This window comes from Pristis pectinata, chromosome 3 (assembly GCF_009764475.1).
Source record: "Pristis pectinata isolate sPriPec2 chromosome 3, sPriPec2.1.pri, whole genome shotgun sequence".
NCBI classification, from domain to species: domain Eukaryota; kingdom Metazoa; phylum Chordata; class Chondrichthyes; order Rhinopristiformes; family Pristidae; genus Pristis; species Pristis pectinata.
In genome coordinates, this window is record NC_067407.1 from 634,386 (window position 1) to 778,564 (window position 144,179).

General features: G+C 51.3%; 1 protein-coding gene across 1 annotated transcript; it reads right to left on the reverse strand.

Annotated features, from left to right (window-relative positions):
- Positions 1–32,993: 32,993 nt before the first annotated feature.
- On the reverse strand, positions 32,994–89,116 carry ntng1a (netrin g1a). The gene is made up of 8 exons (XM_052011947.1): positions 88,874–89,116; positions 54,714–55,357; positions 46,460–46,632; positions 44,365–44,380; positions 37,824–37,834; positions 37,444–37,611; positions 34,607–34,741; positions 32,994–33,284 (listed from the first exon to the last, which is right to left on the reverse strand). The coding sequence occupies exons 1-8, from the start codon at positions 89,114–89,116 to the stop codon at positions 33,055–33,057; spliced, it is 1,620 nt and encodes a 539-aa protein (XP_051867907.1). The 3' UTR covers positions 32,994–33,054.
- Between the last annotated feature and the right edge of the window lie 55,063 nt (positions 89,117–144,179).

Below are 144,179 nucleotides of genomic sequence, written 5' to 3' on the forward strand. Positions count from 1 at the left end.
ATTAACTTTTCTTTTTTTGAATATCTATAGTAACTCTTTCTATATTTCTGGCCAACATAATTTCATTCTATAATTTTCCTTCCTTATTAATCTTTTACTTATTCTTTGCTTTCTTTATATTCTGTCATATTTGCTGAACTGTCACTCTTGGCACAATTATATATGTTTCCTTGAATTTGATGCTGACTTTAACGTTGTTAGTTCACCCAGTGGTGGGTTCTCTCTTTGGAAGTTTTCATCCCCATTAGAATCTGTTGATTCCAAACATACTGAAGGATCAACTGAGATGTCTGGTCTGTGTCCCAGCTACCTGATCCCTGAACCCACCTCACAGTTTGCCTCAGCTAGTCTGCCTTTGTTCCCTCACTATCGCCCTTATTTAAGTATAAAACACTTCTTTGTTTCCCTTTAACTAAATGTAAAATCAAATTATGAGAGAGTCAACAGCACAGAAACAGGCCCTTCAGCCCACCAAGTCCATGGAATCAAAAGTCCATCTAAACCAACCCCATTTAATAATACAAATGAAGGGTCTCGACTGAAAACATCATCTGTCCATTTCCTCCCACAGATGCTGCCTGACCCCCGAGTTCCTCCAGCACTTTGATTTTTCTCTCCATCTCCAGTCCTCACTCCCCAGCACGTGGTCCGTACCTTCTCTGCCTTGGTGATTCAAGTGCTCATCCGGATACTAGTTCAATGTCCTCTCCCACCCCCTCAGGCAGAGCATTCCAGATTCCAACCCCCTCTGGGGGAAAAATTCTTCCTCAGATCTCCTCTAAACCCTTTACTGCTTCCTCTGCCCCCTGGTTTTAGACATGTCTGCCACCAGGAAAGGTTTCTTACCAGCGACACAATCTACGCTCCTTATAATGTGCACACCTCTTGTCTATCTGGTCCTGGGGCCTGTCCACTTTCTACCCCATTAATTTGCTCCAACACCAATTATTCAACAACACTAGTTACTTTGAGCAGGCGATTCACAAACTCGACTTTAGATTCATCCAGCTCAGAGGCCCTTTGGCCCACCATGTCCATGCTGACCGTCAAGCACCCATCTCCACTGATCCCATTGCCCAGCACCTGGTCTGTTCCTTTCTCTGCCTCGGTGATTCAGGTGCTGGCCGAAGTTCTTGTTAAATGGTGAGAGTACCCCCAACACCCCCTCACTCACGCACACCCACTCACCACCTCTGCACCCCCTCACCACCCCCGCACCCCCTCAGCACCCCCGCACCCCCTCAGCACCTCTGCACCCCCTCAGCCCTGCACCCCCTCACTCCCCCACACCCCCTTACCACCTCTGCACCCACTCACCACCTCCGCACCCCCTCAGTCCCCCGCACCCCCTCAGCACCTCTGCACCCCCTCAGCCCCCCGCACCCCCTCAGCCCCCGCACCCACTCACCGCCTCCACACCCCCTCACCCCCCCGCACCCCCTCACCACCTCCGCACCCACTCACCACCTCCGCACCCCCTCACCACCCCCGCACCCCCTCACCACCCCCGCACCCCCTCAGCACCTCTGCACCCCCTCAGCCCTGCACCCCCTCACTCCCCCACACCCCCTTACCACCTCTGCACCCACTCACCACCTCCGCACCCCCTCAGCCCCCCGCACCCCCTCAGCACCTCTGCACCCCCTCAGCCCCCCGCACCCCCTCAGCCCCCCGCACCCCCTCACCCCCCGCACCCACTCACCGCCTCCGCACCCCCTCACCCCCTCATCACCTCTGCATCCCTCACCCCCCACTCCTCTCACCCCACCCCTGCCCCCCCTCTGCCCTGTCACGCCCTGCACCCCTCACTCCCCACAGCCCCTTACCACACCTGCATGCCCTGCACCCTCAGCCCTCACCCCTCTCACCCCACTCAGCCCCCTGCACCCTCAGACCCCCGCACCCCCTTGGTCCCCGCACCCTCTCAGACCCCCGCACCCCGTCATCCCCGCACACCTCACCTCCCGCAACTCAGTCCCCGCACCCCCTCATCCCCCAACCACCTCACCCCTGCACCCCCAGTAATCACCCCCCATCACTGCCAACGACCGTTGATAATCCCACAGTACCGGGCCTGCTCCCGGTTGCCTCTGGAATCCGCTATCCGGGGAAAGCATCGGCAAACACTGCAGTCGGCTCTTCAGGAGTTCCCCGGGGCCCACGCCCCGTGAGTCCTGAGGCCGTTGTGGGACCTGCAGACTTGGGCGGGGCAGGAGAGGGCATGTGGGGTGGGGGGGGGGGGGGTGGTCACCGCCCTCTGGGCTGGTTCTCGGCGGTTCTCCTGTTCAATTTGGATCACTCATGGGTCGGGAATTCAGGAGCTGGTTGAGGATGCAACCGGTAGACTCAGTGCCTGGAACGTTTCCAGGAACAATCCTTCTCCCTGGGCTTCCTGCGTGACCGCGGTATTAAACCCGCATCATTTCTTGGCGTGTGTGATCTGTAATCTGAGCGTGTCAGGGTCCTGGAGAGAGAGGAGAGAGCTTTGTTTCTGTGACTACAGAGAACCTTATCATCCTCGGAGCTCAAATCTCACAATAGAACCTTTGAGTGAGAGATTTTGCAGCGACTGGCGGGGAGCGAGAGGTTTTGATCTCGGAGAGTTTGTCGGAGTGAGCTGCTGCAGAGTCAGGAGCTGCCAGACAAGAAAGGAGAAAGAGAGAGATTTGCATTTCAATAGCGCCTTGCACCAGCTCAGGACGTCCCAAAGGGCTTCAACACACAGTGAAGTGTATGTGAAGTGTATGTGAAGTGTAGTCAGTGCTGCAACAAAGGCAGCAAATCAGCGCACAGTAAGATCCCAGGCGAGGGAAGACACCGTGAGCAGACGCTCTGATTAATGCTGTGTGGGGAAGGGCGAGTGCTGGGGGCTCAGCGACACTTCAGTGGGACGGGAAGGCACATCACACACCAGCCCTGAGGGCTGTCTGAAGTCACGGCCCGGCGCTGCACAGCCACAGGCGGCAGCGGGTCCGAGTGGACACTCCACCTAGGGTCAGTGCAAGGACAGGGCTGGCTAGAGGAGCTTCCTCCTTGCCGGACGCACCTCCGGACACCCTCCGGACGCACCTCCGGACGCACCGCCGGACACACCTCCGGACACACTGGCACACCTCCGGACACACCTCCGGACGCAAGCCGGACACACCTCCGGACACACTGGACACACCGCCGGACACACCTCCGGACACACTGGCACACCTCCGGACACACCTCCGGACGCAAGCCGGACACACCTCCGGACACACTGGACACACCTCCGGACACACCTCCGGACACACATCCGGGCACACCTCCGGACGCACCGCCGGACACACCTCCGGACACACTGGACACACCTCCGGACGCACTGCCGGACACCCTCCTCAGGAACCGGGCGGATGCTTGAACACGACAATATTGAAGCACCCGGAGCGGGAGCGGCCCTTGCAAAGGGCCAGCACAGCCACGCTGAGCCGAATGGCCTCTGGCTCTGCTGTCAGATGCTCACTGAGACCCAGGGCTTCTCTGGAGGGTGACGGGAGGGGCTGTCCCGTTACCCCCGGTACCAGGAGTGAGGGAAGGGCTTCCCCCTTACCCCCCGGTACCGGGAGGGGCTTCCCCCTTACCCCCCGGTACCGGTGACATCCGGGCTGTGTGGACCTGAGTGTGCGGGTCCACGCTTTGAACGGGCCACTTCTCGGTCCGCAGGTGAACTACAGTCGGTGCTCAGCTCCTGTCGGGACAGTTGTTGGTTTTGGAGACTGATCCGGATCGAGCACAGTCACACAGCACCCGATTCGGATCACCCACCCATCCCCCCCGACCCTACACAAATCCCATCTTAATCTCCCCACATTCCTATCAACTCCTCCCAGAGTCGACCCCCTCACCGCACGGCCAATTACCCCGCGTGAAACGGTTTATTATTGTCGCATGTACCGAGGTCCGGTGAAAAACGTGTTTTGCATATCGTCCATACCGATCAATTCATTACACAGGGCATTGAGGTAGTACAGGGTAAAACAATACAGAATGCAGAATAAAGTGTAACAGCTACAGAGAAAGTGCAGTGCAGGCAGACAATAAGATGCAAGGCCATAACGAGGTAAATTGTGAGGTCAAGAGTCCATCTTATTGTACAAGGGAGCCGTTCAATAGTCTTATAAAAGCGGGATAGAAGATGCCCTTGAGCCTGGTGGAACCATAGAACCATACAGCACACGTGCTTTCAGGCTTTTGTATCTTCTGCCCGATGGGAGAGGGGAGAAGAGAGAATGTCCAGGGTGGGTCGGGTCTTTGATTATGCTGGCTGCTTTACTGAGGCAGTGAGAAGTGTAGACAGAGTCCGTGGAGGGGAGATGGTTTCCGTGATGCGCTGGGCTGTGTCCACAACTCTCCGCAGTTTCTTGTGGTCCCAGGCAGAGCAGTTGCCGTACCAAGCCATGATGCATCCAGTTAGGAAGATTTCTATGCAAACTCCAATCATACAGCACCGGAGATCGGGATCGATCCCGGGAGTCTGGAGCTGTGTGGCAGCAGCACTACCCGCTGCACCACTGTCCCGCCCAGTAAGAAAGGCACAAAGGACAATTAGATGATAGAAATCCCCCATGAATCATGTCCTTTATCCCAGAGGTGAATGGAGAGCGGGGTGTGATGTTTCATTTCTGTCTTCACCAACCAGGACACTGAGTCGCTCAGGGGCAGGGATTGACCTGGGGAGTGGGAGGCAGATTCCTTAGAAGGTCCAGATGCAGAGTTTCAACCTGAAATGTTGACAATCTCCCCCACACACATCCCCACCACACACACCCCACACCCCACCACCACACACACAGATGCTGCTCGACCTGTTGAGTTCCTCCAGCAGATTCCAGCAACTGCAGTCTCTTGTGTCTCCCAGAGGTAAACCAGGGCTGAAAGGGTTAAGTGTCCCACTTACCCGCTGGGGACGGGAGCCCTGAGCTGTGCCAGGACAGGACGACAGGAAGGGATGGGAGGGAGGAGGGGAGAGTGGAGTTTGTGCATCGTCTGCTGAATGAGACAGGCAAGCGACAGGGGGAAGAAAATCTTCTTGGCGTCTGTGAGTTGTTGGCAGTGCAGTACAAAGCCATCAGTGAGCACGGGCTAGTCACCAGGGAGCTACTGTCAGAGGGAGATTGCAGTCTGATGACCTTATATTGATGATCCTGTCAGCTGGGCCGGAGATGGAGGAAGTGAAATATTCTCCCTGCTCCCTGCGCCCTTCGATATTCCGCTTCTCACTAATTACTGCTGGACTCACCGCCCCCCGGGACACCATTTGCATTTTGGAAAAGTGCGGCCTGTCACCCTGCCTGTCACCTTTGACCTGTGAACCCTCGGACGGTGCAGGAGCTGCTGTGGGTGCAGCCAGTCAGGGAGAGAGTGTCCAACCGTCCACTGTCTGTACACTGAGCGTTGGTCTGGCACTCCCCATATCTCAGTCCAGCAGCACAGGGGAGGCTAGTCGGCCCATTCAGACTGTGCTAACTCCTGAGAATCTCCAGTCAATTCCCCCTCTCCCCACATCCCTGCACATTACCCCTTTCCCAGTAGTTCTCCCACTCTCTCCACAAGTCCCTGTTGAACTTGTTACTACCATCGGGGAGGTGGTACAGGAGCCTGAAGATTCAGGAATAGCTTCTTCCCTTCCGCCATCAGATTTCTGAACAGTCCATGAACATATGAACACTACCTCGATATTCCTCTTTTGCCTATTTATTTGTTTTTGGAACTTACAGTAATCTGTATGTCTTTATGTCTTGCACTGTACCACAAGACACCTTGGTTCCGGGAGCAGTCTCCACTATTTATTCATTCTTGTTATTTATTCATTCTTGGGATTTGGTATCATCGGCAAGGCCAGCATCCCTAAATGCCCCTTCACAAGGTGGAGGTGAGCTCCCTCCTTGAACTGCTGCAGTCCTGCTGGTGAAGGAGCCTCCACGGTCCTAGTAGGGAGGGAGTTCCAGGGTTTGGACCCAGTGACTGTGATAGAATGGTGATATATTTCCCAGTCAGCATGGGGTGTGACTGGGAGGGGTACCTGCAGGTGGTAGTATTCCCCTGCACCCACTGCCCTTGTCCTTGGTGGGACAGGGGGTGGGTTTGGGTGGTGCTATCGGAGTAGCCTGGGTGAGTAACTGCAGTGCGTTGTGTAGACGGTGCACACTGCAGCCCCTGTGTACCGGTGGTGGAGGGAGGGGTGTTCAGGAGGGGTGGATGGGGTGCTGATCAAGCAACTGTTTTGTCCTGGATGGTGTCGAGCTTCCTGAGAGTGTTGGCGCCGCACTGGAGAATGGAAAGTGGAAAATATTCCACCAATCTCCTGTCTTTACTTCTTCCGAGAGAATCCAAGCCCAGTAATTCTACTGAGAGACAGACAGCTCGCCCTGTGAGGGGAGAGACTGCAGCATCAGAACTAACGCTCCCCGCATGGTAAGGAAACCAGACAAAGGAGCTTATGAGAAACGTCGGGAAGGAGATTCAGGTCACAGCCAGGAAACAGGGAGAATACAGGAGGGGAGGGTGTGAGTTTAACAGGACGGTGCAAAGGGATGATTTGCAACAATATTAAAGCCTCAAATGTTCTAACTCCAGTGCGTGTTCCAGCAACTGAAACCTGCCAGCTTCTCTCCGTAACAATGATCAATGTGGCCGCCCTTGTGTGGAGACACAGGAAATGGGCGAGGCCTGACATTAATATTTCTCATCTGTATTTACCGTGCAGAAGATCGTGGAAGCTGGGGAATTGAGGGAAATGAATAGTGATGTCTTGGAACATATCCACGTTACAAAAAAAGGAGGTTCTGGCAGTCTTAAAACAAACTAAGGTGGATAAGTCTCCGGGGCCTGACCAAGTGTACCCTAGGACATTGTGGGAAGCCATGGGAGAAGTTGCTGGGGCCCTGGCAGAGACATTGTGTTAGCCATGGCTGAGGTACCAGAAGACTGGAGAATGACTAATGTTGTTCCTTTAAAATAATGAGGGGCAGAGATAAGGTGGATGGTCAAAGTGTTTTTGCTGGGGTGGGGGAGTCTAAAACAAGAGGGTACAGGTTTAGGGTGAGAGGGGAAAGATTTAAAGGGGATCTGAGGGGCAAGTTTTTCACACAGACGCTGGTGGGTGTGCAGAACTGCCAGTGGAGGTGGTGGAGGTGGGAACAGTTACAACTTTTGTACAAGCTAGGAAAGGTTTAGAGGTACATGGGCCAAACTCAGGCAGGTGGCACAGGCAGACAACTTGGTTGGCAGGGACGATTTGGGCTAAAAGGCCTCTTTCCGTGCTGTATAACTCTGTGACTCTGAATCTGTCCCGGTGAAGGGAACTGGGTGCCATTGGTGGACAGACTGGGTCCTTGAGGGGGCAGTCAGGGGGAGAGGTGGGGAGGGGTTGTGGGGTGTTGGGGGGCAGGTGGGGGAGCAGGGGGTCCATCTGTTGTGGAGGAATGCCGCCTCGCTGATGAGCCATGTCTGCCCAGTTACCTCATTTCTGTCTGTGGGATCTTGCTGTACTCAGATTTATTGCCCCGTTTCCCTCAGGGACTGCATTTCACAGTCAACTGCAGCCGCTGCCAGTGTCTCCTCTTGGAGCTGGTCCCTCTCGCTCCCTGATTGGATTGGGTTCGGGTTTCACCCCGGGACAAGGTGAGTGAGGGGCCGCCAGTTCGTCCCTCCCACCTCTCTCCGGGGTGAGACCCAGCCCGAGCCCAGCCCCTACACACGGCCTGGGACCCTCAGTGTGAGACACTCTGTCCTCAGACCCCACCGGCCCCGGCTGTGGGATGGAGCCAGCAACGTGCGGCGGGACCGGAGGGAGCTGATCCGGCCGGGATCTCTGAGCGGCGGGGGGCGCACTGGGAAATGTTGGGGCCATCCCAACACAGGGTCAGGAGGAAATGGAGGTGCTCTGCAAATCCCTGAGACGTCAGCGCCAGGATCAGGAAAGGGAAGTGACTGGAGACTGAAGTGGAAGCAATTGAACTTGATGAAAATTTAAATAGGCCGCATCAGGCCGGGGTATAAATAATGAAGGAGCTGTGTGCAGAGGCTCTGTGTGTTTGACCTTCAGAGCAGCTCTGCACCGCCTGAGCCTTTCTCTGAAGCTTTCATTAACATGATGGTGGGGAAATGAGTCAGATTACTCAGGATTCAGCACAGACACAGGCCATTCGGCCCATCCGCCCATGCTCCACCCCTATATTTGAGAGAAGAAAAACACTGCAGATGCTGGAAATCTGAAATCAAAACAGAAAATGCTGGAAACACTCAGCAGGTCGGGCAGCGTCTGTGGAGGGAGAGACGGGGTTAATGTTTCAGGTCCTAAACCCTCTATTCCTCCTGTCTTTCCCAAACCAAATTTCTCAGTGTCGGCCTCCATCCCTTCCCCCTCATGTGTCACTGAGCCATAGAGTACAGTGCAGAAACTGGCCATTCGGCCCCAGATGTCCATGCAGACCATCGTAATTCCAGTCCCTTTTAACGGCATTTCTCTGCCTCAGCACTTGTCCAGATGCATCTCAAATGTCGTGAGAGTCTGTGCCTACACCACTCCTTCCCTCAGGCAGTGCATTCCAGATCCCAACCTCCCTCTGGGTGAAATAGTTCCTCCTCATGTCCCCAGTGAACCTCCCACTCTCCAAATACCCAGGTCCTCCTGGTTTGGACCCCCACTGTGGCAACTAGATTCCCACTATCTCCCCTATCCATCCATCTCGTAAGTGTGTCCACCTCCATCAGGTCCCCCCTCAGCCCCAGGGAGAACAGACCCAGCCTCTCCAGTCTCTCCTCATAACTGAAACCCTCCATCCCAGGCATCACCCTAGGGAATCTCCTCTGCACCCTCTCCAGTGCAGTCACCTCCCTCCTGTAGTGTGGTGACCAGAACTGAGCACGGCAGTCCGTGTGCTTGTCCAGTCTCACTGATCACCCCAAACCTCTGGGCATGACTCCCCTCTCGCCAGGTGAAAAAAAACCTTCTGAATCCCCCAATGCATTTCCTGGGGACCGTTTTACATACTCTGAATTGTAAGAAATGCAGAAATACTCTGAACTCAGTCACTCAGAAACTTGCAAAAAGACCTCTGGTCTCCCTCAGCTTTCTTCTCAACAGAAGAGAGGCATCAGTCAGTTCATCCTTTCCTGAGGCACTCCTTCCCGGCATCATCTGCCCTTCTCCAGTTCTTCCACCTGCTCCTGGAAGGATCTCTGCACACTGGCGAATCTCCCACTCTTCTCTCTGGAGAATGGTATCGAGTCTTTCAAATGTATTTAAGAGGCAAAATATTTTAACGTTTATCCCCCTTATCTGCACTCCCTGGATGCTGGGTCTCTGACAGTGCCGGATGGGTGTCAGTCGTTCGGCCAGCCTTTGCTGACTCTCCCTAACCACCCCTGGAGCCGAGCACTTTAGTGGAACCGTAAGGGGATGGTCTGGACTCAGAGACATCCCTTGCCCTGAAATATATTAGTGAAACAGCTGGGTTAATAGAGCTCAGTAATTTCACGGCTACCTTTACTGAGACTAGGATTTAATTCAAGATTATTTTGTCATTAATTCATAAACTCCCAGCTGGGGTGGTGGGATTTGAACCCTTGTCTCTAGATCACTGGTCCTCTACCTTACCCACTGTGCTGTGTATTAGCTAAGTAGAGGAATATTTATGTCTAATGAGCATCGATGAATATCAGGATGAACACAAGTAACACTGAAACCTCATCCGATAAGTTCCCAGCGCTGAAACTGAATGGCTTCATTAGATTCCAGCAGCGATCTTAATTCTGATTCACCGAGGGTTCAGTTGTCTAATTTATACAAGAGCGTCTGAAGGGGCAGAGCCTGTTCTCCTGAGCGTTTTATCGATCGTGCTGAAATCCATAAACTACATTATCCCCTCATCAACTTCCTGTAATTATTTCACCCCGATCATTATTCCTGGTGGATGGAATTTAATGTTTAATGACGATGATCTGTTGCTTCCTCTCCTGAATCAGCTGGAAACTGAGCTCACTCCAAGACTGGAGACACCAGAGACGGCAGCTGTTGGAATCTGGAGCTAAAAACCAAACTGCCGGAGGAACTTATTAGTCTTACTCGGGATAGTCAGCGAGGCTTTGTGAGGGGCAGGTCATGTCTCACGAGCTGAGTTTTTTGAGGAGGTGACAAAACAAATATATGAAGGTACAACAGTGGATGTGGTGTATGTGGAGATTAGTAAGGTGTTTGACAAGTTTCCCACGGTAGGCTCATCCAGAAAGTCATGAGACAGGATCCATGGAGGCTCAGGTTTGGCTTGCCCACAGAGGGCAGAGGGTGGTTGTATTAGAGTGTATTCTCCCTGGAGGTCAGTGACCAGTGGTGTTCCGCAGGGATCTGTTCTGGGACCCCTGCTCCTTGTAATTTTTATAAATGATTTGGATGAGGAAGTGGAAGGGTGGGTTTGTAAGTTTGCAGATGATATAAAGGTTGGAGATTTGTGGATAGCATAGAAGGTTGTTGTCGGTTACAACGAGAAAGAGACAGGATGCAGAGTTAGGCAGAGAAGTGGCAGATGGAGATCAATCCTGAAAAGTGTGATGTGATACACTTTGGAAGATTGAACTTGAAGGCAGAGTACAAGGTTAATGGATGGATCCTGAGCAGTGTGGAGGAACGGGGGGACCTTGGGGTCCAAGTCCACAGATCCCTCAAGGTCACCACACAAGTTGATAGGGTGGTTAAGGAGGCGTGTGGTGTGTTGGCTTTCATTAGGCAGGGGATTGAGTTCAAGAGCTGCAAGGTAATGTTGCAGCTCTATAAAACTCTGGTTAGACCACACTTGGAGTATTGTGTTCAGTTCTGGTCGCCTCATTATAGGAAGGATGTGGAAGCTTTAGAGAGGGTGCAGAGGAGATTTACCAGGATGCTGCCTGGATTAGAGAACATGTCTTATGAGGAAAGGTTGAGCAAGTTAGGGCTTTTGTCTTTGGAGAGAAGGAGGAAGAGAGGTGACTTGGTAAACGTATATAAGACTATGAGGTGCATAGATAGAGTGGACAGCCAGCACCTTTTCCCCAGGGCAGCAATGGCCAATACCAGAGGATATCCATTTAAGGTCAGAGGAGGAATGTTCAGAGGAGATGTCAGAGGTAGGGTTTTTACACTGAGAGTGGTGGGTGCCTGGAATGCACTGCTGGGGAGGGGGTGGGTGGGTGGGTGGGTAAAAGGCTGATACAATCGGGACATTTAAAAGACTCTTAGATAGGCACATGGATGTAAGAAAAATGGAGGGTTATGGCCTATGTTGGAGGGAAGGGTGAGATTGGTCATGGAGTAGGTTTATGTGAGTCGGCACAACATGGTGGGCCAAAGGGCCGGTGCTGTGCTGTACTGTTCTCAGCAGGCCAGGCAGCCTCTGCGGAGTCCCGATGCAGGCTCTAGAACCGGAATGTCCACTGTCCATCCTTCTGCCTCCACGGATGCTGCTGGACCCGTTGAGTTCCTCCAGCAGCCAAGCCTGATCTCCGCACAGTATCGAGAGCACCGTGAGAGGTCATTTGTCTCGCATGGAGCATGCCAGTCTTCAATACCCACAGCAGTATCCCACCCCTCTCCATCTCAACCAAACAGCAGAAACTTACAGTCTTAATTAAACTGATTTTTTAATCCTTTTTTCGTGGTCAGTCCACCTGTGAACACGGAGTCAAGGAGGTTTATTTTGCCATTTGGTCCCCGTTCCCGGAGTGACTGTTCTCTGCGACACAGTCCTTCCCTCCCCTCCTTGTATCCAACATGTTCAACTGTTGTCCCGATTTTAAGTTCCCACTTCTGCCCACTGCAAACTAACACAGTGTCACGAGGTCGATTCGATAAAACGCGTTTATTAGCAGACCACCGGTAAGGAGAGGTCTCTTCAGCACTCATTGAGAGTCACTTCCAGAGGTCTCCCTCGTACAAAGGAACAGACAGAAATTTATACAGATATTGTCACGCACACTTAATGCATGCGGCGCCACGAGTTTCGGTCAGGCCCCAGAGATCCCGAGACAGACATCGCACCTATTGTCCAGCATAATTGAGTTATAATCAAGAAATTCAAAGACAGGTATCACCCCTCATTGTTTAGGACAAGCTCCCACTCGTTGTTTATTGCACCCACCACCCTTATTGTCCAGCATAACTGGTCTGCAACCAAGGTTCCGGACACAGTAATTATCACTTATCCACGAGTCAGCAGCTTGCCTGCTCTTGCTTGCGAGGCACTATTCCATCAGCTATAGGTATAGTTACAGTCAGTCACAGTTTATTCACCCTCACAACCACACCCGGATCTCCCCCCCACCGCCACTTCCCCTCCCTCGGTAACACCCTCCCCACCTCCGGCACCAGCTGTTGAGGAAGCTCTCACTCCCTCCAGCTTCTATCCCCATGACAACAACCTCTCTGACCCGCTCCACCCTCGGACTCCTCAGGACAGCTTCACCCCACTTGTGCCCTCACTCCCACACCCACTGTCCTGTCCGCACACGTGTAGGACGGGACCAGCGAGTGAGCGGCCGCCTCCCTCATCCCTCGAACTCCATCTAATTGGGTGATGGACCATTGAGCGATGATTGACAGGTTGTTGGGCAGTGAGTGACAGGTCGTTGGGTAAACAGCAATGGGCCATTGGTGAACAGTGATGGGTCTCTGGGTCAAAATTGATGGTTCAGTGGGTGGAGAGGAGACGGGGTGTCTGTGTGATGCTCTCTGAGTTGAACAGCCCCTCAGTCCCTTGCAGCAACTGTGTCAGGGTTGTGTAACAGCCCCCCATTCAGGATCTGAGACCAAGGTCCCACCAGCCCAATGCCACCCTCCAACCCCTCACAGACTCACAGCTCCCTGGTCCTGGGCTTTAACATCACAACGCATGGTGTTAGCATGGAGAATGAAGGGTTAATTCCAGGCCTGGCTCCCAGTTGGGGAGTGTTACCTCTGATCCGGGGCACTGGGCTGATGGATCAGCTGCAGGGTGAGAACGGAGACCACCTTAAACCTGTGCCCTCTAGTTCTAGACTCCTCTACTCTGGAAAAAACTGTGACCATTCACCTTAACGATGGTGCCCATGAGTTTATAAACCTCCATAAGGTCACCCCTCAGCCTCATCCGCTCCAGGGAAAAAAGATACATCCTATCCCATCTCTGCTTTTAAGTCAAGGGTCTCCAGTCCAGGTAACATCATTATGAATCTTTTCTGCACTTTTTCCAGCATAAAGGCATCCTTCCCATAGCTGGCGGACCAGAACTGCACACAGTGCTCCAGGTGGGGTCTCACCAACATCCTATACAGCTGTAATATGACGTCCCAACTCTTGTGTTCAGTGCCCTGTCCAGTGAAGGCCAGTGTGCCAGAGAGAACAACCTAAGTTTGTCCAACCTATCCTCATAGCACATGGCACATAGTCACAGACCTCCAGCTGGAATAAGTCCCATCGACCACTACCCTCTTTGTCTTCAACATCCACAGCTCTACCTTCATCAATCACCCTCATCACCTCATCAAAAACTCAATCAAGTTTGTAAGACATGACTTGCCCCACACAAAGTCCCTAATTAGGCCATGGTTTTCCAAATGCTCATAAATCATATCCCTGAGAATCCTCTCCAGTAACTTACCTATCACTGATGTGAGACTCATCGGTCTATAGTTACAAGGATTACCCCTGTTTCCATTCTTGAATAATGGAACAACATTAGCTACTCGCCAGTCCTCTGGGACCTTGCCTGTGGCTAGAGAGGACATGAAGGTATTGGTCAAGGCCCCAGCAATCTCATCTCTTGCCGCTTTCAATAACCTGGGGTATATCCCATCAGGCTCCGGGGACTTATCCACCTTAATGCTCTTTAAGAGACCCAACATGACCTCCTCCCTTATCTCGAAATGCCCCAGCACATCAGCATGCTCCACACTGATCTCCCTGTCCTCCACCTCCTTCTCCTTGGTAAATACTGATGCAAAGTACTCATTAAGGACCTCACCCACATCCTTCGCTCCCAAGCACATGTTCCCTCCTTTATCCTTGAGTTAAAAGACAGATGGACAGGTACATGGATAGGAAAGGTTTTGGGGGATATGGGCCAAAAGCGGGCAAATAGGACTAGCTCGGGTAGACACCTTGATCGGCATGGACGAGTTGGGCCGAAGGGCCTGTTCCCGTGCTGTATAAACCAACGAGTGAAGAGACCAAGACCAGGATGGACAGTGCGGATACAGGGGGGATGATTCCCAGGGGATCAGGGGCCACCGTCTCAGGGTAAGGGGTCGGTCATTCGGGGGGGGGGGGGGGAGGGGATGATGACCCATTGCCGATTCCAACGTGATGGACAAAGGACCTGGTTGTGTGCTCTGTAACTGTAAATTACTTCATCCGGGACTTGGCTGTCCAGGAGCCTGTGGAGGTTCCGTGGTCGAATCCTGCCTATCGATGAAATGGGCAGATTGCCGGGAGATGACGCCGAAGATATCCAACGATTCTGAAGAATTACAGAACACGATCGAGGGTCCGAATGGCCTCATCCTGCTATTTCTTGCTTTCCTCCTGGAAGGTTCCGACAGGGGGACAAAGGAAGCAAAGGGTCGCGCCTTCTCTCCTGGAAGGGGTGCGCAAATCCCTCCAATGTCCCCGTCATAAGGGCCATCCTCGATTGTTGTGGGATCTTACTGTGCATTACTCGGCTCCCGTGGGTCCTGCATTGCAGGGTGCGTTCACTTCCATGGTGACCTTTACAGCCGATTGCATTTTCTGACTTCTGTGAAGGGTTGTAAAAGCAGTTGTTGAGACCCGGATCTGTTCCCCGTTGGGGCCATTGGGGAAACGGTAACCGTGACTAATCTGTGACAGACGTCGGTGCCCCGACGGTCGGTGCCAGAGGAAAAAGTTGCTGCCCGGGGACTTGTTGGGCTTGGGGGCACACACTGACTCAAGTGGAACCGGGGCGGTGCTTGAAGGGGAAGAGGTTACAAGTATCGAGGGAGTGGATTTGACGAGAGACGATTTCCAAGGCCCAGCAGCGGCCCGACGGAGCGAAGGGCCTCCTTGTGCTGAATGACTTTCTGATTGCACAAAGTGCAGACAGACTCCTCACCTCCCTCAATGTTCTCCCGCTCTGATCGATTTACAGGCACATTATGTCTTCGCCGTTGTTACCATGGCGACGGTCCAGGTTGTAATAAACCAATAAACAGAACGATAATCCGTCTATTTCACACCTTCAGTATCACACTGTGTGGTCCCAGGGTCCCGGGCACTGTGGGGTGTGGAAGGTGGGGTCCCAGGGTGGGGTCCCAGGGTCCCGGGGCGCTGTGGGGTGTGAAAGGAGGGAGTCAGATCGTCAGGGAGAAGGTGCTGGACAGGGAGCGCCCGCTACACCCCTCCCTGTCTCTGTATTCCAGTCCCCAAAGCTCTGGAATTCCCTCCTTCACCAAGGAAAAGGACATAGAGGATAATGATATTATGGGGAATCTTCATGTCAAGAAGAAAATGGTGTTGGGTCCTTTGAAGAACATTAAGGTGGCTATGTCCCCAGGCCCTGATAGGATCTGTCCCAGGTTATTGAGAAAGGCAAGAGAAGAGACTGCTGTGGCTATAACAGAGCTTTGTACCCTCTATAGCCACAGGCAAAGTCCCAGAGGACCGAGTAAAGTCAATATTGTTCTTTAGTTTAAGAAAGGCAAACGGGATAATCCAGCAAATTACAGGCAGGTGAGCCTTACATCAGTGGTAGGTAACTTATTGGAGAAGATTCTTAGGGAAAGGATTCTTAGGGAAAGGATTTACTCACATTTGGAAAAGCATGGTCATATTAGGGACAGTCAGCATGGCTTTGTGTGTGGAAGGTCATGTCCTCTGAACCTTGCTGAGTTTTTTGACCAGCTGAGAAAAATGATTGAAGATGGGCTTTAATAAGGCATTTGATAAGGTATCTTATGGTAGACTGATCCAGAAGTTTAAGGTACATGAAATCCATAGCAACTGTACCTCGGTACAAATGACAATAATAAACCAATACCAATACCAATACCAATACCAATACCAATACTTGGTTGATTGAATTCAAAATTGGCTTGGCCATAGAAGACAGAGGGTAGTGATGGAGGGGTATTATTCTGACTGGAGGCCTCTGACCAGGGATCAGTGCTGGGACCTCTGTTTGTTGTGATATTTTTAAATGATTTGGACAAAAATGTTGGTGGGACGATTACAAAGTTTGTAGGTGACATAAAAATTGGCAGAATTCTGGACAGTGAGGAAGGTTGTCAAAGTATTTGGTAGGATATAGACCAGTTGAAAATTTGGGCGGAGAAATAGTAGATAGAGTTTAATGCAGAAAGTGTGAGGTGTTGTACTTTGGCAGGTCAAATGTAAGAGGAAAGTACACAGTAAGCGACAGAACAACGAAGAGCATTGATGTACTGAGGGATCTTAGGCTGCAAGTCGATAGCTTCCTGAAAGTGGCAACACAAGTGGACAGGTTGGTAAAGAAGGCGTACGGCATGCTTGCCTTCATTGGTCAGGGTGTAGAGTATAAACCAAAGAAAATCATGTTGCAGCTGTGTAAAACTTTGGTTAGGCCAGATTTGGAGTATGTGTGCAGTTCTGGTCGCCCCATTAAAGGAAGGATGTGGAGGCTTTAGAGAGGGTGCTGAAGGGGTTCACCAGGATGCTGCCTGGATTACAGAGTATTAACTATCAGGAGAGGTTGGACAAACTTGGGTTTTCTGTGGAGCGTCAGAGGCTGAGGGGAGACCTATAGAGGCTTACAAAATTATGAGAGACAGCGATAGGAAAGGCAGTCAGAGTTTTTACTTCCCCAGGGTGGAAATATCAGATACTAGAGGGCAGAGGTTTAAGGTGGGAAGTTAAGGGGAAGTTTAAGGGAGATTTACGAGACAAGATTTTTACACAGAGAACGGTGGGTGCCTGGAACGGGCTGCCAGGGGTGGTGGTGGAAACAGATTATAACAGCAACATTTGAGAGGCATTTGGACCTCACACGAATACGCAGGGAATCGAGGGATAAAGAGCACATGCAGGTAGATAAGATTAGTTTAAATTGGCACCAAGATCGGTGCAGATATCTTTCTGCGTTCACCCCCACCTCCCTCTCTTCCTGTCCATCCTCTTTCCTCTGGATCTGTGTCAGCTGTTTCCTGACTCATTGAACAGTTTACTACTCAGGGAGCTATACAAATGTGAGTTGTTGTTGTCACACAATCTCTACCCCATTTCCCTCCTGTGATCCATCCCACGATCCCGTTACCATGGGTACAAATGATGAATCACTGGGAGAGCTGGTGGGATCGGATCGATCCCGAACTGTGCAGGAATCAGCGAGTGTCCCCTGGCCCAGGGAGTGATGCAGTGACCCCAGGGAGGAGGTGTTGGGGGACAGGTGGGTTCTCTCTGTCACTCTGGGGTTCTGTTGGCTCTGGGATCTCTGTAATTACTGGGAGCACTAATAGCATCAATAACCAGAGCCATAATCCTGACAGACTGTGTTAACACAGTGTCAGTACAGAGAACATCTGTACATTGGAACAGGGCAGCAAAATGACACATAATTACTGGAATAAGACAAGGTGATGCGTTGCTCAAGGCTCTGACTGAGGGATCCGCGCCCATCACTCGCTGTAATGGCCTTGAACACATCGACAGTTTCCAGCATTAACCATAAGTTATGGAGTGTGTGGGCCTCATTTATTGCAGTCGTTAACCATCGGGCAATCCTCGTTCTGTCCAGGATTGGCTGATTCATGTTTCATTTACATTATCCCAGGTTCCAGACAGTTAGTCTCAGGGAGAGCGGATATCAGACACTGGGCTGTGTAATGAGGGAGATAATCCCTGCAATGTTCAATGAGAGAGACACACACACACTGGGCTGTACAATAGGAAGATAATCCCACAGCCTTCAATGGTAGAGACACTGGGCTGTGCAGTGAGAGAGGTTAATTCTGTGTGCGTGTGTGTGTGTGTGTGTGTGTGCGCGTGCGTGCGTGCGTGCGTGTGTGTGTGTGTGCATCTGTGCACGTGCGCGTGTGTGTGCATGCGTGTGTGTGTGTGTGTGTGGGTGTGTGCACGTGGGTGCGCGCCACAGAAAAATTGGTGTGATCTCAGAACCATTGCAACCCATTAGTGCACAGCAAGCTCCCACAGACAGAAATAGGCAGCTGAGTGGACAAAGAGAGATAAAGTCAAAAGACACTGCAGAGGCTGGAATCTAAAAAAACCAGAGCTCCTGAAGCACTCATCAGGTCGAACAGCATTTGTGGAGGCAAAAGGTATATGTCGGTGATTCTGGTCAACACTCTGCCTCATCCCCCTCTCTGGGACAGGACTTCCCCCGCTCTAGCTCTGTCTCTGCCTCTCTCACTGTTAACCCTCCGTGGTTTCTGCCGCTCGACTGCACCCAGATAACGTTTAGCAAGGCCTTTGCCAGGTTTGGAAGGTTGGATCGCATGAGAGCTGGCTTAGTGGATACACAATTGGCTCGATGGCAGGAAGCAAAGGGTGAGGGTGGAAGGTTGTTTCTTGGACTGGAGGTCCGTGACCATTGGTGTTCCTTGGGAATCAGTGCTGGAACCTTTGTTATTCATTATTTATGTCAATGATTTGGATGAGAATGTACAAGTCATGGTTAGTAAGTTTGCAAATGACACTAAACTAGTTGGTATTGCAGACGGTGAAGAGGTTATCAAAAATTACAGAGGGATCTTGATCAGATGGGAAAGTGGGCCAAGGAATGGTAAATGGCTTTCAATCCAGATAAATTCAATCCAATGCAAGGTATTGTATTTTGGGAAGTTAAACCAAGGTAGCACTTTCACAGTGAATGGTAGGGCCCTGGGGAATGTTGTAGAGCAGAGGGACCAATGCGTATAAGTACATGGTTTCCTGAAAGGGGCATCACAGGTAGACAGGATGGTGAAGAAGGATCTTGGCAGGCTGACCTTCATTGAGTGCAGGAGTTGAGACATTATGCTGCAGTTGTCACCAGGACTCGAGGGACTGGGTTACGGGGGGAGATAGGACAGGCGAAGACATTGAAAAACACGATGATGCTGGAGGAACTCAGCAGGCCAGGCAACGTCTCTCCTGACCCGAAACGTTGGCCGCCTGCTTTTCTCCACAGATGCTGCCTGGATTAGAGAACATGTCTATGAGGAAAAGTTGAGCGAGCTGGGGTTTTTCTCTTTGGAGCGATGGAGGCTGAGAGGCGACTTGATAGAGGTGTACAAGATTATGAGGGGCAAAGATAGAGTGGACAGCCAGCACCTTTTCCCCAGGGCAGCAATGGCCAATACCAGAGGACATCCGTTAAGGTAAATAGAGCAAAGTTTAGGGGAGATGTCAGAGGTAGGTTTTCTACACAGAGAGTGGTGGGTGCCTGGAATGCACTGCCGGGGGTGGTGGTAGATGCTGATACAACAGGAACATCTGAAAGACTCTTAGGCACATAGATGTAAGAAAAATGGAGGGTTATGGGCTGTGTTGGAGGGAAAGGTTAGATTGATTCAGGAGTAGAGTTTATATAGGTTGGCACAACATCATGGGCCGAAGGGCCTGTACTGTGCTGTACCATTCTATGTTCTATGGGACCTGGGGGTGAAACTTTTCCACCCATTGGGTGTTGGGTATATGGAACGAGCTTCCAGAGGAAGTGGTTGAGGGGGGTACACTAACAGCATTTAAAAGACACTTGGACAGGACCATGGATGGGAAAGGTTAAGAGGGATATGGGCCCAATGAAGACAAATGGGACTAACTTCGATGGGCATCTTGGTCAGCATGGACGAGTTGGGCCGAAGGGCCTGTTTCCATGCTTTATGACTCTGTGACTCAACTTCATAGACCCATTACTCCACTTAGAACCCAGCCAGTGATCCAGCTCCTGTGCACTGTGTCTCTGCTTCCACTACCCACTCTGATGCTGCTAATCTCCATTTACCACTCTCTCAACTTGTCTGCCACTTCCAAAGATTTATGTACAAGCACAGCCAGTCCCTCTGTTCCTGCACAACCAGTCGAACTGTGCCGTCCAGTTCATATTGTCTCCCATATCGCAGACCTGCACTGCTTGTTTCTTGTACAAGAACAGTCAGATCTTTTCGAATAGTTTTGGAATGTTTCAGAAAGTGGATAATTCCAGTTACCTTCATTACAGTCCATGATTTTACTCACTACTCCTTGGTCTCCCCTTGTTATTTATTCCCCACATTATTCAGTATCCTCAACTCACTTGCACGCATTATATCAGTCCCATCAATTGTGTCATTAATACAGATTATAATTCGCTGAAGCCCCAGTACTGAATTTTGAGGCACCCAATTCGTTACACTTGTCAATGGACCATTTATCTTAATCATTGTCTTCCGTTCTCTTAACCAACCCGTCATCCATATTAATCTGTTGCCATCGACCCCGTGAGCTTTGTCTTGTAACCTTTTGCCTGGCACTGTTACCAGGAGCCTTTTGGAAATCCAGATAATTATATCCACCGTCTTGTCTTTGCCTCCCTGGCAGTTACATGCTCAAAGAACTCTAATAAATTTATTAAATGCAATTTCCCTTTCATAAAACCGTGTTTACTCTGCCTAATCATGTTATGCCCGTTAAGTGCTCCGTTGTCATTTGAGAGGATTAATGTTCTGGGCCGAGGTCGCTGCTCCTGAGCCCCACAGCGTCAGATCTCCTGCCGGCCCCCGGCGTGTCCCGCTGCACCGGGACACGAATCATATTCACATTCACACTCACAAAGAAAAATAGAGGGCTACGGGAGGAGATGCAGAGAGGGCGATAAGTAGAAAGTGGGGTAGGTTTATATCGGTCGGCACAACAAGGTGGGCCGAAGGGCCCGTACTGTGCTGTACTGTTCTGTGTCCGTGTGATGTCGGGGCGATGGAAACTGGGCCGATTCCGTCTCCACACCCGGAGCGGAGAGCAGGCGGGGGCAGCGATCCCTCGCACAACTCTCCCGTCACTGTCAAACATCCAGTGATGTTACAATCCAATCTTCTGGTGGATTATCAGAGGAGGGATGAATATTTCGGGAAGATCATCTCACACGTTGCTGGGTGATTAAACCTCTCTCTGTCTCTGTGAAAGGCTCCGGTTTTTGATCAAGGTGACCTTGCCTCTCCCAACCTGCCTTCAGACTGCCCTCTGGTCCTGCGCTCCACTCTCTGGAGGGGCTTTTCAAAGAGACCCGCACACCTGCACTTCTATAGTGCCTTTTATTTCTCTTTTGCATCATGTCAAAACACTTTGCAATTTCTGTTAAATTCAAATGTCTTGCGCGATGGAAGATGTTTGTGGATGTTGGGGGTCAGACGTCCCAGTCTGAGTTGCTCAGGGCAGTGTCCAAGGTCCAACTATCGTCACCACCTTGAATAATGACCTTCCTTCCACAAGGCCAGAAGTGGCAGAATCGCTGGCGGTTGTATAATATTTACTTTCAATCACAACTCCTCAGAAAACGAAGCAGCGAGACTTGGCTATCATTGATGCACGGATTGTTAAGTGGTGGGTAACATTCACGCCACAGAGCGTCCGACCTCACACGTTTGACCTTCAATGGAATAACCATCGCCGAGTTCCCTTCAGTAACATTATGACGGCTCGATGTTAACTACACACTTCCCTGAACCAACCACATAAATAACGTCGCTGCAGGAGGTTGGGTATCTGAGTATTTACCTCTTGACTCCCCAAGGTCGTTCCACCGTCTACATGGCACAAGTCAGGAATGTCATAGATTCACAGAGTTATACAGCACAGAAACAGGCCCTTCGGCCCAACTGGTCCAATGCAGCTGTGCTGCCCAACGAGCTAGTCCATCTGCCCGCGTTTGGCCCATAGCCCTCTAAACCTCTCCTCTCCGTGTATTTACCTATATGGCCTTTAAATGTTGCTAATCTGCCCGCCTCAGCCACTATTTCTGGCAGCTCATTCCAAATACGCTCTACGCTCTGTGTGAAGAAGCTGCCCCTGATGTCCCTATTAAATTTATCACCTCTGATCTTAAACCCATGCCCTCTTGTTTTTGACACCCAGTCCCTGGTAAGCAGACTATGTGCTTTCAATCCAGTTGTGTGATGGAATGTGATGGAACACATGTGATAGGACAGATAAGTCACCGGGGCCAGACGGGATAGATCCCAGGATACCACTGGAAGTGAGGGAAGAGATTGCTGTGCCTTTGGCAATGGTCTTTGCATCCTCATTGTCCGCAGGAGTAGTACCAGATAGATTAGAGGGTGGCAAATGTTATTTCTTTGATCAGGAAAGGGAGTAGGGATGACCCTGGGAATTATAGACCAGCAAGTCTTACTTAAGAGGTGGGCAAATTATTGGAAAAGTGTCTCAGGGACAGGATTTCTGAACATTTGGAGAAGCATAGTCTGATTAGGGACAGTCAGCATGGATTTGTGAGGGGCAGGTCGTGCCTCACGAGCCTGATTGAATTCTTTGAGGATGTAACAAAGCACATTGATGAAGATAGAGCAGTGGATGTGGTGTATGTGGAGTTTAGTAAGGTATTTGTTAATGTTGCCCATGATAGGCTCATTCAGGTCAGGAGGCATGGGATGGAGGGAATCTTGGCTGTGTGGATACGGAATTGGCTCACCCATAGAAGACAGAGGGTGGTGGTAGATGGAGCGTATTCTGCCTGGAGGTCGGTGACCAGTGGTGTTCCACAGGGATCTGTTCTGGGACCCCTGCTCTTTTTGATTTTTGTAAATGACTTGGATGAGGAAGTGGAAGGGTGGGCTAGTAAGTTTGTAGATGACACAAAGGTTAGTGTAGAAGGTTATCGAGGGTTACAATGGGACATTGATGGGATGAAAAGCTGGGCTGAGAAGTGGCAGATGGAGTTCAACCCAGATAAGTGTGAAATGATTCACTTTGGAAGGTCGAATTTGTTAAGAAGGCATATGGCGTGTTGGCCTTCATTAGTCGGGGGGTTGATGCAAGAGCCGCCAGGTGATGTTGCAGCTCTATAGAACTCTAGTTAGACCACACTTGGAGTATTGTGATCAGTTCTGGTTGCCTCATTATAGGAAGGGTAGACAGCCAGAGACTTTTTCCCAGGGGTTAAATGGCTCACACGAGGAGACATAATTTTAAGGTTATTGGAGGAAGATATAAGGGGGGATGTCAGGGGTAATTGTTTTTACACAAAGAGTTGTGGGTGCGTGGAACCTACAAAGAGTAGGTTAAAATGTCAGCACAACATCGTGGGCCTAAGGGCCTTTACTTGTGCTGTAATGTTCTATGTTCTAACACTCTCCAGTTTCGTGGATGAGTGCAGTTCCAACAATTCAGGAATCTCAACAGCATCCAGGACAAAGCTGCCAGCTGACTGGCACCCCACTCACCAACCACCCCCTCCACCACCGGCGCAGTGTTGCTGGGGGCCAGACTTCCCAACCCCACGATGTCACCGTACAAGCTGCTCAGAGCGGTGTCCTGGGTCCAACCATTTACAAAATACACAACAGCCTTTTCCGACCTCCAGCCTGGGGTTACAGCCTAGAACTGAACCCACGACATCTGGCTGAGGGGCGAGGATGTGCCCATTGAGCCGTGACTGACACCTCAGAGGTTTGACCCCACCGAGTGCCGTCTGTCAACACCTCCATCTCCTGTATGGATGGAGATGAAATTCCTCTGGTCCCAAATACTCCAAGCCGTGCAGCTGGAGAAGTTCCTGCGATTGATGGCGTAACCACAAGACCATAGGAGCAGAATGAGGCCATTCGGCCCATCGAGTCTGCTCCGCCGTTCGATCATGGCTGACTTTTTTTCAGCCCCATTCTCCCGCCTTCTTCATGTGTTAACTTCGGAAAGTGTCTGAGAACACCCGGAGTTCCGGTGAGCTCTCCAGACCTGGGCTTTTCCAGCTCGTCATCTGGGGTGGCCTTTACTCCTGAGAACATCCACAGCGAGAAAATAGTCATTCTGGGATGTCTGTGAAACGTGTTGGAGCGGCTGGTGTGGTGTTCAGGGGAGGTTGGTTCAGATTAGCATTCACCCCGTGTACACTCGGTGATTTGTATTCAGACTAAACAACTCAACTGAAGCTGTTCCTAATGTGTCGGCACTGAGACAATTAGCAGGCAATAATTGGAGATTATTCAACCAATCTCTGCTTAATCAGGGTTGATATATCACTGGACATGCTGGATAAGATTAACCCAGGACCGATATATCACTGGGATAAGACGGAGATCGGATTACCGTCATCAGGAAATATTAACACAAGAACCATGGAGATCGCTTGTCTAATTTACAGTGACAGCTCAGGCAGTGTAGGTGCGCCCACCCACGCTAGTGTGACCATCGGGTCCCGTCACACTGAGGACACTGTGCTGTGGGACTCGACGCCCGGCTGAAGGGATTGATTCAGAACTGACCCGAGGGGCTCCAACTGAAGGGCTTCTCAACGTGGAAACACTGTGATCCCTCGACCCCCCATCCCCCCCCCCCCCCCCCCCCCAGCCAGGGCTCCCATCAGCTGAGAGGCGGACTCTCCCCGCCCCCCACTCTGGGCCATGTCGACAGACACAAGGGCAGGGAGCCAGTACAGCTCGGTGGCAGAGATAGGTGTCCAGGGGGAGGGGTGGGGAGACGGAGGGGTGTTGGGTGGGTGGGTGGTGGTGTGGTGGGGGGGGGGGGTAATTCCAGATCTTGGGGCCAGGCAGCTGAAGGCACGGCCGCCAGTGGTGGAAGGATGGGTGTTGGAGCAGAGCGGGAGGTCGGTATGGAAGGAGCACAGAGATCTCGGAGGGTGGAGAAGGTCGGAGACAGGAAGGGGTGAGGGTGGAGGGGCGGAGTGGGTGGAGGGGTGGGGGGTCACAGAGAGGGTGAGGGGGTGGAGGGATGGTGTGGGTCAGAGACAGGAAGGGGTGGAGGGGGTCAGAGGCAGGGTGGGGTGAGGGGTTGAGGGAGTCAGAGATGGAGGGATGAGAGGTTGAGGGGGTCAGAGACATTGGGGTGAGGTGAGGGGTAGAGAGGGTCAGAGACAGTGGGGGAGGGGTGTGGCGGAGGGGGTCAGAGACGTTGGGGTGAGATGAGGGGTGGAAAGGATCAGAGATGGAGGGGGAGGGGAGGGGTGGAGGGGAGGGTGAGAGACCCAGGGATCTGAACAAGATGACTCTGTATCTGACACTCAGAGGTTGATCACCCGTTCCTCACTGTGATCAGCGAACCTTTCCGCGTGTTTGGGAGGTTTCCCGTCCTCTGAGCAACAGAGATTGGGTTCACTGTGTGAAGCTCACAGGCATGTCCGAGAGATGTGATCAGCTTGTGTTTAAACAGCAGTCTCCTTGAAACCAGGAATCCATTTCAATCAACACCAGCAATCCGTCTTTCCCAGACTAGAGCCGGGATGACGCTGAGGCTGAGCCCCCGGTTACGGGGGGGGGGGGGGGGGGGCAGCTCAGTTTCCGGGCTCCCAGCAATAACCGAGGGGGTCAGAAATGATTCCCAACAACCTCTCGATGACAGCAAATTTCTTCGATTCACCCGCCCACATTTCACTGATTTAAAGATCAGAGCCATGTGACACTGACGGTGAGTGTGTCTTTAAAGGTGGGTTAGCCGGTGGGGTCTGGGCACGGTTCATTCTTCTCCAGAGCCCGGGTTGTGACCCGGCCCGGTAATGGGGCGATTCGTCTCCGGCTGAATCCCTCGGGACGCTGCACGAATACTTCAGTTGTCCCATCGCCCTCCCTCACTGCTCTCGGCAATCTGTAGCCTCTCAACAAACCTCCACAAATCCCTCACTGGCGTGTCACTGACGTCATCACTTGGAGGTTAGAACATAGAGACAATAAAACAGCACAGGAACAGGCCCTTCGGCCCGCCATGTCTGTGCCGACCATGATGCCAACTTAAACGGCACATCAGCGAGTGGTCCACATCCCTCTGTTTAAATAGCTCTTAAATGTTCGATCGCATCTGCCTCCACCTCCCCTGACAGCCCATTCCAGGCACCCACCGCTTTCTGCGTAAAAAAAAAGTTGCCTCATAAATCTCCTTTGAACTTTCCCCCTCTCACCTTAAACCTACGCCCTCTAGTATTTGACATTTCTACCCTGGGAAAAGATTCTGACTGTCTACCATATCTATGCCTCTCATAATTTTATAAACTTCTGTCAGGTCTCCCCTCAGCCTCCGACGCCCCAGAGAAAAACAATTCGACTTTGTCCAACCTCTCCTTATAGCTAATACTCCAATCCAGGCAACGTCCTGGTGAACCTCTTCTACACCCTCTCCACAGCCTCCACATCCTTCCTGTAATGGGGCGACCAGAACTGCACACAATACTCCAAATGTGGCCTGATCAGTGTTTTAGACAGCTGCAACATGACTTCCTAACTCTTGTACTCAACATCCCGATCAATGAAGGCAAGCGTGCCATACGCCTTCTTTATCATCGTATCTACTTGTTGGGCCACTTTCAGGGAGCTATGGACTTGGCCCCCAGATCCCCCTGTACATCAATGGTCCTGAGCGTTCTGTCATTTGTAGGATACTTTCCCCTTACATTTGACCTCCCAAAGTATAAAACCTCACACTTGTCTGGATTAAACACCATCCACCATTTCTCTGCCCATATTTCCACCTGATCAACATCCCGCTGTATCCTTTGACAACCTTTCTCACTGTGCAGAACTCTGCCAATGGTTGTGTCATCTCTGAACTAGTTAATCAGCCCAGCTACCTTTTCATCCAAGTAATTCTGATGAAATGATCCTTGCGGAGCACCACAGGTCACAGAACTCCAGTGTGGTCCCATTAGGAGATGAATGGGTCATTCTGAGATGTCCTGAAGGTTTTTACACCCTTCCCTTTGTGCTGAGACAATTTCTCTGGGAATCAGCCAGTGGGATGATGCTGGGCTGGCGTGTTGGCAGTGGCGGTGTTGGCGTGTATGTGTGTGTTAATATGTGGGGGAGAGGGGCGAATAATCTTCAGGGGCCGGTCCGTTGATGCCCTATTCTGTAACCCAATTCCCCAAAGATCCCCCTCCTCCCCAGATCTGGACACCCCCCTCCATCTCCCGGCCGGTGTCCCGGCACTACAGTGTGGCCACTGACGTAATGGAGGAAGGGCAGCAGCTGACATGCACAGAAAGATCCCACTAACACCAGTGTGATTCCATCAAGAGCGTTTATCCGTGGTGACTCTTGGTCCCTCATCAGACACCCTCCCCCTCACCCCCACCCCCAACCCCCGGAATCTTCCTCGGCTCCTCTCTTGGAGATTGAATTGCAACTGGTCCGGGTCCCGAGACCGGTTTCTGTCAGTGACACTCTCCCTTGGGTCAATGCCTCGATGTTGCAGCAGTTGTGACAGAGGTCTGGAAGGGAGTCAAAGACCAGGGACCAGGCGGTGAGAACCGATGAGCTGTCCCCAGCAAGAGAAGGGAGAGGGAAGGGCCCGAGCCACTGTCGAGGCTGAGGGACGGTCTAGTGTACAGTGAACAGCAAAGCCAGAGGTCGGTCCCTCTGCCCCGGGGTCGGGCCACAGATCCAGTTCACTGGCCACTCGGACACAAGACACCCCTGATTGAATTACTGATGGTTCTGGCCTGATTAGTTCAACGTTGGAGGGTCAGTATAAAGGGAGGGCCGCATCGTAGGATCAGTACTGAGGGAGCGCCGAGCTGCGGGAGGTCAGGATTGAACCCGGGACCCACTAACTGCGCCACAGTACTGCCCAATGTCAGGGAGAGATTGAGAGCTCCATCGGATCCGGGTTCAATCCCGATTCTGTGTGGAGTTTGCACGTTCTCCCTGTGACCGCCTGGGTTTCCCCCGGGTGCTCCGGTTTCCTCCCACATCCCAGAGACGTGCGGGTCGGTGGGTTAATTGGCCGCTGTAAATTGCCCCCAGTGTGTGGGTGAGAGGTAGAATCTTGGGGGAGTTGATCTGAGTGCGGGGAGAATGGGTAAACTGGCGGGGAATGGTGAAACGGCAGAAAAACGATGGGCTGAATGGCCCCCGTCTTGTGAAACAGTATGGAGGAAATGATTGCCCAGTGAACGAGAAGCTTCACCAGAGACCCGTAAACCCGTGAGCGAATATTGAAGCTCCGACACACGGACCGCAGCGGGGAGACACGTTGCCGCGGCCCCCGGGGACAGTTCCAGCCCAGGCGGGAGGGATTGAACGGAGAGTTTGGATCAGGTTTGAACAGCAATAAACAAATGGTGAAGCCGCCCATAAATCTGTCGCCGATGTGTTCAGTGAGCGCAGAGTGAGATATTAAAGAGCCCTGTGGAGACACCGTGAACCCAGTCAGTGATATTTCAACATTTAATCAGCTGAAACGTCGATAAAGGAGCTTTGCGGATAATTCCTTGAAAGCGGAGGAATATTCGGCACTCAGTCCTGCGCAGGCTGGGAAGAGATTCTCGGAAAGCGGAGGTAAGTGACCGATGTCCCGCCCAGCACACGGAGAACGGGAGGAGTTTTAAAAGTCATACACAAGATGCGGGCGTTGCTGCCAACTGTGCCTGACTGTGGTTGAACTGAAGAAGTTAACTGCACGGGTTGGTCAGGAGTCACATAGACCGGACTCTGCACAATGGTGGAACAGAGAATGGGAGGCTCCCATCGGGTGCGGGGGAACCTTCCAGTACACCTCCTAAAGGTTGCACGACAGATAGAGAGGGTGAAGACACAGAACGTTTGCCTTCATTGGCCGGGGCGTAGAATGTAAGAGCAGGGATGTCTTGGTCCAACTTTAATTCGGCACAACATGGTGGGCCGAAAGGCCTGTTCCTGTGTGTATTAAGAACATAAAACACTACAGCACAGTACAGGCCCTTCGGCCACCATGTTGTGCCGACATTTTATCCTGCTCTAATATCTATCTAACCCTTCCCTCCCACATAGCCCTCCATTTCTCTATCATTCATGTGTCTATCTAAGAGTCTCTTAAATGTCCCTAATGTATCTGCTCCCACAACCTCTGCCGGCAGTGCGTTCCACACACCCACCACTCTCTGTGTAAAAAACGTACCCCTGACATCCTCCTTATACCTTCCTCCAACCACCTTAAAATTATGCTTCCTGGTGTTAGCCATTTTCGCCCTGGGAAAAAGTCTCTGACCGTCCACTTGATCTATGCCTCTTATCATCTTGTACACCTCTATCAAGTCACCTCTCATCCTCCTTCTCTCCAAAGAGAAAAACCCGAGCTCACTCAACCTGTCCTCATAAGACAGCTCTCTGGTCCAGGCAGCATCCTGGTAAATCTCCTCTGCACCCTCTCTAAAGCTTCCACATCCTTTCTATAATGAGGCAACCAGAACTGAACACAATACTCCAAGTGTGGTCTAACCAGAGTTCTATAGAGCTGCAACATCACCTCAGGGCTCTTGACCTCAATACTGCGACTAATAAAGGCCAACATATGCCTCCTTAACAACCCTGTCGACCTGTGCAGCAACCTTGAGGGATCTATGGACGTGGACCCCAAGATCCCTCTGTTCCTTCACACTGCTAAGAGTCCAGCCATTAATCTTGTATTCTGCCTTCAAATTCGATCTTCCAAAGTGTATCACTTCACACTTTTCTGGGTTGAATTCCATCTGCCACTTCTCAGCCCAGCTCTGCATTCTATTAATATCCTGTTGTAACCTACAATAACCTTCTACACTATCCACAACACCACCAACCTTTGTATCATCAGCAAACGTACTAACCCACCCTTCCACATCCTCATCCAAGTCATTTATACAAATCACAAAGAGCAGGGATTCCAAAACAGATTCCTGCAGAACACCACTGGTCACCGACCTCCAGGCAGAATACACTCCATCTACCACCACCCTCTGTCTTCTATGAGCGAGCCAATTCTGAATCCACACAGCCAGGATTCCCTGGATCCCATATCTCCTGACTTTCTGAATGAGACTTCCATGAGGAACCTTAGCAAACGCCTTACTAAAATCCATGTACACCACACCCACTGCTCTACCTTCATCAATGTGCTTTGTCACATCCTCAAATAATTCAATCAGGCTTGTGAGGCACGACCTACCCCTCACAAAGCCATGCTGACTGTCCCTAATCAGCCTATCCTTCTCCAGATGCCCATAAATCCTGTCTCTAAGAATCTTCTCCAGTAATTTGCCCACCACTGAAGTAGGACTAACTGGTCTGTAATTCCCAGGGTTATCCCTACTCCCGGTGTAGGGAGTCCCGGTGACTTATCTAACCTAATGTTTTTCAAAAGTTCCAGCACATCCTCTTCCCTCACATCTATATGCCCTAGCGTATCAGTCTGTCGTACGCCGTCCTCACAAACATCAAGGTCTCTCTCACAGGTGAATGCTGAGCAAAGTATTCATTAAGGACCTCCCCTACCTCTTCCGATTGTTCTATGTTCTACAACTGTAAAACTTTGGCAAGGTCACAGCTGGAGCACTGTGTACAGTTCTGGTCACCACGCTATAGGACGGACCTGAGAGGGTGCAGAGAAGGTTGACCAGGACGGCGTAGTTCAGTTCTCAGGGGAGTGTGGCTAGGTTGGTGATGACCTGGTGGTGTACAAAACAACGAGGGGCCTATACAGTGAGAAACTTTCCCCATACGGAGATGTCTAACACCGGACGGCATGGTTTAACGTGTGGAGTGAGGGATTGAGAGGGCATTTACTTTTACCCAGAGGATGGTTGGAATCTGAAACACACATCCGAAACAGTTATACTATGTCTGCTGCCACCTTCAGAGATCTTTGGGCCTGTACATCAAGGTTCCTCTGTCCCTCAACATTCCCCGGGGCCCTACCATTCACTCTGTGTGTCCCACCACTGTGTATCAAACTATATCACCGTACACTTCTCGGGATTAAATTCCACTTGCCATGGCTCTATCCATTTCCCCAGCTGATCAATATTGTTCTGTAAACTAAGAATATCCGACTATCAACACCACCAATGTTCTTGTCATCGGTAGACTTAACAATCATTACTCCTACATTCATATCCAAATTATTAATGTATTTAACGGCCGAGCACCGGTCCCTGTGATACACCACCGGCCAAAGGCTTCCAGTCACAAAGGATCTCTCCACCACCCTCTGCCTCAGGAAGCCAACTTGCCTGATCCTAGGGGCTCTACAGACCACCATGTGGGACCTTGTCAAATTCCTGAATAAAGTCCAGCGGACCGCATCAACTGCACTTCATGTTTATCACCAGTGAGGCTGCTAGAATCTTTTGTTTTGAATTCCACGTTTATTTAATTACTTGAATTTTAATTTCCAGCGGCCGCGGTGGGACCCGAACTCAGGCGATATGTCTCTTCTCATTTCTTCTGGAAAAGCTTCCAACCATCAACTCCGGGAAAAGTGATCGATGTTTCTGGGGTCAGTGGGCGAACCGTTCTCTGTCACGACTGAAATTTGAACAGAAAATCCCCACTGACTCTTCCAGTACTGAGATCATGCAATCCTGCCAGTGGGGTAGTACTGAGGGAGCGCCGCACTGTGGGAGGGGCAGTACTGAGGGAGCGCCGCACTGTGGGAGGGGCAGTATTGAGGGGACGCCGCACTGTGGGTGGGGCAGTACTGAGGGAGCGCCGCATGTGGGGGCAGCACTGAGGGAGCGCCGCACTGTGGGAGGGGCAGAGCTGAGGGAGCATCACTGTGGGAGGGCGGTACTAAGGGAGCGTCTGTGGGAGGGTCAGTACTTGAGGGAGGGTCACACTGTGGGAGGATCAATACTGAGGGAGCTCCGCACTGTCGGAGGGGCGGACACCGATGAGGGAGCGCTGCATAGTCAGACGGGCAGTACTGAAGGAGTGCTACCCTGTCTAAGGTGTATTGAGCGTCTCAGTGGGAGGAGCAGTACTGAGGAAACGCTACCCTTGTCAGAGAGGCAGTGTTGAGGGAGTGCCTCACTGTTAGCGAAGGAGTACTGAGGGAGCTTCGTTCCTCTGGAGACCATGAACCCCGGATTCGTTCCTGTAGCAAATTCCCGCTCCAGGAGATCCGTGCCGGGAGAATCAGGCCGGACAAACAGCGTGCCGGGAGCTCCACGCAAACCCACCAGCACAAGCCTCTATTCGGCCACAAAGTGCATCACACCGAGCACCACCGCAAGAAATAACTTCATCACAATGGGGGGCACTAAAGGGCCGACTCTGCGGCCACTGCCCAGGGTCAGTCCCACACGGAGGGGCAGGAGGGGAAGCGGTTATACCCCCAAAAGCGCTCACTGAAGGTACGACCGGAGGGCGCTCGAGGCCCGGTGCGCCGCGGGAGCCGCCTGCCCCCCTCCCCGGGTGGGGGAACTGAGAGCAGGAGGGAGGTTGGAGACCAGACCATTTGAGTGTTGAGGGACGGAGGGGAGGGAGGGACCGCTCCACGCCGATTCTCTGCCCCTAGGGGAGGCGTTGATTCGTTTGTCCTTCACGGGAGACACGGCTTAACTGAGTGAAAGACCCCGAAAGGGCACTGGCGCGAATCGCGAGCTCCATGTTCCTCCGCCACAGACGCTGCTCGACCTGTTTCCAGCAGTTTTTGTTTTTATTTCAGATTTCCAGCATCTGCAGTTTATTTTTCACTGAAGTGGTCTCCTGGGGTCCTGAGGCCAGTAATCATCCTCCACGGAAACAGATGTCCCCACGTGGCTGCTCATGGGATCTTGCTGTGTCCGCCACGGTTCTCATACCGCGTGTGGGGCCGCGGGCCGCTCCCAGGTGAGGTGTCAGTGGCTCTCCGAAGTCCGCTCCGCCTTCTGCTCCCGGGTTCGGATGGGGTGGCGACCGGGAGGTTGCAGAACGTATTTCAGCCGCTGCGTCGGCCCCCGGGAGCCGGGAATCCCGTCTCCACCGACTGCGCATTCCTTCCCGGCCCTGGTCTCCAGCGCCCGTGGCGGGTCTGGCTACACTCGGGGGCTCGGTTCCCGGAGGGAGGGGTGGGGGGAGACAGTGAGGGAGGAGCGTGTTTAACGGCGACACGGTCAACGCTGGATTCCCTGGCGCTCTCGCCACCTCCCGGCGAGAGGCCGCTCAGAGCGGCGGGCGCCCGTTAGCGGCGGTCAGCAGCGCAGTCAGCGATAGCAGCACCCGGTGTAAGGGAGGGTCCCGCGGTGACTGCGACGAACACCCTCCCGTTTCCTTCCCGCACGGCCCTTTCTCACACAGGAGCCCGGTGTACGGAGCGGGACAGAGGCACCTCCCGTTGTCCTGACACACTCCTCCGTTCTCGCACCGCCTCAGCAAGTTATCGCACACGCCAGCTGTAGGAGCAGGGAAACGAGAGGTCAGCTCACTGGGAACCCGCGGCCGCTCCCCATTAACCTCCCCCCACCACCCCCCGCTTCACCCCAGCCCTCAGCCCCGGGATTCCGTCTCACTCCGGGGTTCAATGGCAGCGAGTCGAAACTGTGGGAGGTTCACGATCAGACATGATCATTTAATGGGATAGCAGAACGAAGGGCAGAATGGACGGCCCCTGCTCCTCCAGAATAAAGGTTGGGAAAGATAGGAGATGATCCAGTGGGAAAGGGGGAAAACTCGGAATTAAATAAAAGACATGGTCAAACATTCCATAGACAGACATTCCTGCAGGACACAGAATGAACGGGAAACAGGGAAACGTTCAGTGACGGTCCGGTTACCAGGGACCCACACACATCAGAAGCAACTACACAGGGTTCGAGACATTGACCCGCTCCAGCGTCTTTGTTCCGTATGGTCACCACACTGGAAATCACCGGCGCCCTACACATTTCGCCTTTTTAATGATATTTTTATATCCTGCTGAAGCCTTGTCTTTATCCCGAACTCCTGTCAATATCCGTGGATACACCTGCCTTTCCCGGTTGGATGAGTTTACCAAATCTCTCCAACACATCCAATCGTGGGAGAGATTGGCTGATCCGGATCTATCCGCGGACATCGAGAGAGCTTCGGGCGAAGGGCAGAGTGTCCAGTAAGGATGAATAAAACTAATTGGAAAAGGCAACACTGGTGTCTCGCAGTGATCCCAGCAGTTAAAGGGAGTTGGAACAAATCCAGGGAAATTGAATGCCAGTGTGGAAATGCTGAGAGACTGCTGACTAAACATCTGGAAAGTGAAATATAACCGAGCAGTCGGGACAGCACGCGGAATGTTCGGGGTGCTGATGTCTGGTAGAATCGGAAAATGTGGAGTAGGGAACAGGCAGTGGGGGCGGGGGCGGGAATGGGGAGAGTGGGGGAGGGGCGACAGACCCGGGAATGGGGAGAGTGGGGGAGGGGAGACAGACCCGGGAATGGGGAGAGTGGGGGAGGGGAGACAGACCCGGGAATGGGGAGAGTGGGGGAGGGGAGACAGACCCGGGAATGGGGAGAGTGGGGGGACGTTCGAGAATGGGGGAAGTCTGGGAATAGGGAGTGGGGGGTACAGTCGCGGGAATGGGGAGGGGAGGTTCGAGAATGGGGGGAGTCCGTCCTCCAGTCATGGAGAGGGCAGTGGAAGGCACAGGGCGATCCCAGGATGAGGAGCTCCAGTGACGTGTGAACGTGTGGTCGGGGGCGGGGTGAGTGGAGGGGCGGGGGTGAGGAGGCGGTGACTCACCTCGACAACCCCTGTGCCAGTGATATCCGGGCAGACAGCGGTCACACTTGGGTCCCGTGGCGCCCTCCTTACAATCACAATGTCCCGTGTCGTTGCAGCCGCGGTGCAGCGAACCGTCGGGGTGACAGTCACAGTCTGTGGAGAGAAGACACACACACACTGCACACCGCCGGTCCCAGGAACACGTCCAAACAGGCTGAGCGAGGGGGCGCCACAGGGGAGGGGCCGGCATTGGGGCCGAGTCCCCCCACTCGCCTGGGTCCTACTCCCTGGGGAGTAGGAACGGAATTCGCCAGCAGAGGGGAACGCTGGGAGGCCAGGCACAGATCCGGACTCCACACTAACACGGGGGGGGGGGGGGGGGGGTGGAAAAGGTTAAAGTGAATCGGAGCAGAAACTGACGGGATGAGGTCTCAAACCAGCGGGCAGAAGTTCAGGGTAAGAGGGAAGAGGTTAGAGGGGATCTGAGAAGGATTTCCACCTGGGAGGGGTTAGAATCAGGAACGGACTCCAGGAGGGTGTGGGGGGGGGTGGGGACGGGGGTGAAGGCAGATATTCTCACAACATTGAGGTATCCGAACGAGCACCAAAGCAGAGAAGGCCACGGACCGTGCTGGTAAATGGGTGTAGGTGGGTAGCATGGACAGGATGGGCCGAAGGGCCTGAAGATATACTCTGTGACTCATTCAGACAGGTGAGGGGGCTCGTTCTGTGTCAGATGGTGTAAACCAGGAAATTTGTTTTAGCGCATAGTTCTCGTTGCATTTCTGGTCAATATTGACCCTCAGGATGTTGATGCGCCGAAGGGCCTGTCTCTGCTCTGTGACAAGAGGTGGGTGATCTGTCTCTGAGATAAAGGGGCAGCTGACGGGGGGTGGAGGGACATGGGGGAATTCGATGGGTGCCGTGGAGGTATGGAAACCACTCCCGGAAAGTTGCTCTGCATCAGTTTGGAGAGGATGGACAGGCTGGGTTAGTTTTCCTTGGGGAAGCGGGGGGGTTGCTGTGAGGGAGCCTGACAGAGTTGTCCGCCCTTCCCTAATATTGACCGGGACTGCCATGGTGCTAAGGGATCAGATGGGACAGAATTTGTACAGTGTGTCCAGGAACATTTGTCGATGGTCCTACCAGAGAGGGGATAACACTGGACCTCCTGTTGCGGAATGAGGCTGAGCAGGTGACTGAGGTGTCAGTGGGGGAAATACTTTGGGACCAGTGACCATAATTCTATTCATTTTAAAATAGTTATGGAAAAAGACAGGAATGGTCCACAAGTTAAAGTCCTAAATTGGGGCAAGGCTAATTTTGGTGGCATTAGAGGAGAACTTGCAGAGGTTGATTGGGAGAGGCTGTTGGCAGGCAAAGGGACATCTGGCAAGTGGGAGGCTTTCAAAAGCAAGATGGGGAGAGTTCAGGGCCAACATGTTCCTGTTAGAGTGAAGCGCAAGGCTGGCAGGGGTCGGGAACCCTGGCAGATAAGGGGTATTGAAGCTCTGGTCAGGAAAAAGGAGGAAGCACCTGACAGGTACAGGCAGCTGGGATCAAGCGAATCCTTGAGGAGTATCGGGGATGTCGGGGTAACTGATGAAGGAAATCAGGAGGGCAAAAAGGGGACATAAGGTATCCTTGGCAGATGGGGAAAAGGAGAATCCTTAGAGATTCTACCAGTATGTTAAGATCAAAAGGGTAACTCTGGAGAGAGTGGGTCCCCTTCAGCATCAGTGTGGTCATCTCTGTGTGGAGCCACGGCAAATGGGCGAGGTCTTACATGAATAGAAGAAACAAAGGACTGCAGATGCTGGAATCGAGATGAAAAACACGATGATGCTGGAGGAACTCAGCAGGCCAGGCAGAATCCGTGGAGAAAAGCAGGCCGTCAACGTTTCGGGTCAGGACCCTTCTTCAGGTCTTCTCATCTGTATTACCGTAGAGAAGGACATGGAAGCTGGGAAATTCTAGGTGAGAACTGCCTTGATACAGGCCCAGACAGTAGATGCTGGAATCTGGAGCTACTGGGGGAATCTTCTGGGGGAACTCAGCGGGCCCAGCAGTGGTGGTGGGCGGAAAGGAATCCTGCAGCAGGACCCGAAACGTCGACAATTCTTTTCCTCACACAGATGCTGCTCGACCTGCTGAATCCCTCCAGCACATTGTGTGTTGCTGCAGATACAGGAGGTGTTGGCGGGCTTGAGGCGCAGAAAGGTGGCTAAATCCCCAGGGGCCGGACAGTGTCTGTCCTCGGCTGTTGTGGGAAGGAAGGGAAGGGATTGGTGGGGCCCTGACAGAGAGAAGGGCCTGTTTTTGTGCTGTATGGTTCTATGGTTACTTAGCTGCGGATGAGGTAGGGGAAGACCGGGGGGCGGCGAAATGTTGAGCCTTTATTGAAGAAGGGCTGCAAGGAAAAGCCAGGGAACTACAGGCCGCTGAGCCCATCATCAGTGGTGGGAAAGTTCTGGGGGGGGGGGGGGGTGATTCTGAGGGACAGGATCGACCTGCCTTTGGATGGACAGGGACATTGGTGTAGTGAGCTGGAGGGTCTGTTTCTGTGCTGTGTGACGCTGTGACTCCAGGCCGAGGCCGGGATACGGAGCGGGGGCGGCGGGGGCAGGGTGTGGGCGGGGGCTGGGGCGGCGGGGCGTGGGTGTTGGGTGGGGGTGTGGATGGGGATGTCTCCCTTGAGAAGGTCTCCGTTGTAGCCGCTCCTCAAGAGTCCTGGCCCCGGGGGGAACGGAGGCAGTTCCCACCGTCGGGCCCTTCCAAGGGCATGGACTTGGCTTCTTGCCCCTTCTTCCGGACTGAGGGCGGGAGGGTGGGGGGCGGCGAGAGCGGAGACTGACCTAGGCAAACGTGGTGATGCTCCGGCGGCACCGCGGGGTTTCGGTGCGAGCCCAGGCGGCAGAACTGGCAGTGTCGCCCTCTAGTGTTGTGCTTACAGCCCACGCAAATGGCGGCGTTGAGCAGCTGGAGGTAACTGCAGCGTGTCGAGTGGCCGAGGCATTGACAGGCTTGCAAGGAAAGGACAGAGAGAGTAGACGGGGGGCGTAGGCAGGACGGAGACGTGTCGCAGACGGGTCGCATGCTGCAGCAATGAGAGGTGGGGTGGAGGAGGGGCTTCAGCAGAACATCTGGCTCGCTGCTGGCCGCTTGACACCCCTACACCCCTCCCTGTCTGTGTAACCCCCTCCATCACCTACACCCCTCCCCCGGCCACCGACACCGACCGGTCCGCTCACTCCCCCGGTCTGCCACTCCCAGAGACAGGCCGGCGTGACCCTCCCCACCACAGGCGGCGCGGGGACACCGACACCAAGGGCAGGTGGTAGGGCGGGTACCCCCGGGCCGGGCCGAGGAGACCAGAGGGCAGAGAGGGTGTTCCACAGCTGGGAGCTGGCCGTCAGTGGTGGGCGGGGAGTGGGGAGGCTGGGATGGGAGGGGGACTGCCGGAAATCCCGGAGGATTGGAGGGGTAGAGATGGGGGTGCGTGAGGAGTCCGTCGCTGTGTCGCTGCTTCCCACTGACCCCAGTGCTGGGAGTAACGGTCACTCCTGGTCAGTGTGAGGAATAATGGTCACTCCTGGTCAGTGTGGGGAGCTACGGTCACTCCTGGTCAGTGTGAGGAATAATGGTCACTCCTGGTCAGTGTGGGGAGCTACGGTCACTCCTGGTCAGTGTGGGGAATAATGGTCACTCCTGGTCAGTGTGGGGAGCTACGGCCACCCCTGGTCAGTGTGGGGAATAATGGTCACTCCTGGTCAATGTGGGGAGTAACGGTCACTCTGATCACTGTGGGGGGTTACATTCTCTGGTCAGTGGAGGGAGTAACAGTCAACCTTGGTCAGTGTGGGGAGTAACACTGACTCATGGTCAGTCATAGAGTAAAATACGGCATGGAAATAGGCCCTTCGGTCCAACTCATCCATGCTGACCATGGTGCTCGTCCCATTTGCCTGTGCTTATGTACTTATCCAAACATCTTTTCAATACTGATATAGTTCCCACCTCCGCCACTTCCTCTGGCAGCTCGTTCCACATACCCACCACCCTCTGTGTGAAGAAGTTGCCCCTCAGGTCCCTTTTAAATCTCTCACCTCTCTCCTTAATCCTCTGCTGTCTGGATTTTAGTTTCCCTTCCAGGGGAAAAGCTGTGTTCGTTCACTTTATCCATACCCCTCCTGATCTTAGACACCTCTAGAAGCTCACCCTTCAATCTCTTACATTCTAAGGAATAAAGACCTAGCCTGTCCAACCCCTCACTATAACTCAAACCCTCGAGTTCTGGCAGCATCCCTGTAAATCTTTTCTGCACTCTCTCCACTTCAATGATGTCTTTCCTATAACAGGGCGACCAGAACAGTACACAATTCTCCAGGCGCAGTCTCACCAACGTCCTGTACAACTGCAACATAACACCCCAACTCCTGTACTCAATGCCCTGACCGATGAAGGCCAGCGTGCCAAACACCTTCTTCACCACCCTGTCTACCTGTGACGCTGCTTTCAGTGAACCATGTACCTGTAACTCCTTGGTCCCTCTGTCCTACAACACTCCCCAAGGTCCTGCATTCACTGTGAAAGTCCTGCCCTGGTTTGATCTCCCAAAATGCAACACTTCACACTTATCTGAATTGTAAGCCATGTGCTACTCCTCGGCCCACCTTCCTGATCAAGATCCCCCTGTAATTGTTGATAACCATCTTCACTCTCTATGATACCACCTATCTGAGTACCATTCACAGAGTTACTAACCATCCTTGTACATTTACATCCAAATCGTGTATATAAATGACAAACAACAAAGGTCCCAGCACTGACCCTTGCGGCACACCTCTGAACAGGCGTCCTGTCTGAGAAACAACCCTTGACCATCACTCTCGGCTTCCTACCACTGAGGCAATTATGAATCCAATCTGTGATTTCCCCCTGGATCCCATGCGATCTAACCTTCCAGACTAGCCTGCCATGAGAGACCTTGTCAAAGGCCTTGCTATAGTCCACATAGACAACATCTACTGCCCTACCCTCATCTACCCTCTTGGTTAGCTCCTCAAAGAACATGGAACATAGAACAGTACAGCACAGGAACAGGTCCTTTGGCCCACAATGTTGGGCCGAACTAATTACATGAGGAATAAAATGCCCAACTAAACTAATCCCTTCTGCCCACACAATGTCCATATCCCTCCATTTCCCTCACATTCATGAGCCTATCTAAGAGCTTCTTGAATGCCCCTATTGTATCTGCCTCCACCACCACCCCAGGCAGCACATTCCAGGCACCCACCACTCTCTGTGTAAAAAACTTGCCTCACACATCTTCTTTGAACTTACCCCATAATCACCTTAAATGCATGCAACCCTGGGGAAAAGATACTGGCTGTCTACTCTATGTATGCCTCTCATAATCTTATAAACCTCTATCAGATCTCCCCTCAGCCTCTGCCGTGCCACAGAGAACAACCCAAGTTATTCCAACCTCTCCTTATAGCACATGCCCTCTAATCCAGGCAACATTTTGGTAAAACCTCTTCTGCACCCTCTCCAAAGCCTCAACATCCTTCCTATAATGGTGCAACCAAAACTGAATGCAATAATCCAGATGAAGCCTAACTGAAGTTTTTAAAGCTGCAACATCACTTCCTGACTCTTGAATTCAGTTCCTTGACTAATCAAAGCAAGCCTGCCATATGCCTTCTTTACCACCCTATCAACCTGTGTAGCCACTTTCAGGGAGCTATGAACTTGGACCCCAAGAACCCTCTGCTCATCAACACTGTTAAGGGTCCTGCCATTAACAGTGTACTGTCTCTTCACATTTGATCTCTCAAGGTGTAACACTTCACATTTGGCCAGGTTGAACTCCATCTGCCATTTCTCCGCCCATATCTGCAACTGATCTATATCCTGCTGTATCCTTTGCCAGTCTTCTACACTATCCACACCACCACCAATCTTCGTATCATCTGCAAACTTACCACCCACCCAGGTACATTTTCATCCAGGTCATTTATATACATCACAAACAGCAGAGGTCCCAGTACAGATCTTTGAGGAACACCACTAGTCACAAACCTCCAGCTAGAATAAGTCCTCTTGTCCGCTACTCTCTGGCTTCTATGGGCAAGCTAGTTCTGAATCCAAACGGCCAATTCACCGTGGATCCCATGCATCTTAATCTTCTGGATGAGCCTCCCATGAGGGACCTTGTCAAATACATTACTAAAATCTATGTAGACAACATCCACAGCTCTACCTTCATCAATCACCCTCATTACCTTGTCAAAAACTCAGTTCAGTTAGTAAGGAATGACTTGCCCCTCAAAAAGCCATGCTGGCTGTCCCTAATTAGGACATGGTTTTCCAAATGCTCATAAATTCTATCCCTAAGTATTCTCTCCAGTAACTTCCCTGCCACTGACGTGAGACTCAGTCATAGTTTCCAGGATCATCTCTATTTCCCTTCTTGAATAATGGAACAACATTAGCTACTCACCAATCCTCCAGGACCTCACCTGTGGCTACAGAGGACATGAAGATATTGGTCAAGGCCCCAGCAATCTCATCTCTTGCCTCTCTCAATAACCTGGGGTATGTCCCATCAGGCTCAGGGACTTATCCACCTTAATGCTCTTTAAGAGACCCAACACTACCTCCTCCTTTATCTCAAAATGCCCCAGCATATTGGCATGCTCCACACTGATCTCCCTATCCCCCACGTCCTTCTCCTTGGTAAATACTGACGCAAGGTACTCATTAAGGACCTCACCCACATCCTCCACTTCCAAGCACATGTTCCCTCCTTTATCCTTGAGTGGTCCTTCCCTCTCCCTAGTTATCCTCTTGCTCTTGATGTATGAATGGAAGGCCTTGGGATTCTCTTTATTCCTACTTGCCAAGGACTTTTCATGGCCCCTCCTCGCTTTCCTGATTCCATCTTGAGTTCCTTTCTGGCTCCTTTATAATCCTCAAGGGCTCTGTTTGATCCTGAGCTTTACATACTTTTCCTTTTCCTTCTTGATTAAATTCACCACCTCTCTCGACATCCAAGGTTCTCTTACCCTGTCATCCTTGTCCTTCCTTCTCACTGGAGCATCCCTGTCCTGTACTCTGTGCAGTTGGTTTTTAAACACCCTCCACATGTCAGATGTGGACTTGCCCAAAAACAGCTGTTCCCAATTAATTCTCCCTAGTTCCTGCCCAATGCTCTCATAATTTGCCCTGCTCCAATTTAATACTCTCCAGCAAGGTCCATACTTATCCTTATCTACAGCTATCTTAAAACTTAAGGAGTTGTGGTCACTGTTCCCTCACTGTTCTCCCACTGAAAGGTCAATCACCTGGCCAGGCTCGTTACCCAACACCAGGTCCTGTACAGCCCCTCCTCTCATTGCACTATCTACATATTGATTTAAGAAACCCTCTTGGATACACTAAACAAATTCTGCCCCGTCTAAACCTCTTACACTAAGAAGGTCCCAGTTTGTATTTGGGAAGTTGAAGTCCCCCATGGCAACAATCCTATTAGTTTTACACTTTTCCCTAATCTGCCTGCATATCTGTTCCTCAATGTCCCAGTGGCTATCGAGGGGTCTGTCACATAATCCCATCAGAGTGATTGCACCTTTCTTATTTTTGAGTTCTACCCATATAGACTCAGTGGACGAGCCCTCCATTATGTCCTCTCTGAGTGCAGCTGTGATTTTGTCCCTGATTAGTAGTGCAATTCCCCCCCCCAACACACACACATACACTTTTACCTCCCTCTCTATTCTTCCTAAAACACCGAAACCCTGTAACATTAAGCACCCATTCCTGTCCCTCTCTCAACTAAGCCTCTGTTATGGCCACAACATCAGAGTTCCATGTACATCTAAGTTCCAAGTTCATCACTCTTACCCATAATAGTCCCAGCAGTCAAATACACACAATTCAAACTGTCCATCCCATCGTGTCTATTACTTTGCTCCTGCTCGTTTTTACTGGCTCTGACATCTCCCTCTCAGTCCCGCGACTTTCTGACCCTGTGCTCTGGTTCCCATCCCCCTGCCAAACCCTCCCGAGTCGCACCAGCGAGTCTCCCAGCCAGGATATTGGTTTCCCTCCATTCGAGGTTGAAGTCCAAGAGATTTGCTAGACACGATTTCCCACTCACAAGTGTGGAGAGTTCCGGTCACTCCCGGTCACCGTGGGGAGTTCCGGTCACTCCCGGTCACCGTGGGGATTTCACAAGATCACAAGACAAGGGAGCAGAAGCAGGCCATTTGGCCCATCGAGTCTGCTCCAAGGAAAAGGGAAAAAGAAATGGGGTGGGGAAAAAAAAGAGAAAAAAAAACTATTCTAATCCCATTTTCCAGCCTTATCCCCATATCCCTTGATACCCTGACTATTTAGATATCTGTCTATCTCCTCTTTGAACACCCCCACTGATCTGGCTTCCACTGCTGTGCGTGGCAAGGAGTTCCACAATTTCACCACCCTCTGGGTAAAGAAATTTCTCCTCATCTCTGTCTTGAAACTGTACCCTCTAATTCTAAGATTGTGCCCTCTGGTCCTGGACTCGCCCACCAAGGGAAACAGCCTAGCCACATCTACTCTATCCTTACCTGTCAACATTTTAAATGTCGCTACGAGGTCCCCTCTCATCCTTCTGTACTCCAGTGAGTACAGTCCAAGAGCCGACAAACGCTCATCATACTTAAGCCCTTTCATTCCCGGAATCATTCTCGTAAATCTCCTCTGAACGGGTCACTCCCGGTCGGTGTGGGCAGTTTGGGTCATTCTCAGTCACCGTGGGGAGTTCGGGTCACTCCCCTCGTTATCACAGTGAGTCAGGGTTCGGGTGATGCGGTGAACCACATGGACAGCATGCGAAGGGTTAACAAAATGAGAACGAGTTGATGAAATTTCCGTGGCCAAAGTCCAACTGGTTGTTGCCACAGACACCCGGTCCCTTCCCCATTCCCGTACCGGGAGGTCGGTATAACAACCGGTGCCCGTCGACCCCGGTCACGGAAAGCAGCGGTGGCGACCAGCACACCCGTCACTCCCACCGGGCGCTCCCGCTCAGTCGGTCCCGACCGGCCTTGAACAGACCTTCCCTGCCGGTGTCTGAGCCAACGCTGGCGGAGATTTACCAGACACACCGGGAGCAGATTCACACCTGCTAACACACAGCTGCTCATACGCAGCTGTTCGCACTGACCCTGCTCACACGCAGCTGTTCGCACTGACCCTGCTCACACGCAGCTGCTCACACCCAGACCCTGCTCACACCCAGATGCTCACACCCAGACCCTGCTCACACCCAAACTCTGCTCACACTGACCCTGCTCACACACAGCTGCTCAAACCTAGACTTTGCTCACACGCACCTGGTCACACCGACCCTGCTCACACCGAGACCTTTATCGTACTGACCCTGCTCACACCCAGACCTTGCTCACACTGGCCCTGCTCACACCCAGCTGGTCAAACCCCGACCTTCTTCACACTGACTCTGCTCACACCCACTTGCACACACCCAGCTCACACCCAGCTGCTCATAAAGACCCTGTCCTCACCCGGGCCCTGCTCACATCCACCTGCTTACACCCAGACCCTGCTCACACTGAGACCTTTACCATACTGAACCTGCTCACACCCACCTGCTCACACTGACCCTGCTCACACGCAGCTGCTCACACCCAGACCCTGCTCACACCCAGATGCTCACACCCAGACCCTGCTCACACCCAAACTCTGCTCACACTGACCCTGCTCACACACAGCTGCTCAAACCTAGACTTTGCTCACACGCACCTGGTCACACCGACCCTGCTCACACCGAGACCTTTATCGTACTGACCCTGCTCACACCCAGACCTTGCTCACACTGGCCCTGCTCACACCCAGCTGGTCAAACCCCGACCTTCTTCACACTGACTCTGCTCACACCCACTTGCACACACCCAGCTCACACCCAGCTGCTCATAAAGACCCTGTCCTCACCCGGGCCCTGCTCACATCCACCTGCTTACACCCAGACCCTGCTCACACTGAGACCTTTACCATACTGAACCTGCTCACACCCACCTGCTCACACTGACCCTGCTCACACCCAGACCTTGCTCACACTGACCCTGCTCACACTAACCCTGCTCACAACCACAACCTGCTCACACAGACCCTGTCCTCACCCAGGCCCTGCTCACATCCGCCAGCTCACACCCAGACCCTGCTCACATCCAGCTGCTCACACTATCACCCAGCTCACACTCACACCAGTGTCCCGATCACTGCGGGATGGGGCAGGTTTGTCCTCAATATAGATCTCAGGTCAGAGAGTCTGGGTCCTACTTACGGCCACTGGTGACGGTGTCCGGGAGACCTGGAGAGGGAGAGAGAAGGTGGAGTGAGAGAGACGCCTGGTGACCTACCAGACCCACAAGATCTCCGCTGTTGACCCACCAGCAGCGGACCAGCGGGATCGTTCCTGTGTGGTCCACTCCAGCGGGAGCTGCTCGCTGCCTCCTCTACACCTTCACAGGGGCCGTGAGTGAGTCCAGGGCAGCTGTTCACGGGAGGTGAGTGCAGAGTCACTGTATAACTAGGTGTGACCTCTGGGTTACACGCGGGTTATCCCGACGGTCACAGTGCTCATTCCCCTCGCTGGTTCCTGGTCCCCCGCTATGGGCACAACCCCGCTCCCAGCCTTCACCTCCACGCCTTCAGATACCTGTCATCCAGGGGGTGATCTCCCCCCACTCCAGCCCCGCTGTCCCCAGATGTTCATCCAGCAGTTAACATCGCCGACTGCCTGCCACCACTCCTGTGTCTGTGTCGGTACCGAGAGCGCAGCGCGGTGACCCTCACTCCCGGCACGACCAATCATAGCACGGAAACAGGCCCTTCGGCCCAACTCGTCCATGCTGACCAAGATGTCTATCCGAGCTACTCCCATATGCCTGCGTTTGGCCCATATCCCTCTCTCCCGCTCTCTCTCCTCTTCTCCCTGCTTCACTCTCTCTCTCTCTTCCTGTCTCCCTCTCGCCCCAACTCTCCCTCTCTCCTCCCTCCCATTGTCAACCTGTGTGACGGGGCTTCGCCCTCTCCCTGTCACAGAGACTCTTCTCTCGGCTGCCTCCCCCCCCCCCCCCCGTTTCTCGCTCTCCTTCCCTTCCTCCCGCCTCCCTCCTTCCCTCTCCTTCCTCCCTCCTCCCTCCCCTCCCTCCTCCCTCCCCTCCCTCCCTCCTCCCCTCCCTCCTCCCGCCTCCCTCCTTCCCTCTCCTTCCTCCCTCCTCCCTCCTCTCTCCTTCCTCCTTCCTCCCTCCTCCCTCCTCCCTCCCCTCCTCCCTCCTCCCCTCCCACCCTCCCTCCTCCCCTCCCTCCTCCCTCCTCCCGCCTCCCTCCTTCCCTCTCCTTCCTTCCTCCTCCCTCCCCTCCCTCCCTCCCTCCTCCCGTCCCTCCCTCCTTCCCTCTCCTTCCTCCCTCCTCCCTCCCCTCCCTCCTCCCTCCTCCCCTCCCTCCTCCCTCCTCCCGCCTCCCTCCTTCCCTCTCCTTCCTCCCTCCTCCCTCCTCCCGTCCCTCCCTCCTTCCCTCTCCTTCCTCCCTCCTCCCTCCCCTCCCTCCTCCCTCCCCTCCCTCCCTCCCTCCTCCCCTCCCTCCTCCCTCCTCCCTCCTCCCCTCTCCTTCCTCCCTCCTCTCTCCCCTCCTCTCTCCTTCCTCCCTCCTCCCTCCCCTCCTCTCTCCTTCCTCCCTCTCTCCTCCCCTCCCTCCCTCCTTCCCTCCCTCCCTCTCTCGTTCCCGCTGCCACCTCCACTCTCGGCCCCACATTACCGCCTGGTTGCGGGAGCCGGGCCGGCAGAGCTGGGTACTCACAGACATTGGCCGTGCCTTTGGGGATGGGCAGGTAGGATCCCGCTCTCCAGGGCCGGCCTCGGAACGCTTTCTTACACCTGCCGCAGTCGGGCCCGGTCGTGTTGTGTTCACACTCGCAGCTCAGCTTCCCCTTCTCGGCGACGCAGTTGTTGGCGTGAAGGTTGCACTTGCAGCTGGGGACAGGGCGGGCGTGAAATCAGGACAGCCCGAGGCCGGACCCGCGCCCCGGGAGCGCGCCCAACTCCCCGGGACCCGCGCCCAGGAGCGCGACCCCGGGTCTTCCCCGGGACGGCGCTCCCTCTCCCAGGAACCCGCTCCCTCACCCCGCGATGGCGCTCCCTCCCTTGGACCCCGCTTCTCCCCAGGACCCTCGCTCCCTCTTCCCGGGAACGCGCTCGCTCTGCCCGGGACCTTCTTCAAAACTGGGGCACAGAACCTGAGAGCGACCAGGAACGGGGGTGGGGTCATTGATCCCGGCCGGGGAGGGGGAGGTGGGGAAGTCAGCCCCCGGTTACTGGGCAGCGAGAGGAGGTGGGCACCGGCTCCGACCCGCCGGATCCGCTTTCGCTGCTGCGGCCACCTCCCGCCGACCAACTCACCCCCCACCCCACCCGGCGGAGCCCTTCAGAAGGGGAGCATCCTGCGCACGGCAAGATCCCAGAGCAGGCTGCCACTCCTTCGGTGCTGCCCTGTCGAAGGTGCCGGGTGAGGCTGCGTCCGCCCCGGGCGGTGTGGAAGGTCCCGAGGTCACTGCAGGGGAGACCAACCGGGGAGCTGTCTGCAGGGTCCCGCCCGTTGCCCCCCTCCCCCACAGACCGACGGGGGAGATGTAGGGTCCCCCGAGCGGATTACCTGCTCCCTCTCACGGTGCCCGGGGTGTGGGTGTCTGCAGGGGGAGTTCACAGCTCCCGATGCCGTGCTCCTGTTGAACCAGAGAATCCCAGCTCCCTTATTAGCACCGACCGTGACGCCCTTCACCCATCACCGGCGGCCCTGCCCTCAGCAGCCTGAGCGCCGAGCTCGGGGTTCCCTCCCTCCCTCCCCCTCCCCACCCCTCTCCGGTTCTCCGCGGCCCTCCCGCTGTGACCAGGACTTTGCTCCCGGATCCCGTTCTCTCGGGGGCTGGACTGGACCTAACCTCGGGGAATGAGACCGGGTCAGTGGTGGAATGTCGGTGGGGAGAGACGGACAGCGATTGGCTTCCAGGTAGTCCGGGAACGGGACAAGGAGCGGGGGCAATCTGCTGGACGAACCCAGCGGGTCGAGAGGCATCCGTGGGGGGAGGGAATTGTCGGCAGGACTGATGCAGGGTTTCGACCCGAAACGCCAGCAATTCCTCTCCCCCATAGATGCTGCTCGACCCGCTGAGTTCGTTGCTCCAGATCCCCGCAGCTGCAGCCTCTGGTGTCCTGAGGAACAAGCATGGTCGGGAATGGCTGCCCCGGGCTGCTGGAGGGCAGATTTCAGGAACAGACGGCCCTGCGAGCAGCTGCCGGCTGGAAAACCAACCAGGGAGTCGCTCGGTGTGGGACGGTGAGAGTTCAGGACCCACCTGTTCCCTGGAAAACGTGAGGATCCAGTGGGATCGGAATAGACAAATCGGCATGAAACGATGGGCCGAACGGCCTGCTCCTGTGCTGCCGGACTCTCCCCGCTCCTGGCCCTGAGCCCCGGCTCACTCCCTGCGGACCAGCAGCGGCCGGGGAGCGACTGTTGGCCAACTCCGCGCTCGGTGTCAGACCGCTCCCTGCGGCCCCGTGAATCACAGCGGAAACATTTCCCGGCGCTGTGCTCTGGTCAGTGAGGACCCCCGGTGACTGTGCTCTGATGAGTGAGGTCCCTTGGTGACTGTGAGCTGGTCAGTGAGGACCCCCGGTGACTGTGCTCTAGTCAATGAGGACCCCCGGTGACTGTGCTCTGGTCAGTGAGGACCCCCGGTGACTGTGAGCTGGTCAGTGAGGACCCCCGGTGACTGTGCTCTAGTCAATGAGGACCCCCGGTGACTGTGCTCTGGTCAGTGAGGACCCCCGGTGACTGTGCTCTGGTCAGTGAGGACCCCCAGTGACTGTGCTCTAGTCAATGAGGACCCCCGGTGACTGTGCTCTGGTCAGTGAGGACCCCCGGTGACTGTGCTCTAGTCAATGAGGACCCCCAGTGACTGTGCTCTGGTTAGTGAGGACCCCCGGTGACTGTGCTCTAGTCAATGAGGACCCCCGGTGACTGTGCTCTGGTCAGTGAGGACCCCCGGTGACTGTGCTCTGGTCAGTGAGGACCCCCAGTGACTGTGCTCTAGTCAATGAGGACCCCCGGTGACTGTGCTCTGGTCAGTGAGGACCCCCAGTGACTGTGCTCTAGTCAATGAGGACCCCCGGTGACTGTGCTCTGGTTAGTGAGGACCCCCGGTGACTGTGCTCTGGTCAGTGAGGACCCCCGGTGACTGTGAGCTGGTCAGTGAGGACCCCCGGTGACTGTGCTCTGGTTAGTGAGGACGCCCGGTGACTGTGCTCTGGTCAGTGAGGACCCCCGGTGACTGTGAGCTGGTCAGTGAGGACCCCCGGTGACTGTGCTCTGGTTAGTGAGGACGCCCGGTGACTGTGCTCTGGTCAGTGAGGACCCCCGGTGACTGTGAGCGGGAGAGGGCGGCAGGAGCTGGGGGAGGAAAACGGAGGGGGGGGCGGAGACTGGGGGCGGGGGAGAGTCCACACACCGGCACTGAATGAGACTGAAGGCGCTCACACACTCGGTAACGGGGCTGCACTGAGTAAATGTTCCCGGGGCAGGACGGTGGAGCTAGGAGTGTGGGGATGGGCTGAAGGGTCGGGGGTGGAGAGAATGTCCCCCACAGTGAGGTGCTGGGCTCTGGGAGCCGCTGTCGGACTGGGGAGCAGATTCAACAGGAACTGGAGGAGAGAATTGGAGAGATGTTTAAACAGGAAGGCTCCGGGGTACAGAGAACAGCGGAGGAAGAGGGATAGCAGAGAACAGGAGGGCCGAACTGCCGGGCTGTGTGCTGCCTGACTCAGGAGGGGAGCAGATTCTACAGGAACTGCCGGGGCACAGAGAACGGCAGAGGCGCGATTGGCCGAACATCCTCTCCCCAGCACCCGAGGAGCCTGAGTGATGGGTCATGGGGTCGCCCACCGAGTCCATGCAGAACTTCCCCCATCTGTGCTTTGCTCTCGTTCGGTCCGTAACCCCGCCTATTGAAGAGTCTGACCTGGTCCCCAATGGACACAGTGACAGGATTTGACTCGCCGCCCCCTCCAGCAGCGCCTCCAGATATTACACCACTCGCCCTGTAAATGACCTGCCCTCACATCCCTTTTAAAACTCCTCCCTCTCACCTTAAACCTGCACGCAGAACAGTACAGCACAGGAACAGGCCCTTTGGCCCACAATGTTGTGCCCAACTAAGTACACTGATCCCTTCTGTCTGCACAATGTCAGTGTCCCTTCATGCCCTCCATTCATCCATGTGCCCATCTATGAGTCATTTGAACCCCTCTATCATATCTGCCTCCACCCCCACCCCTGGCAGCACATTCCAGGCACCCACCACGCTCTGTGTAAAAACAAAACTTACCTCGTACATCTCCTTTGAACTTTCCCCCCTCACCTGAAATGCATGCCCTTGGGTATTAGACATTTCAACCCTGGGCTGTCTGCTCTTGTCTATGGGCTCTCATAATCTTATAAACTTCTATCAGGTCTCCCCTCAGCATCTGCTGCTCCAGAGAAAACAACCCAAATTTGTCTAACTTCTCTTCATAGCACATTTCCTCTAATCCAGGCAGCATCCTGGTGAACCTCTTCTGCACCCTCTCCAAAGCTTCCACACCCTTCCCATAATGGGTGACCAGAACTGAATGCAATGCTCCAGATGCGGCCTAACGAGAGTTTTATAAAAGCTGCAATGTGACTTCTTGACTCTTGAACTCAATGCCTTGACTAATAGAGGTAAGCATGCCATCCGCCTTCTTTACTACCCTATCAGCTTGTGCAGCCACTTTCAGGAAGCTATGGACTTGGACCCCAAGATCCCTCTTTACATCACTGTTGTTCGGGGTCCTGCCATTAACTGTGTACTGTCCCTTTACATTTGATCTCCCAAAGTGAAACACCTCACAGCTGCCTGGATTAAACTCCATCCTCCATTTTTCCATCTATATCTACAACTGACTATATCCCCTGTAACCTTTGGCAATCTTCGTATCATCTGCAAGCTTACTAACCCATCCATCCGTGTTTTCATCCAGGTCATTTATACATATCATGAACAGCAGAGGTCCCAGTACAGATCCATGTGAAACACCACTGGTCACTCACCTCTAGCCGTATTGACCCATTGACCACTACCCTCTGTCTTCTATGGGAAAACCAATTCTGAATCCAAATGGTCAAGTCACTGCGGATCCCATGCATCTTCTGGATGATATATCCTCTTGTTTTTGATAACCTAATCATGGGAAAAAGATTCTGACTAACTACCCTATCTGTGCCTCTCATATTCACCCTTTCACTCCAGGGCAACAAACCCAGCTGACCCAATGTCTCCCCATAACTAAATCCAGGTGACATCCTCATCATTTCCTCTTCACTCTTTCCAGCACAAACACATCCTCTCTAAAGCATGGTGACCAGACCTGCACACAGTACTCCAAGTCTAACCAAGTATTCTGTAAAGTTGCAACTTTTATATTCTATGCCCTGACCCATGAAGGCAAACATGACATATGCCTTCTTCACCACCCCTAGAAGATCAGAGCGGTCGTCAATGTGTGGAGCCTCAGGAGATGGGGGAGATCTTAAACAGTTTCTTTGCATCAGTATTTACTCAGGAAACTGGCATAGTGGATATGGAAGGAAGGGAAACAAGCAGTAGTGTCATGGAACATATGGAGATTAAAGAGGAGGAGGTGCTTGCTGCTTTACAGTGAATAAAGGTAGATAAATCTCCCGGGCCTGATAAGATATTTCCTCAGACTTTGAGAGAGACGAGTGTAGAGATTGCAGGGGCCCTGGCAGATATATTTAAAATATCCTTAGCCACGGGTGTGGTGCTGGAAGACTGGAGGGTAGCTCATGTTGTTCCATTGTTTAAAAAAGGATCTAAAAGTAAACCAGGTAATTACAGGCCGGTGAGCCTGACATCAGTAGTGGGTAAATTATTGGAAGGTGTTCTGAGAGATCGGATATACAAGTATTTGGGTAGCCAAGGGCTGATTAAGGATAGTCAGCATGGCTTTGTGCATGGTAGATCGTGTTTAATGAATCTTGTAGAGTTTTTTGAGGAGGTTACCAAGAAAGTAGATGAAGGAAAGGCTGTGGATGTTGTCTACATGGACTTTAGTAAGGCCTTTGACAAGGTCCCACATGGGAGGTTAGTTCAGAAGGTTCAGACATTAGGTATCCATGGTAAGGCTGTAAACTGGATTCGAAATTGGCTGTGTGGGAGAAGACAGAGTGTGGTAGTGGATGATTGTTTCTCAGACTGGAGGCCTGTGACTAGTGGTGTGCCTCAGGGATCTGTGCTGGGGCCATTGTTGTTTGTTGTCTGTATCAATGATCTAGATGATAATGTGGTAAATTAGATCAGCAAGTTTGCTGTTGATACTAAGATTGGAAGCATAATGGACAGTGAGGAAGGCTTTCAAAGTTTGCGCAGGGATTTGAACCAACTGGAAGAATGGGCCAGAAAATGGCGGATGGAATTTAATGCAGACAAGTGTGAGGTGTTGCATTTTGGAAGGACAAATCAAGGTAGGACATACACAGTAAATGGTAGGGCACTGAGGAGTGCGGAGGAACAAAGGGATCTGGGAGTTCAGATACATAATTCCCTGAAAGTGGCATCACAGGTAGACAGGGTTGTAAAAAAGGCTTTTGGCATCCTGGCATTCATAAATCAAAGTATTGAGTACAGGAGTTGGGATGTTATGGTGAGGTTGTATAAGACATTGGTGAGGCCAAATTTGGAGTATTGTGTGCATTTCTGGTCACCTAACTATAGGAAGGATGTCAGTAAGATTGAAAGAGAGCAGAGGAGATTTATTAGAATGTTGCTGGGTCTTCAGGAGTTGAGTTACAGGGAAAGATTGAACAGGTTAGGACTTTATTCCTTGGAACGCAGAAGAATGAGGGGAGATTTGATAGAGGTTTACAAAATTATGAGGGGTATAGACAGAGTTAATGCGAGTAGGCTCTTTCCACCTAGATTAGGAGAGATAAGTACGAGAGGACATGGCTTTAGGGTGTAAGGGGAAAGGTTTAGGGGGAACATTAGGGGGAACTTCTTCACTCAAAGAGTGGTGGGAGTGTGGAACGGGCTGCCATCTGATGTAGTAAATGCAGGCTCACTCTTGAGTTTTAAGAATAAATTGGATGGATACATGGACGGGAGAGGTCTGGAGGGTTATGGATTGGGTGCAGGTAAATGGGACTAGCGGAATACTGTTTCGGCACAGACTAGAATGGCCGAATGGCCTGTTTTCTGTGCTGTAGTGTTCTATGGTTCTATGGTTCTATCTACCTGGGTTGCTGCTTCCAGGGACTATGGACTTGAACCCCAAGGTCCCTCTGTTCATCAACACTCCTTAGTGCCCTACCAGTGTATGTCCGACCCCTATTTGACTTCCCAAATGCATCACCTGGCACTTATTGGGATTAAATTCCATCTGCCAACACTCCGCCCAACTTTCCATTGGATCTGCATCCTGCTGTAGCTTTAGACACCCTTCCTCCCTCACCATCCACAGCACCACCAACTTTTGCATCATTCGCAAACTTACTAACCATCCCTTCTACATTCACATTAAAGTCATTAATCTGTACAACAGACAAGGGTCCCAGCACTGAACCCACGGTACATCACTGGGTGCAGACTTCCAATCAGGAGAGCACCCTTCCGCCACCACATCACTAAGCTAGCTTTGGATCCAGCTCTCCTTGGATCCCGTGGGCCTTAAACTTCTGGACCAGCCTACCATGTGGGACTTGTTAATTGCCTTATCGACAACATCTACCACCCTGCCTTCATCAATCTTCTTCATTACCTCTACAAAAAACACAATCAAATTAGTGAGAGGGGATTTCTCCACACAAAGCCATGCTGACTATCCCTGATCAGCCCCTGCCTTTGCAGATGTACATAAATGCGGTCGCTTAGAATTTTCCCCACCACTGATGTGACGCACACTGATCTGTAGTACCTGGCTTATCCATGCTGCCCTTCTGAAACAAAGGAACAACATTAGCTAACCTCCAGTCTCTGGTATCTCAGGTGGCAAACGAAGGTGCAAAAATCTCTGTCAGGGTCCCAATCATCTCCTCTCTGCTTCCCATAGCAACCAGGGATAGATCTCAACCGGTGATTTATCAACCTATAGTCTTTGAACCCCGAGGAGACTGAAGCTCAGCAGTGTTGAGGGTAAAAGGACAGATTCCACTCACTGTTCACTGCTCAACTCGTTAAACATTTGGCAGGAAATGGGTGTCTCCCAGCTGGCCTGGCACCAGGACCTTGGGGAGCTGTCACAGCTCCCCATTCCATTACCCCAAATACTGTGTCCATCTCGGTACACTGGATGTTGTCCTGAACCTGTGTCACCAGATTTTGTCCTGAACCTGTGTCACCAGATGTTGTCCTGACCTGGAACCTGAGTGTGACCTGTGTCCCCAGATGGTATTCTGATATAGAACCCCAGAAGTTGCCCTGACCCATTCCCAGATGTTGTCCTGATCCTATAGAACCATAGACCACTACAGCACAGAAAACAGGCCATTCAGCCCTTCTAGTCTGTGCCAAAACGTTATTCCGCTAGTCCCATTTACCTGCACCCAGTCTAACCCTCCAGACCTCTCCCATCCATGTATCTGTCCAATTTATTCTTAAAACTCGAGTGAGCCCACATTTACTACATCAGATGGCAGCCTGTTCCATACTCCCACCACTCTTTAAGTGAAGAAGTTCCCCTAAACCTTTCCCCTTTCACCCTAAAGCCATGTCCTCTCGTACTTATCTCTCCTAATCTAAGTGGAAAGAGCCTGCTCACATTAACTCTGTCTATACCCCTCATAATTTTGTAAGCTTCTATCAAATCTCCCCTCATTCCCCAGATTATCCCAAATGTTGTCCTGATCCTTTACCCCAGATGTTCCCCGACCACATCCCCAAATGTTCCCGTGACCCCATCCACAGATGTTGCACAGACCCCATGCCCCAGCTGTGCATGTTGGGAAGGCGAGGAGCTCTCACCGGCCACGGATGTCCAGATTGGAGATGGCATAGAAGTACTTGGAGAGGTTGTGCTGGTCCACACTGGTGGTTCCAGTGGCAGGCTTCAGTAGCCTAATCCGCAGGTCGGTCAGCGTGAAGAAGTCCCTCAGCTCCTTGGTAGTGTCCAGCTGGCCATAGAGTGAGGCCATGTCCCGCAGACGGGGGCCCCCGAACAGGGCAAAGCGTTCCTGGATCTCGAAGCGCACCATCTTGTCCAGTTTCCACACGTAGCCCCTGGAGTAGTCCTCCGTGCAGATGATGTCTAGCACGGAGGCCGGCTTCAAATCCTGCGCTCTCCGTGGTTCCATCCCGAAGGAGTTGAGGCAGTCAGCCGCGTAGAACTGGTAGGGCTGCCATGTCCGGCCGTGGTCCAGAGACTTCTCCAGAACCATCTGCTCGGGTCGGCCCGACTCAAAAGTGATGACAATGTCCTCGGTCAGCTCAATGCTCTTGCCCCAGGACAGAGTGATGTTGACCACCAGGGGCTTGGGGAAGCTCTTCCAGGAGATGCTTTGCCAGAAGGTGTTAGGAATGCGACCCTCGTCATCCAGCATCAGCTCGGGGGGGTGGGCCAGCTCGGGGGTGTGAGCATCACACTCATTGTTGCACATGTATGGGTTCTCCTGACAACAGAGAGGGCACAGGGTCAGACACAGGGTGAGGGTCCCTCCCCACCATCCTGTCACACACTCCTGGGGTCAGACACAGAGAGAAGCTCCTTCCGCACCTTCCCATCACACAGTCCTGGGGTCAGACAGAGTGAAACTCCCTCTACACCGTCCCATCACACACTCCCGGGGTCAGACACAGAGTGAAGCTCTCGCTATACTGTCCCATCACACACTCCCAGGGTCAGACACAGGCTGAAGCTCCCTCCACCCCGTCCCATCACACACTCCTGGGCTCTGACACAGGGTGAGGGTCCCTCCACACCATCCCATCACACAGTCCTGGGGCCAAACACAGGGTGAAGCTCCCTCTACACCATCCCACCACACACTCCTGCGCTCAGATACAGGGTGAAGCTCCCTCCGCTCTGTCCATCACACACTCCCAGGATCAGACATAGGGTGAGGCTCCCTCCACATCATCCCATCACATACTCCTGGGGTCAGACACAGAGTGAAGGTCCCTCCGCACCATCCCATCACACACTCCCAGGGCAAGGGTTAGACACAGAGTGAAGCAAATTCTACACCATCTCATCACACACTCCCGGGGTCAGACACAGAGTGAAACTCTCGCTGCACTGTCCCATCACACATTCCCAGGCTCAGACACAGGGTGAAGCTCCCTCCGCACCATCCCGTCACACACTCCCAGCGTTGGACATGGTGAAGCTCCCTCTGCTCAGTCCACACACTCCTGGGGTCAGACACAGGGTGAAGCTCCCCTCTGCACCGTCCCGTCACACACTCCCAGCGTTAGACATGGTGAAGCTCCCTCTGCTCAGTCCACACACACTCCCAGGGTCAGACACAGGGTGGGGCTCCATCTGCACTGTCCGTCACACACTCCCGGGGTCAGACACAGAGCAAAGCTCCCTCTATTCCGTCCATCACACACTCCCAGGGTCAGACACAGAGTGCAGCTCCCTCGACTTTATATTGGGAAAAGCCGTGGGTCTTGTCCTAACCCAAGGGAATCTCCAGTATACACTTCCCTCCATTCTGATGCTTCACCCCTGCTGCTGGTTTCCTCACACTCGGCCAATTCTCCCCCCGTGCTGCCACAGCCCCTTCTGAGTTCTCAAGTCGCACCGCACGGAGACAGGCCCTTTGGCCCCAATTGTCCATGGTGATGTACTGCCCATCTGTGCTTGTCCCATTTGTCTGCATTAGGGCCCTAGATCTGTTCTCACTTCCTATCCAAGTAGCTGTACACTCTTAAACATTGCATGCACCCATCTCGCCACCTCCTGTGGCAGCTTGAGCCACCTACCCACTGTCCTCTATGTGAAAAACCTGCCCTTCACATCTCATTTAAATTTCTCCCCAGTCACCTTAAACCTGTGCCTTGTAGGTCCATAACCCCCCCCCCCCCCCCAACCCCAGTATCGGTAAAAGTCCCACTATCTACGTGTCTATGTCCCCTAGAATCCTATAGATCTCTGTCAGGTCACCCCTCAGCCTCCGACGTTCCAGTGAGAACAATCCCAGCCTGTCCAGTCTCTCCGTGTAACTGCAGCCTCCATTCCAGGCAACAGAACACAGAACAGTGCAGCTCAGGAACAGGCCCTTCGGCCCACTATGTCTGTGCTGACCATGATCCACATTAAACTACACATGGTCCATATCCCTCCATTCCCGGCCTGTTCACGTTCCTGTCTAAATGCTACTTAAACGTTGCTGTTGTATCTGCCTCCACACCTCCCCTGGCAGCCTGCTCCAGGCACCCACCACTCTCTGTCTAAAAAGACTTGCCTCGTAAATCTCCTTTAAACATACCCCCTCTCAGCTTAAGTCTCTTCCCTCTTGTATTTGACATTTCTATCTTTGGACAAAGACTCTCAATGTCTACCCTATCTGCGTCTGTCATAATTTCATAAACTTCTATCAGATTCACCCTCAGCTTCCCTCAGTCTTCCTGGGGAATCTCACCTGCACTCTCTCTGTTACTCCCACACCCTTCCCGTAGTGTGGTGACCAGAACTGTACACAATACTCCAAGTGTGGTCTAACCATTGTTTTGTACAGCTGTGACATGCAGTCACAACTGTTATACTCGGAGTTTCAGCCTATGAAGGTAAACATGCCAAATACCTTCTTCACTACCCTATCCAAATGTGTCACAATTTTCACAGAACTATGAATTTGCGCTCCAGTGCTCTCTGTACATCAACACTCCTGAGGCCCCAGCTATTTACTGCATCTGTCCTGTGAGAATTTATTGTCCCACAACACACAACCTCACACTTGTCTGGATTAAATTCCACCTTCCACACTCTGCCCAACTTTCCAGTTACCTACGTTCCTCTCAACCTTCCTCACTACTTCTCAACCAATTCTTGTGTCCTCAGCAAACTTACGAATCATTCCACCAACATTCTCATTCAAGTCATTTATACAGATGACAAACAACAAAGGTCCCAGATCCGACCCCTATGGCACACTGGAGAGACAGAGGACGGCAGATGCTGGAACCTGAATGAGAAACACGACAATGCTGGAGGAACTCAGCAGGCCAGGCAGCATCCGTGGAGAAAAGCAGGTGGTCAATGTTTCGGGTCAGGACCCTTCTTCAGGACTGAAGATAGGTAAAGTACACCACTGGTTACAGACTTCCAGTCAGAGAAACACCCCTCCACCCCTCTGCCTCCTATCACCAAGTCAGTTTTGGATCCAGCTTGCCAACACACCTTGGATGAACCTTCTGAACCAGCCTACCATTTAACTATAGCTACCACTCTTGGTTACCTCCTCAAAAACAACAATCACATTTGTGAGATGTGAGTTCCCCTTCACCAAACCATGCTGACCTCCCCAATATCTCTAACATATTCTAGAATATCAGTGTACCCCTCCCCTAATGCTCTATCCTCCACAGAGAAACAAAGGACTGCAGATGCTGGAATCTGGATGAAAAAACAACAAGATGCTGGGGAACTCAGCAGGTCAGGCAGCATCCATAGAGAAAACCAGACAGTCAACGTTTCGGGTCAGGACTCTTCTTCAGGAAGAAGGGTCCTGCCCAAAACGTTGACCACCTGCTTTTCTCCATGGATGCTGCCTGACCTGCTGAGTCCCTCCAGCATCTTGTTTTTTCATCCATCCTCCGCATCCTTCTCTCTGGTGAACACCGATGCGAGTATTGATTTAGGATCCACCCATGTCCCCTGGTTCCGCACATTGACTTCTCCCTTGGTCACTGAGGGGACCTAGCCACCTTCTTGCTTGAATTATACATAGAAAAGGTATGGAAAACCATTCCATGATTGCTGGTCTTGATGTTGAGCCTTCCATGTGGCACCTTACACCACAACTACATTTCTGCATTGATGCTCTCATTACTTTGTCAAAAAGAAGTTCTGGCAATGGTGGGGACCACAGGGGCTAGAGTTCGATCTGAACACTGATACAACTTTTTGATATTGTTATTCTATTACTTTAAAAAAAAATTATCTTAAAAGAAGCCTCCCAAAATCCAGCAAAACACAGGAAATGTGGGGCAGGCAATTGCTGCTGAAAAGTTCATAGAAGTGGGTAGCTACAAATCTTCTGCACTGTTCCAGGGCTGGGATAGCACATTAGACACAGAGTGAAGCTCCCTCTACATTGGCCCCCTCATACCGCCCCAAGGCAGGGACAGCTCAGATTAGATACAGAATAAAGCTCCATCACACACTTTCGGTGTCAGACAGAGTGAAGCTCCCTCACACACACCGGGGTCAGACACAGAGTGAAGCTCCCTCACACACACCGGGGTCAGACACAGAGTGAAGCTCCCTCTACACCTTCCCATCACACACTCCCAAGGCACAGGTCAGACACAGAATGAAGCTCCCTCTGTGCAGTCCTGAGATCGAGGAATATCCACACACTCTAATTTTCTCAGGAATAAATTTTAATAAACCTTTCCGTGGTCCACTGCCCCACACTGTGTGTGGGCTGTTATCAGCTGGATAATTTCATCACTGGACTGTTGAAGAATGATGTTTGCTGTCTGACTATAAATAGCTGCACACTACTGAAATATTTAGTGACATGAATTATAAAACTGCGGAGAGTTGAGGAACAATGGACAGAATTTCCCTCCTCACCAAGAGCAGAGGTTGGTGCCCGATGACTGATGGGCTGCTGTCTTTGGACAATCTGCTGTTAAAATAATAATTTATAAAGAAAGAATTAGGAGCAGGAGAAGGCCATTTAGCCCCTCGATCTGCTCTACTATCATCATCACTCTCAATCCTCTTCTCAGCTGTTCCCCCTGCACTATCCCAATATTCCTTGATTCTGTAATTCCAGAAATCCATCAATCCCGTCTGATTGAACTCAGTGACTGAACCTCCAAGCTCTGAGGCAGGGAATTCCAGAGATCAACCCCCCCAGCCCCCAGTCTGAAGAACTGTCTCATGCCCTCAGTTCTAATCGGCTGACACCTCACTCTGTGACTGGGGAGGGTGGCTGACAGGGGTGGGCGACGGGGAGGGTGACGGGGAGGGGAGGGTGGGTGATGGGTGTGGGTGGCCGGCAGCTGTCAGAAGGGAATGAGCGGAGGAGACGTTGGGTTTCCCAGCCCCACTGGGACAGCGGCGTCTCTGGGAAGCTGCTGCAGGGATCGATCAAACCAAGGGGTGTGATTAAGGTGGTGAGAGGGCGATGTCCAGAGAGAAGGGAGATTCACGAGTGCACAACTGTCCCCGCACCGATCCAATCCAAGTGAAACTCCACGCCGGGAGTGGATTCTCACTCCATCTGTGTGCAGCAAGTGGAGGGAACATCTGCACTGCTTGGGAACATCGGCACTGCCCAGATCCATCCCGGGAACATCTGCACTGTCCCATCCCAGGAACATCTGCACCATTCTGGGATCATCTGCAATGACCCGGGAACATCTGTACCATCCCTATCCAGGACATGCCTCAATGACTACCAACCAGTGGCTCTGACATCCACCATCATGAAGTGCTTTGAGAGGCTGGTCAAGGCACACATCAACTCCAGCCTCCCAGGCAACCTTGACCCACTGCAGTTCACCTAACGCTGAAACAGGTACACAGCGGATGCCATCTCCCTGGCCCTACACTCGGCTCTGGAGCATCTGGACAGTAAAGACACCTACGTTAGACTATTGTTTATTGACTACAGCTCTGCCTTCAATACAATAATCCCAAGCAAACTTGTCACCAAACTCCGAGACCTAGGACTCAACACCTCCCTCTGTAACTGGATCCTTGACTTTCTAACCAACAGACCGCAATCAGTGAGGATAGGCAGCAATTCCTCCGGCACAATTATTCTCAACATTGGTGCCCCACAAGGCTGTGTCCTCAGCCTTCTACTCTACTCCCTATACACTCATGACTGTGTGGCCAGATTCTGCTCTAACTCTATCTACAAGTTTGCAGATGATACCACCATTGTAGGCCGTATCTCAAACAGCGATGAGTCGGAGTACAGGAAGGAGATAGAGAGCTTAGTGGAATGGTGTCATGACAACAACCTTTCCCTCAATGTCAACAAAACAAAAGAGCTGGTCATTGACTTCAGGAAAGGGGGCGGTGCACATGCACTTGTCTACATCAATGGTGCTGAGGTCGAGAAGGTTGAGAGCTTCAAGTTCCTGGGAATGAACATCACCAACAGCCTGTCCTGGTCAAATCACGTAGAAGCCACGGCCAAGAAAGCTCATCAGCGCCTCTACTTCCTCAGGAGGCTAAAGAAATTTGGTTCGACCCTTTGACTCTCACCAACTTTTACCGATGCACCATAGAAAGCATCCTATCTGGATGCATCACAGCTTGGTATGGCAACTGCTCTGTCCAGGACTGCAAGAAACTGCAGAGAGTTGTGGACATAGCCCAGAGCATCACGGACACCAGCCTCCCCTCCTTGGACTGTCTTTACCTCTCATTGTCTTGGTAAAGCAGCCAGCATAATCAAAGACCTCACCCACCCGGGTCATTCTCTCTTCTCTACTCTTCCATTGGGTAGAAGATACAGGAGCCTGAGGGCACGTACCACCAGACTTAAGGACAACTTCTACCCCACTGTGATTAGACTATCGAAAGGTTCCCTTATACGATGAGATGGACTCTGACCTCACAATCTACCTTGTTGTGACCTTGCACCTTATTGCACTGCACTTTCTCTGTAGCTGTGACACTTTACTCTGTACTGTTATTGTTTTTACCTGTACTACATCAATGCACTCTGTACTAACCCAATGTAACTGCACTGTGTAATGAATTGACCTGTACGATCGGTATGCAAGACAAGATTTTCACTGTACCTCAGTACAAGTGACAATAATAAACCAATACCAGTACCTGCACCATCCTCAGAATATCTGCACCATCCCATCCCGGGAACATCGGCACTGTCCCATCCTGGGAACATCTGCACCATCCCACCCTGCGAACATCTGCACCACCCCGGGAACACCTGCACCATCCTAGGAACATCTGCACCATCCCCAGAACATCTGCACAATCCCAACCCAGGAACATCTGCACCGTCCCATCCTGAGAACACCTGCACCGTCCCATGCTGGGAACATCTGCACCATCCCAGCCCGGGAACATCTGCACCATCCCAGCCCAGGAACATCTGCACCGTCCCATCCCAGGAATATATGCACCATCCTGGTGACGGATCCACACCCCCCTGATGTGCCTGCAGGGCCTGTCCCCCCCCACCGCCAGTCCACAGGTCCCCCCGCCAATGTCCTCCCCCAGCCCTTCTCCACCACCGTGCCTGGTAGAGGGGGTCCATACTCACCTCATCCCATTCTGATCCACCCGGTCCCAGCCCCACAGGCACCCCCAACCCCCGCAGTCACTCCTTCCCCCATCTCCCCCCTCCACCCATGGATCAACCCTCAGTCTACCCCCTCAGTAACATTTCCCGAAAGCACAGCATCAGTCTCCCACTGTGCTCTCAGCCTCCTGTCCTTCCCTCCCACTCCCTCCCACCACCTCCCCCCCCCTACTACCACTGGCTCTGATCTGTCAGACTGTGTATCCAGACCCCCAATGTGAAGGCCATGACTGTTGACACTGGACACTGATAAAGAGTCATGGAAACAGGCCCCTTGGCCCAACCCATCCACGCTGACCAAGATGCCTACCCGAGCTGGTCCCATTTGCCTGCGTTTGGCCCATATCCCTCTAAACCTTTCCTATCCACATACCTGTCCAAATGTCTTCTAAATGTTGTAACTGTACCCACCTCTACCACTTCCTCTGGCAGCTCGTTCCACACACCCACCATCTTCTGGGTGAAAGAGTTGCACCGCAGGTCCCCTTTAAATCTTTCCCCTCTCACCTTGAACCTTTGCCCTCTAGCTTCAGTCTCCCCTACCCTGGGGAAAAGGCTGTGACCGTCCACCCCATCTGTGCCCCTCCTGGTTTTATAAACCTTGAGGTGGAGTCCAGTACAGACAAATGGAACTAAGGGCCAACAAATCGCCTGGGTCTGATCATCTGTCTTCTGGAGCCTGAAAGGAAGTGTCTGCAGAGAACATGGATGTATTGGTGTGAATCAACCAAAATTCCCTGGATTCTGGAGAGGATTCTGGAGAGATCATTGGGAAAAAACAATGTAACACCACTGTTCAACAGAAGAGGAAGACAGAAAACAGGAAGTGATTGGTTTTCAGCCTAACACCTGAACAAGGAAAATGCTGGAATCCATTATTAAACAGGTCATAATAGGACGCTGAGAAAATCATCAGATAATCAACAGAGTCAACATGGTCATATGAAAGGGATGAAGTGGAGCTCTTTGAGAAGGGAACAAAGTAAATAAAGAGGAACAAGTTAATTAATGTAGACGCAGAAAACTGCAGATGCTGGAATCTGGAACAACACACAAAATGCTGGAGGATCTCAGCGGGTTAGGCAGCATCTGTGGAGGGAAGTGGACAGTCGATGTTTCGGATTGAGCCAAATGAAGGGTCTCAACCCGAAACGTCAACTGTCCCCTCCACAGATGCTGCCTGACCCATTGAGTTCCTCCAGTGCTTTGTGTGTTGTTGCAGTAGGTTCGTGTATTTGAATTGCAAAAGTCATTCAATAAGGTCCACGTACTACACAAGGTAAGAATTCACATGGCTGGAGAGGAACTACAGAGTATTGGGACAAGTGCATCATTTTCAGATTGACAGTCGGTAACTCTTGGGGTCCTCAGGGATCAGTGCTGGGGCTGTAACTACTTACAACCCATAGACGAAGGGACTTAGTGCACTGCAGCCCAATGTGCCGATGATACAGCTGGGTCAGCAAACAGTGAGGAGGACACAAAGGGATATAGGCAGGTTAAATGAATGGGTAAGAAGTTACAGGTGGAGGTTGATGTGTGACACTGTGGAAGGAAGCAGGCAAAAAGAAATGATTTGAATTGAATGAAGCTTCAACGTACTGTGGTGAGGAGGGGTGGATGTGACCTGTCCCTCCACCAAGGACAAGGGCAGTGAGGCATGGGCAATAAACACTGGCCTGGCCAGTGATGCCCATTCTGGGAGTAAGTAATGCTGGCAAGAGGGACTTCACAGTCTGCAGCTGACCCAGACCATTCACCTTGATTACATATTTGGCCCTAGGTTCCAGTTTGTGTCACCAACAAAGGAGAGCAAAGGTGAAGGAAAAAATGTTAAGGAGATAATAGTTAGTATAGCACCCACACACACATAAACACACACACACACACACACCTACACACACACACCTAAACACACACACCTACACACCCCTACACACACACACACCTACACACACACACCTAAACACACACACCTACACACACATACACCTAAACACACACACCTACACACACACCTATACACACACACCGACACACACACACCTACACATACACCTACACACACACATACACACACACCTACACACACATACACACCCCTACACACACACACCTACACACACACATACACACCCCTACACACACACCTATACACACACACCTACACACACATACACCTAAACACACACACCTACACACACACCTATACACACACACCTACACACACACCTACACATACACCTACACACACATACACACACACCTACACACACATACACACCTCTACACACACACACCTACACACACACATACACACCCCTACACACACACCTATACACACACACCTACACACACACACACCTACACACACACATACACACCCCTACACACACACCTACACACACATACACACACACACACCTACACACACACACACCTACACACACACACACACACCCACACATGCCTACCCACACACCTACATACACCTACACACACACCTACACACACTCCTACAATTACGCACATACACACACACATACACACCCCTACACACACACACCTACACACACATACACACCCCTAGACACACACACACCTACATACACACACACACTCCCACACACGCACACACACTCCCACACACGCCTACACACACACACACATGCCTACCCACACACCTACATACACCTATGCACCTACATACACACCTACACACACGGACACCCACACACGCCTACACACACACACCTCTACACACATGAACCTACACACACACAGACTCATACACACACACACACACCTACACACACCAACACCCACATACACACTTACACACACACCCACACACACACCTACACACACACCCATATACACACCTACACACACACCCACGCGCACACCTACACCCACGCACACCTATACACACCCCTACATCTACACCCATATGCACACACCTATACATACACACACACATAGAGATGCACACTTACACACACCCACACACACGTACACACCAATCCCTTAACTGTTAGAATTAGGGCACAGTTCAGGAAAAGCATGACAGGCACATGAACAGGGAGGGAATAGAGGTACAGTTTATAGACTGTGTGTGGGATATAGACTGTGTGTGGGGACACAGACAGTGTGTGGGAATATAGTCCATGTGTGGGGACACAGACGGTGTGTGGGGATATAGTCCATATGTGGGGACACAGACGGTGTGTGGGGATATAGACTGTGTGTAGGGATATGGACTGTCTGTGGGTTCCCACACATGGTCCGTATCCCCACACACTGCCTATATCCCCACATGCGGTCTATATCCCCACCCACTCTATATCTCAGTTGTGTGAATAAGTGTGAAGTGATACACTTCGGGAGATTGAATTTGAAGGCAGTTTAGGGATAGTCAACATGGCTTTGTGCATGGTAGGTCATGTTGAACCAATCTTATAGAGTTTTTCCAAGAGGATACCAAGAAGGTTGATGAGGGAAAGGTGCTGGACATTGTCTACGTGGACTTTAGCAAGGCCTTTGACAAAGTCCCACATGGGAGGCTGCTCCAAAAGGTTAAGTCATTCAGCGTTCAGGATGAGGGAGCCAAATAGATTCAACACTGGCTTAACGGGAGAAGACAGAGTGTGGCAGTAGATGGTTGTCTCATTGACTGGAGGCCTGTGACTAGTGGTGTGTCGCAAGGATCGGTGTTGGGTCCGTTGTTGTTTATCATCTATATTAATGATTCAGATGATAATGTGCTAAACTGGATCAGCAAATTTGCAGATGACACCAAGACTGGGAGCATAGTGGACAGTGAGGAAGGCTATCAAAGCTTGCAGTGCAATCTTGCCCAGCTGGGAAAGTGGGCTGAAAAATAGCAGATGGAATTTAATGCAGACAAGTGTGAGGTGATCCACTTCGGGAGGACAAACCAGGAAAACTTACACAGTGAATGGTAGGACACAGAGGTGTGCGGTAGAACAAAGGGACTTGGGAATACAGATTCTAGTTCCTTGAAAGCGGCGTCACAGGTAGTTAGGGCAAAATCTACCCTTTGGCAAAATCAGGGCATTGAGTACGGGATTTGGGATGTTCTGTTGAAGTTGCACAAGATGTTGGTGAGGCTGAATTTAGAGTATCGTGTGCAGTTCTGGTCACCCACCTACAGAAAAGATATCAATAAGCTTGAAAGAGTGCAGAGAAAATTTACATGGATGTTGCTGGGACTTGAGGACCTGAGTTATAGGGATAGGCTGAAGAGGTTAGGACTTTATTCCCTAGAGTGTAGGAGAATGAGGGGAGATCTTATAGAGGTATACAAAATTATGGGGGGTATAGATAGGGTGAATACATGCAGACTTTTCCCCTCAGGTTGGGTGAGACTAGAACTAGGGGTCATAGGTTTAGGGTGAAAGGTGAAATATTTAAGGGGAATCGGAGGGGGAACTACTTCACTCAGAGGGTGATGCGAGTGTGGAACGAGCTGCCAGCGGAAGTGGTGGATGTGGGTTCAATTGTAACATTTAAGAGAGGTTTGGATAGGCACATGGATAGGAGGGGTTTGGAGGGGTAAGATAAGACATGATACCTTTATTAGCCACATGTACATCGAAACACACAGTGAAATGCATCTTTTTGCATTGAGTGTGCTGGGGGCAGCCCGCAAGTGTCGCCACGCTTCCAGCGCCAACATAGTGTGGGAGGAAACTGGAGCACCCGGAGGAAACCCACGCAGACACGGGAAGAAAATACAAACTCCTTACAGACAGCGGCCGGAATTGAACCGGAGTCTCTGGCACTGCAATAGCGTTACACTAACCGCTACACTACTGTGGTATGGTCCGGGTGCAGGTAGATAGGACTAGGCAGAAAACGAGGCTGGCATGGACTAGATGGGCTGAAGGGCCTGTTTCTGTGCTGTTGTACTCCATGACTCTTGTTATTTAGAGATTGGCAGATATTTTACACCAGCCTTTACTGCAGAAGATACAATGAATATTCCATTAATACTGAATGATGCTGGGGAGGAGTTAAATAACACCAGATATACGAGAGAATTACTATTCGGTAAAAGAGGGGCTGAAGACTGATAAGTCTCTTGGTCTAAGTAGTTTCCATCCCAAGATCCTTAAGAAGTGGCGACAGATAGTGGGTGCGTTAGTTGTGATTTTTCAAAAATCCTTGATTCTGGAGAAGCGCCAAAGATTGGAAATCTGCCAATGTGGGTAGAAGTGGACACAATCGGCAATTAGCCTGAAGGTCTTTTTGGGAAAATGTACGAATTGTCATGAAAATATTATATCTTTTTTCCCGTCTCAGTCTTGCACTGGTGTTGTTGTGTTTATTTTGTTGTTTAATTTGTACACGTGTAATTAAGTTTATGTTAACACATTTGTCCTCGTCTTGTAATGTCCTTTGCTGCTGCTACAGAAAGCTAATGCCCATGGCATTTACACCCTGGCTGTGTATGTATGTTACAACAACAAAGTTGAACTTGAATCAATTATTAAGAAAGTAACAGCAACACATTTGAAAACTCCTGATCTAATCAAGCAGAGGAGAAATCAAGGCTGGCAAATTTTCCCGAGGGCAATCTGGAGAGAATAAACTGAGATTAGTGTAGATGGGTGTTTGGTGGTCGGCAGGGATTCTGCAGACCAGGCTGCGGATTCCGTGACCTCACAGTTAAAGTGTCAAATTCGGTAAGTGGGGGAATTGAGAGGAAACTTTGAGCCTTAATCTTCAGGGGAACATCTCTCTTTAAAGGTTTAATCTTTCTGAACATTTAATTTAAAAGAAGCAGCCGTGGTTAATTGGGTAACTGGTCTGAACTGTTTTTCTACAGTCAGCAGCTACAACAAAGGGCATTTTCCCGGCAGCAGGTGCTGTGTCCTGGGAGCTGAGCAGCAGAGTGTAGCTCCACACAGTGTGGGAAGCTGAGGAACCGAGTGTAGTGAGGGAGGGCAGCAGTGCACACTTGGCATTAAACAGCAGCACCCTTTCAAAGGTCAGCGCGATGATACCCTCGCTGAGTCAGGAGGCGGAGCTCGACCGACTGTCAGGATTCCAGTAGTGACACGTCACGGAGGAGCCTGCTGATTGGTTAACACAATCAGCTGGGTATTTCTAATATTTTTATCACTTCTGCAGTTCATTAGCTTAAGTAGAAGGATTTTACATTACAGTGTCATCCTTAGAGCCCAATATAATTAGTATTCTTTAATTAAAGGAAATAAGTAAAGAGATTAATTTAAGGGTAATTCAAGGCAGGAGAGTTTGGACCTCCCTGTGGGAAGCCGTAATGTGGGAAGTCAGGGACACTCAGTCATCCAGTCACACAGCACAGAGACAGGCCCTTCAGCCCATCATGTTAATGCTGACCATCCAATACCCACCTACACCAACCCCACTCCCCAACACATGGTCCGTACCTTCTCTGCCTTGGTGATTCAAGTGCTCATCTGGATACTTGTTAAAGGTGTTGAGAGTCCCTGCCTCACCCAACTCCTCAGGCAGTGCGTTCCAGATTCCAACTCCCCCTCCCCCCGGGGGAAAAATTCTTCCTCATATCCCCTCTAAATATCTTACACCTTACCTTAAACCTGTGCCCTCTGGTTTTAGACACCTCTGCTACTGTACCTAATCCATGCCCCTCATAACTATGTCCACCTCCGTCAGGTTGCCCCTCAGCAACCCCCGCTCCAGGGAGAACAGACCCAGGTCTCTCCTCATAACTGAAACGCTCCATCCCAGGCAGAACCCTGGGGAATCTCCTCTGCAACCTCTCCAATGCATCGCATCCTTCCAGTGTCCCAGGGACCATATGAGCAGGAAGTATAGGCAACTGCAGCTACTGACTAACTGCATTACGGAGCTGGAGCTGGGGATGGGTTCACTGTGGAGCAGCCGTGATGGTGAGATGTAGGTGCATAATGAGATCAGTGAGGTGCAGGTAAAGACCACAGAGGCGGGAAGGGAATGGGTGACTGCCAGACAATGTAGAGGAAGGCGGTATAGCATGGTGCCTATCCTTTCACTAAAGGATGGACCATCTTGGATATTGTCGGGGAGAGAGCTGTGTTACATAGCCTATGCAGTGAAAGAGGCCAATCAAGTCTGTGCAAGCTCTAAAGGCAATCTCATTCCCCATTTATTTTCCCTGTAACCCATTCTCCCCACATTCCCATCAACTCCCCGGAGATTCTATCCCTCACAAACTAGGGACGATTTACAGTGTGCAATTAACCTACTGACCCACACATCTTTGGGATGTGGGAGGAAACCGGAGCACCCAGGGGAAACCCATGCAGTCACAGGGAGAACGTGCAAACTCCACACAGCGCCAGAGGTCGGGATCAAACCCGGGTTTCTGGAGCTGTGAGGCAGCGGCACTACCCACTATACCACTAGGCTGCTATGTGTTTCTCCAGCATTTTCTGTCTTTATTCCAAATTTTCAGACCAGTTGAATGTGTGGCAATGCAGGAGAGATGGTTTAGATTCCCAAGGAAATGGTGCTGGTTCTGGGGACGGTGGGAGCTTTACAAGTGGGACAGATTACACCCCGGCACAATATGCTAGTGGGGTGTTTGCTGGTGCTACTGGGGAGGATTCAAACTACAAGGCATGGTTGGGAACCTAGCCAGGGCATCTTTGATCTGGCAATAAGTGATCAGGCATAGACACATAAACCCTTCATCACAGAAAGTGACCTTGTCTGCATTGTCTCCAATGCAAGTATATAATTCCTTAGATATAGAGACCAAAACTGAACACAGTCCCCCAGGTGAGGTCTCACAGTGCCCTGTAACATTTAAGCAGGGTGACCAGAGTGAGAAAAGCTAACCACAGAATGCAGAAACTGGAGGCAGAGAAATCAAGGGCAAAAGCAAATAGGGCCACAGTAGAACAAAAAACTAAGATGATTAAAAAGGGAAAAAGGCAAGCCTGGAGGCTTTGTAACTTAATGCAGGAAACATTTGTCATAAGGTAGATGATGTAACAGCACAAATAGAGGTGAATGTGTTTGATCTGAAGGCTGTTATGGAGGCACAATTGCAACAGGATCAGAGCTGCAACAATACTCTGGGAGATGTGACTGTCAGGAAGTGGGAAGCAAACAGTGGTGGGGTAGCACTATTAATGAGATAAGTACCGTTGTCAGAGATCTTCTTGGCTCAGAAGATGTTGAGCCTATTTGTGTAGTGGTTAAAACCAATAAGGAAATGATCAGCAGCGTATAAACCCCCAAACCATAGCTACACTGTAGGAGAGAGGCGAAAGAATTGGGGAATGTAAAAGGAGCATGCAATCATTGTGGGAGACTTAATCTTCTTGTACACTGGGTTAATCAAGCTGAAGAATGAATCTGTAGAGTTCATTCCATAGTTTCCTGCAGCAGTGGGTAATTAGTAACAGACAGAGGCCCAGTTTACTCAACCTCTACTCATAAACAAAATCTTCATCCCAGAACCTTCTCTGCACTGCTTCCATTGCAGGTGTATAATTTCTTTGCTATGGAGATCAAACTGTCCCCAGTATCCCAGGACACTCTCACCTATGCTCTGTAAAGTTGCATCGATTACTTTAATAGCCTATCTCCTTACAGTAAAGACTGGCATTCCATTGGCTGCCTGTTGATATCTCTTTATACAGCACCTTACAGTTTGCCTTTATACTCTTCCTTTCAAAGTGGATAACCTCACAATTCCCCACACTACACACCTTCTGCCAACCTCCTGCCCACTCACTGTACCCCTCTCTTTTCCTTCTCAGACTCTGAATCCTCCTCACAACCTGCAAACCCACTGACCTTTGTATTATAAGTAAATCCAGCTCAAACATGCTCAGTGCCTTCAAAGTCACAATAGAGACTGTAAATAGCTGAGATCCAGAACAGATCAATGTGACACACTACTTGATTGCCAGTTCAAAGTCACTCATTTATCCTGACTGTTTCAGCTAGCCGCTCCCTATCCACGAGGAGGAGTTATAGATTCTTACGGTGGGCCATTCAGCCCAACACGTCCACACCAACCAGTGGGCACCTATCCATATTAATCTCATCTTTCAGCACTTGGTCAATGCTTGGGTGATTCAAGTGAAGATGTTGATGGCAATGTGGGGAAAATAAAAAATGGGATTGGTGTAAAATTAGTTAAAACATACAACATTATAGCACAGTACAGGCCCTTCAGCCCACCATGTTGTGCCGACCTTTCAACCTACTCTAATATCAATCTAACCCTTCCCTCCCACATACCCCTCCATTTTCCTGTCATCCATGTACCTACCTAAGAGATTCCTAAATGTCCCTAATGTACCTACCTTCACCACCACCCCAGGCAGCGCATTCCTTGCCCCAACCACCTTCTGGGTAAAAAACCTTCCTCTGATATCTCCCCTGAACTTCCCACCCTTTACTTTATAGCCATGCCCTCTTGTACTGAGCATTGGTGCCCTGGGAAAGAGGCGCTGGCTGTCCACCCTATCTATTCCTCTTAATACTTTGTACACCTCTATCATGTCTCCTCTCATCCTCCTTCTCACCAAAGATTAAAGCCCCAGCTCTCTTAGTCTCTCCTCATAATGCATACTCTCCAAACCAGGCAGCATCCTGGTAAATCTCCTCTGCACCCTTTCCAACACCTCCACATCTTTCTTATAATGAGGCGACCAGAACTGGACACAGTACTCTAAGTGTGGTCCAGTTTTGTAGAGCTGCATCATTACCTCGCTGCTCCTAAGCTTGATCTCACGACTTATGAAAGCTAACATCCTATATGCTTTCTTATCTACCCTATCCACCTGTGAGGCAATTTTCAGGGATCTGTGGATATGAACCCCCAGATCCCTCTGCTCCTCCACACTACCCAGAATCCTGCCATTAACTTTGTACTCTGCCTTGGAGTTTGTCCTTCCAAAGTGTACCACCTCACACTTCTCTGGATTGAACTCCATCTGCCACTTCTCAGCCCAGCTCTGCATCCTATCAATGTCCCTCTGCAATCTTCAACAATCCTCTACACTATCCACAGCACCACCAACCTTTGTGTCATCTGCAAACTTGCCAATCCACCTTTCTACCCCCTCATCCAAGTCATTAATAAAAATCACAAAAAGCAGAGGTCCCAGATTCGATCCTTGTGGGACACTGCTAGTCACAGCCCTCCAATTTGATTAGGGAGAGTCAGCATGGCTTTGTGTGTGGGAAATCCTGTTCTTCAAAATCTGTCTGAGTTTTTGAGGAGGTGACAAAAAGTATCGATGAGGGCAGGGTGGTAGATGTTGTCTCCATGGACTTTATCAGGGCTTTTGACAAGGTCCTGTATAGTAGGCTGGTCTGGATTTGGTCACTTGGAATCAGTGGTGAGCTGGCCAATTGGATACAAATTGGCAGCGGAAGAAGCAGAGAGTGGTGGTGAAGGATTGTTTCTCATATTGGAGGCCTGTGACCAGCAGTGTGCCGCAGAGATCGGCGCTGGGTCCACTGTTGTTTGTCATATATATTAGTGATTTCATTGAGAAGGTAGGTGGTGTGATTAGTAAATTTGTGGATGACACCAAAATTGGTGGCGTGGTGGAGAGTGATGTAGATTGTCTAATATTACAACAGGATCTAGATCCACTGGAAAAATGGGCCAAGGAATGGCAGACGGAATTTAACTCAGACAAGTGTGTGATGCATTTTTTAGGAAGTTAAACCAGTAAATGGCAGGGCCCTAGGCAGAGTTGTAGATTAGAGAGACCCAGAAGTACAAGTACGTAGTTCCCTGAAAGTGTCAACACAGGTAGACAGGGTGGTGAAGAAGGTGTATGGTATGTTTGCCTTCATCGTATGGAGCACTGATACAAGAGTTGGGATATCATGTCACACCTATACAAGACATTGGTTTGATCACACTTAGAAAATTGCGCACAGTCCTGGTTGCCAGACCATAGGAAGGATGTGTTTAAGCTAGAGAGGGTGCAGCAAATATTCACAAGGATGTTACTGGGACTGGAGGGCTTGAGTTACAAGGAGAGACTGGATAGGCTGAGACTGTTTTCCCTGGAGCAAAGAAGGCTGAGCAAGTGACATGATAGAGGTTGTAGATAAGGTGAATGGTCACAATCTTTTTCCCAGGGTAAGAGTCTAAAACTGGAGGGCACAGATTTAAGGTGAGAGGGGAAAGATTTAAAGGGGACGTGAGGAGCAACTTTTTCACCCAGAGGGTGGTGAGTATTTGGAATAAGCTGCCAGAGGAAGTGGCTGAGGCAGGTACAGTTACAGCGTTGAAAAAATATTTGGGCAAGTACATGGATAGGAAAGGTTTGGATGGATATGGCTCAAGTTCAGGTAAATGCGATGAGCTTAGGTAGGCATCGTGGTTGGCATGGACGAATTGGGCTGAAGGGCCTGCTTTTGCTTTGTATGACCCCATGACTGTGACATCCAAGGAAGGATGTTGGTGTGTTGGGAGCTGTTGAGAGAAGGTTCAGTAGACAGATACCTGGAAAGGGCAGGTTGCCTCACAAGGGATGGTTGGATGGGCTGGGCTTGTGCCCACTGGGTTTGAGAAGAATGAGCAGAACCACTGAATCATCTCATCTGCTGAGGGGTTTCAACAGAGCGGGTGTGGAGAGCATTTTCCCTCGTGGGAGAATCCAGAATGGGGGCCACTGATGAGAAATCGGGGTCACACATCCCAGATGTAGGTGACTTTCTCTCTCTTTTGTCTTCAGTTCCACTCAAACAAACGCACGTGTCCCGTTGACTTTCTGCACCTGCTTACTCGCCTCTGGAACTGCCTCTTCTGGGAGAACCAAACAATGAGTTGCCTGCAGGTGGTGCCGAGTGTGTGGAGCAGGCCCAAGTCTCCCGCTGCCTCTGTCCTGTGTGGGGAGAGGGAGCCGGTGGTCGGTGAGGGATCCCTGCCCCGGTGACAGGTCTCTGCCCCAGTGAGGGATCCCTGCCCTGGTAAGGGATCTCTGCCCCGGTGACGGGTCGGACTGAGACAGTCCCCAGCAGAGAGACGGCGTGGTGTGGGCTGTGCTCCCCGCCACATGTGGAGCCGCTTCACCGGCGGCAGCAGGCAGGTACCGGGGTAACAGGGAGACAGTCTGTGGTCTCAGGGTCAGTCCGCCCACCGTTACCACTCCCGGACCCGGGGCTTGGACCGCGAAGGACCGGTTTGCGACCACGGTTGGATCAGGGGAAAGGTGAAAGGTTGTGGGGAGACCAGGCAGTGAGGACTGAATGGGGATTCTTTCACAGATCCAGCACAGGTTCAGTGGGCTGAATGGCCTTCTGAGCATTGGGAGGAACCAAGGCAGATTTATTTAAGACAGGCATCAGGGAGAGAACCACTGGCCGGTGAGCCTTATGTCAGTGATAGGAAAGTTACTGGAGGGACAGATGTACAGGCATCTGGAAAGGCAGGGACTGACTGGGGAGAGGCAGCAAGGCTTTGTGTGTGATTGAGTCTTTTTGAAGAGGTATTGACAAGGGCAGGGCAGTGGACGTTGTCTACATGGACTTTATCAAGGCCTTTGTCAAGACCTCACATGAAGGCTGGTCCAGAAGGTTAGATCACATGGGATTCAGGTTCCATCAGGTAGAAGATACAGGAGCCTGAAGGCAAGTACCACCAGATTTAAGGTGATAAGACTATTGAACAGCTCCCTTATACAATGAGGTGGACTATTACCTCACAATCTACCTTGTTGTGACCTTGCACCTTATTGCACTGCACTTTCTCTGTAGCTGTGACACTACTCTGTACTGTTATTGTTTTTACCTGTACTATATCAATGCACTCTGTACTAACTCAATGTAACTGCACTGTGTAATGAATTGACCTGTACGATCAGTGTGCAAGACAAGCTTTTCACTGTACCTCGGTACAAGTGACAATAATAAACCAATACCAATACCAAAATTAGCGGTGGTAAGAGTCAGACGGTGGTAGTGGGGGTGTTTCTCAGACCAGTGGCGTGACGCAGGGATTGGTGCTGGGTCCCTTGATGTTTGTCATAAATATTAATATTAGATGGGTATGTAGTTGGCATGGTCAGTACGTTTGTGGATGACACCAAGATTGGTGGTGTGGTGGACAGTGAGGGTTGTCTAATGTTACAACAGGATCTGGATCAACTGGGGAAGTGGGCCAAGGAACGTCAGATGGAATGTAACTCAGACAAGTTACACCAGGGCAGGACTTGCAAAGTGAATGGTAGGGCCCTGGGGAATGTTCTCCTGTGACCACATGGGTTTTCCCCGGGTGCTCCAGTTTCCTCCTACATCCAAGAGACATGTGGATCAGTGGGTTAATTGGCTGCAATTTAGACCTCAGTGTGTGGGTGAGGGGTAGAATGTGGGGGGAGTTGATGGGAATGTGGGGGAATAAAATGGGTTGGTGGCAGAATCAGTGTAAATGGGTGGTTGATGGTTGGTGTGGACTGGATGGGCTGAAGGGCCTGTGTTTCTGTGCTATATGACTCAATGGCATTCTACAACAGCTCCTTGGTAGCTGTGCCAGATCCATAACTCACCCAAGAAAGCTCAGTGATGGAAACTGAGGTAAATCTGTTGGGGGACACCATGGAAGTAAACCCTCCAGACTACTCAGCAAGAAGGAAAGGATGTGTGGTATTAATAAGGAATGAAATCAGTACAGGATTTCGAAAGGATCTCAGCTGTGCAGATATGGTATAGAATTAGAATCAGATTGCGTGGAGTTAAGGTGCATCAAGGGGCAGAAACCACTTGTAGCCTCCGAACAGTGATTGTGGTGAAGGAAAGGATGTAAATGAGAAGATAACAAGAGATTTACCATGATCATAGGGAACTTTAAGCTACATACAAATTAATACCAGCAATGTGAACTTAGAAATTCAGAGCAGGGGTAGGCCACTCGGCCCTTCAAACCCCACCATTCAATAAGATGACAGCTGATTAATGTGGAGGATGAATTCTTGGAATGTTGGATGGAATTCTTGGTCAGTATATCGAGGAACTGATGAGAGAATGGGCTATTTCAGATAAAGAGTAATGAAGAAGGGTTATTAATCATCCTGTTGTGAAGGTCATGCATTTAAGATGAGAGGGGGAAAGTTCAAAGGAGATGTGCGGGCCATATTGTTCACACAGAGAGTGGTGGGTACCTGGAATACGCTGCCAGGGGTGGGGGTGGAGGCAGATACGATAAAGGCATCTAAGAAACTGTTAGATAGACACATGAATATGCAGGGAATAGAGGGATATGGATCATGTGCAGGCAGGGATTTAATTTAATTTGGCATCGTGTTCGGTGCAGACATTGTGGGCCGAAGGGCCTGTTCCTGTGCTGTATTGTTCTACGTTCAATTTTCTGTCTTCTAAAGAGTGACCATCATATAATAGAATTTTATATTAGTTCACAAGTGATGTCGTTCAATCTGAAACCAGCGTTTTCAATCTAAATAAGGAAACTAAGAAATTATGAAGGACTGGCATTGGCCGTGCACTTTGGGAAACTACCTTAAAGTGCATGACAGTGGAGACATAATGACCATCATTATGACTAAAAAGATATGGTTTGCCACAAAATAGATATTCCTTTAAAGCACAAAGACACAGCAGCAAAAGTGGTGCAGTCACTTATTCCAGAGAAAGTAAAGATAGCTTGAAACTGGAGTAAATGGCAGAGTCACAGGGCATGGAAACATGTGTTTCTGCCAGTGTCCACACCAACCATCACCCACCCATTTACACCCATCCTACACCGATCCCATTTCATTCTCCCCACGCTCCCACCAACTCCCCCCACATTCTACCCCTCACCCACACACTGGGGACAATTTACAGCAGCCAGTTAACCCACCGACCTGCATGTTTTTGGGATGTGGGAGGAAATTGGAGCACCCGGGGGAAACCCACATGGTCACAGGGAGAATGTGCAAATTCCATGCAGACAGCACCGGAAGTTGGGATCAAACCCAGGTCTCTGGGGCTGTGAAGCAGCGGCTCTGCCTGCTGCACCAATGTGCCTCCCATGAAGCTTAAACAGTTGCTGGAAAGAGCAATAATTCTGAGGAAGGCAGTGTTTTCAAATTCAGCAAATGACAACCAGGAAAATGATAAAACAGAACTTTAGAGTAAACTGGAGAAACATGAAGACGGACTGCAGGAGCTTCTGTTGATGTGTAAAAAGGAAAAGGCTAGCTTGGGCAAACGTAGGTCCCCTCGAGAGAGAATTTATAAATGGGAACAAGGAAATGGCAGGAGAATTAAACAATTACTTTGTCTACTTTCATCAAAGAAGGTACAAAAAAAACTTTCCAGAAATGCTGGAGAATAAATGGTCCGGTGCAAATGAGGATGTAATAGAAATCATTATTACTAACAAAATACTTCTAGGGAAGTTAATGATCCTGATAAATCCCAGATACCTGCTGATCTACATCCCAGAGTCTGAACTAGGTGACTGTGGAGACAGTGAATTCTCTGGTTATCTTCATCCAAATTCTACAGATTTGGGAATGGATTAAGAAACTACTTAAGAAAAGAAGATGTAAATGGAAGATACATTAGGGACATTTAAGAGATTCTTAGATAGCCACATGAAAATGTTAGAGAAATGGGGGGCTATGTGGGAGGGAAGTGTTAGATAGATCTTAGAGCAGGATAAAATGTCGGCACAACATCGTGGGCCGAAGGGCCTGTACTGTGCTGTAATGTTCTATGTTCCATGTTAAATCATGGAACTATCAGCCTGTTGGACTGACACTGGTAGCGGGAAAATGCTGCGTCCATAACCAAGGATGTAATCTGTAAACACTGAGAAAATAGTAATATGTTTGAACAGAGTCAACATGAATTTACTAAAGGGAAATCATGTTGACTAATCTATTGGTGTTCATTGAGGATGCATTTATCAGAGTAGACGAGGAGAATGCCAGTGGATGAGGTGTATTTGGAGTCTCAGAAGGTTTTTGATGAGGTCCAACATGGGAGATTAGTGGTAATTGGTTTATTATTGTCACTTGTACCAAAATACAGTGAAAAGCTTTTGTTGCATGCCATCCAGACAGATCATGCCATACATAAGTGCCTTGAGATAGTACAAAAGGAAAACAAAACAGAATGCAGAGTATAGTGTTACAGTTACTGAGAAAGTGCAGTGCAGGCAGACAAATAAAGTGCAAGTGCCATGACGAGAGTTCATCTTTATTGTATAAGAGGTCCATTCAAGAGTCTTATAACAGTGAACAAGGGTAGACACATGGAAGAAATGTGCTTGAGAGGATTGAGACTTGGTTAACACAGAAAAAGTGCAGGAATGAATGGACCTTTCTCGGATTGGCTGTGGCGAACCCAATTATTTACAATTCAACAACTTGGCTGAGGGAACAAGTGTAATGTTCTCAAGTTGCCAATGATGGGAACTAAGTGGGAATGTGAGCGCTGGTGAGAATGCAAAGAGAATTCACGGGGATACAGACAAGTTGAGAGAGTGGGCAACAGTGTGGCAGATGGAGTTCAGGGCATCCACTTCAGAAAAGCAGAGTGCTGTTTCAGTGGTGAGTGACTGGGAAATGTTGATGTACAAAGGGACCTGGGTCCTTGTAGTAAAGTCACAAGTAACCAACATGCAGCTATAGCAGGCAATTAGGAAGGCAAATGCTATGTTGGCTCTCTTGCAAGGGGCTTTGTGTATAAGAGTAAAGGTGCCTTGCTGCAAATATACAGAGACTCGGTAAGACCACACCTGGAGTATAGTGTACAGCAGTGTTCTCCTGACCCAAAAGAAAGCACAAACTAGTTGTGGAGAGATTGAAGATTCACCCCTCTGGTCCCTGGGACCGCAGGTCTGTCACATGAGAAGAGGTTGAGAAGGCTAAGTTTCAATACGTTTAGAAGAGATTAGGGTGGGAGGTGATGTTGAAGCACATAAACCTTTCCAGATCTAGGCAGGTTTGGTGAGGGACAATGTTTCTGCAGCCGGCCTTTCCAGAACCAGGAGTCACAATCTCAAACTAAGGGGCAGGACATCTAGAACTAAAGGGTGAAGACGTTTCTTCACCCAGAGGGTGAACCTTCAGAATTGTCTACCCCAAGGAGCTGTGAGGCTCGTTCATTGACTCAGATCAATAGGTTTTGGGACGTTACATGACTGAAGGATTTGGTGAGGGAGCAGGAAAATGAGGTTGAGGTAGCTCAGCCATGATCTGATAGGATTGAGGGGCTGAGTGGCTCACTTATGGTCCAGTTCCTCATATGTTCTTATCATTATTAAAGTAAGTTCATTGTTAATAAAAAGGTCACCTGATCATTACCCACTGCTGTTTGTGGGATCTTGCTATGCACCATTTGGCTGCCCTGGCCCCCACAGCCTGCACTCCACAAAGCCCTTCACTGGCTGTAAGTCTCCCTGGGACATCCCACGGTGGGGAAAGGTGCTGTGGAAAGGCAAGTCTTTATTTTCTGGGCTAACGTTCAGCAGCTGTCACAGCTGGCTGGGATTGTTAGAATTGGTGCTCAGATTCAGAAATAATTGGCTGTCAGACTTTGAGCAGAGCAACTCGCAGTCCGTGTTACTACAGAAGCGGTGATGATTCTCGCTTTAATCAGCAATTCCAGCAAACCTCACATCACAGGGAGTGAACTCATGGAGACAAGGATTTCTGGGCAATCAGATCCTGCTTCACACTCACAGACACTGAGCCAGTGTGAAGGGAGAACAACTCCTGGCATCAATTTTCTCCAATATCCTCCCCCCCCCCCCCCACCTCTTCACACCCCTTGTCCCTCTCCCTGAATTACAGTGGGACACCTCTACCCAGTGTCCCACCTTCTCCCCTTGTCCCTCACCCCTCTCCCTGTAGCTGGTCCCACCTCTCTGCACACCCCTCACCCCTCTCCCTGTGCCCAGTGTCCCATCTCTCTCTCCACACTCGTCCTCCCTCTATCCACTATTTCTCCTGTCTCCATGCTCCCTCACACCAGAACACAAAAAATAGAAGTAGGAGTAAGCCATTCGGCCCCTCCTGTCTGTTCTGCCACTCAGTAAGATCATGACTATATTTTCCTCCATTAACTCTAAATCCCTTAAATTTAGGATTCAAAACTCTTCAAGTCTCAGTCCTGAATGTACTGAGTGACAGAATCTCCACAGCCCTCTTGGGTAGAGAATTTCAAAGATTCAACATGCTCTAGATGCAGAAATTCCTTTTCATCTCCCTGAGTGACTGTGCCCTAATGTTGAGACTCTGACCCTGGTTCTAGTCACTCAGCCAATGAAAGCCTTTCCTGTATTCTGCCCTATCGAACACCAACAGAAGCTCACAGGTTTCAATCACACTATCTCTCTTCCACATTCTAGCAAACTTAGTTTGCTTAACTACTTGGGATAATGGCCCCAATCCCTGGAATCAATCTGGTGAACCTTCTCTGTTGCAAGCATATCCTTCAGTAGATGGGGAGATCCACAATATTCCAGAAACAGTTTTACTGCAGCCCAATATAATTGCAGTCAGACACCTTTAGTACTTACATCCACTTGCAGTAAAGGCCAGCATACTGCTTGCCTTTCTAATTGTTTGCAGAACTCGTATGTCAGCTTTCCATGATTGGTCTACAGGGACACCCAGGTCCCTCTGAACACACAGCTTCCAATCTCTCACCATTTTCATTTTTCCTTCCACATCTTTTAAACACTCCAGCTGCCCTGCCTTTGCCTGAATGTTTAGCTGATCCACATCCTCCTGAAACTTTCAATATCCTCCTCACAATTCACACTGTCGTCCACAAATTGGACATTTTACACCTGATCCACTCTGCCAATCACTGTCAGATCGTGAACATGTGGGGTCCAGGGCTCTCTCTGTGGCACCCCACTCGTCGTATCCTCCCAACCCAAAATTGACCCACTTCTCCTGCTCTCTGTTTCCTGTCCAAATCCATGCCTTTCTATATCCCAATCCTAATGTTGTCAAACAACCTCTTGTGTAACACTAGCTGAAGCCCTCCTGAACATCAAGGATCCAGGTCCATTGCATCCCCTTCGTTCATTCTGCTATCAAAAACATCCAACAGACTTAGCAAGCCCAGTGTTTCTTTCATAAACCCATGATGCCTCTGCCCAATTTCAAGATTATTTTTGAAGTAAACCTGTAACAACATCATTAAGAAGAGATTCTGGCAGTTTCCCTACTGCTGATGTCAGGACAACTCGTTTGTAAATCCCTGTTTGCTCTCCACCTTTCCAAACAAATTGTTGGGGTCACATTCTCCCTTCCTCACTCTCGTGTCTCTCACTCTCACTCCTTTCCCCCACCCCCTGCTTTCCCCATGTACTCATTATCTTCCTGGTTTTTCTCCCTCTGCCCCCCCCCCTGCCTCTGTCTGTCTGTCTGTTTCTCTCTCTCTCTCTGTCTGTGTGTGTGTGTGTGTCTCTCTCTCTGTGTCTCTGTCTCTGTCTGTCTCTGTCTCTCTCTCTGTCTATCTCTCTGTTTGTCTGTCTGTCTCTCTCTGTCTCTGTGTATGCCTCTCTCTCTCTCTCTCTATCTTTGTCTGTCTGTCTCTCTGTGTCTCTCTGTGTCTGTCTGTGTGTCTCTCTCTGTCTCTGTCTCTGTGTGTGTGTCTCTCTGTCTCTCTGTTTGTCTCTCTGTCTCTCTGTCTGTCTGTGTGTGCGTCTCTCTCTCTCTCCCTCCAAATCTCTCTTTCTCTCCCACATCTCTCCCACATCCTCTCTCCCTCTCTCTCCCACATCTCTCTGCAGGATCTATTCTGGAAGATGACAATCAGTGACCAACTCTCTGCACATATGCCTCTTTGCAAATCACTGGGATACATGTGGCCGCGTCCTGGGGATTTGTCCGCTTTCAGTCCCATTCATTTCTCCAAAACATTATTTTACAAAAGCGAATAATATCCAGTCCCTAATTCACCTGAGACCTGTTAGTTGCTGCTCTCTCTGGCTTTCTGTATCTTTTTTCATTAAAACAACAGAAAATATTTGTTGAATTTCTCTGCCATTTCCTTATTTCACAGTCTGGTTCACTGTTGCTGAGTCACTCAGGATATCCTTGCACCCAAAACCCTCTCTATCCCTGCTGGTGATGTCTCCAAACTGCCCCTCCACTGCTCTCTGCAGTCGACCAATTATCTGATTAGTGAACTAATTGGCACAAAACTGGAATTAGAAGCAGACAGGAGACACAAGAAAGATTACAGATGCTGGAAATCTGGAGCAACACACAAAATGCTGCAGGAACTCAGTAGGTCGGGCAGCATTTGTGGAGGGAAATGGACAGTCGACTTTTCGGGTCGAGACCCTTCATCTGGACTGCTTCACCAGAGGCAGACAACCAGGATTTAACCAGCTGGGGATCGGAGAGCCAACTACAATACTGACCGATAACCAACAACCTTCTCTCAAACCTTCCATCATCCGGTGCTGCGCCAACAAAATTCATTCTCAGTTGAAATGCCCGAACAGTCTATCAGCACACTGAACAAATCCATACTCTGTGAGGCACAAACCCCACCTCACTGATCCCCCTTCAGTGACACCCCCCTCACCGACACCCCCCTCACCGACACTACCCTGCACTGACACTACCCCCTCACTGACAGTCCCCCATCACTGACACTCCTCCATCACTGACACCCCCCTCCTCACTGATACCCCCCTCCTCACTGACACTCCCCCCTCACTGACACCCCCTCACTGATACCCCCTCACTGACACACTCTCCTCACTGACACTCACCCCTCACTGATACCTCCTCACTGAAACTACCCCCCACTGACACTACCCCTCACTGAAACCCCCCTCACCAACAGCCCCTCATTAGCACAACCTCCTCTAACACTCCAACCCTCTAACACCCCCCTCACTAATCCTCCCTCCACACTAACACCCCCCTCACTAACCCTCCCCCCACATCGACACCCCACTCTGTGGCCCCTTTTATTTACCCCAACCTTCCAAGGCCCCTCAACCCATCCTTAATTATTTTTCGTGCTCCCATTTTTTTCCTTATCACCTAGAAGGAGGCCATTCGGCCCATTGAGGGCTCACAGGGCAATCCCCACTAATTCCCTGCAACATTCCCCCCACATTCCACCCCTCACACACACACTGGGGGCAACTTAAAGCACCCAATTAACCAACCGACCCGCACATCTCTGGGATGTGGGAGGAAACCGGAGCACCCGGGGGAAACCCACGCGGTCATAGGGAGAACATGCAAACTCCGCACAGACAGCACTGGAGATCGGGATTGAACCCGGGTCCCTGGGGTTGTGAGGCAGCGGCACTACCGCTGTGCCACGGTGCTTCTTCACTCTAGCACCTACCTACAGCCTTCTTTAAGCACACCTTTATACAGCCACCCTCCATCTCCCCTTTAAACCCCACCACCTTCCTTGAATCCCCAAAGCTGCTTCTCCTCTTTAAACACCACACCCCTTTACCCTTCAGGCCCTTGATCCTCCATCGCATCAGCCCTGTAAGTCTCTGCATGTTCCATCACCACGTTATCTCCCCACCTACCATTACCTCTCCTAACCCTGCCACAATCCTTTACACTTCAGACCAAGCTCCTTGCTACATCTCCACTGTCCATTGCCTCCTTAAACCACTCCAGCATCTCCTTCAATCCCTGTCCTCCATTTCTCTTTAAACTTCTCTGCATTCCAACTCCGTCCCCTTTAAATCCCTGCTCCTTCAAAGCAGAATCCAGCCGCAGTTTAATATTTGCAATCTCATCAAATTGAGAATTTCAGTAAGATCCATTGAAATGTGAAATGGATTAACTCTGTCTGATTGGAGCTGGACTCAAAAGTTCAATGTATGCATTATTCTGATTGAATTTTGTTTTTGTTTTTATTAAATGCCTGGTTACTGGGACATGGCATTCAGAGGAAAAGTGGTCAAAAGCTTCAGTTCCTTTCCTAATCTGCAGTGCTCACTGTGGAGTCAGGGGCAGAGTGCCTCAGTAAAATGCTCAGGTTATAAGGGGAAATGAGGGACTGTGTTTTCCATAGTAGGTGTTTATAAGGTTAGGGAGAGCTGGAGGGGATCTGAGAAACGGTTGTTCCCCCAGAGTGAGGTTGGAATCTGGAGTGCACTGCCTGAGGGGATGGTGGAGGCAGAGACTCTCACATCAGGAGATCTGAGGGGTAAGTTTTTCACACACACAGGGTAGTGGAGGCAGATACAACTACAATGTTTAAAAGGCGTTGGGCAGGTACTTGGATAGGAGAGGAGTGGAGGGGTACGGGTTGACTGCAGCAAATGGGGTTAGCGTAGATAAGCAGCGCGGTTGGCAGGGACGAGGTGGGCTGAGAGGAGCCATTTTGGTGCTGTCCAGCTCTGTGGTTCTATGGACGAGCACCTGAATCACCAAGGCAGAGAACCAAGTGCTGGTAAAAGGGATTAGTGTGGATGGTCAGCACGGACGCAGTGAGTGAAAGACCTCTTTCCATGCTGAGGCTGATAGAGTTTTTGGATATTACGAAAAGAATATGAGAACCAAATAAACGGCAGATGCTGGAAATCACTGAGTCTAGAGTCATAGAGCATTTTCAGCCCAGCTCGTCCATGCCGAATGTGACGCCTATCGATGCTAATCTCATTTCCCTGCACTCGGCCCATATTCCTGTCCAAAGGAATCTAAGTGCCTGTGCAAATGCCTTTTAAACATTGTAATTGTACCTGAATGTACCACCTCCTCTGGCAGCTCATTCCACACTCTCGGTGTGAAAAACTCACCCTTCAGATCTCCTGTAAATTTCTCCTCTCTCACCTTAAACGTGCCTTCGAGTTTAGACTCCCCTGTCCTGGGAAAAAGCCTGTGACGATCCATCTTATCTTTGCCTTCATGATTTTATAAACCTCTAGAAGGTCACCCCTCAGCCTCCTTCATTCCAGTAAGAATAACCCCGGCTGATCCAATCCCTCTGCCGAACTTTCCAGCTGATTTACGTCCCGCTGTATCCTTTGACAACTTCTTGCTGTTTACTGTTTCACCAATTCCATGTCATCTGCAAACTTGCTAATTTACATTCCCAACCAAATCATTGTCATAAAGTCAGTGAGAGACACAGCACAAAAACAGGCCCTTCGGCCCATCATGCCTGTGCCGACCACTGTACCTATCGATACCAATCCCACCTGCCTGCATTAACTCCCTCTCCCTCTGTGCTGCTCATTCAGATACCTGTCCAGATGTTGTTCCTGTTCCTGCCTCCACCTCCTCCTCTGGCAGCTCATCCCAGAGACCAACTACTCTGTAGGAGAAAGTTTATCCTTCAGATCCCCTTTAAACCTCCTCCCTCTCACCTTAAACCTGTGCCCTCTAGTTTTAGACACTCCTACCCTGGGAAACAGACTCTGATTATCTATCCTTTCATAATTTTATACACCTCTATCATGTCACCTCTCAGCTTCCTTCACTCACAGACCCAGCCTGTCCAATCTCTCCCTATAACTCAAGCCAAATGAACAACAAAATTCCGAGCACCAATCCCTGTGGCACAACACTTGGTATTGGTTTATTATTGTCACTTGTACCGAGGTACAGTGAAAAACTTGCATACCGTTGGTACAGATCAATTCATTACACAGTGCATTGAGGTACTTGCTATAGACTTCCAGTCAGAAAACGTAATACAGCAAGTATGAGATGTTGCAATTTGGGAGGTCAAATGTAAGGGAAGGTATACAGTAAATGGCAGGACCATGACTAGCATTGATGTACAGAGGGACCTTGGGGTGAAAGTCCATAGCTCACTGATAGTGGCCACACAAGTAGATAGGATGGCAAAGAAGACTTATGGCACGCTTGCCTTCACTGGTTGGGCATTGAGTATCAGAGTAAGGAGGACATGTTGCAGCTGTGTAAAACTGGTCAGGCCACACTTGGAGTATTGTGTGCAATTCTGGTCACCCCATTACAGGAAGGATGTGGAGGCTTTGGAAAGGATGCAAAAGAAGTTCGCCAGGATGCTGCCTGGATTAGAGGGTATGAGCTATAAATAGAGGTTGGACAAACTTGGATTATTTTCTCTGGAGCGGCAGAGACTGGGGTCAGAAGTTTATAAAATTATGAGAGGAACTCACACAGAATGCTGGAGGCAGCACCGATGGAGAGAAGTAAACAGTCAACATTTTGGGTACAAAACTTCGACTGTTTATTTCTCTCCACAGGTGCTGCCTGACCTGCTGAGTTCCTCCAGCATTTTGTGTGTTGCTCCAGATTCCAACATCTGCAGAATCTCGTGTGTTGCCAAAATTGTGAAAGGCAGAGACAGGGTAGACAGCCAGAACCTTTTTCCAAGGGTAGAAATGTCAGAGGGATAAAGTTTAAAGGAGATGTGTGGGGCAAGTTTTTTTTACACAAAGTGGTGGGTGCCTGGAATGGGCTGCTTGGGGTGGTGGTGGTGTTTAAGAGGCATGAATGTGCACGCAGAAATTATTTCATTTAATTTGGCATCGTGTTTGGCACAGACATTGTGGGCTGAAGGGTCTGTTCCTGTGCTGTACTGTTCTATGTTCTACCCATCCACCACTACCCTCAGACCCTTGGTCAGAACTAGGCATTGGGATTACAGAAGGAACGTCGTGATGAGGTAAGCGATCAGTATCAGTACTACCTTACTGAATGGGGGAGAAAGTGCAAATGGCTAAACAGCTTCTTCTGTTCTTCTGCTGTCACACTGTCTGGTGTGGCTTTACCCTCAGGGTCAGTGCTTCGCGAACAGACCCATTGGACATCGATACATCACATTGGGACAGGAAACCAATGGAGGAGAGAGGGGTGGATGATTTTGAGAGGTGGAGGGTGATGAAAGGGTTTAAGGAAGAAAGAGGAGGGAATGATTAGGGAGAGGGAGGTGGAGAGGGAGGGGGTGGATTCCAGAGCTTGGGGCCCAGGCAGCTGAAGGTGCACCCACCCACTACATGTGGGGATGAAGGGGAGGCAGGGGTGGGAGCAGTGCAGAAATCCCGGAGAGTTACTGGACTGGAGGAGCAGAGACAGGGAGGAATGCAGCCACAGACAGAATTGAACAGGAGGGGGTGGATTTTAAACCTTGCACTGTCCCCAGCATTACAGGCACAGTCTGATCCCATTGTCCCAGGGTTACAGGCACAGTCTGATCCCATTGTCCTGGTTACGGACATAGACACAGTCTGATCCCATTGTCCCAGGGTTACAGGCACAGTCTGATCCCATTGCCCGGGGTTACAGGCACAGGCACAGTCTTACCCCATTGACCAGGGTTATAGGCACAGTCTGATCCCATACCCAGCCCACAGCCTGTGCCTCATTCTCACTCTCACACTGAATGTGCAATCACAACCTCAGCAAAGGCCCCACACTGCGAGTGAAGAAGCCAGTGTAGTTCCAGAAACCCCCAAACCCCCAGATAAAGGGCCAGGGATGCAGCCCCCATTTTCAGCTCCTCCTGAAAACCACATTTACATTTCTATAGCACCTGTCAAATCTTAGGATGTGCAGAAATCTTCACAGCCAATGACGGGCTCTTGAGGTACAGTCCCAGCTGTGATGCAGGAAAGTCAGCAGGCAGTCTGTGCACAGCAAGATCCCAGACAACAAAGGGTCGATCTCGCGGACAGTGTTGCACAGCAAGATCCCAAACACATCATTAGGCCAACGTGGTGGCCAGCCCATGCACAGCCATGTGCTAACATAGCAGGCAATCTGCATACAGCACAATCGGACCCACAGCAGTGAGCCCAGTGGCCAATATGTGCACAGCTAGATCCCACAGAACAACAATAAGCTGACGGCATGCAACGTACACACAGCAAGATCTCACAAACTGATGACTTCACTGATGTTATTCAGGGAAACACTGTGGGATGTCCCGAAGCAGAGCCCCCGGGTTTGGTTCCGCTAGGTCTGGCCTGACCTCCAACCACGGTTCCCACAAGGGAATGTGCGGCAGCTGTAAGATTTACCGTAGAGACTCGGTGTATCTTTAACAGCAGATCGCTAATGACCTGGAGAATAATTCCCTCTGATAAACGACACCTTCTGCAATAAATTATCCCTTTACAATTATTGCTGAAACATACGGGCGATGATTAAATCAGGAGTTCCCTCTGACAACATGTCGGAACCAGTTATCCGGAGGGGGTGATTAACTCATTGAGAGAACAATTAATGTTCCGATACTGTTCTGTGTTCCTGTCTCGGTGCCCAGGAGAGTTCCTATTGGACAGGCCCACCCCCTCACCCCTCCCCTCACCCCTCCCTGTCCTCCCTCCCCCATCCTCTCCCACCCCTCAGCCCCTCACCCCTTCCCATCCTCCCTCCCCATCCTGTCCCTCCCCTCACCCTCTCACCCCTCCCCGTCCTCTCTCTCTCACCCTGTCCCTCCACTCACCCTCTCACATCTCCCTGATCTCTCCTTCCCTAACTCCCCCATTCTCTCCCTTCCAACCCTCTCATCCCCCGTTCTCTCCCTCCCCCACACGTTCACCCCATCATGACACCTCACCCCCACCCCCGTTCTCTCTCTCCGTCCCTCTCCCTGCATCTTAAAACCCAGTTTATGTTAAAATGCTTCCCGCGACTGGGGAACGATAAGCGCCTGAACGCTGGGCGCTGGTTCCCCCTCCACAGACGCTGCCCGACCTTCCTTTTTATTGCCACTCACCAGCGTGCAAAACATCTCGGGGGGGTCTCCACACGTGCTGTCGGGGGGGTCCAGGCTGACCTTCAGGAAGCGGGTGAGCAGCGCGGCCTCGGGCTGACACGCCATGTAATCCCAGCTCATGCCCTGGTCCGAGTGAACCTGTGTCTTGCACAGGTCGTAGTGGCCCCAGGACGGGAAGTGGGCGACGGCGGGGCACAGGGTCACCCACAGGGCCTGCAGAGGCAGCAGGGCGGACGGACGCATTGCTCCGCCCGCAGATGTTCCGGGAGCAAGAACCCAGCTGCTGAACTGTCGTGACAGATGTTCCGGGGCAAAACTCCAGCTGCTGAACTGTCGTGACAGATGTTCCGGGGGCAAGACCCCAGCTGCTGAACTGTCGTGACAGATGTTCCAGGGGCAAGACCCCAGCTGCTGAACTGTCGTGACAGATGTTCCGGGGCAAAACTCCAGCTGCTGAAATGGTGTAAACAGATGTTCCAGGGGGTGAGATGCAACAGTCACGCCAGTGTAGCGGGCAGATGTTCCAGAGGCTGGCCTCCAGCTGGTGAACCAGTGAGATGGACAGATGTTGCTATGTGGAACTAGTTGGTTAACGAGTGCACTGGATGGATGCTACAGGGGTTGTTTCCAGCTTGTTATCCAGTGTTGTTGACAAATATTCTTGAGGTGAGATTGGAAGCAGGATGACAGGGCAGTGAACAGATGTTCAAGGGGTTGTGCACCAGCTCATTGGACAGTTTGGACACAGAAGGTTTAGCTTTGGGTGCCAGATGTTTTCCCAGTGTTGGGGACAGACAGAGTTTGTGCCAGATGTGTTCACACAGTACCCGGTCAGTCAGCGCTGACATGGGATGTCTCCAGTGGGATGCCTGTTCTCCGCGCCACACTCCGCTTCACGTCGAGCACCGCTCCCGCCCGGCATCCGGTCCCTGTCCGCACAGAAATAAACCAGGACATTTGCAACATTGATGTTTGACCCTACCCCGCCACCTGGACCTTGACAGGGCAGAGAAGCTCTCCCTCAGTACCGCCCCTCCCTGTGACGCTCCCTCGCTACCGCTCCTCCCACAGTGCGGTGCTCCCTCAGTACTGCCCCTCCCACAGTGGGACACTCCCTCAGTACCGCCCCTCCCACAGTGGGACACTCCCTCAGTACTGCCCCTGGAATCTATTCACCTTCTGGTGAGTCCCTGGGACAGATTCCAGGAGAGAGCGGGAGGGGAAATAAATCCAAACTTCCTCCTGCCTCCTCACTCCCCTCCTCAACCCCTCACCCCCCCCCCAGCTCCTCACTCCCCCTCCCCTCTGCTGACAAGTTGCCGCTATGAACTCGGGGAGTGCGGGAGCTCCCGGGGCCGGTGTTGCTGCACCCGGTGTGAGTGTGGGCTCCGAATGACACACAGACCGGGAACCGGGAGAGGTACAGCCCAGTCCCGGGAATAAATGCTGGGATTCCAGGCCTGCTACAGTGGGAGCAGAAATGTCTGAGGATGTCTCACTGTCTCCTACCGAAAGGTGTTCCCACCAGGGTCATGACACCCCCCCCCCCGTCCACACCTCACTCCCCCTCCACATCTCACCCCCCACACACACCCTCACACACACACCTCCCACACACACATCCCACATCTCACCCCCCCTACACACCCTCATATACACACCTCCCACACACACACACCCACATCTCACCCCCCACATCTCACTCCCCACACACCCCCCACATACACACCCCCCACACACTCTCATACACACACATACACACACCTCCCACACACACCCCACACATCTCACACCCACCACACAGCGTCACACACACACCTGCCCACCACACACCTTTCACACACACACACACACACACACACACACACACACACACACACACACACACACCACACACACCCTGTGGTTACAACCCGATCAACACAACCCCCTCACACACCCCTCACTCCCCTCTCACACACTCCCTTCCTCCACACACCTCACACTCCCTCCCTCACCCCTCCTCCTCACACCCTCCCTCCCTCCCTCCCTCCATCCCTCACAGCCCCAGTGGAGGGTGAGGTGATAGGGACCGAGCCCTGGGATGGGTGGTGGGGTACGGCAGCCCCCGTTCCCCCTGACTGGGGTTGGATCATCCTGTGATATCCCCCAGTGCCGGCGACCCCAGTGTCGGGGCAGCGTCTCCCCGTGAGTCGCCGCTCGGTGGGAATCATTGGGGCGGGGAGGCGCCGAGCGGGGTCCCACTCTCTCCACAGCCCGGAGCTGAGGGCAGATGGATGTGGCTCAACGTGGGATTCGGGCTCGGCAGCTGGTTTGAAGCTTCGCTCGGGAAACTGATGATTTAGACCTTAAATGAAATGTCGGCGAGTTAATCTGCTGGCAGACAGGAGCATTAAACACACGGCGGGGAACGGCACAGGTTCAGAATGCCTGATTCATCAGAAGCTCATTTCCCTCCTCGCTGAGTTCAGCCTCATCCAGTCTCCGTGCCGGCGCGCCCAGGATTAGTTCTCAATTAACCGGCGGATAATGGAAGCTTCCTGTGCGCCCTGGGTCGCCCTGGGCTCGGGTGGTGAGGGAGTGGGTGACGGGGGAGACGGTCGGTCCATCCCCGACACTGGCAGCGGCCCGGGGTGTGCGGCTGGGCCGGGCCAACACCGGCGGTGGGTGTTGGAAATATGAGGGATGGGACTTTGGGAATTTTGAGGATGGGACTTTGGGAATGTTGGGGATAGGACTTGGGGAATGTGGGGGATGGGGTTTGGGGAATGTTGCGGATGAGACTGGGAATGTTGGGGATGGGATTTGGGGAATGTTAGAGATGGGACTTTGGGAATGTGAGGGATGGGACTTTGGGAATGTTGGGTGAGGGTTAGAGTTAGGATTAGGGAAGCAGAGCTGTCCCGGAACTCACACTGACATCGGAGACAATGTCGGCCCCTGTAGAATGTACACACTCTCAAATACCACTGTCACAGGCCTCATATTCAATGCACAGCCCTAGTGAATGTACACAACCCTCACATACAATGCCAGCCTCATATAGAATGTACACAACCTCCAGAAACACTGCCCATATCCTATAAAATAAAACAACCCTCACGCAATGTCCACACTTTACAGACTGTGGACAACGTTCGTACAATAAGGAATGTACCCAACTCTCATCTAAAATGCTTACCCACTGCAGAATGTACAAGACCTTCATATACAATGCCCACACGCTACAGAATGTATACAATTCTCGTATACAATGTCCACCCATTTAGAGTATACAGACCCCCTCTGTCTTTTCATCCTCTTGGTACCTTGCAGGACGCCCACGCTTCTCTCCTCTGCCCCACTCAGTGTCCTGGTATAACCCACCCGCCACACAATGTACACAACTGTCATATACAGACTCTGCTGCCTATAGAATGTACACGACCCTCATATACATTACCCAGCCCCCATGTCCATACCCACACCTACAGAATGCACACAATCTTCACTTGCAGTGTCCTTCCACCATCGATCACCGAGTAGAATCGGAGAAAGTTGACGTCCCGGGCGGCGGCCATTCGGCCACTCGTGTCTCTACTGGCCGAAAAGAAGCCTCATAATCCCACGGTGCAGCACTGGGTTACGGCTCTTCCAAGTCTAGTCGTGTTGACATTTGTCACAGGCCAACACTGGGAAACCTTTCCCTCGTCTCCCTTCCGACCCTAGGCTCCATGAGTTGAAATCTGCCCCCACACCCGTCCTCGGCGCCTCTCCACCAGCCCCGCAGAATTTCATTCATCTGGCGCCAGTCTCCTCTGCGGAAAATCGAAACAAAGGCACAGAATTCCAGCCTTTCCTCGTCTCCTCTCCAGTGGAACCACTTTTTCCTGGAAGGTTGGGAGCAGACCGGCTCTCAGGACTCAGGCGGTGGCCTGGCTGTTGTTGCGCACAGTTCTGGCGTAACCTCCCGAGCGGTGTGTTCCCTCCTGATACCCCCGCAGGAGGTATGCCTCTCTGCTCCCCCACATCACTCAATATCTTGCCATTTACGGTGCATTCTTTGCTTCACCAAAAGCATTCCGTCACATTTTTCCACAAGCTTTCACTGCCGTTCCCAGACAAATCACCTATAGCCACTTTATTCCAGAATAATCCAACCCTGGTATACAAACCTCACCCCAGAGCCTGCACACAACCCTCGGATACAATGTTCACCTCATAGAATGTACATGACCGTCATGTACAATGTTCATCCCTGCAGAATAAACACACTCCTCAGTTACAAACCCACCACCGTACCGTAGAACGTACACACTCCCCATATACAAACCACCACCACAGAACGTACACACTCCCCATATACAAACCACCACCACAGAACGTACACACTCCGCATATACAAACCCACCACCACAGAACGTACACACTCCCCATATACAAACCCCACTGCCATAGAACGTACACACTCCCCATATACAAACCCCACCACCATAGAACGTACACACTCCTCATATACAAACCCCACTGCCATAGAATGTACACACTCCCCATATACAAACCCCACCGCCATAGAATGTACACACTCCCCATATACAAACCCCACTGCCATAGAACGTACACACTCCCCATATACAAACCCCACTGCCATAGAACGTACACACTCCCCATATACAAACCCCACCACCATAGAACGTACACACTCCCCATATACAAACCCCACCACCATAGAACGTACACACTCCTCATATACAAACCCCACTGCCATAGAATGTACACACTCCCCATATACAAACCCCACCACCACAGAATGTACACACTCCTCATATACAAACCCCACCACCACAGAATGTACACACTCCCCATATACAAACCCCACCACCACAGAACATACACACTCCTCATATACAAACCCCACCCGTATAGAGTGTACACATACCCCATATACAAACCCCACCCTATAAAATGCACGCACTCCTCATATACAAACCCACCCCTATAGAATGTACACACTCCCCATATACAAATCCGACCCTATAGCATGCATGCACTCCTCATATACAAACCCACCCCTATAGAATGTACACATTCCCCATATACAAACCACCATAGAATGTACACAAACCCCACCCAGAGAGAATATACAACACCCCTATAGAATGCACACACTCCCCATATACAAACCCTACCACTATAGGATGTATACACTCTCCATATACAAACCCACCCCTATAGAATGTACACACTCCCCATACACAAACCCCACCCCGATGGAAGGTACACACTCCCCATATACAGACCCCACCCGGACAGAAGGTACACAACCCCCATACATAATGTGAACACAGCAGAGAAAACACACAGATCCCTTTAACAACACCCTGGGGTGAGCGAGATTGAGCCAAGGTCCCGGTCTCGGTCCCCGTCCCCCGCTCACCGCGGCGGCGGATCTGCACTGTCCCGGTGTCACAGCTGAGCCCGGGATGAGTTTCGCTCCCCACCTCCCCTCCACCCCCACCCCCGGCCACTGCCAGACCGGACATCGGCCGGCCCGTCACCCACATGGAGAGCGCGCTGGAAACGGAGTGAGTTCCGCACTGGGGGCACTTACACTGCGGGAGAGAGCGCGGTGTGTTCCGCACCGGGCCGGGGCCCGGAGCCCGCTCCGCATCGCTCGCAACAAGTCCCCGGGACTCCGGGGTGGGATCAGCGCAACTCAGCGAGAGCGGGTTGGAGGGAGAGGGCGGAGGGCGGAGGGGGCGGAGGGAGGGAGGAAAGGAGGGTGTGGAGGGAGGGAGAGGGTGGAGGGAAGGAGAAAGGCTGGAGGGAGGGAGGGAGAGAGGGTGGAGGGAGGGATGGAGGGAGGCTGAGAGGGTGGAGGGAGGGAGAGGGAGAGAGAGGAGAGGCAAAGGAATGGAGGAAAGAGGGAGAGTGGGAGAACGAGGGAGGGAGACTGAAAGGGGGAAGAGTGAGCGAGAGAAAGAGGGAGACAGGAGAGGGGGAGAGAGGGAGGGAGAGAGGGAGAGGGAGGAAGGCAAAGAGAAGGAGGGAGAGAGAGAGGGAGGGAGAGAGGGAGGGAGAGAGGGAGAGGGAGGGAGAGGGAGGAAGGCAAAGAGGGAGGGAGAGAGGGGGAGAGGGAGAGAGGGGGAGAGGGGAGAGAGGGAGATAGGGAGGGAGAGAGGGAGGGAGAGAGGGAGGGAGTTAATTGGAGGAGAGATGTAGATTATGGAAAAGGTCACGGAGAAACGGCAGAGAGTGAGAAAAGAACAAGATTTAGAAGGGGATTGGAAGCAGAGAGAAAGCTCAGAGAGAGAGAGCGAGCAGCGGATTGAAGGATGAGAGACCGAGAGCGAGATTGAAGGAGCCGCGGACGGAGATTCAAAGCTGACACTGAACGCCTCCCCACTCGAGGACTCCGCGCGGTCCTAAACACCGGATGCTCATCGATCGTCACTGTTGAGGCTTCCGCGTGGCCCTAAACACCGCCGCGTAAACTGTCAGATTTTAATCTGCCCGATTCAAATGAAACCGGTACCCGGCGCGGATTGGTGGCTTTGCTGCCGTAGAAACCGGTGTGACATCGGAATCAGCTTCAGGGATCTCTGGTGTTGGAACCCACGGTCTCCACAACTGTCCGTCACCCGCACAACCTCCGCCCCGAACCCGCAACAAACTCCCGCCCTCGGTCTGGGTTGTCTTTGTCCCGTGCGTTAACCTGCTGAAGAGCTCCTCACCCGGAGAGAGGTGATCGGGTCGCCGGCCGGAGTCCCTCGGCCGTGCGGCCACAGACTGCCTCACATCGCTTGGCACTAACAACCACTGTTACACGACCGCAGCTCACGCACCGGCTCAGGGGCTTGTCAGCATTTACAGAGACCAGATTAGATTTACAAGATATCTCAGCGCAAAGAAATCAATCAAAATACCACCAGATTTTGAAATCCCGCCCTCCGCCCTGCCGGGGCCGATCCAGGGTGACAACTCGCCATTACCCCCTCCTCCCCACTCCCCAACTAGCCCGCACCTCGGCGGGGGCTCGGTGTGAATCTGGAGTGAGAGGGAAGGGAGGGGCGCAGGGAGACGCCCCACCTTTCCACTAGCTCCCTCCACCCCCCCCCCCACCCCCACCCGGACACACTTCACTGCGGGATTTCTCTCTCAGCGACCCATCCACACTCCGTTCCTCCCCCACCCCCATCAAACCCTGCAGTCTGTTTCCCAACTCCCTCAGCCCGTTCACCTCAACCTGTACTCGCTCACACCCCTCTTGTTTCTGTAACTCCCTCCGGCCCCTACACCCCTCCCCGTCTCTGTAACCCCCTCCGGCCCCTACACCCCTCCCCGTCTCTGTAACCCCCTCCGGCCCCTACACCCCTCCCCGTCTCTGTAACCCCCTCCGGCCCCTACACCCCTCCTCGTGTCTGTGACCCCCCCTCCGATCTTACACCCCTTCTTTTCTCTGTAACCCCCTCCGGCCCCTACGCCCCACCCTCTCTGCAACCCCCTCCGGCACCTACACCCCACCCCACCCCGTCACACCTGCTCTCCATGTCTGACGTCTCCAGCATCCCCGATTTTAACCCCTCTGCCTCTGGGGGCCGTTCGTTGACCTGCCCCGCCCCTCCCTCCACTCCTTTGCCTCTTTAGACGCTCCTCCAACCTGCCCCCGTGGCCGAGTTTTGATCCTGTCCCATGACTGTGTGTTGAATCGCTGACGTTGCCGCCCAGGACAGTGTGACTGCTGCCCGGTTCTCCGGGAGTGCAGTTGGTTGCCACTCACTGTGATCAACTCCTGGGCTGTGCAGCAGCCCCGAGCCGCCACTTCCCTCTCCCCCTCTCTCTCCTCTCTTTCTGGAGGCTTTTCTTCCAGGCACATGTGCCCGCAGCAGCCCCGGCACGCTGGCTGTGGCCACAGGTCCGGCCGCCCGGCTCCGGATCCGCTGAATGAGCCGGCGCGGCAGCCGCTCCTCGGGCAGGTTCGTGGCAAGCTGACGGTGCGCTGACTGAGCGCCGCACTCGCTGCCTGCGGCGCACACAGACATCTCTCTCCGCCCTCACCCCGCCACTGCCCTCAGACACCCCGCCAGCACACCTTCCCAGGCTTCACCAATCCCGCAGACAGAGCGAGAGCCAGATGGGTAGCGGGGGGACTCTTGAGAGCAAAGCACCGAGGACAGAGAGAGAGAGAGAGGGAGGGAGGGGGAGAAGGGGGGAGGAAGAGAGAGAGAAACGGGGAGGGAGAGTGAAAGAGGGCGAGAGATAGAGAAACGGGGAGAGGGAGGGGGAGGTGGAGGGAGTGGGAGGGGGAGGGAGAGGGGAAGGGACAGGGAGAGAGGGAGAGGGAGAGGGGGAAGGAGAGGGAGGGGGGAGGGAGAGAGGGGGAGGGAGAGAGGGAGGGGGGAGGGAGAGGGGGAGTGGTGAGGGAGGGGGGAGGGAGTGGAGAGGGAGGGAGAGGGAGGAGGAGGGTGGGAGAGGGGGAGGGAGGGGAGGGAGTGGGAGAGGGAGGGGGAAGGAGAGGGGAAGGGACAGGGAGAGAGGGAGAGGGAGAGGGGGAAGGAGAGGGAGGGGGGAGGGAGAGAGGGGGAGGGAGAGAGGGAGGGGGGAGGGAGAGGGGGAGTGGTGAGGGAGGGGGGAGGGAGTGGAGAGGGAGGGAGGGGGAGGGTGGGAGAGGGGGAGGGAGGGGAGGGAGTGGGAGAGGGAGGGGGAAGGAGAGGGAGGGGGAGGGACAGAGGGGGAGGGAGGGGGGAGGGAGAGGGGGAGTGGTGAGGGAGGGGGGAGGGAGTGGAGAGGGAGGGAGGGGGAGGGTGGGAGAGGGGGAGGGAGGGGAGGGAGTGGGAGAGGGAGGGGGAAGGAGAGGGAGGGGGAGGGAGAGAGGGGGAGGGAGAGAGGGAGGGGGGAGGGAGAGGGGGAGTGGTGAGGGAGGGGGGAGGGAGTGGAGAGGGAGGGAGGGGAGGGTGGGAGAGGGGGAGGGAGGGGAGGGAGTGGGAGAGGGAGGGGGAAGGAGAGGGAGGGGGAGGGAGAGTGGGGAGTGGAGAGGGGAGAGGGAGGGGAGGGAGTGGGAGAGGGGGAGGGAGGGGGAGGGAGTGGGAGAGGGGGAGGGAGTGGGAGAGGGGGAGGGAGAAGGAGAGGGAGGGGGGAAGGAGAGGGAGAGAGGGGAGGGAGTGGCCAAACATTGAAACTCACTCGCAAACAAGTGAAATCAAAAAGCAAGAGCGGGAGATTCTGAAACTTCGGCAAAAACCCTTCAGAAAAGCCGACGGTCATCAGCGGAAACAATCTGCGGGTCGGGCAGCGTCTGTGGAGGGCAATGGACAGCCGACGTGGACCCTTCATATCGTCATTCCAGTGGTCTGGTGTCTCCAGCTGAAAGGGTCCGGCTGTCTCACCTCCACAGATGCTGCCTGGTCTGCTGAGGATTTGCAGCGTTCCGCGGCAGCCAAACGTTCACACTCTGAGCGGCGACGGGCCGGTAAACAGCTGGTTGGGCGATTTGGGGGTGGGGTGGGGGGGTGGGGGTGGGGGAGTGGGGGTGGGGGGTGGGGGAGTGGAGCTGGGGGTGGGGGGTGGGGTGTGGGGGTGGGTTGGGGGCTCCAAGAAGATCCTCATTCTCAGTGGCAGGTCCCAGTCGAAGTGCTGAAGGCTCCACTGTAACACACCAGAACCTTGCCGACTGCTCAAAACTCCGTCGTTCCTTGTTCAGCCTAAAGTGCCAAATGCAGAAGAACAGAAGTAACAGAAATAACAGTAGGCCATTCAGCCCGTCGAACCTGCTCTGTTGTCCAATGAAAACAGAGCAGACCTTAGTCGAGCAAAGGCCTGACGATTACCATGGCCGAGTTGGGCAGCAAGGCCTTCGACAAAATCCCACACGGGAGGCTGGTCCAGAAGGTTAAGTCACTTGGCATTCAGGATGAGGTAGAAAATTGGATTCAACATTGGATCATAGAAAATTACAGCACAGTACAGGCCCTTCGGCCCACAATGTTGTGCCGACATTTTATCCTGCTCTAAGATCTATCTAAACCTTCCCTCCCACATAGCCCCCTATTTTTTCTATCATTCATGTGTCTATCTAAGAGTCTCTTAAATGTCCCTAATGTATCTGCCCCCACAACCTCTGCCGGCAGTGCGTTCCACACACCCACCACTCTCTGTGTAAAAAATTGACCTCTGACATGCCCGCATACCTTCCTCCAATCACCTTAAAATTATGCCCTCTTGTGCTAGCTATTTTCGCCCTGGGAAAAAGTCTCTGACTGTCCACTCGATCTATGCCTCTTATTATATTGTACACCTCTATCAAGTCAATTCTCATCCTCCTTTGCTCCAAAGAGAAAAGCCCTAGCTCGCTCAACCTATCCTCATAAGACATGCTCTCCAATCCAGGCAGCATCCTGCTAAATCTCCTCTGCACCCTCTCTAAAGCTTCCACATCCTTCCTGTAATGAGGCGACCAGAACTGAACACAATATTCCAAGTGTGGTCTAACCAGAGTTCTATAGAGCTGCAACATTACCTCACAGCTCTTGAACTCAATCCCATGACTAATGAAGGCCAACACACCATATGCCTTCTTAACAACCCTATCAACCTGCGCAGCAACCTTGAGGGATCTATGGATTTAGACCCCAAGATCCCTCTGTTCCACCACACTGCTAAGAGTCCTGCCATTAACCTTGTATTCTGCCTTCAAATTCCATCTTCCAAAATGTATCACTTCACACTTTTCTGAGTTGAACTCCATCCGCCACTTCTCAGCCCAGCTCTGCGTCCTATCAATGTCCTGTTGTAACCTATAGCAACCTTCTACACTATCCACACCACCACCAACCTTTGTATCATCAGCAAACTTACTAACCCACCCTTCCACATCCTCATCTGAGTGATTTATAAAAATCACAAAGAGCAGGGGTCCCAGAACAGATCCCTGTGAAACACCACTGGTCACTGACCTCCAGGCAGAATACGCTCCATCTACCACCACCCTCTGTCTTCTATGGGTGAGCCAATTCTGAATCCACACAGCCAAGTTTCCCTGGATCCCATGCCTCCTGACTTTCTGAATGAGTCTTCCATGAGGAACCTTATCAAACGCCTTACTAAAATCCATGTACACCACATCCACTGCTCTACCTTCATCAATGTGCTTTGTCACATCCTCAAAGAATTCAATCAGGCTTGTGAGGCATGACCTGCCCCTCACAATATCATGCTGACTGTCCCTAATCAGACTATGCTTCTCCAGTAATTTGCCCACCACTGAAGTTAAGACTCACTGGTCTGTAATCCCAGGGTTATCCCTACTCCCTTTCTTGAACAAGTGGGAGAAGCCAGAGAGTGGTAGTAGATTGTTGTCTCTCAGACTGGATGCCTGTGTCTCGTGGTGTGCCGCAGGGATCAGTGCTGGGACCATTGTTGTTTAGCATCTATATTAATGATTTAGATGACAATGTGGTAAACTAGATCAGCAAATTTGTGGATAACACCAAGATTGGAGTGGTCAGTGAGGAAGGCTATCAAAGCTTGCAGAGTGATCTGGACCAGCTGGGAAAGTGGGCTGTAAAATGGCAGATGGAATTTAATGCAGACAAGTGTGAGCTGATGCACTTTGGGAGGACAAACCAGGGTAAGACTTACACTAGGGCTCTGAGGTGTGGGGTAGAACAGAGAGACCTGGGAATACAGGTCCATAATTCCTTGAAAGTGATGTCACAGGTAGATAGGGTTGTAAAGAGAACTTTTGGCATTTTGGCCTTCATAAATCAGGGCACTGAGTACAGGAGTTGGGATGTTATGTTGAAGTTGTACAAGACAATGGTGAGGCTGAATTTAGAGTATTGTGTGCAGTTCTGCTCACCGACCTACAGAAAAGATATCAATAAGCTTGAAAGAGTGCAGAGAAAATTTACACGGATGTTGCTGGGACATGAGGACCTGAGTTGTAGGAAAAGGTTGAATAGGTTAGGACTTTATTCCCTGGAGCGCAGGAGAATGAGGGGAGGTCTTATAGAGGTATACAAAATTATGAGGGGTATAGATAGGGTGAATGCATGCAGGCTTTTTCCCCTCAGGTTGGGTGAGACTAGAACTACAGGTTTAGGGTGAAAGGTGAAATATTTAAGGGGAATCTGAGGGGGAACTACTTCACTCAGAGGGTGATGCGAGTGTGGAATGAGCTGCCAGTGGAAGTCGTAGATGTGGGTTCAATTGTAACGTTTAAGAGAGGTTTGGATAGGTCCATGGATGGGAGGGGTTTGGAGGGACATGGCATGGGTGCAGGTAGATGGGACTAGGCAGAAGATCAGGTCAGCATGGACTAGATGGGCTGAAGGGCCTGTTTCTGTGCTGTAGTGCTCTATGATTCTATGAAAGGGCTTATTTCATGCTGTGTAACTTTATGAGTGTATGACTCTCTCCAGCAGTGTGTTCCAGCTTCTCACTGCTCTCTGGGTTCCCCTCAGACCCCTCTGAATCCTTTCCCTCTTACCCCAGTCAGAGCTTTATATCTGATATAGTCATAGAACATAGAACAGCACAGGACAGGCCCTTCAGCCTGCGATGTTGTGGCAAACCAATTAAACCAATGACTCCTAATTAATCTAATCCCTCTTCCTCGCACATTGACCATATCCCTCCCTTCTCTGCATATTCGTGTACCTGTCTGAGAGTCTCTTCAACACTCCTGTGCTGTCTGCTTCCACCCCTACCCCAGGCACCCACCACTCTGTGTAAAAACATGCCCCACAAATCTCCTTTGTACTTTCCCCAACAATACCGACTGTCTACTCTGTCTATGCCTCACATAATTTTATAAACTTTATCAAATCTCCCCTCAGTCTCTGCTGCCCAAAGCACATGACATGAGTCATAGAGTAGAACAGCAGAGAACCAGGCCCTTCAGCCCAACATGTCCATCCTGACACCATGGTGCCCAATGACTAGTTCTATTTGCCTTCATTTGGTCCATCTCCCTCCAAACCCCTCCTATCCATGTACCTGTCCAAATGTCTTTTAAATATTGTTATTGTACCTGCCTCGACCACTTCCTCTGGCAGCTCGTTCCACATACCCAGCACCCTCTGTGTGAAGAAGTTTCTCCTTAGGTCCCTTTCAGATCTTTCGCATCTCACCTCAAACCAATTCCCTCGAATTTTTAGTTCATATTTCCTGGGAAAAAGACTGTGTGTTCATCTTACCTATTCTCCTCATGATTTTATACACCTCTATAAGATCACCTCTCAATCACCTACATTCCAAGGAATGAAGACCTAGCCTGCCCAGCCTCTCCCTATAACTCAGACCCTCGAGTCCTGGCAACATCCTCATAAATTTTCTCTGAACTCTTTCCAGTTTAACCACATCTCTCCTATAACAGGGCGACCAAATCTGTCCACAGTGCTCCAAGTGCGGTCTCACCAATGTCTTGCACAATTGCAACATAATGTCCTAGCTCCTGTACTCAGTGCCCTGACTGATGAAAGTCAGTGTGCCAAACGCCTTCTTCACCACCCTGTCTACTTGTGACGCTGTTTTCAGTGAACCATGTTCTCTTTGGTCCCTCCATTCTACATCACTCCCAGGGCCCTGCCATTCGCTGTGAAAGTCCTACCCTGGTTTGACTTCCCAAAATGCAACACTCTTCTGAACTGAAAGCCATCTGCCATTCCTTAGCCCACTTGCCCAGCTGATCAAAATCCCCCTGTAATTTTTGATGGCCTTCCTCAGTGTCTATGATACCACCTATTTTTGTATCATCTGCAAACTTACTAACCGTGCCTTGTAAATTTACATCCAAATTGTTTATGAATATAAAACAATCAGCAAAGGTGGAAATAGTTTCCTGCAGTCTACCCTATCTATACCCCTGATCATTTACATGTCTCAATCATGTCCCCTCTTAACCCCTTCCACTCCAGGGAGAACAGACCCAGCCACTCCAGTCTCTCCAAATAACTGAAATGCTCCATTCCAGGCCTGGTCTGCACCCCCTCCAGCACTTCATAACCTTCCTATATTGCGGTGACCTGAACTACTCCAGCTGAGGTCTGACCAAGGTTTTATAAAGTTGGAGCATAACTCCCTTACTCTTGTATTCAATGCCCTGACTAATGAATGCTGTATCCGATTATCTACCTGTGCTGCCACCTTCAAGGACCTTTGGACTTGCACACAAAGGTCCCTCTGTTCCTTAGTACTCCCTGGGACCCTGCCATTCATGGTGTGTGTCCCAGCCTCAGTCATGCTCTGAAAATGCATCACCTCCCATTTATCAGGATTAAACCCCCTCTGCCATTCCTCAGCCCATTTCATCAACACATCGAGATCACCCTGTAGCTCAAAACTACCCTCCACACTGTCAACAATCCCACCAATCTTTGTGTAAGTGAAGAAACTTCTCATTGTAACCATAAATGGCCAACCCCTTGTTCTGAGTCTTTGACTCCCGGTTCTGGACGCCTCATTCATGGGAAATATGTTCCTGTATCCACCTAGTCAAGGCCTCGAGCAATTCTGTACACTTCCGTGCAGTTCATCTCTCATTTTCCTAAAGCCTGAAGAACAGGGGCCTGGGCCTCTCAATCTGACTGCTCTAATCCAGTCGCTCTGTTCTCACTCACTCTATCCCTTGTTACATAAAACCAAAGTTAAATAGAGTACTCCAAGTGCAGAAGAGATTCACCAGGATGCTGCCTGGATTAGAGGTCATAAACTATAAGGAAAGGACACACTTGGATTGTTTTCTCTGGAGCGTCAGAGACTGATGGGAGACCTGATAGAAGTTTATAAAATTATGAAAGTCATAGATAGAGTAGATGGTCAGAGTCTTTTCTCCAGGGTAGAAATGTTGAATACTAGAGATCATAGCTTTAAGGTGAAAGGGGGAAAGTTCAAAAGAGACATGCAGGGCAAGTATTTTACACAGGAGTGGTGGGTGCCTGAAATAGGCTGCCAGGGGCGGTGGTGGAAGCAGACATGATAGTGGCATTGAAGAGGTTTTTAGATAGACACAAGAATATGCAGGAAATGGAGGGATATGGGTCATGTACAGGGAGAAGGGATTTAGTTTAATTTGGCATCGTGTTCAGCACAGACGTGGTGGGCCGAAGGGCCTGTTCCTGTGCTGTTCTGTCCTGTGTTCTACATTTTACGCACTATGTTCTAGGTTCTATGTGCGGTCTCACCAAGATCCTGTATAACTGTAATAAGACATCTTTATTCTTGTACAAAAATCTTCCTACAATAAAGGCCAACACATCATTTGCCTTTCTAAGTCCTTGCTATATTTGCGAGTTGGCTTTCAAGGACCTGTGTACAAAGACAGCCAGGCCCCTTTGAACATCAACACTTTCTAATCTCTCACCGCTTAACAAGGACTTAGCATATTTCCTCCTTCCTCCAGTGAAGTGGATGACCTCACACGTTCCCCCATCTGCCCACTCTCAGCTTGTCTGTATCCCTGTGAATTCTCTTTACATCCTCGTCACCACTCACATTCTCACTTAGTTCTGTGTCATCGACAAACCTGGGAACATTTCATGTCATTTGATCCCCTCAGCCAAATTATTGACATAGATTGTGACAAGTTGGGGCCTGATCTCAGTGGTATCCCACCAGCCACTACCTGCCGACCTGACAACAACCACTTATTCCTGCTTTCTCTCCCCTATCTGTTAACTAAAATGTCGGTCCACCTAGTACATTACTCCCGATTCCCGTGTTCTAACTTTGATCACCAACATCCTGTGTGGGAACTTACTGAAAGTTTTCTGAAAATCCATACACACCCCACCATCCTCCTCACCTACTCCAATAATATCCTAAAAGAACATCAATAGTTTAGTCAAACGTGGCTTCCCTGTCATAAATCCAGGTTGACCTTGTTCAATCAGATTATTATTTTTATATGTCTTGATCTCACATCGTTTGTTACAGATTCATACAGTCATAGAGTCACACAGCACAGAAACAGCCCTTCATCCAGACCAGTCTACACTGAGATCTACTCCATCAAACAACCCAGTCACTGAGCCAGTTTCAACACCACCTCCCTACTGTACTTTTTACCTCTGGTCCGGAGCCCCAGGACCCCACTTGTGCTCCAGGTTCCCTCTGTTTCTGGAATTGTGGACTTTATATTATCTCCCTGTTATTTATTCTCGCCATCAAGGTACATCACTGCACACTTCATTGGGTTAAATTTCATCTGTCCACTGAACCTGCCCATTGATCTCCACTGAGGGTCTGTCAATGACATTCTCTCTGTTCATCACAGTGACAATTTTGTGCCAACTGCACACTTTGAAATGTTACTCTGTAACACCTAAGTTCAATTGTTGATAAATGCACATATTTAATATCTGGATCCAGGTGGTCTAATATGATATACACACAAATGCCAGGTCATGCACACCTAGAAATATCAGTGTACACATTCCTGTATGAAAGTATACACTGATATATCTACACCCACACATACTAATCTTATGAAAAATGCATTTTTGTAACATGATAAACAGATATCTATTTTCCAAACACATTCCTAACCCCGACAGTGCTAATATTTACCCACACATCTCATCGGCGGGAGTCGGTGATCAGCAGCTCTCAGACCGGAGTGAAACAGTCGGACTGACTGGATGCACGTTCCCAGGGGACGGGGTGGGAATAGAACCGTTGCTGCTGGATTTCCAGTCCAGGACTCTGGGTGACAGGGCCGGTGACACCACCAACATGCTCAGCTCCCTGCACTCAGGCACTGAGTGTTTGCTGAGACAGGGATGAATTATTCATGTCCTGGAACACGGAATAAAGTCACACTGCATTTTCTTCACAGGAGGATCCAAGCTTTGTCTTCCCATTTTATGCCGGCTTTGGCAAACATCTCTGGCATGTCTGGGACATCATACTGCCAGCCCCGGACACAAAGGACTGGTGCATCAGCCTTGTGTCCTCGGTGACCTCTGTACACGGGGACAGCTTGGCCACCTGCACCAGGCAGGACTGGAGACTGAACAGTCTCCACCTTCCCTGCTCCACAAAAATCCTTGGAATCATCTGGGAGAGTCAAGGGAGTTTAGGGCTAACTAAAGGGTTAATTAATAACCTTCTTGTAAAGGGGTCCCTCAGAAAGACCATAATAAGGTGGAATTTCACAGCAAGTTCAAAAGTGATGTGGTTCATTCTAAAATCAGGGTTTTCGATCTGAACAAAGGGAAGTGTTCAGTGTGAGAGGCTGGGGTAGGTCTGGAGATTAGACTGAGGCTGTGACAGAAAGGCAATGTCTAGCTGTAAGGGAATAATACACGACGGCAACAAAGATATATCCTTTAAAGCACGAGCACACAACAAGGAAAGTGAACCATTCCCGGATTCCAAGAGAAATTAAAGGCAGGGTTACATCTGACATAAGGACTGGGATCTCAGGTACAGTAACTGATAAAATGGTCAAATAAAATAACTGGTGAGAAAGATAAGTCCAGACTGTAAGAGCTTCTGTGGGTCTGTAAAAGCGAAAAGACGAATGAGAGCAAATGTATCCCCCTTACTGACAGAGACAGGGAATTACAATGGGAATAAGGAAATAGCAGGGGAATTAAACAATTACTGTGTCACTGTCTTCACAGAAGAAGAGCTGAAACCTCCCAGAAATACCGGAGAGCCAAGGGTCTAGTGTAAGTGAGGGAATAACTGAAATCAATGTTGGTTAAGAAATACCACAGGGAGGTTAATGAGTCTGAATGCTGATAAATCCCAGGGATCTGATGATCTACATCCCAGAGTCTGAACAAGGTGACTGTGGAGACAGTGGTGTCTCTGGTTTATCTTCATCTGAATTTTACAGATTCAGAAATGGTTCCTGCTCCCTATTTAGGAAAGGAAAGAGAGAGATCAGGGAACTATCGACTGGTAGCCTGATGCTTGTACTTGGGAATTTGGTGGAATTTCACAGTCATATCGGCCTATTGAGTACATGCAGACCACCAACCTTACACTGATCCTTTCCTTGGCTGTTTTATTCTCTCCACTCTCACACCAACTCCACCCCCAAGATTCTGCCACTTCACACAGGGTCAATTTACAGTGCACAATTAACCTCCCAACCCAGATATGGGAGGAAACCGGAGCCCCTGGGGGAAACCCACGCGGTCACAGGGAGAATGTGCAAACTCCATGCAGACAGCACCAGAGGTCGGGATCAAACCCGGGTCTCTGGAGCTGTGAGGCAGTTGGACTACCCGCTGCACCACTGTGGCTGCTCAACAAAGGATGTGATAGCAAAGCATTTAGAAAGTAACAAGATGATTGAACAGATTCAGCAAAGGGAAATCATGTTTGAATAAGCCCCTGGAATTCAGTGTGGATATGCCTTTAGAGGGGAACTGTTAGATTTGGTGTATTTAGGACCCCACATAGATCGGTGAACAAGGTAGGGTTACATCTGAAGTAAGGACAGGGATCTCAGGTACAGTAACTGAAAAAATGGTCAAATAAAATAACTGGTGAGAAAGATAAGTCCAGACTGTAAGAGCTTCTGTGGGTCTGTGAAAGGAACTGGAACTGGAGGTGATATACATGTGGACTGAGAGTTGGTTAGTAGACAGAGAACAAAGAAAGGAATAAATCGGATCCTCTCAGGGTGGTAAAAACTGGTGGAGCATCAGAGTGATCAGGACCTGAGCGCCCACAGTCACGGTTCATTGACAATTTGGTTGATGGAGTCAAATGGATCATTCCCAAGTTTGCTGATGACACCAAGTTTAGTGGGAATGAAGAGAGGCTTCAAAGGGATTTGGACAAGGTGAGAGCGACCAGCAATTTGGGATAGGGAGTACAATGCTGGAAAATGTGAGAGCATTCACTTCTGTGGAAAAGGTAATAGTTTCTAAATGACAAGAGTTTGAGAAAAGTTGATGTTTAAAGTGACCTGGTGTCCTTGTACACAGGTCAGCCAACAGCAGACAATGGGAAGGCAGATGGTGAACTGGGAATGCAAGAGGATAGGAGTACAGAGAAGTTTTCCTACAGTTATGCAAGACCTTAGTGAGACCTGTTGCATTGTGTGTAGTCCTGTCTTCTTCCCCAGAGAAGTGCCTGTTACTGAGGTGGTGTAGTGAAGGTTTACCTGACTGGATCCTGCATGGTGCCTCTGTTCTCAACAGTTTGGAAGATTGAGAGGTGACCTCTCAAGGGCAGAGATTTTCAGGGCTTGATGGGAGTGGATGTGGCTTAGTGTTTCCTTGCTGAAGATTCTTAAATTAGGAGTCACCGGCGCAAAATATGGCACAGAACACATTTCTTCAGCCCAGGGAAACTTCAGAATGTTTGGAATTTTCTATCCAAAGGGCTGTGGAACCTTGGTCTCTGAGTCCAGATGTTAGAGGATTCAAGAGTCATTGAGTCTCAGAGTCATACAGCACAGAAACAGGCCCTTCGGCCCAACTGGTCCATGCCGACCAAGATTCCCGTTAAGCCAGTCCCACTTGTCCGCACTTGGCTCATATCCCACTGAACCCTTCCTTCCACGGACCTGTCCAAGTGTCTTTTAAATGTTACTTACCTGTTTCACCCACTTCCTTTGCAGCTCGTTCCATATACGGACCACCCTCTGGCTGAAAACGTTGCCCCTCAGGTTCCGATTAAATCTCTCCCTTCTCACCTTAAACCTAGTTTTTGATTCCCCCACGCTGGGAAAAAGATGTCACAGGGAAATTCTATCTGAGGTATTATACCCCAGCAGGTTGAGGGGTGAAATGGTTTTCTGCTGTTCGTTTGTGGAGGGGTTAAGAGGTGGTGAATCCCGGGGGAACACGGAGCCGCCGGGCGGGAGGGGAAGGGGCCCAGCTACCGGGAGCGGGATTCCGTTGGAACTGGGGGTTGGGGAGGTGGGGAGGGATATCGAGAGATTGGGATCGCACCGTGCTAGATCAGTCACAACCCCCGGCTCCAGGCCCCGCTCAGTGACAGGGTTGACAAGGCTCCAGCCCACAGCCAGGCGGCGGGGGGGGGGGGGGGGGGGGGGAGTGAAGTCATGAGCTTCTGGACAGCGGCTCCGTCGCCGTCCGGGCGGCTGTTGGGGAAGGCGGTGGGACTCTGGCGGGGCAGAGACCCGGGCGCGGCGCACAGCGGGAGCACAGCCCCGGTTTACGGCCCGTCTCCAGGGAACACACGGAGCCGTTCCCCTATGAGCCCGAAAACTGGAGGCACGGGTCGGGGGTTCAGGTCCCCCCCCTCCCCCGGACACTGGGCACAAGGACAGGGTCAGGAGTCCAAGGACCCGCACCCCAGAGCTCGGCCCCTCTCCCCTCCACCTCTCCCTCTCTCTCACCCCTCCTCCCTCTCCCCTCTCCCTCTCTCCTCCCCTCCCCCTCTCCACTCTCTCCTCCCCCTCTCCTCCCTCTCCCCCTCCCCCCTCCCCTCTCCCCTCCTCCTCCCCTCTCTCCCCCTCCCTTCCCTCTCCCCCCTACCCTCCCTCTCTCTCCTCCTCCCCTCTCTCCCCCTCCCGCTCCCTCTCTCCTCCCCCTTCCCCTCTCTCCTCCCCCTCTCCCTTCCCCCTCTCCCCTCCTCCTCCCCTCTCTCCTCCCCCTCCCCTCTCCTCCCCCTCTCCACTCTCTCCTCCCTCTCCCCTCTCCCCTTCTCCTCCCCTCTCCTGCCCCTCCCCTCTCTCCTCCCCTCCCCCTCTCCACTCTCTCCTCCCCCTCCCCTCTCTCCTCCCCCCCTCTCCACTCTCTCCTTCCTCTCCCCTCCCCTCCCCCTCCCCGACTCCGCTCCCCCCCCCCCCCGCTCCCTCTCCCCCCTCCCCACTCCGCTCTCCCCTCTCCGGGACCTTTAACACTAACGGCCCGGACTGAGCTGCTCCCAACCTCGCTCCCCCTCTACCCCGTATTCCGACCTCTGCCAGGAGGCCCGCGCTCCCTGGGTGTGTCGGTGGGTCGCTGGTGGGTCCAGAGCCCAACAGCACAGAAACAGGCCCTTCGGCCCAATTCGTCCATGCCAGCCAAGATATCTCTCCGAGATCGTCCCAGACTTTATCTTCATCGGAGTGGTAACGCGAGGATAGTTTATGTCAGCCGCAGGGCCCGGGAGAACTGCCCCCCACCCCACACCACCTCCACCCCTACCCCTACCCCCCCGCACTGTCCCACCTGAAACCTCGAACATCCCTCCCCGCCCCGCCGGCGCTGCAGAGCGCTCTCACCGCCCCCCCCCCAAACCATGTCCCCATGACAAGGGGAGCAGGGTCCTGGTGAACCCATCACCTCGCAGTCACACCCCAACCTGACACACGGGCTCCGAGACACGCCAGTGAGCGCGGAATGGAGCGACCTGGGCTGTGTGCAGGCAGCGGACATCGGGGGTCTTTCCCTTAATTAAGATATCACGGTGAAATGCTTCTTTATGCTCGGAGTGTTCTAGGGGCAGCCGAAGGGCCTGTTCCCGTGCTGTACTGTTCTATGCTCTGTGTTGTTCTATGTTCCACCACAGCAAAATAGGAGCAGGAGGAGGCCACTCGGACCCTCAGTCCTCTCCCATCATTCAATGTGACCATGGCTGATCTGCCCCAGGCCTCATCTCCTCTTCTGTGCCAGTTCCCCATCGCCCTCAGTTCCCTGATCTTTCAAACATTTATCTCCCTCCTCTTTAAATCCCCCAGTGATCCAGTCTCCACACCCTCTGGGGCAGAGAATCCCACAGATTCACCTCCCTCTGTGAGAAGGTGTCCCTACACCCCTCAGTTTTAAATGTCCGCCCCCTAATCCTGTAACTGTGTCCCCTCGTTCGAGACTCTCCCACTGGTGGAAACATCTCCACATCTCCCCTGTCCTGTCCCTCAGGGCCTGAGATGTTTCACTGAGGTCTCCCTCATTCTGCTAAACTCCAAAGGATACAGACCCAGGAAATATTTCACCGTCCCTTCATCGTCACTGGGTCTCAGTCCTGGAACTCCCTCCCTGACAGCACTGTGGGAGCACCTTCAGTTCTGTAGGAGTTGTCCCATGGATGGGATCCACACTCTGACTGAAGAACCATCTCCTCAGCTACTGGGCTACATCAGCTACATCACACATACCTTGCAGGGAGTGTGGTGGACTGAGAAACACTTAACCCACTGTTACCTTCATCAGCCTGGCCCCATCACAAGGGCTCAAGGACAACGTTTGTTCTCCGCAGGAGTCATCTCACGGACAGCAAACAAACGGGAGCTGCGGAGACACCAGAGACTGCAGATGCTGGAATCCTGGAGCAACAAACAATCTGCTGCAGGAACTCAGCAGGTCGAGCAGCATCTGTGGGGGACAGGAGTAGTTTAGGACTCTAGGAGCAGAGCTGTGCAGTCTGTGGATGATTGAATCCACTGTAATTAGCATCAGCGAAGAGACTCTTGGCTTCTCCAACACAAAAGCCCAGAACTGGTTTGGTGAGAATGACCAGGAGGTCCAACAGATAATTAACCACAAATACAAGGTGTTATATTGAAAACTCTGTGGGCACTTGATGGCCAAAGTCCAGGTGCCTAAAGAGCAACTGCAGGAGGTCCAGCAAGCTGCCAATAACCATGCAGTGTGCAGGTTCTTCCGTGCTGACCATCTACTGGCAAACACTCCAGGGCCCATCCCGCTGAGAACTAAGGTTGAGGGAGAGCTTCTCAAGGATGGAGAGAAAGTGGAAGGAACACTTCGGACAACTCAACCGTGACTCTGTCCTTGACCTGTGACCTTGACTTCATCCTTCAGCATACGGCTTGCTCCAGACTTGCCATCACTGCAGGATGACAAGGAGACAAAAAGGCCGTCTGCCAACTGAAGACCAGGCTCAGGGGTCTGGCTAAAACCTGGTGGAGAGGACCATCAGACACAACCTCATCTCCCACATCCCTCCTTCTGATCCACCTCCGGTCCTCCCACTGTTGTCACCTTTCCCATAACCCCTTCCAGACCCCATCACCTGCTTTTGTCCCCCTGCTCCTCCTGGTTCCACCCACCTACCACCCACACACTTCACCCACCGGATCCCTACCCCATTGGGTTCCATCTGTCCTTCACCCCTCCCCTAGTGGTTCCCGTTATCACCTTCCTTACTGATCAGATTCCAGCACCAGTAGTCTCTGTGTTCTTGCGGATCTCCCTCCAGCAGCTGTCTCCATCTTCACCCTCCCCTCCCTGACCCCACCCGGCTCCATCTGGCCATCATCCTTCACCCCCCCTCAGTCCACCTGTCACTGACCAGCCCCACTCTCACCACTCCCTCTCTTTATACCGGCTACCTTCCTTCTCCACCCTTAGTCCTGATGCCGGGTTTCAACCCAAAACGACAATTACTCCCCCCCCCCCCCCCCCACAGATGCAGTTTGACCCGCTGAGTTCCCCCAGCAGTTTGATCGTTCCTCATCCTGGGAACCAAACATCTCAGGGGAACTCAGAAGCCCGTAGGTGAGTCAACTGCTGATGAAGAGAGCGAGAATGTGGGACACAGGTCTTCCTGCTCTCTGCATCTGGGAGAGTGATGACAAGTAAATGTTCCTTTACCTCTTTCAGAGGTGTGCCCTTTGCACTAACAGGGACTGGACACAGATAGTGGGGTTTGGCTTCATTCCATGGGGGCCCTGCTGGGCAGCATCCATTTGTTGACAGAATCATTCTCTGTGTGTGTGTGTGTGTGTGTGTGTGTGTGTGTGTGTGCGCGCGCGTGTCCATATGTGTGTGTGTCTGTGTGTGCATGTGTCTGTCTGCGTGTATCTGTGTTTGTTTGCGTGTGTCTGTGACTTTGTGTGTGTCCATGTCTGTGCGTCCATGTGTGTGTGTGTCTGAGTCTGTGTTTGTATCTGTGTGTGTGTTTGTGTAAATCTGTCAGTGATGGTGTGTGTGTGTGGATCTGTTAGTGATGGTGTGTGTGTGTGTAGATCTGTCAGTGATGGTGTGTGTGTGTGTGTGGATCTGTCAGTGATGGTGTGTCTGTGCTGAATGTGACACACGGACAATGCATCAACAACGTCCTGCCTGTGGCAACTCCCAGTGTTGGTGGGGGGTCATTTCTCTTCCTCCCCCTCTCTCCCTCTGCCATCTCTCAAACGCCCCCAGCCTCAGGTTCCTCAGGAGCCCAGGAGCAGGGTGAGGGGTCCTCACTGGTCCCTTCCCCCCTTGATCCTCAGACAGGACAGCCTGGGGTCCCCTCTCCCACCACAGTGACCCTCGCCCCCACACACCCACTGGTGCTCAGGATGGGACACGAGACCCAGACCCCGTCTGCCTCCCGGGCGAGATTCATCAACACTGCAACTCATTCCCCGAACCTGCACAAAACCATTTGTTCTCCACCGTCTGTTAAAGTGAACACGGAGCTTTGGGTGTTAAATATTTATGACTTGCAGAGTGATTAAAGATTCTCACACACGGCATTAATTCCCCACACATTGGAATGAAGAGGCAGTTTACACGGTGACATTAGCATCAGCTTTATATATACCACATCCACTGGCGATCACAATCAATTATTAAACATCAACAGCACCGGCGACTGTTTCTCTGCGTTGTGTGGGGTCGCTGCGTTATATTTTCATTCTTCTCTCCGGGTGCTAATTTATTGGCCGCCCCCAGTGAGTGAGATCAGTGTCCTGGGGCTACTTAACCCCTTGTTGCCCACACAAGTTGCTGAGGAGTTTCTGCAAATCTCAGCACAGCCAGTGAAATGTTTTTGCGGTCAGAATTGGAACTTGGAACACACAGAAGTCAAATTGCAATCTGGAAGACCCCACAAAAAAAATCAAGGGAATGAATTTGTGTGACCCAGCGGGTAGAGCCGCTGCCTCACAGCTCCAGAGACCCGGGTTCGATCCTGACCTCTGGCGCTGTCTGTGTGGAGTTTGCACGCTCTCCCTGTGACCGCGTGGGTTTCCCCCGGGTGCTCCGGTTTCCTCTCACATCCCAAAGACGTGCGGGTCGGTGGGTTAATTGGCCGCTGTAAATGGTCCCCAGTGTGTGGGTGGGGGGTAGAATCTGGGGGGAGTTGATGGGAGTGTGGGGAGAATGAAATGGGATCAGTGTAAGGTTGGTGTAAATGGAGGGGGGGGTGATGGTCGGCAGGGACTCGGTGGGCTCCATCACTGGATTCGTTCAAGCAGAGATAAAGACATTTCTAGACATTAAGGGAACAAGGGAAATGGTGCTAGGGTGGGGGATCAGCCATGATCGTGTTGGTCAGGTTGGAGGGGCCGAAAGGTCTACTCCCACTCTGGTTCCTTCTGTTCTCTCTTTCCACCGTTCCAAACTCTAGTCAGGTCCCTCCCCCACCCATAGACAATGGTACATCGGTAATCATTACCCAGCCTGGATGAATGTATTGGAATTGTGTTGCAACTGGCCAGCTCTCGGATTCTGCAAACAATTCACTATCCTGCAGTAACATCGATTGTAATTCATTTTACCTCAGATCCATTGAAACCAATAAGGACAACTGATATGTTAATTACCAATGGGGAGAACAAGAATAAACGTGAGGCCACAGCTTTCCCTACTGCTGTTTCGAAAGGGTGGCCAGTCTGTTGGTAACTGCAGAGGGACAATAAATTATCAGGCACTGACCATTTCACACAGGTCAGCGGAGATCCTTTATTTTGTAGGGTGATAGAGGCACACAGCACAGACACAGGCCCTTTGGCCCACTGTCTGCACTGACCATCAGGCCCCAATCTTCGCTTCCTGCATTTCCATCAGTTCCCTCCAGCTCCTCCACAGTTTTCCAGGGCAGGGAATTCCAGAGATTCACCACCCTCAGAGAGAAGGTTTCTCCTTGGCTCTCATTGAGATTCCTCAGCCACAGGTAACAGCACCCTGCAATTTCTCTGTCAAGTCCTGTAACTATTTTGCAAGTTCCAGTGAGATCTCCCTCATACTTCAAACTCTACTGAATGGAAGCCCAATGTACTCACTCTCCTCACACATCTCAACCCACAGAATGAATCCATTCAGCCATCCAGCCAGTGCTGCACCTTACAGCACTCACAGTAGTCCCAATTCCCCACCTATTTTCCTGTAATCTTTTCCTTCCCTTGCTATTCTCCCCCTCACCCACACACTGGTGACAATTTACAGCAGCCAATTAACCTACTGACCCCACATGTCTCTGGGATGTGGGAGGAATTCGGACCAACTGGGTGAAACCCAGGCGGTAACAGGGAGAACTTGCAAACTTCACACGGACAGCACCGAGATCGAGCCAGGTCTCTCGAGCTGTGAGGCAGTGGCTCTACCCACTGTGCCACTTTGCCGACCTATGTCCTCTCATAAGATGCCCGGATCCTTTGCAGTGAAGTTCCACAGCTCTCCCTTGACAGCAAGTACATGCTACTTCAGGGAACAAGATCTAAAGTGCGCACAATACTACAGATGTGATCTCACCAAGGCCCTGTATATAACTGAAGTAAGATCTTCTGACAAGAAATTCCTGACCAGGACAAGTTAACTCTTCATTGCATGGAGATAGTGGAGGTGAAGTCTACTCACAGCTTCCTACTACCAATGTATAACTGTGCAGGTACTGCAGGTGGGGACACACAGAAACCCAGCATCAGAAATGTGAATGAAATAAATTAGCACAAAATCCATTTCAAGTCTTTGTTAATAAGTGTCGAGAAATGTCACATTTACTTGAGGAGGCAAGAGTGGCTCCAACATTATTGCCCTGAACTCTGTGATCATCACCAACAGCCTGTCCTGGTCCAACCACGTAGATGCCACAGCCAAGAAAGCTCACCAGTGCCTCTACTTCCTCATGAGGCTAAAGGAATTTGGCATGTCCCCTTTGACACCCACCAATTTTTATCAATGCCCCATAGAAAGCATCCTGTCCAGATGTATCACAGCTTGGTACGGCAACTGCTCTGCCTGAGACCACAAGAAACTGCAGAGAGTTGTGGACACAGCTCAGCACATCACGGAAACCAGCCTTCCCTCCATGGACTTCGTCAACACTTCTCGCTGCCTCGGTAAAGCACCAACATAATCAAAGACCCCACCCACCCCGGACATTCTCTCTTCTCCCCCCTTCCATCAGGCAGAAGATACAAAAGCCTGAAAGCACGTACCACCAGGCTCAAGGACAGCTTCTGTCCTGCTGTTATAAGACTATTGAATGGTTCTCTGTTACGATAAAATTGACTCTGACTTCACAATCTACCTCGTTATGACCTTGCACCTTATTGTCTGCCTGCACTGCACTTTCTCTGTAGCTGTAACACCTTATTCTGCATTCTGTATTGTTTTTACCCTGTACTACCTCAATGCACTGTGTAATTGATCTGTACAATCAGTATGCAAGACAAGTTCTTCACTTTACCTCAATACATATGACAATAATAAACCAATTTACCTGTTTACTGAGGAAATGTCACACTGTGGGAGGGGAGGTACTAAGGGAGTGTCACACTGTGGGACGGGTGGTACTGAGGGAGGGTCACATTGTGGGATGGGTGGTACTGAGGGAGGGTCACACTGTGGGAGGGGCAGTACTCAGGGAGTGTCACACTGTGGGACGGGTGGTACTGAGGGAGGGTCACACTGTGGGACGGGTGGTACTGAGGGAGGGTCACACTGTGGGAGGGGTGGTACCCTGAGATATGAGACCCCAAAGAAGGTGCCGCAGTGGCACAGCAGGTAGTGCTGCTGCCTCACAGCTCTAGAAGCCCAGGATCGATCCCGACCTCCAGCACTGTCTGTGTGGAGTTTGCACATTCTCCCTGTGACCGCGTGGGTTTCTCCCGAGTGCTCCGGTTTCCCCTCACATCCCAGAGATGTGTGGGTTGCTAGGTGAAGGTTGATATGTTAATTGGATGCTCTAAATTGCTTCTAGTGTATGTTGGTACCGGAGTCGATGGGAACCTGTGGAAAATTGGTTCCTGGAATGATGAGTAAGGGAGTGTGATTGCTTTGTGAGCTAACAGACTCATTGGGTGCAATTCTTCCTTCTATGACATAAGGAAATAGGAAAGAGTGTCTCCTGACATTTGACCATGAATTGTATTTGTATCGAGTGTCCCAGAGTCTGAGCCTCCATTGGAATGCGTTGAGTGATCAGGTAAGAAGTGACATGTGTGGGGAAAACCTGAGGTGCAGTAGTGGACCATGATAACCTGGGTGTCAGGTAGGGGAAGTGCATACAAAGGTACAAGAACCACAGCAGGCAAAACTGAAGGCTATCTGTATGCACACAGCATTTGTAACAAGACAGATGAATTAATAGCATAAATGGAAATAAATGGGTGTAATCTAATAGCTATTACAGAGACATGGTTGCAAAGTGACCAAGGTTGGGAATCAAATATTCTGGGACACTTAACTTATAGGGGTGGAAGAGAAAACCTTGTGGTAAAGAACATAAAAACACAGGAGCAGGAGGAGGCCTCTCGGCCCCTCAGTCCTGTCCCACACCTCAGTCCTGTCCCACCACTCACTGTGACCACGGCTGATCAGCCCCAGGCCTCATCTTCTCATCTATGCCAGTTCCCCATCGCCCTCAGTTCTCTGATCTTTCAAACATTTACCTCCCTCTAAATCCCCCCAGTGATCCAGTCTCCACACCCTCTGCCACACACATGCTGCCTCAGTACCACCCCTCCCTCCATGTGACATTTCCTCAGTAAATTGGTAAATTGGTTTATTATTGTCACTTATACCGAGGTACAGTGAAAAACTTGTCTTGCATACCGTTTGTACAGATCAATTCATTACATAGTACATCGAGGTAGTACAGGGTAAAACAATACAGAATGCAGATTCCCCTCACAGATTCACCTCCCTCTGTGTGAAGAAGTCCCCACACACCTCAGCTTTAAATGTCTGCCCCCTAATCCTGTAACTGTGTCCCCTCGTTTGAACAATACGGCACAATGCAAGCCCTTCGGCCCACCAGTGGGCTTTCCCACTGGTGGAAACGTCTCCATATCTCCACTGTCCTGTTCCCTCAAGGCCTGAGATGTTTCACCGAGGTCACCCCACAGTCTTTTAAACTCCAAGGAATACAGATCCAATTTCTTTAGCTGACTGTTTTCCCTGGAGTGGAGGAGTTTGAGGGGTGATCATAAGGTTTATAAAATCATGAGGAGCGTAGATAAGGTGGATGGCCACAGTCTCTGTCCCCAGGGTAGGGGAGTCTGAAACTAGAAGGCATGGTTTCGGATGAGAGGGGAAAGATTTAAGGGGGACCTGAGGGGCAAGTTTATCACACAGAAGATGGTGGGTGTGTGGGACGAGCTGCCAGAGGAAGTGGTCGAGGGGGGTACAATTACAGTGTTTAAAAGACATTTGGACCGGTCCATGGATGAGAAAGGTTTAGAGGGATATGGGTCACACACGGGCAAATGGGACTAGCTCAGGGAGACACCTTGGTCAGTCTGGACGGGTTGGGCCGAAGACCCTAATTTCGTGCTGTTTAACTCTTTGACTCCATGGACCACAAGATCGCTCCATTCATCAATGCTCCTCGGTCCCACCATTTATTCTGGACACTAAGGGGCTGGGCCCCATGTAACAGCCACTGAAACAGTTCATGGGTGTATTGTTTAAAGAGGATAGTGAGTGTAAGAAAGGTACTGAATCAATGGCACAATGAATGTACCAGTTATGAAAAACATATCTTTGAAATAAAACGAAAATGATTTAGTTTCAGGGAATGAAGCTGGGCAGACAGAAGAAGCAGCAGTGCAAGAGCATTTTTGTGGCAGTGATCATCATTCAGTCGGACTTGGAACAATTATGGAAGATTTCAAAACTGTAAACTGGGAAGTGTTTGACCAACAGTGGGCATTAGTGAAGAAGGGTTTTCAACCTGAAACATTCGCTGTGTTCCTCTTCCTACAGATGCTGCTGGATCTGTTCAGTGTTTCCAGCATTTTCTGTTTTCTAATCAATTAGTCAGTTTCAGAACAACGAGAGGCATTTCTGACGGAGAGTCAAAGGGTCCAGGTAAACACATTCCCACAGAGAAAAAAGGTGTAATTGGCAGATCTGGAGCCCTCGGATATCAAAGCCTTTGCATGGTGAAATCAGCGAAAATAGGGAAACAGATCAGATATGAAGAACTTAATATGGTAAAAATACCAGAAGAATATAAAATGAAGCAGGCTGAAATTGAAAAGGGAATTAGGAAAAGCAGGAAGAGTGGGGGCATGAAAATCTACTGTAAGATCAAAGGTAGTCCAGAGATGCTTTATAAGTAAATAAAGAGCAAAAGGAAGAGTGGGGCCTCGGGGAGATCAAATATGTAACCTGTGTGTGCGAGCTGAGCATGTGGACAGAGTTCTTAATGAGAACTTTGCAGTTGTCTTCAAAATCAGGGAGAAAATGCTGATGTTGTAGTTAAGGTCATCGAGTGGTACAGCCATGGGAACAGGACCTTCAGCCCACCAAGTCTGCGCCGACTATTTACACCAATCCTACACTGATCCCATTTTATCCTCCCTACATTCCCATCAACCCCCCCCCCCCCAGATTCTACCCCTCACCCACACACTGGGGGCAATTTACAGCGGCCAATTAACCCACCGACCTGCATGTCTTTGGGATGTGGGAGGAAACCGGAGCACCGGGGGAAACCCACGTGGTCACAGGGAGAACGTGCAAACTCCACACAGACAGTGCCGGAGGTCGGGATCAAACCTGGGTCCCTGGAGCCATGAGGCAGCGGCTGTACCTGCTGAGCCACCGTGCTGAGTGGAATTGTGGAAAAGTTTTTTTCATCAAGTGGGTGGCGGGGGTTGGAACTCACTAGCCAAAAGGCCAATAGGGAACAGGTCGTGCATCACACACATAAAGCAGATTACCTGAGGACTCAGGTCATATGCTGGAGGTGGGATTAGGTTGGCTGGATCTTTCTGAACCAGCACAGATGCAATGAGCCCAACAGCCTCCTTCTGTGAATTTCCTTCATAAATTTTCCATGATTCCATGTTGCTGTGTGTGATTCCTACACTGTGCTGGCTGATAATACCGGCAAAGTGTGAGATGTTTAATTCAGTGTCAGTTATTAGTGATGCAGTAAAACAGACGGCAGATATTTGGAGGGCGTCAGTGTGTGTGGAGCTCCGGAACTCACTGCTTGGAAATGACGGAGAATGATCCATGATTTTTGCTCGGCGCAGAAAGATTAAAAGGTGTTGTTATTCAGGGAACCTGGGATTCCTTGTAAACAAATCACTGAAAGTTGGCATGCAGGTACAACAAGCAATCGGGAAAGCAAACAGTATGTTGGCCTTTGTTGCAAGTGGATTTTAAACAAGAGGAGAGACACCTTACCCCAGTTATATGGAGCTCTGGTGAAACATGTCGAATATTGTGATGGGTCTGGTCTCCCGAACTGAAGGAAGCATCTACTTGCAGTGGAGGCAGGGAGGGTTCACCAGATTGATTCCTGGGATGGGTGATTGTCCAGTGAGGAGATACCAAGCAGACTGGGCCTGCACTCTCTGCGACAGAGACAGCTCTGCAGTCAGAGGGCAGTGACTCTTTGGGAATGTCGGGTCGAGGAGCTCGGTGTTCAGAAAATGCAAAAAAGCAATGAATAATGTTTAATATTTAAATATCAAGAGTTTATGGAGGCAATAAAGGCACCAATCATCTTGGTGGAGCAGGAACAGGCAGAAGGAGCTCACAGAGTCCCATATTACAGAAACAGGCCCTTCGGCCCATCGAGTCTGTGCCGACCATCACCCACCCATTTACACCAACCCTACACTGATCCCATTTCATTCTCCCCATATTCCCACCAACTCCCCCCAGATTCTACTCCTCAACCACACACTGGGGGCAATTTACAGCGGCCAATTAACCCACCGACCCGCACGTCTTTGGGATGTGGGAGGAAACTGGAGCACCTGGGGGAAACCCCCGCGGTCACAGGGAGAACGTGCAAACTCCACACAGACAGCACTGGGGGTTGGGATCGAACCCGGGTCTCTGGAGCTGTGGGTCTCGGGACTACCCACTGAGCCACTGTGTCACCCAAGCTTCACCTGCTCCTAACTGATGTGTGAAGATCAGAGCAAGGTGAAGGGAAACCCTTTCCACCCTCCTGGTTTCATCAAACCATCCTGAGGATGTCAGGGATGGTTGGATCAGTAGGCAGTCTGGCCCAAAGAGAGGGGAAGCAGGCCCTTCAGCCCACCAAGTTACTCCCCTCCATACTAACCCCACTCCCCAGCACGTGGTCCGTACCCTGTCTGCCTTGGTGATTCAAGTGCTCGTCCGGATACTTGTTCAATGTTGTGAGAGTCTCTGCCCCCCCCCCCTCAGGGATTGTGTTCCAGATTCCAACCCCCTCTGGGTGCTGAGGGGTGAATTGGCTCGGATGTTGAGCGGGGGTTCAGGGGTGGGTGGAGGTGTTAGCCTCAGCCGAGTGAGTGCAGCCGGGACAACACGGGAACAGCCACAACGCTGACAGACACAACACGGGCCCGGAGCCCAACCTGTCTCGGAGACAACTTGATCAGATTGCAGGAATCCAATTGCGCTGGGAGCGAGTTGAACCACACGGCAACACCTGTTCCTGTCTCCATAGCAACAGCCAATGACAGGCTGCGCTGCTGAGTCCAATCGGCCCATTTACCCGGTGTGGAGAGGGGGTTGGGTCTGATCCGCAGACCCCAACTTTTCACCCCAAGGTATTGGGGACCGGTCCGCCGCAGCGGTTTGAATGTTGCTTCGGGCTCGGAGGCTCCACATTGCCGGGGAGGGGGGGGCGCCCACAGTCCCGGATTCCCCCTCCCGCACTCCACATAGCACTGGGATTAACTCTGCAATGAGATGGCACCGGATCGTCCCGTCACAGGAGCTCAGCAACTCGCTGTGGAAACATTGACCCGCGTTACACTGAGAGCTCATTGCGGGACCCGTGGCCCAGACCGGCCCGGGTCCGCTACTCAATCCTGGCCCCTACCCCAGGAGGGGTCCCAGGGACGGAGAGGGTGCGGGGGGTGTGACCGGGACGGTCTGGGGGAGGAGGAACCTCAGCCTTGGGGGGAGACGGCAGGGACCGGGACCGTTCTCCTGCGGGAGAGGGGAAGGGGGGGGGGGGGATTTAACCGCAGGGTTGGGGTCAGGAAGGTTTCTGTTGGAGTCAATGAGGAGGCACTGTGTCCGGGGATAGGAGTGGAGGAGATGGGCAGAAGGGCCAGAGAGCAGAGGAAGAGAACATGTGTTCGGGGACGGGGGAGGGTGAGCAAAGGACACCACCCTCCCTCCCTCTCTCCCTCTCTCCCTCCCTCTCTCTCTCCCCCCCTCCCTCTGTCCAGCCCAGGCTCTGTAATCACAGATGATTCCATTACAGTTTCAGTGTGGGATTATGTGTTTAACCAACGTGGATGTGTGGACCGCAGGGAGATGAAAGTCGATGCTGATCAGAGGGAGCAGCTTAAGTAAAATTTGTCCTCCCCGCCACCATTGCAGGAGGATCTGAGAGCCCACGCTGTCTGCTCCGAACCTTCCTGAGTCACACAGCATGGACTCAGGCCCTTCGGCCCATCGTATCTCTGGCCATCTACACCACACTTGGTCTGTACTCTTCTCGGCCTTGGTGACTCAAGTGCTTGTCCAGGTACCCGTTAAATGTTGTGAGAGTCTCTGCTTCCCCCTCCTGACCCCCCTCCCTCAGGCAGTGTGTTCCAGATTCCAACCTCCCTCTGGGGGAAAACATTCCTCCTCACATCCCCTCTAAACCTCCAACCACTCACCTTAAACCTCTGCCCTCTGCTCTTGGACACCTCTGCTGTGGGGAAATGATCACCCTCTCCAGTGTGACCCTACACTGATCCCATTTCATTCTCCCCACATTCCCATCAACTCCCCCCAGATTCTACCCCCCACCCACACACTGGGGGCAATTTACAGCTGCCAATTAACCCACCGACCCGCACATCTTTGGGACAGAACATGGAACACAGAGCATAGAATATAGAACATAGAACAGAACAGCACAGGACAGACCCTTCAGCCCACAATATTGTGTCAAACTAATCAAATCAATGACTCCAAATTAATTGAATCCATCTTCCCCACATATTGACCATACCTCTGCATATTCATGTGCCTATCAAAGAGTCTCTTAAATGCTCCTATCTGTCTGCCTCCACCCCTGGCAGCACATTCCAGGCACCCATCACTCACTGTGTAAAAAAACTTGCCCCGCACATGTCCTTTGCACTCTCCCCCTCTCACCTTAAATACATGCCCTGTAAGTATTAGACATTTCAATCCTTCAAAAAAGATACTGGCCATCTACTCTATCTATGCCTCCACTGCTCCAGAGAAAACAGCCCCAGCTTGTCCAACCTCTCCTCATATCACATGTCCTTCAAACCAGGCAGCATCCTGGTAAACCTCCTCTGCACCCTCTCCAAAGCCTCTACACCCTTCCTATAATGATGTGACCAGAAATGAATGCAATACTTTAAATGTGGCCTGACTAGGGTTTTATAAAGCTGCAACATAACTTCCTGGCTCTTGAACTCAATGCCTCATCTAATGAAGACAAGCAATCCATATGCCTTCTTTACCACCCTATCAACCTGTGTGGCCACTTTTAGAGAACCATGTACCTGGACCCCAAGATCCCTCTGTTCATCAATGCTGTTAAGGGTCCTGCCATATAACTGTGTACTCTCCCTCTATGTTGGATTTCCCAAGGTACAACATCTCACACTTGCTCAGACTGAACTCCATCTGCCATTTCTCTGCCCATATCTGCAACTGATCTACATTCTGCTGTTCCTTTGGCAACCTTCTATACAAACCACAACACCACCAATCTTTGTGTCATCTGCAAACTTACTCACCCACCCTAAGGTATTCATCCAAATATTTTACATAATACAATATTTCCCATTATTGAGTGATCCAATACAAGAGGGCATGCATTTAAGGTGAGAGGGGGTAGGTTCAAAACAGATGTGAGGGGTACATTTTTTACTCAGAGGTGGATGCCTGGAATGCGCTGCCTGATAGGGCGGTGGAGGCAAATTCATTGGGGGCATTTAGGAGGGGCTTGGATGGGCACATGAATGAGAGGAAAATAAAGGTATATGGGCATTCTGTAGGTAGGAGGGAATAGCTATGTCGGCACAACATTGTGAGCCGAAGGGCCTGTTCTGTGCTGTACTGTTCTATATGACAAACAACAGAGGTCCCACTTCAGATCCCTGCAGAACACCACGAGTCACAGATGAAAAACACAATGATGCTGGAGGAACTCAGTCGGCCAGGCAGCATCTGTGGAGAAAAGCAGGCGGTCAACGTTTCGGATTAGGACCCTTCTTCAGGACCTTCAGGAGGAAGGGTCCTGACCCAAAACGTTGATTGCCTGCTTTTCTCCATGGATGCTGCCTGGCCTGCTGAGTTCCTTCAGCATCATTGTGTTTTTCATCTAGATTCCAGCATATGCAGTCCTTTATTTCTCTTGTACCACTAGTCACAGACCTTCATGCAGAATAAGACCCATCCACCACTACACTCTGTCTTCTATGGAGAAGCCAATTTTGGATCTAATCTGCAGGTCACCGTGGATCCCATGCATCCTAATTTTCTGGATGAGCCGACCATGTGGGACCTTGTCGAATGTCTCACCGAAATCCATGAGACAACATCCACTACTCGACTTTCATCAATCACCTTCAGCACCTCCTCAGAAAACTCAGATTAATCAGACATGACCTGCCCCACACAAAGCCATGCTGACTGTCCCTAATTAGACCGTGCTTCTCCAAATGCTCATAAATCCTACCGCTAAGAATCCTCTTCATTAGTTTCACCTCCACTGACGTGAAACAAAGGAACATTCGCTCTCCGCCAGTCCTCCAGAACCACACCTGTGCCTAGTGAAGATACAATGAAAGCCCCGGCAATCTCATCTCTCACCTCTCTCAATAACCTACTCATCTTTAATCTGACTCGCCAAGGACTTTTCATGACCCCTTTGAGCTCTCTTAAGTCCCTCCTTGAGTTCTTTTTTGGCTCGTTTGTAGTTCTCAGCTGCCCTGTTCCTTATTCACAGCTATCTTAAAGCTTAAGGAGTTGTGGTCACTGTTTCCCGAGTGTTCATCCACTGAGAGGTCAGTCACCTGTCTAGGCTCATTCCCCAGTACAGGATCCAGTACAGCTTCCCCTCTGGTTGGACAATTCACAAACTGTTTCAAGAAACCCTCTTGGACATACCTGACAAATTTTGCCCCATCTAAACCTATTGCCCTGAGAAGTCCCCTGTCTATGTTGGGGAAATTGAAGTCACCCACAATGAAAACCCTGCTGTTTTTGTTCCTTTCCATAATCTGCCTGCATGTCTGCTCCTCGATGTCCCCATGGCTGTTTTGGAGTCTGTAGTATAAACCCATCAGAGTGATGGCACCTTTCTTTTGAGTTCTACCCAGATCTACCCAGTCAATGAGCCCTCCATTTTTCCCCTCTTGAGTGCAGCTGTGACATTGTCCCTGACTAGTTATGCAACCCCTCCCCCTCTTTTACCTCCCTCCCTATTGCTTCTAAAACATCGAAACCCTGGAACATGAAGCACCCATTCCTGTCTCTCCCTCAACCGGTCTCTGTAATTGCCAGAACATCATAGTTCCATGCACTGACCCATGCTTTTCCTTCCATGGAGTGTAAGAGTTGGGACATCATGTTGCATCTGTACAAAACATTAGTTAGACCACACGTAGAGAATTGTAGACACTTCTGGTCTCCACATTACAGGAAGGACGTGGCAGCAATAGAGAGAGTGCAGAAGAGATTCACCAGGATGTTGTCTTGACTGGAGGTTATTGTTACAAGGAAAGATTGGATAGGCTGGGATTGTTCTCACTGGAATGTGGAAGGCTGAGGGGTGACCTGATAGAAGGTTATAAAATTATAGAACACAGAGCAGGCCCTTCGGCCCACAATGTTGTGCCGACATTTTATCCTGCTCTAAGATCTGTCTAACCCTTCCCTCTCACCTCTCTATCATTCATGTGATTTCTCGATCATTCTCTATCATTTCCCTATCATTCATTAATTATGAGGGGCATAGATAGAATAGTCAGTCCTTCTCCTGGGGCAGGAGTGTTAAAAATTAGAGGGCACAGGTTTAGGGTGAGAAGGGAAAAATGTAAGAGATCTGACAGGTAAGTATTGCACACAGCGGGTACATGGAATGAGCTGCCAGAGGTGGTAGTGGAGGCAGATACAATTACAATGTTTAAAGGCATTTGGACAGGAATTTAGATGGGGAATGTGTGGAGAGATACAGGCCTAATGCAGGCAAATAGGATCAGTGTAGATAGGAGAATGGTTGGGATGGACACAGTGGGCTGAAGTGCCTGTCTGGTGCTGTACAATTCTGTGACGCTTTGTCTGTGTATATAAACATTGGATAGGCCAGAGCTGAGGTAATGTGCACAGATGTGTTTGCCACACTGTAGGAAGGATGGGATTGTGTTGGAGATGGTGCGGAGATTCACCAGGGTGTGCCCTGGGATGGAACGTTTCAGTTATAAGGTGATGAGAGAGGCTGGATTGGTTGTCCCTGGGATGGAAGAGGCTGAGGGGTGGCCCGATAGAGGCATACAAAGCCTAGCTAGTGAGAAACCTTTCCTCTCAGCTGACGTGCGTGAGGGCATAGTTTTAAGGCAAGGGAAAGGAGGTTCAGAGGGGACCTGAGGAAGAATTGTCCCCCAGAAGGGGGATGGAATCTGGAAGGTGCTCCCTGAAGGGGTGGGGGAGGCAGATCCTTCACAACGTTTAATGGGTATCCAGACGAGAGAAGGTACAGACCAAGTGCTGGGAGATGGGACCAGTGCAGACAGACAGCTGAAGGGGCTGTGTCCATGCTGTATAACTCTGTGACTATGAACAACTTTCAGAATGGAATTGAATCAATTCTTGAGATAGAGAAATGTCCAGGTTTCTGGGGAAATTGAGGGGGAGGGGTCTGATTGGAGACTTTCACATGCCCAGTATAGACTCAATGGGTTGAATGGCCTGTGTGAACATAGAACATAGAATACTACAGCACAGTACAGGCCCTTTGGCCCACAATGTTGTGCCGACATTTTTTCCTGCTCTAAGATCTATCTAACCCTTCCCTCCCACATAGCCCTCCATTTTTCTATCATTCATGTGTCTATCTAAGAGTAAGAGATATATCCCTAATGTATCTGCCCCCACAACCTCTGCCGGCAGTGCGTGTTCCATGCACCCACCACTCTGTTTAAAAAGCTTACACCTGACATCCCCCTTATACCTTCCTCCAATCACCTTAAAATTACGTCCCCTCGTGTTAGCCATTTTCGCCCTGGGAAAAAGTCTCTGACTGTCCACTCGATCTATTGCCTCTTATCGTCTTGTGCACCTCTATCAAGTCACCTCTCATCCTCCTTCTCTCCAAAGAGAAAAGCCCTAGCTCACTCACCCTATCCTCATAAGACATGCTCTCCATTCCAGGCAGCATCCTGGTAAATCTCCCCTGCACCCTCTCTAAAGCTTCTACATCCTTCCTATAATGAGGCGACCAGAACTGAACACAATCCTCCAAGTGCCAGGTGATTCCCTGAGCCCCACACGACCTGGATGGTGACATTCCCCACCTGCTGCTCCTTCCCTGTTCCCGATCAGCTGCTGGAGTTCGGGGCGTTCAGACCAGCCGAGGGGCATGACAACATTTAAAGGGGTGTCTGTGCCCCGGGCCGTTCTCCCGCTCAGCACAGCCCAACGGCAGCAACACCGACGCAGCAGCAAGTCTGACACACAGAGATTGACTGGGGTGACATTTAAAGCTGCTCATCACAGGAACAAATATGTTTAGAGAGGATATTGGAAGTGAGAATCTCTCCTGCCTGATGTGGACTTTCTGGAGCTCGGAGCTGATCCTCATGAATATTTCCCGGGATGGATGAGCTGCTTCGGAGAGTTTGCAGAAGGTTCAGACAACGAGACGGTCATCTTTATTCATGGAGTAATAAGCCTGTTCCTCTGACAGATTACTGTGTCTGTGAGCACGACTGTATGTGTGTGTGTGTGTGTGTGTGTGCACGCGTGTGTGTGTGTTTGTGTGTGTGAGACTGTGTGTCTGTGATCGTGACTGTGTGTGTGTGTATCACTGAGTGTCACTGTGTGTGTGTCACTGTGTGTATCACTGTGTGTATCACTGTGTGTGTATCACTGTGTCACTCTATGTGTATCACTGTGTATGCATCTGTCACTGTGTCACTGTGTGTCAGTGTGTCACAGTGTGTTACACTGTGTGTGTGTCAGTGTGTGTGTCACCGTGTGTGTCATTGTGTGTCACTGTGTATGTTACTGTGTCATTGTATGTGTCAGTGTGTGTGTGTCATATGTGTGTCACTGTGTCACTGTATGTTTGTGTGTGTGTGTGTGTGTGTGTTAGGGGTTTGGTTTTTGACAGTGCGGTGCTGGATCTCGGGTTGGGACCGAACAACCGCCGTTTTCACACTATCAAGAGAACGAGGACTGGGGAGCGATGTGAACCCAGCTCCGATTCACTGATCCAGCTGACGCCATCACACAAGCTGAGCATCTGCTGTAAACGGTGTACTTTTACCAGGCGGAGCAGATGGGGTCTCCGTTACATGCGTAATACCAGAAACACATCCCGCATAACAGCCCTCCCTGAGTACCTTCCCTCTCACAGTGTGACCCTCCCTCAGTACCTCCCCTCCCACAGTGTGACCCTCCCTCAGTACCTCCCCTCCCACAGTGTGCCCCTCACTCAGCACCACCCCTCCCACAGTGTGACACTCCCTCAGTACTGCCCCTCCCACAGTGTGACCCTCCCTCAGTACCACCCCTCCCACAGTGTGACCCTCCCTCAGTACCTCCCCTCCCAAGAAGCCTCGGATGGTGATGGAAGGAGAACTTGGGGAGCTGAGACCCCCAGCTGAGGGCAGGGAGTGTGGACACTGGGCTGCGGGGGCAGAACAAGGATTCGGTCTAATTGCGACATAAGAATTAGGAGGAGCGGGCCATTCAGCCCCTTGAGCCTGCCTTGCCATTCACAAGATCTCGGCTGATCATCACCACTTTCCTATCCCTGGATTCCCTGAATACCAAGAGATCTACCTTCCTCCCCTGTGAGTGAACTCGGTGACTCTGGTGTAGGGAATTCTAAAGATTCAGCTCCCCCTCTGAATGCAGACATGTCGACTTGTCCTGGCCCTTGTTCCGCCCAGACCCCTCAGCCGGAGGTAGACATCCCCTGCATCTACCCTGTTGAACCCTGTGAGAATTTTGTAAGTAACTCTGGTGGCTCAGGTCTGCTCATCTTCCCCTCACACGCCCTCCCTGGCACCAGCCTGGGACCTTGGCTACACTATCTCCACGGCACTACAGGTAGGCACGGGGAAACTTTTCCTCAGCCCAGAGGTGTCTGACACAAACGTTCAGTGGAAGGGTGAGAGATTTAGAGGGGATCTGAGGATGGAATCTGAGGGTTGTGGGGTGGAGGCAGAGACTCCACAAAATCCATCCTGGACGAACACTTGAATCCCCAAGGTATCGAAGGCTACGGAGCAAGTGCTGGGAAATGGGAGTCATGTGGATGGATCGGAGGGGTCGGCATGGACATGATGGGCTGAAGGGCCACAGAACTGTGACAATACTTTGTGTGAGGTCTCACCAAAGCCCTGTATAACTGCAGTAAGACATCTTTTCTCCTGTACTCAAATCCTTTGATAATAAATGCCAACTTAACATTTACCTTCCTAATTGCCTGCTGAAACTGCATGTTAGCTTTCAGTGACGTGTTCAAGGACGCACGGGTCCCTTTGAACATCAACATTTCCCACTCCCTCCCCAATTTAAAATACTCTGCTTTTCTCTTCAGTACACAGAGGTTGGTGAGCACACCACTGGAGAATCACTGGCCCAGCACAGGGGCAATGGGCCGAGCTGCCTCCCTGTGCTGTGATTCTAGTAAAGCAGACACAGAGAGGCAGCAGCTCTCTACAGATTGGGGAGTGACTCACAGATAATACTCCTGCTCCTGCCAGCTGCCTCTCACTTCTTCTCTGTGAGTGAGCTTGGGATCTTTTCCTGTATCCCACCAGCGCCCCCTCCATTCAGGGGATTATTTCTGCGTTTGCCTATCTCCTGACCTCTCTGTTGAACAGGCAGCGTGAGGCTGCAGTCTGTGTGTGGGTGCCTGTTCTCACAGACCGGTGTCACGGGCTGTGCGACCAGACGCTGCTCTGAGGCTGTCAATGCCGGTTTAATCACTGCACAGGCTGCAGGCAGCGCCTCACTTCCCGAGCACAAGGGTCTGTGCTCCAAACCCCTCGCAGACGCCCCCAGAGTGACACACACACCCAGTCACACAACGTGAGAGGGTGGAGGGCTGAGTGGAACCAGGGGAGGGTCCAGGGATTTAATCCCCTTGCAGGGCAAGAGCGTGGTCATCAGGTGTGAGGTGTGAGGTGCTGTACATGGTGTAGGTGTTGCCCAACCCCACTCCAACACCGGACCAGTCACCTGAGCCAACACCTGTTTCATCCGGAGATCCCAAGTGGATCATATCTGCTGGGGCTCCCCAAGTAAGGGGGAAATATACCCTCCATCTCCCCCATCCAATGGCCACTGTGTGTGTGGTGCATTGAGCTGTGGGTGGCAGCGAGAACACAAACACCAAGCGTCACCGCGTGCTGAGGTTCCACCGGTCCCTGGAGTTGAGGAGGATGGACTTGGTCTCGTTGCTGCGAACAGCCCATTCAGTTGGACCTTGCTGCACCACCTGTCCTTTGTAGAGAAGTTTCAGCTGAGAAGCTACCTCTGCCCTGGAGCCCCCCGTGAGAGGAGGTGATGGAGTAACACAGCATGGAAACAGGCCCTTCGGCCCATTCCCACCGTGGTGCCCACCAGTTGCCTGGATTTAGCCCACATCCCTCCGAACCCCCGTCCATGTCCTTATCTAAATGTCTTTTAAATGCTGCTATTTGGATGTTGGATGTTCCCTGAGAAGTCTGTCAAAGTCCCTCGGCAGAATGCATCATCACCAGACCTTGTTGGGCTGGTGGTGAGAGGGACCCTCCCCATCATCCTCAATGCACAATCAGAGACTCAAGCCCACTGCATGCTGCCCTCGGCGGTTGACACATGGACGGGACGTCACCATCTCCGTGTGAATTGTGTTTGCCAAGAAGCTTTGGAAAGGGATGGGGTGGTTCTGGTGGAGGTTCATCCCCGGCAGATGTTCCCAATGACACACACACAGACACACACCGAGACACACGCGGAGACACACACCCAGACACACACCCAGGCACACGCCGACTGCTGTTGGAAGATCAGCAGCTCTGTGAAACACAGACTCTGGTCTGCCTGAAACTTGTTGGTCTTCCAGTAGAAGATGTCCGTAAGTGAATGCTGATGCCTGGCACATTCCAGGGTACACGTGGTGCTGAGCCACACATGGAAGCCGGACGCAGATAGGGCTCTGTGGGGAAGGACTACAGTCCAGGATACTGCCTTCACCGGACACTGAGGGGCTGTCCCCAATTCACAGCCTCTCAAACTTATCACAGAGGGACTGTGTTGGACTGAAGATCAATGGGGTGTTGGCGTTATTGGTGAATACGATGATATGTTGATACCATCCGTATACTTGATGAATAAAGAAACTCTGGAGAGAAATAAAGACATTGCATTAATATATCCCCTTCCTCTGCCCCAGGACCTCACGGCCATCTCTGCACAGGATCCCTGACACCGAAGGCAGATGTGGTGACTTGGGGACAGGTGGTGGTCCCGGGACAGCGGGAAATCTCTCCCCTTCTAGGATATTTCTCCCCCACAGAGGGAGGGGTTGATGGGGAGTGAGTGTCCAGAAAGAAGGGCTCTGATTGGCTGAATTGCCTTTGCCATCATTGACCTTCCATCAAAGTGCGGGCGAGAAAGAAACTTTGGACCATTTCTGGGACAGTGCAGCGTTCCGGGGACTGACCCCAAGAGACTGCACCTCCCACACTGTCCTGCTCACAGTCCCACCAGACTGATTCCCCAGAACTCCCAGAGTGGATCTGACCCGGGACAACAGGTGGTCCCTGTGGTTGGTGAAGCTCTCCCCGGGACCCGTGTCCACAGTCTTTCCCTCCTCATCCGCGCCCCTGGGGCAAATTATCCACACTGGATCCTGTGTCGGGGGGGGTGGTGGGGGTGGCGGGTGCGGATCCTGTGTTGGGGGGTGGGGTGTGTGGAGAGAACACACGGTCCCAATTGTGCAGGAAACTGTCACAGAACAGAGCGGCGGGGGCACATTCACCCCTCCCCCGAACCACACAACGCACCGCACGTGGGAGGGGCAGTACTGAGGAAGATCCCTCTCCATCCTGGGCCGACATGACCGTTGCCTGAAAGGTGAGGAGCAAAGGTGAGGGTGAGGGGCATGGGTGAGGTTGAGGGTAGGTGGGATGAGTGAGGGTAGGGGATGGGTGAGGGTGAGGAGGGTGGGTGAGAGTGGGTGAGGGTGGGGGTGAGGGTGGTGGGTGAGAGTGGGTGAGGGTGGGGGTGAGGGTGGGGATGGGTGTGTGTGGGGTGGGTGGGGTGGCTGAGGGTGGCTGAGGGTTGGGGGGGTTGGTGAGGGTGAAGGTGGGGTGGGTGGGCTGCAGGAGAGGGGGTGGGTGAGAGTGGGGGAGGGTTGTCCTGCAGCAGGTGGAGGGCAGTTTGTGAGGGTGCGTCCGATGTCAGGATACCACCGACTGGTGAAGGGGCTCAGACCTGAAACACTGACTGGTTCTCCACCCACAAACGCTGCCTGACCTGTTGGCTGTTTCCAGCATTGACCAATAGATGTGGGGTGTGGGGTGTTGGGAAGGGTTTCAATCAGGTCCACACAGGAGGTTGTTGAAAATGCCAGAGTCTGATGAACTGGAGGTAATGAAAGCATGAGGTGAGTAAATCGGCCCTTCTCCCACAGGGGCTGGTCCAAAGTTCCACACTAACTCCTGGCATCCTCCTGTCTAAAGTGGAGAAGAAACTTTGGGGGTGGGATAAGACCTCCAGGGTTTGTGTGGGGAATGTTGGGGGTGGAATGAGATCTCCAGGGTGTGTGTGGGGAATGTTGGGGGTGGAATGAGATCTCCAGGGTGTGTGTGGGGAACTTTGGGGGTGGGATGAGATCTCCAGGTCGTGTGTGGGGAACGTGGGGGTGGGATGAGATCTCCAGGGTGTGTGTGGGGAACGTGGGGGTGGGATGAGATCTCCAGGGTGTGTGTGGGGAACGTGGGGGTGGGATGAGATCTCCAGGTCGTGTGTGGGGAACGTGGGGGTGGGATGAGATCTCCAGGTCGTGTGTGGGGAACGTGGGGGTGGGATGAGATCTCCAGGGTGTGTGTGGGGAACGTGGGGGTGGGATGAGATCTCCAGGGTGTGTGTGGGGAATGTTGGGGGTGGAATGAGATCTCCAGGTCGTGTGTGGGGAACGTGGGGGTGGGATGAGATCTCCAGGTCGTGTGTGGGGAACGTGGGGGTGGGATGAGATCTCCAGGGTGTGTGTGGGGAACGTGGGGGTGGGATGAGATCTCCAGGGTGTGTGTGGGGAACGTGGGGGTGGGATGAGATCTCCAGGTCGTGTGTGGGGAACGTGGGGGTGGGATGAGATCTCCAGGTCATGTGTGGGGAACGTGGGGGTGGGATGAGATCTCCAGGGTGTGTGTGGGGAACGTGGGGGTGGGATGAGAACAGCAGGAGCACCTCACTGCCCATCTGAGGCAGGGTCCAGGGTTCCATCCTTGGCCTCATCAGCCACCTCAGAACCCAGGCAACCAGAGTTGAAGGGAGTCATCCTGGATCCCAAGGGCATGCCAGGGAAGAGGGAGGTAGGGATTGGTGCCTGGCCCTGCAGCTAGTTGCACTCTCTGTCAACAGCTTGTCTGAGGGGACAACTGTTCCCAAGTTTACTGATGACGCAGAACTAAGTGGGGCTGTGACTGGTGAATGCAAAGAGAATTCACGGGGATACAGACAAGCTGAGAGAGTAGGAAACAGCGTGGCAGATGGAGTATAGGGTGGATGTTATCCACTCTGGTAGAGAAAATATCAGAAACACTGAGTCGTATTGTAAATGCTGAGAAATTGGGGAAGGTTGATGTTCCCAGGGACCTGGGTGTCCTCATACACAAGTCACTGAAATCCTCCCCGCAGGGGTTTGTTAATTTGTTTTTCAGATGTGGGTACTTGTCCTTGACAAGTTAGGGGTGAGCCGGCTCCTTGAACTGCAGCCCTGGTGAAGGGGCTCCCACAGTGCTGGTGGGGAGGGTTTGGACCCAGTGACGGTGAAGGAGCGGTGATATATTTCCCAGTCAGGGTGGGGTATGAATGGGAGGGGAACCTGCAGGTGGTGGTGTTCCCCTGCATCCACTGCCCTTGTCCTTGGTGGGAGAGGAGGTGAGTTTGGGAGGTGCTGTCAGAGTAGCCTGGGTGAGTAACTGCAGTGCGTTGTGTAGACAGTGCACACTGCAGCCGCTGTGCGCTGGTGGTGAAGGGAGGGGGTGTTTGGGGGGTGGACAGGATGCTGATTGAGAAGGCTGCTTTGTCTTGGATCGTACTGAACATCTTAAATTTTTTTTTTAAATCTTATTTACAGCATGGTAACAGGCCCTTCTGGCCCAACGAGTCCACGCCGCCCATTTTAAATCCCCAAATTAACCTACCCGTACGTCTTTAGAATGTGGGAGAAAACTGGAGCACCCGGAGGAATCCCACGCAGACACGGGAGAACGTACAAACTCCTTACAGGCAGCGACGAGAATCAAACCCCGATCACTGGCGCTGTAATAGCGTCGCGCTAACCACTAAGTTACCGTGCCGCCTTGAGAGCATTTGGAACTGCACTCACTCAGGGTGGAGAGTGTTTCATCACACTCCTGATCATTTCCTTGTAGATGGTGTCAGGAGGCGAGTCACCCACTGCAGGATACCCAGCCTCTGACCTGCTCTCGTAACCACGGCCTTTATGCAGAGTCAGAGTGCAGAAACAGGCCCTTCGGCTCACTGAGTCCATGCTGACCATCACCGACCCATTTACACCAACCCTACACTGATCCCATTTTATTCTCCCCACATTCACATCAACTCCCCCCAGATCCTACCCCTCACCCACACACTGGGGACATTTTACAGCGGCCAATTAACCCACCGTCTCTGGGATGTGGGAGGAAACCGGAGCCCCTGGGGGAAACCCACATGGTCACAGGGAGAACGTGCAAACTCCACACGACAGCGCCGGAGGTCAGGATTGAACCCGGGTCTCTGGAGCTGTGAGTTAGCGGGACTACACGCTGAGCAGCTGTGCCGTCCTTAAATGTGTCCTGTCCAGTTGAGGTTCCTCCCAGTGTTGATGGCAGGAATTTGATGGTGGGGACTCAGTGACGGTAGTTGGACTTTCTCTTGTTATCGTTCATTGTCACCTGGTGCTTCAGCAACATGAATCTTACTTGTCAGTTACCACTCATGCTTGCAATGTGCAGCAGGCCAGTGCTGGCCTTTGTTGTAGGAGGGTTTGTGACAAATGTAAGGATATCACCCTGCATTTAGTGAGAACACACCCAGAATATTCAGTTCATTTCTGGTCTCCTTTCCTTAGGAAAGCTACCTTTAGGATTGCTGGAGTGTAACAAAGATTCATGGGACTAGGTCCAGGGATGTTGGGATGTCACTCAAGGAACGATTGATGATGCTGGGCCGCTATAAGAGTTCAGAAGAATTAGAGGAAGTTTCCTTAAATATGCACAATTCTCCCAGGAATCAACAGGGAGGGCGCTTCCCCTGACTGAGGTGTCCAGAACCAGAGGTCACAGTCTCAGAACATCAGGCCATTCAGGTCCGAGAGGAGGTGAAATGTCTTCACTCAGAACGTGGTGACACTTTGGAATTCTCTCACCTAGAGTTCGTTCAGAGCAGAGAGAGAAAGGTTTTTGGATATTAAGGTGCTGTAAAATGGTGATTAAAGTGGAATAGCCTTGGTCTTGTTGAATGGAGGAGCAACCTTGAGGGAAGTAGAACCAGGGTGAAGGATGGGTCCGACGTGCATGGTGCGAGAGAGTGCTGGGGTGTGGTATTTGGGAGCAGGGGTCCAGAGGGATGGTGAGTGAGAGTGAACACTGAGGGAGGTTAGATTTGTGGACAGGGAGGCTCAACAGCAAGAGATGCACACTGGAGGGTTGAGCCCCCTGACCAAGACCAAGTGTACTGCCCCTCAGGCAACAGATTCCAAACTCCCTCTGGAGGAAACTTCCCCCTCATGACCAAAGTCTGGGAATGGGAATTAAGGTGAGAGGGGGAAAGTTTAAAGGAGATGTGCCGGGCAAGTTATTTTTACACAGAGAACAGTGGGTACCTGGGACGGGCTGCCAGTGGGGTGGTGGAGGCAGATACAATGGTGGTGTTTGAGAGGCTGTTAGACAGACACAGGAATATGGGGGGGGCACAGGGAATGGAGAGACAGGGATCATGTACAGGCAGAAAAGAATTTAATTTGGCATCATGTTTGGTGCAGACACTGGAGAGAAGCACTTGGTCCTGTCCTGCACTGTTCTATGTTCCGTGAATGCCTGAGTGATGGAAAGGAGACAGCCAGCTCAAAGAAGAAGGTGGATTCACAGAGTCATAGAGTTGCAGAGTCACACAGTGCAAAAAAGGCTCCTCAACCCACCATGTCTAAAATGCAGGACCTTAAGGGTAGTAATCTCTGGATTACTCCCAGTAGCATGTGCTAGTGAGGGTGGAAATAGATAGGCCAGATGAGTGTGTGGCTGAGGAACTGGTGCAGGTGACAGGGATTCAGATTCTTGGATGACTGGGGTCTCTTCTGGGGTAGGGGTGACCTGTACAAGAGAGACGGGTTGCACCTGAACTGAAGGGGGACCAAATATCCTGGCTGGGAGACTTGCTGGTGCTGCTTGAGCAGGTTTAAACTAGAGTGGCAGTGGGGTGTGGCCCTAAAGTGGCTGATGAGAAGTCAGGGCATAATACTGTAGCCGAAGAGAGCAAATTTAGTAGTCAGGATAGACAGGGGAACAGTAAAAGGGAAAGGAAAGTCCATTGGTTTAAACTGCATTTATTTCAATGCAAGAGGCTTGACAGGTAAGGCGGATGAACTCAGTGTGGATTAGCTCCGGGAACAGGGATATCACACAAGATACAAAAGATACAGAAGATACAAAAGCCTGAAAGCATGTACCACTAGGCTCAAGAACAGCTTCTATCCCATGGTTGTAAGACTATCGAATGGCTCCCTAGTACAAAAAGTGGACTCTTGATCTCACATTCTACCTCGTTATGACCTTGCACCTTATTGTCTGCCTGCACTGCACTTTCTCTGTAGCTGTGACACCTTATTCTGCATTCTGTATTGTTTTACCCTGTACTACCTCAATGCCCTGTGTAATGAATTGATCAGTATGGACGGTAGGCAAGACAAGTTTTTCACTGTACCTTGGTGGAAGTGAAAATATTAAACCAATTCCAATTCCAGTAACAGAAACATGGCTGAGAGAAGGGCAGGACTGGCAGCTCAATGTTCCAGGACACAGATGATACAGACATGACAGAGCTTTGGGTAAGTGAGGAGGGGGAGTTGCCTCTTTGATGAAAGAGGGCATAACAACGGTCCTTAGAGAGGATGTTCTTGGGAGATCATTCAGTGAGGCCCATGTGGGTAGAGCTTAGACACAGAAAGGGACGGTCATCCTGATGGTATTGTACTATAGGCTCTGCAATAGATAAGATTTCTTTATTAGTCACATGTACATCGAAACACACAGTGAAATACACCTTTTGCGTAGAATGTACTGGGGGCAGCCCGCAAGTGTCACCACACTTCCGGCGCCAACATAGCATGCCCACAACTTCCTAGCACGTACGTCTTTGGAATGTGGGAGGAAACCGGAGCACCCGGAGGAAACCCACGCAGACACGGGGAGAACGTACAAACTCCTTACCTACAGCAGCCGGAATTGAACCCGGGTCACTGGCGCTGTAATAGCGTTACATTAACTGCTACACTATTGTAAGTCAGTGGGAATTGAACGAGCAGATATGCAGAGAGATTGCAGCTCATTGTAGAAGATTTTAACTTTCCCTCTGTTACGCGGCTGCTGGGGATGAACCGTGACAAGGACCCCCGCATCTTTCGCCACACTCTCCTCGCAAACCCACAGCCTGCAAAGAGGTGGGCGACCGTCTCGTCCCCAGCGCAGTCCTCCCGGGGGCAGCGCGCGCTGGGAGTGAGGTTCCGACCATGCAGGAAGGATATGACTGGGAGGGCCCCTCTCACTGCCAACCAAGCGAGGTCTTGGAGCTTGTTGGTGAGTTCTGGCGATGAGGCATTCTGCCAGATGGTCTGGACAGTCTGCTCAGGGAACCACCCCATAGTATCCATCGAGTCCTTCTCCTGCAGTGTCTGCAGGATGTTCTGTGCTGACCACTGCCTGATCTATGGGCTGTTCCCAGGGACACACACAGAGACGGACATCAACTGCTGCTGGAAGGTCATCAACTCGGTGAAAGACGCCCTTTGGGCTGCCCGAAACTTGTTGGTCTCCCAGCACTGTGAGATGTCCATAGGGGAATGCTGCCCACTGGCACATTCCAAGCTGCAATGCGTCCCTCAGTACGTGCTGAGGGGTGCACTGAAGCTGGGTGCAGCCAACACAAGGGCTCGGTAGGGAAGGACGACAGTTTAGGATCCTTCTGCCACAGGAGAGGGAGGGGCGGGGTCAGGCGAGGAAGCCCCTTAAAGATTGTCAATATGGGATTGGGGTATCACCCCAGGGAGCCACACGAGTGGCATCGGTGCTGTGGTTTGTGTAAAAAGTAACACTAGTAATTGAAATTGATCTGTACACGAACATAGAGGTTTGCACTGGTTTATTATTGTGTATAGTTTGTCTTTTGTTATGAACAGTGTATTTTGGTTAAAAAAAGAGATTTTAACTTCCCTAATATTAACTGGGCCAACAATAGTGTAAAAGGCTTGGATGGATTGGAATTTGTGAAATGTGTCCAAGAAAGCTTCCTTTATCGATATACAGAGGGAGCTACTAGAGAGGGTCAACGCTGGACCTCCTGGCGAATGCAGTCAGGCATGTGGTGGAAGTGTGTGTCGGTGAGCACTCTGGGTCCAGTGACCATAATTCTACTAGGTTTAAAATAGTTCTGGAGAAGGATACGACCGGTTCACAGGTTAAGGTCCTGAACTGGGGCGAGCAAATTTTGGAGCCATTAAGTGGGATCTTGCAGAGGTTGAGTGGGCGAGATTGTTTGCAGGGAAAGGAGGGTCTGCCATGTGATGTCCTGAGTTCAGGGCCTGCATGTTTCCGTTAGGGTGAAGGGCAAGGCTGGCAGTTTCGGGAACCCCAGCTGACGAGAGATATTGAGGTTCTGGTTAAGAAAAAGAGGGAGGCACACACTGCGCATGAGCAGTTGGGAACCAGTGAATCTCTGGATGACTAAGTGCAGGGGTGCACAAGGGAGAAGTTAGGTGGGCAAAAAGGGGATACGAGAAGGATCTGAAAGGCAAGGTTAGGCAAAATCCTGAGGTTCTATGGGTATATTAAGGAGTAAAAGGGTGGCTAGAGGGAGACTGTGTCCCCTTAAAGATCAGCATGGCCGTCTGTGTGGAACTAAAGAAAATGGGAGGGATTTTTAATGAATATTCACTTCAGTTTTTACTCTGGAGAAGATGACGGAAGGTAAGTGCTGGTGCTGCTCTGGGGGGTTTAAACTAGATTTGCAGGGGGAGGGGAACCAGAGTGTTAGAGCAGATAGTGAGGTGGAGGAGGAAAAAGGTCATGCGAGGACTGCAGGTATCGACAGAAATCAAAGGTTTGTACCTGATGGAAATGTTCTCAGGTGCATCTATTTCAATACAAGGAGTATTGTAGGTAAGGCAGATGAGCTTAGGGTGTGGATTGACATGTGGGATTACAACATTATTGCTATTAGTGAGACTTGGATGCAGGAGGGGCAGGACTGGCAGCTTAATGTTCCGGGGTTCCGTTTGTCAGGGAAAATATCACAGCTGTGCAGAGACAGGACAGCCCAGAGGATTCGTCTGCAGAGGCCATATGGGTGGAGCTGAGGAACAGGAAAGGCGTGGCCACACTAATAGGGTTGTATTATAGACCACCCAATAGTCAGAGAGAATTGGAGGAACAAATCTGTAGTGAGATAGCAGACCGATGTAAGAAACAGAAAGTTGTAATAGTTGGGGATTTTAACTTTCCACATATTGACTGGGACTCCCACACTGCGAAAGGGTTGGATGGCTTGGAATTTGTCAAATGTGTTCAGGAGAGTTTTCTAAATCAATATATAGAGGTACCAACGAGAGAGAATGCAATACTTGATCTCCAATTAGGGAAACAGACAGGTCAGGTGACAGAAGTATGTGTAGGTGAGCATTTTGGGTCCAGTGACCATAGTGTCATTAGTTTCAAGTTAATTATGGATAAGGACAGGTCTGGTCCTCGGGTTGAGGTTCTAAATTGGAGAAAGGCCAATTTTGTGGAAATGAGAAAGGATCTAGGAAGAGTGGATTGGGATAAGCTGTTTCCTGGCAAGGATGTGTTCAGTAAGTTGAAGGCCTTCAAAGGCGAAATTTTGAGAGTGCAGAGTTTGCATGTTCCTGCCAGGATTAAAGGCAAAGTTAACAAGCATAGGGAACCTTGGTTTTCAGGGGATATTGGCGATCTGGTTAAGAAAAAGAGAAAGGTGTATAGCAGGTATAGGCAACTAGGAACAAATGAGGTACTTGAAGAGTATACAAAATGTAAGAAAATACTAAAGAAGGAAATCAGGAAGGCAAAAAGAAAACATGAGGTTGCTTTGGCAGATAATGTGAAGGTAAACCCGAAGGGTTTCTACAAGTATATTAAGAGTAAAAGGATAGTAAGGGACAAAATTGGTCCCCTAGAAGATCAGAGTGGTCATCTATGTGTGGAGCCTCAGGAGATGGGGGAGATCTTAAACAGTTACTTTGCATCAGTATTTACTCAGGAAACTGGCATAGTGGATATGGAAGGAAGGGAAACAGGCAATAGTGTCATGGACCATATAGAGGTTAAAGAGGAGGAGGTGCTTGCTGCCTTACAGCAGATAAAGGTAGATAAATCCCCTGGGGCCTGATAAGATATTTCCTCGGACATTGAGAGAGATGAGTGTAGAAATTGCAGGGGCCCTGGCAGGTATATTTAAAATATCCTTAGCCACGGGTGCGGTGCCGGAGGACTGGAGGGTAGCTCATGTTGTTCTGTTGTTTAAAAAAGGATCTAAAAGTAAACCAGGTAATTACAGGCCAGTGAACCTGACATCAGTAGTAGGTAAATTATTGGAAGGTGTTCTGAGAGATCGGACATACAAGTATTTGGACAGCCAAGGGCTGATTAAGGACAGTCAGCATGGCTTTGTGCGTGGTAGATCGTGTTTAATGAATCTTGTAGAGTTTTTCGAGGAGGTTACCAAGAAAGTAGATGAAGGAAAGGCTGTGGATGTTGTATACATGGACTTTAGTAAGGCCTTTGACAAAGTCCCATATGGGATGTTAGTTCAGTAGGTTCAGACACTAGGTATCCATGAAGAGGTTGTAAACTGGATTCGAAATTGGGAGAAGACAGAGAGTAGTAGTGGATGATTGTTTCTCAGACTGGAGGCCTGTGACTAGTGGTGTGCCTCAGGGATCTGTGCTGGGGCCATTGTTGTTTGTTGTCTATATCAATGATCTAGATGATAATGTGGTAAATTGGATCAGCAAGTTTGCTGATGATACTAAGATTGGAGGCATAGTGGACAGTGAGGAAGGCTTTCAAAGCTTGCAGAGGGATCTGAACCGACTGGAAGAATGGGCCAGAAAATGGCAGATGGAATTTAATGCAGACAAGTGTGAGGTGTTGCATTTTGGAAGGACAAATCAAGGGAGGACATACACAGTAAATGGTAGGGCACTGAGGAGTGCGGAGGAACAAAGGGATCTGGGAGTTCAGATACATAATTCCCTGAAAGTGGTGTCGCAGGTAGACAGGGTTGTAAAAAAGGCTTTTGGCATCCTGGCATTCATAAATCAAAGTATTGAGTACAGGAGTTGAGATGTTATGGTGAGGTTGTATAAGACATTGGTGAGGCCAAATTTGGAGTATTGTGTGCAGTTCTGGTCGCCGAACTACAGGAAGGATATCAGTAAGATTGAAAGAGTGCAGAGGAGATTTACTAGAATATTGCTGGGTCTTCAAGAGTTGAGTTACAGGGAAAGACTGAACAGGTTAGGACTTTATTCCTTGGAGCGCAGAAGAATGAGGGGAGATTTGATAGAGGTTTACAAAATTATGAGGGGTATAGACAGAGTTAATGCAAGTAGGCTCTTTCCACCTAGGTTAGGGGAAATAAGTATGAGAGGACATGGCTTTAGGGTGAAAGGGGAAAAGTTTATGGGGAACATTAGGGGGAACTTCTTCACTCAGAGAGTGGTGGGGGTATGGAACGGGCTGCCATCTGATGTGGTAAATGCGGGCTCACTCTTGAGTTTTAACAATAAGTTGGTTAGATACATGGATGGGAGAGGTCTGGAGGGTTATGGACTGGTTGCAGGTCAATGGGACTGCAACAAGTCTGATTCGGGACACTCTGCATGGCTTCGTGTGTGGGAAGTCGTGTCTGACACATCTCTTGGAGTTCTTTTAGAATGTAACCAAGGCAGATCAAGCTAGTGGATGTTGTCTATGTGGGCCTTAGCAAGGCCTTTGACAAGGTCCGTCATGGTAGGTTAGTCTGGAAGTTTGGGTCGCATGAGATCCAGGAGGAGATGGTGGACTGGATTCATAATTGCCTCAGTGTTAGGAAGCAGAGGGTGATGGTCGAGGGTTATTTCTCATACTGGAGGCCTGGGTCCAGTGGTGTGCCAAAGGGGTCAGTGCTGGGACCTTTGTTGTTTGTAATTTATATAAACGATTTGGATGTGAATGTACAAGGCATGGTTGGTAAGTCTGCGAATGATACTAAAATAGGTGGTGTTGTAGATAGTGTAGAAGGTTATGAAAAATACAGGGGGATATTGATCAGCTGGGTGTGTGGGCTGAGGATTGGCAAATGACTTTCAATCCAGATAAATGTGAGGTTTTGCATTTTGGGAGATCAAACCAGGGTAGGACTTGTATTGTGAATGGTAGGGCCCAGGGGAGTGTTATGGAACAGAGGGACCTTGGAGTGCAAGTGCATAGTTTGCTGAAAGCAGTGTCTCAGGTAGACCGGGTGGTGAAGAAGGCATTTGACATGCAGACCTTCAGTCAGGGCATTGGTTATAGGAGTTGGGAAGTTATGATGCAGTTATATATCTCGTTGGTGAGGTCGCACTTGGAGTATTGTGTTCAGTTTTGGTCACCCTGTTATAGGAAAGATGTTATTAAACTAGAAAGAGTGCAGAAAAGATTTACCAGGATGTTGCCTGGAGCTGGGGGCCTGAGTTACAAGGAGAGGTTACAATAAAGACCAGGACTTTATTCTCTGGATCATTGGAGATTGAGGGCTGACCTGACAGAGGTATATAAGATCATGAGGGGCATGGACAGTGTGAGAGCACAGAGTCTTTTTCCCCAGGGAGGGGGAGATAAAAACAAGAGGGCATAGGTTTAAGATCAGAGGTGAGAGATTTAAAAGGAACATCAGGGGCAGCTTCTTCACACAAAGGGTGGTGCATATTTGGAATGAGCTGCCAGAAATAGTGGTTGAGGTGGGCACATTAGCAACGTTTAAAAGCCATCTGGATGTATATGGAGAGCGGAGGTTTGGAGGGCAATGGGTTAAACGTGGGCAGGTAGGACTAGCTCGCTGGGCAACACAGTCAGCATGGACGAGTTGGGCCGAAGGGCCTGTTTTCATGCTGTGTGACTCTACACCCATGACAACCACAACTACCTATCTGCACCAACCTCATTTCCCGGTACTTAAACATAATGTTTAACCTCACGGATATCACGGCCGAGTTGGGCAGCAAGGCCTTTAGCAAGGCCTTTGACAAAGTCTCACATGCGGGCTGGTCCAGAAGGTTAAGTCACTTGGCATTCAGGATGAGGTAGCAAACTGGATTCAGCATTGGCTCATAGAAAATTACAGCATAGTACGGCCCTTCGGCCCACAATGCTGTGCCGACATTTTATCCTGCTCGAAGATCTATCCAATCCATCCCTCCACATTGCCCTCCATTTCTCTATCATTCATGTGTCTATCTAAGAGTCTTTTAAATGTCCCTAATGTACCTGCCCCAACAACCTCTGCCGGCAGTGTGTTCCACGCACCCACCACTCTCTGTGTAAAAAATT

Bases quoted from the DNA above. Each gene is read 5' to 3' on its own strand.
- ntng1a (XM_052011947.1), bottom strand. From the start codon at position 89,116: ATGCGTCCGTCCGCCCTGCTGCCTCTGCAGGCCCTGTGGGTGACCCTG. The intron at 55,358-88,873 runs GTGAGTGGCAAT...CTCTGTTGTCAG, and splicing joins CCGAGATGTTTTGCACGCTG to GAGAACCCATACATGTGCAA. The intron at 34,742-37,443 runs GTCAGTCTCCGC...TTCTCTCCACAG, and splicing joins GCATCACCACGTTTGCCTAG to ACTGTGACTGTCACCCCGAC.